The 131,658-nt window shown below is 38.3% G+C and overlaps 3 protein-coding genes across 6 annotated transcripts; 2 read left to right on the forward strand and 1 right to left on the reverse strand.

Annotated features, from left to right (window-relative positions):
- The first annotated feature begins 17,709 nt into the window (after window positions 1-17,709).
- On the forward strand, window positions 17,710-19,194 carry SMIM15 (small integral membrane protein 15). 3 transcript variants are annotated; one of them, XM_014260460.2, is made up of 3 exons: window positions 17,710-17,839; window positions 18,284-18,501; window positions 18,581-19,194. In XM_014260460.2, exon 3 carries the CDS (start codon window positions 18,594-18,596, stop codon window positions 18,816-18,818), a length of 225 nt encoding a protein of 74 aa, XP_014115935.1. In that variant the 5' UTR covers window positions 17,710-17,839; window positions 18,284-18,501; window positions 18,581-18,593; the 3' UTR covers window positions 18,819-19,194. The 3 variants fall into 3 exon arrangements, with proteins under 3 accessions (XP_014115935.1, XP_014115934.1, XP_087910639.1); XM_014260459.2 differs by having other exon boundaries at window positions 18,284-18,474; XM_088054513.1 differs by lacking the exon at window positions 17,710-17,839 and having other exon boundaries at window positions 17,919-18,474.
- A 700-nt stretch (window positions 19,195-19,894) lies between these two features.
- Window positions 19,895-78,217, reverse strand: NDUFAF2 (NADH:ubiquinone oxidoreductase complex assembly factor 2). Of its 2 annotated transcripts, XM_088054512.1 has the most exons (5): window positions 77,974-78,098; window positions 72,350-72,527; window positions 44,156-44,245; window positions 34,838-34,878; window positions 19,895-21,462 (listed from the first exon to the last, which is right to left on the reverse strand). In XM_088054512.1, the coding sequence occupies exons 2-5, from the start codon at window positions 72,396-72,398 to the stop codon at window positions 21,205-21,207; spliced, it is 438 nt and encodes a 145-aa protein (XP_087910638.1). In that variant the 5' UTR covers window positions 72,399-72,527; window positions 77,974-78,098; the 3' UTR covers window positions 19,895-21,204. The 2 variants fall into 2 exon arrangements, with proteins under 2 accessions (XP_087910638.1, XP_005531895.1); XM_005531838.3 differs by lacking the exon at window positions 72,350-72,527 and having other exon boundaries at window positions 77,974-78,217.
- An 83-nt stretch (window positions 78,218-78,300) lies between these two features.
- Window positions 78,301-110,685, forward strand: ERCC8 (ERCC excision repair 8, CSA ubiquitin ligase complex subunit). Its single transcript, XM_005531839.3, has 12 exons — window positions 78,301-78,422; window positions 80,383-80,478; window positions 80,644-80,745; window positions 88,839-88,962; window positions 90,600-90,681; window positions 91,332-91,400; window positions 94,071-94,137; window positions 95,400-95,503; window positions 96,533-96,657; window positions 98,912-99,109; window positions 108,209-108,295; window positions 109,984-110,685. The coding sequence occupies exons 1-12, from the start codon at window positions 78,346-78,348 to the stop codon at window positions 110,047-110,049; spliced, it is 1,197 nt and encodes a 398-aa protein (XP_005531896.1). The 5' UTR covers window positions 78,301-78,345; the 3' UTR covers window positions 110,050-110,685.
- The last annotated feature ends 20,973 nt before the right edge of the window (window positions 110,686-131,658 follow it).

The following is a 131,658-nucleotide window of genomic DNA, read 5'->3' on the forward strand; positions in this document are numbered from 1 at the left end:
TAGTAAGTTGTTTATGGATGATCTACTCATATGACATCCCTTTAGCACTACACAAACAAGAAGGTATTTCCAGAGTTACAGTTAATTATTTCCCATACTGAATGTTTTAGTTTAGTCAAATAAATTTCATCCTTAAACCATCATTTCTTTCTAGCAGCTGTAATGAGGAATTAGGGCTCAATTGTAGCAGGTAGTCCAGATGAATTCCTACACCAATACTTGTTAGAGACACAGCTGAATTAGAAGCACAGAATAAAAGTCCAGTGCATGAAGTAGGGGAAAAGTTGTCTGTGTGAATGGGATGTGACTCAGGAAGAGAATGGATGGGACAGCATGAGGGACAGAATCTGTCTGTCTCTGGAAGGCCTACTCTTTGCTGAAGGGATACAGAGCCAGCAGCTGGAGAGAGGAATCCATACAGACAAAAGCCAAAATACAAGTGACTCTTACTTCAGCCTATAATTCTGCACAGGAGTGTTGTGAACTCCCACTTCAGCAGCCTTCTCTGACCTCCTCAACATCATTGGCAGCATCACCCATTTGCTCAGACAAGATGAGAATGCAGGTGTAGATACTACAATGCCTAGCAGAGCAAATTCAAATGGGAGCCTCTAGAAGCTTTTCAGTCTGGGTCACACAAAACACTGGGCGACATTACAACCTGTTCTAAGGATAGGAAACCAATGAAGTCAGATTTTGCTGATGTGCCCTAAAGTCTAGAGATGTCTCATAGGCCACCATCTGAAAATCTTGCTTTACAGTAAAATTTCTCCTTATTATTCTTGCAGTTTAAGAGACTCATATCCTATCTCATCCCCTAAAGGACCTGGATACAGAGGACCTGATGTGCTTCTGTTGTATGACAGATTAATTCCATGACTAGGTTGCTAATAATGTCATTTGACACTACTGCCAAACAAATTTAACAGCCAGCTGCTGCCAACACCAGCAATTCTTCCCCCCCACACTTGCTCTCCATGCCTTGGCAAGTGGAAAAGCGTGTTGGCAAAGCCTCTCTGACTCAAAGAAAGAGAAGCAGTGGTTTATGCATGGGGAAATGCTAGCACATAGGTCCTGCCCCTCACTTGGCACAGCACTTGCCAACATAGCAGCAAAATGGGTTAGAAACCTAGCTTGTCATAAAAAATAAGTTTATTTGAACATTTGTCAGAGGACTGAAGAGCCATGGTGGTTTCAAATTTCTTAGCATCCAACACAAAACTGAGCTTTGCTTCCTTTAATTCACTTTGGAAGCAGATACTGTAAAGAGAAATTTACACAATATGAGTGTCTGCAAACAGATTAATTCTATAACGCTTATCCCACTTTATTTTATGCTAACAGTCACAAATAGATGACTTCCAAGTGTACAGATACTTTGTTGGTAAAAATCTGGTAGCAATCTGACCTAGGAAAAGATAGCTTTTAGCTTGCACCAAGGATTTTACAATAAAAATACTCTGACTCTCTGTTAGTAGTTATATGGCATCTTTCATACGAAGGAATACAAAGTGAATAAAACATAAAAAATAAAATTTCATGTGCTTCCTTAAAATTAATCTAAATAAAAACTGTCCCAAAATATACTCGTCTCAATTCCTGGTTTGGGCACAGTGTAACTGCCTTGAAATTATGTAATTGTTTGTTTCAGAAAAAGTTTCTGAAAAAAATGGAAATTCCAGATTCTGATTATGACTCTTAGGAAAGGCTGCAAGGTGTAAGAAATTAGATATTTCAATCAAGTCCATGAAGACTGTGTCTTCCACAGTCTCTGCACAGATCTTCAATGTTGGACCAAAGTACAGGGCAAACACTTGGCCCTTACCACTGCATCATGTGTTCTAGGAAGAAAAAATCTCAGTTAAATCATAGAAAAATCATGTTTTTTCCAGATGGGACCTTCATATTCTTACTCCTGTTTCATTTAGAATTCTCCTCTTTCAATATCTAAGCATTGAGAGCTGTATTTAATAAGCAGAAAACAATTATATATACATTATCTGTGAAGATGTGGTTCTATCAGTAAAATCTTCTGGCCTTCAGAATTTGAAATGTTAAGCAGTACTGAGAAAAATAAATATCCCTTATTTCCTTCTTTATATTTATGTTTATTCTTTATATTTCTTGTATGTTATCACTAGATATGTGTTAGATAGATGTGGCCCAAACCTGACACTTCCCAAACTACTTGGGAGTTCAGAAATAAAAGAGTATTCCTCAAGTGAGGCCCTAAGCTCTGGGATCTGATTCCTTTGGTCTATTAATCCCTGGATTTAGAAACATTCCAGGCATGCTACATAGTTCCTCTTGTCTTGACCATCAAAGAGGATAAGGCCTGAGAGATGGATGGGCTGGAAATGATGAAGAAAAACGTAAGTGGGGTTTTATAACACTGGTCCCCAGAGTGCCTTTGTTTTCTGTTTGTTGTATGTGGAAGAATAGGTAAATATTCTACAATATGTATCTATATCTATAAATACGTAAATAGTAACACCAAGAATGGGAGATTCTGATGAACTGAAGTCTGCACTGAAACTTTGAAAGCTTTCACCAGGCTAGATGCTGACAGATGCTTAAAACTGTGGGTCGCTGTAGGCCTTTTGCTTGGTCCACAATGAAGATAGTATGGAGAAACCACGCAGTATAAGTGAATCAAATAAACCAAATAAATGCACTTCCTAAATAATACACAAATATGCAAGATATAGGTAGAGGCGTGCTGCTGCTCTGGCTGGCTTCTGGCAGCTTCTCTAAACTATTGGCACTATAAGCACTAAACTGAGTAAATAAAAGGTGCACAAGGGATTTAGAGAGACACTGGTATATCCTTATACACTACAAGAAAATTGGTGCTGCAGAAATCAAATCAATAAATAAAAATTAATGTAGGCTGAAAACTAAACAGTCCACTATGTTGTCCTTTTTTTTTTTTAGTGAGAAAAAGTCACATGCAATGTTTGAGGGAATTGTGGTCAATCAGAATAACATTCTTAAGTATCACAAATCATAGCTGAGGAAGATTCAGACAATAATGCTGAAGTAATACTGAAGTGGTCTGGAAGCTGAAGTAGTCTGAACTGTATCTAGTTTCAGCAGCCTATGAGGTAATTTAGTGCATTGTGTTTATATTCTAAATGTTAACCAAACAAGAAATAGACAATTATATACAGTTCCCCCTCTAAACCAAAATCAAAACAGTAAAAGCCTTTAATACAAGTGCAGTAATACTAGCTACAAGGACAGGTTTGTATCCATATTTTGGCTCCTTTACATAATACAAACTAAATACCAGGACATTAAAGAAGATATAAAAGCAGACAGAACTAGGTCCTCTTAAATGAGCTTTGGTCTGAGAATTGTGCTTATAGAATTAAATTTCCTCCTATTTTACCACTTTCTGCATAGACATTAAATTAATTCCCTCTGGTGCTCACATAGGATAATTCTAAGTGCCTTTAAAATAGCAGTGGTAGATATTCCTATCAATTGTTCTTTTATATTGCATGACCATACAATACTTATCCCCAAACACAGTATGATAGAACACTACTCTGTTTATATACATGTTTAGATATATTTATGTGCATATTATATATTAACATATATGCATATAAATATATATTTGCATGGCTTATTACGGACAACAGTGCACTTCAGTTTTGAAAGTGTTATGCTACATCTTGGTATCTGAAGTTTTGGGATTAGGCAATTTAATACCCCATTAGGGTGTAAAAGTGAGAAATTAGAGAAGAGACATCTCTGAAAATAAGTTTGATATTTCCTACCTTGAACATTACTAGAATTAGTGCTTTAATAACACATTAGCACATACCACTCTATAGCATTCTCACTGTAGACTTCCCCAGCTAGAAAAGAAGTGGGGCTGTGGGAAAAATCCTAAGATGCAGTCAAAGAAAGTTTTGTATTGAACACCAATTATATGAGAACTATATTATATAAGAACTATATACTATATGAGAAGAACCAAGGTCAAAGTGCAACCTGCCTACAAGAAAATGTCTCAGAGATGGCGAATGAAGTGATGCACTCTGATGCAGAAGGTAAATGTGAAAAACCTCATGTGCTTTTCCATATTTACAGACCACAGTGCTGAATTTGCCAACTTTTCAAAAAATGAAAGGGCAGATAATAAAAAAATTAGTTTTAAGTGAAGACTAAACTCATACCATTTCATGAAATCATGATCTTTTTACATTTGCATTTACTATGTTGCATTCAATATCTCTTTTGTTTTCAATAGATTTTTTTTTCAATAGACTTTTGCACAGCCTATAGTTGATTGAAGTCACAGTCTTTTAAAAGTTGTTTCCAGTGAACATACTGGAATCAGGACTGAAGATTTCTGAAAAAAAATCAGAACTGATTGTGTGTGGCCTATCGGCACCTCTTATGAAGGATTGCTGATTTCTTTCCAAAAGGCCAATATCAAGTAAGGCCCCAAGTTCTGCCACATGGTAGCAAAGTGGTGGTATTTAACTTTTTTTAAAAGTTAAAATAATATAAAAATATATTATTAAATCTATATTATTTATGTAATATAAATATAAGTATTAACTATTAATTTAAATTATAAATTTATTTTACATAACTAATTTGAAATGTTAATTTAATTTTATATCACATTAATATAAATAATTAATTTTATAAGTATATAAAATCTATATTCTATTAAATAATATAAATGTAGATATATTTAACAGTTAAAATAATATTAAAAAATAACAATTTTTTCTACCTGTGATTTATGGGACTATTAATATAGGCATTTCCTATGAAGGAATCAACAAACTCACCATTGTGGCACCCCAATCCTCAGTTCCAAGATGTTTTATACTTCCCTGGCACCACCAGAATGTTAAAGAAAGAAAAATGATCTGAGAATATCTACTCACTGGTCAGCCACTGCCGGGGATCTTATCTGAATCCCTGATACAGGATATTGAGACACAACAATTTTGTACTTTTTGAGGAAAAGGCAGTGCAAGAAGATGCCCTTCTACATGTTTTACCAGTCTTGATTATGTGCATCTGTTTTAATTTATTGTCTCCCTGTGGCACAGGCATTTTTGTGAAGCACTTGCCCAATATGAAATTCAGCAATCATCTCTAAGCAATTCACACAGTCCTCTCCTCTGCCTTCAACTTCATTTTTCTGCAGGTTCACCAGTGGTGTGACATGAAGATGCAGCTTCTAAAAAAGCCCAACAATTCAACACCTGCCTCTCCAAACTGATGGAAACAATTAATTTTGATGAATAATGAAAGGCTTCAATGCACCTCAATGTCATTTTTGTGAGTTTGATTCTCATTCCAATAAAGTCAATAGAAAATTCAATACCAGCATGGGCAAGGCAGAATTGGACTAGGAGTTATGAATATCCTTCATCTGACCAAAGAGTCTGAGGGCTGATCTTTCCACTGCTTGGAGCAGTTTGTGGGAGCCAGAAGAATTCACATATCTTTCTGTTCTCTATTCCAAAACAGGGAGAGCAAAATTTCCTATAGAAATGTTTGAGCAATTGAATAAACACAACAAGCACAGAGAAATTAAACTTCAGGACTGGGTATAAATATACTTGATTGGTTCAAAATATTTCAAGAATCAAAACTAGGGGCCATGCCTTTCCCTACCCTGAAAAGGATTTTGAGTTATGTGATAAATACTTTTAAATCAGAGCAGGGAAAATATGCCTTCTGGTTTTTGGAATATTTCCTTGGTATTTTTGATGAAGTGAAAGCTCTCCTTGGAGAAAACACATTGCCTCCTATAATGCATGTCTGATGGCAGCAGGGAAGAAAAGGGTTCCCTTTCAGAAGAAAATTGGAGGAAAAAGCATAAAATTTAAGAACAGAAATTAAGCAAAACTTTGAATGCACAAATAGTCCTAGTCATGCAGGTGTTTCTTTGTTAATCACAGTTTACTGGCAGGAATCAGAATTAAAGGCATTGTGTCATATTAGGCTGAGGGAGTCCTGAAATGTGAGAGCAGGTAATTCAGTATCCACATGTCATTAAAGGTTGGGCTGAATCATAGTCTTCAAACACATTATGAAACACTTCCATACAAAAAGGATGTCATAGCACTTGGCTTTCTCCAGCAAACATTATAGAATGTGTACAATAACAGAACAAACAGCTTGGAGAGGTGTGACACAGAGCATGAACCTCATCATCCAAGCTAGATGAAAGATATCATTGTTGGGAAATAAAGTGAAACAGACTCACAAAAAAGTCCTGTCTCTTAATCTGGAGGATTATTACACAGTGTAGCGTACTATTGACTAAGACTGTTTCAAAAGCAGTAGTGATAAAATTATGGTTTCTAATTGGAAATAAAAATTACATATAGGAGACAAAAATTTTCTTTAGCTGCCACCACCAACAGGCATTGTTGCCGGTTTCAATTTAACAGAATATTCACTAAATATGTAATAGATGAAGTCCCCTGTGGCCACCCCGTCGAGATGCTGTTTGATTCCAGCTATGAGATTTCTTTGAACCAGCTTTTTGTAGAATCATTCTTTCCCCATAAAAGGGTCCTTTTGAGATATGTATACCTGTCCTATCCTTTAATAAATAAATGTTCACATATATTAGGCCACAAACAAGGCTCTTCACCAGATGTAGATAATAAATACTAAATATTTCAACCCATCCCAGACAAATTCTTTCATTAGAAGAAAATATAATCAAACCTCCTAGTTACCCTTAACTCTGCTGGCTATAAGCTCATCTGCCTTGCATGTTTTACCACCTTTCCGTAATTCTTACCTTCTGCTATAGAATAAGAATTAATGCTTAGTTTTCTCGTTCTTGATATATATTATTTCTGAAGCAGTGAGTTTAGTTTCCTCTCTATATGGGTTTTTTTTTCTTTAGATTGCATCATCTAATTTTTGATTTTGGGCCATCTAGTAAAACTTCTTTAAAAATTTCTAAAATCATCCATACTTTCTCTGTTCCTTTTAATAATTTATTTATCTTTTAATTAGTTACAATATTTTTTAATGAAGGAAGAAGATATGAAACACAATTTAAGAAAGATACATATTACCCAACACATTTTTTTTTAACAAAAGAAATTCTGTAAGCAAAATAAATGGAATAAAAATAGGGGCTCACTGCAGGTAAAGAAATGGTAGGTGGCAACATTTACTAATGAAAAATAAAGTTAAAATTTCCCTAGTTGAATGGATTAACCTTGAAAAGCTGGGTTTTAAAATTTTCTTTATTAATAAGTCTGGAATAAAAAAGTAAAGTCTTTTGACAAAACTGGGTATCTGGAGTGTTGTGCTCAGTTCTACATTCTCTTGTTCAAGTGAGACAGGAGATCAAAGCAAGGCCAGAGAATGTATACAAAGATAATTCAGGGATTGGACTATTTATCATGTGAAGCAAGGATGCATGATCCAGCACAGATCAGCCTGGAGAGGAGAATGCTCAGAGAGATATTACCAGCCTGTACAGATACCTGACCAGGGAGGAACAGAAGGGGGGCAGAGAAGATGCAGCCAGACTCTTCCTACTGGTGCCCAAAGGAAGAACCAGTAGCAATGAACATGAATCAGGACATTCCTTTCCTAATGTAAGAAAACACTTTCTTACTGCGAGGGCAGCTGACCACTGGAACAGATTACCCAGGGAGGTTGTGGAGTATCTACCCCTGAAGATGCTCAAAACTCTGCTAGATATGGTCTTGAACATCTTGCTTCAGATGACTCTAGCTCAAGTTGGACTAGATGATCTTGAGATCACTTACAATCTCAACCATTCTGTGATTCTGTGAACCTAGAGGATGATGTTGGCATAAAAACCAACCAACCAACCAACCAACCAACCAACCAACCAACCAATCAATCAACCAACCAACCAACCAACCAACTAAACAAACAAACAAACAAACAAACAAACAGACAAACAACCAATCAACCAACCAACCAACCAACCAAACAAACAAACAAACAAACTAACCAACCAATCAACCAACCAAACAAACAACCAATCAATCAACCAACCAACCAACCAACCAACCAATCAACCAACCAACCAACCAACCAATCAACCCACCAACCAACCAACCAACCAACCAACCAGCCAACTAACCAACCAACCAATCAATCAACCAACCAACCAACCAACCAACCAATCAACCAACCAACCAACCAACCAAACAAACAAACAAACAAACAATCAACCAACCAACCAACCAACCAACCAACCAGCCTACCAACCAACCAATCAGCCTACCAACCAATCAACCAGCCAACCAACCAACCAACCAACCAGCCTACCAACCAACCAATCAGCCTACCAACCAACCAACTAACCTACTAACCAACCAACCAACTAACCAACCCTTATAAACTAGCCATAAACACAGATCAGAAATTTAAATGTTAAAAACCTTCAAAATAAAGAAATTCTGCAGTAACAGAATTTTCCTCCTAGTTTAGAGGTTGAATTTGATGTGTTATCAAAAGTATTAGAAGGCAGTTTCACACAATTGCTTGTAGTAAGACTAATCCACTCAGAAGATAGTTTCTAGTCTTAATTTTCAAAACTAGGACTTTTAGAGCATGAAGAATGTACAGATATTTCATTCATCCTCATCTAACTACAGTCAGTTTGCACTGTTTGCCTCCCCTAAAGGCCTACCAGCATTGGTGTATATGTAATTGTTCCCTCACCTAGCTCTGTTAAATTATACATTTAATCTTAAGAAGTCCCTAAACAGGTTATCTCAAGCAGGTTTCTAAACCAGGTAATTTCAATAGAACTGTCAGAGAGCAAATAAATCCATATGGGTGGTGGTCCCTCACATGAAAGCTTTGGTGAGTAATGCTGGGGACCAGCTTATTAACTTGTTTCAGCTATGGGTTCATTTTATCACGGCCAAAACTACAGGTATGGATCTTAATTTCTTTCTCTAGACATCAAAGGAGGGCAACTGAGATTAAATAGAGATGCAGTTGGAATACCAAGCTTTATTAGGACCCCAAGTGCATCTCTTCTCCAGGAACCGTGGTCTCACCTCAAAGAGTGTTCAAAGTTTTGCACACCTCAATATATGAAGAACATCAAACCACTAGAGTATGTCCAGAGGAGAGTGGCCATGATAGGGAAGGATCCTGAGGGTAAAACTTAGGAGCAGCAGCTAAGTTCACTTGGCTTCTTTGGCTTGGAGAAGATAAAGGTGAGGGGGGAAACTCCTGGCAGAACAACCTCCAGGAGAGCAGTGGAGGGGGTAGTCCTGATCTTCTCTCTGGTCCCAGTGATAGGACACAAGGAATTGGAACCAAGCTGCATTAAGGAAAAAATCAGATTGTACATTAGGAAATGGTTCTTCACTGAGAGGGTGGCCAGTCATTCGAACAGACTCCCCAGTGCAATGATCATGACAGAAAGCCTACCAGAGGTCATGGAGCACATGGAGGATGCTTTTAGTCATTATTAGATTTAGTTTTAAACAGTCCTGCAAGAAGCAGAGAGTTGGGCTTGATGATCCTGCAAGCTCCCTTCTAGCTGGAGATACTTGGTGTTTCTCTGATTCTATGATTTAGCTGCCTAAAGCTCAGGCTCATCACTGGCTTCATGCAGCTCTGTGACCTTGAGTCAAAATGTGCCTAGAAACAAAGGTGTGAGAAAAAGGTGGTGGGCTTCTGTCCACTTTTGCTGTAGAGCTGCTTCAAAGCTCAGGCTCATGCTCTCAGTCTCTGCTTGTGCTTGGTCTTCCACCTTCCAGCCCCTTGGCTCTGATCCTGGATACTGATCTGATCACTGGATATTCTGTCTTGATCTTGGACTGCCTCATCCCTATGGGCTTGCCTGGTGGTCTGGTCAGTGATCTGAGCCTTGATGCCATCACTAGACCTGCTCTGCTTTTCATGCTCAGGTACTACGGGACTGCACCCTTGCCAGTGTCCTGCTTGTCTTCAGCCCTGGCTTGTCTGCTCTCTAAGTGGCCTGCCCTGCTCAGTATGGCAGGGAACAGAATAAATCCTCATGCTAGTTCTGTGGGCAGAGCTCTTAAAAAGCATAAGAGAGGAACACCTCTACCTTTAAAAGCATACCTGAATTTCTGCTACCAAGAGAGTCAGATGAGCATTGGAATCTACTGCTCTTCTATGCCTTAGAATGGAGAAACAGTTGAGGGAAAAGCACTTGATTTTTTTGCAGCATGAAACATCCTGACAGCAACTTTCCACTCTCGGAGCTTTGTAAGCTACACTGTCAACCTGGTTCTAAACAAATCAGATGTATGCTACTGTATTTGGTGACAATCTAAGTTATACACATTTATTTGGTTGTTTTTTCCTAGTGATGTTATTCTAAAAGTATACTCCATATGTTTGGCACAGGCAAACCTAGGCAAGGACAGACAAGCTGACACCTACCCAAACTGATAAGTGCGTCATAAGCAATTCAATTTCAATAACATACATTTCAATTTCAATAACATCAATTTTCAATAACATACATTCAATAACCCCCATTGTTATGATGAAGGTGAATTTACATCTGTGAGATTTCTCAGCTGTGAAGGCTCTTTTAAGAACACTATTTCCTATAATCTGGAGAAGAGATGAGTACAAATTCCATAGTAGTGGAATTCCTTTTCTTTTCTGATTATCTTTTCAGCAGTAAAATTTAAACATGTGATCCTGAGGCTGAGGTACTTCAGACAACAAAATCAGCATCAAGGTAGCTGATGTTTAGATATTCTAACTGTGGTGAGGTTTCTTTATGTTTAATCGTTCTTCTTTGCTAAGAATGAGCTGAAAAGCTTCTAGCTTTAGGCGTTTAATTCTAGCATGAAAACTAAATAAAGGAACTTACTAGAATTTTCTTTTTGTTTTGCAAAGGACTTCTTTGCTAACAAGCAGAAGGCAAGAGGGATGTACACATAATGCTACAGATTGCTAAAGCATTCCATTTCATAGAGCTAAGAATTCATATAAGGTACAGACTCCCACTGAAACAGTTTCTTGCCATATAAGATAGAGCAGGAAGCAGCCAACAACACTGGCTGTCTTTCAGATCTCAGTGACTCATGCATATACTACTTTTCTAAATTAACTTAATTCTGGAATGGGCCCTCATTATCAATACTGAAGATTTATACAGTGTCTTTCAACAGCAGAGGGATCGCTATACTTTGTAAAAAATGTAAACTTTATAAGCATACATAAACATAAAAAGGTTCTGCCATGTTCATATGGAAAATGACAGATATAAAACACACAGGAAAAATGTACCATGATGTCTAGTTGCCCAAAAAGGAATAAGGAATTAGAATTAGGGTGCCTTGCTATTACAGCAGTCCTGATTCATTAAAGTATATCTTATTATGAGAGTCTCAAACTTCACTTCTACCCTGGATTACCTGGTGCCCTGAAAAAAAAGGAAGTCATGGGAGGTGATTATATCTGCCATGAGATGTACCCTGACGATGTAATGAACACTTCAGAGTACTGAAACAATAAACAGTACAATTATTATTGTTACTGAAGTATCAGGAACTCATTATTGCAAAATATGCGGATCATGATGATTCAACAAAAGAGGTTGCTGCAGACACTACCCTGGGACATTTTTACAGCTCCAGTTAGGGACAGTGTGACCTGCAGAAAGCAGCTGTAACACTCAATGAAACAATATGGTTACTTCTTACTGCTCTTGGAAAGAAACTATGAAAACAATAATTGTGCTCAGCTCTCCCATGATGAAATGCGGTGGTTGGATAGAAGTGTGGCTTCTTGTTCTCTAGTTCTCAGAACATATAAAGGACTTATGTACACTCTAGTTGTCTTACCTTAGAGCCTACGTCAGTCCAGTTCAAAAAGGATGTCATTTAAGACTTAAATGTCAATTACTCCTCTCAATTTTGTTTTGTCAGCTGAAGAAGCCACAAAAATTAACTCAGTTGTACACAGTTTTGCAATGTCTAGCTGCACATTACAGATACCAACATCTACAAACAGGAATAGGGTAAGAACATTAATAGAAGTTTTAGAAATGAAACCTGACTTCCTGAACTTGAAAAAGTTGTATTTAAAACCTTTACTTTCACATAGCTTTATAACAGACATAAATTGCTTGTTAAACTCAAGCTTCTACAAAATCAAGGAAAACCTGAATTGTAGAAGTTTAACTAATAGTCATGCTAACACTGTTTCTTTCATTCACAAACCTCAAAGTATTTTAAGAAAGTGAATTAATATTAGCACCTACTATACATGGAGTTGATTCACTGGAAGATATGCTGTTTGATTTGTATTCCCTGTACTTCAGTTTGGCATTTCACTGAGGTATTTAAAGCTCAGTCCTTAGGACCATCCACGGTCTGTGAGCATAAGCAGGCAACTTCAGAGTTTGATTTGCATTGTGGAGGGCCTGAATTACTGTTCAGAGGTACTAATCTTTTTCCATTGCTTTTCAACTTTTTTGAAATGTAGATGAGACTTCTGTGGGCATGCCTAAAATTTTCCAAACCAGCCCAAGCCTAATGTCACAGCTGGTATGTCTGATTCCTGTTTCTTACCTGACCTGCTACAATGAGCTCCCTCTGGAAAAAGGTCTGAGGATTTATAAGGCTTTATAGAGAATGATTTTTTTTTTTTCTCTCCTTCCCTTTAATATAATCCACAATTCTAGAAGTCAATTAATACCTGCATCGATCATGAACATAACAGAATGCAGTAATGATTCAGAAGATTAAAAGATCCCTACCATTTGAATAGATTCTTTTTCTATCTTGAATAATTCTTTTTCCTTTTTGAACTGCAGTAAGACCTATAATAGGAACAAATGAAGGCTAGAGTAAGGCATCATTCACTTTAGTTCTTCAGTTATAATATTCATTACAACAGTAGTAAATGCAATGCTATTACATAAATGAGTTCACCTAGAGCACAGAAGCATTTGATCATTCTTAATCAAATTTTAGACAAATGTACTTCTATGTTCTGGTTTTGTATCTTGTATAGAAAAGCATGCAGCATGTTAACCTTTGGGTCATGCACAGTCCAAACATGTCCTATCCTTAAATATACATAGGAGTAGAACAATTCATGAGGGTTGTTTGAAGTGAATTTAGTACAGCAGTATTAATCATGATTTTCACCACTTTCATCTGGAATACTCAGACCTAACTGTTGGGAATGATAGCCAAACTACAAATATTTAGGGTTGATTGTGCAATTTACAGAATAAAGACAGACTGAAAATCCACTTCAACATGAAACACCAACGTTCTTAAAGATTTGTAGAAAAAAATCCTTAATTCACAGTGCTGCAAAAGAGTTTTGTAGGCTTAAGTACAGTTATGAAAAACAGAATGTTTATTGGCTGGCACATGTTGTGAATGTATCATACATGGTCAAAAAACTGTCAATAAAGCTTTCACAGATAAGCTATTCAACAGGCTGGAGAAAAAAATTAAGTCTTTTTACTGTTCAACCACATCTTTAAAATGTCTAAAAAACCCTACCATTGTGCTATGGCACAAGAATTCTGTTGTAATAAATAATCCAGGACTCCATTTTCTTCATGAAGCCAAGTATTTATTTATTGTATAGTTCATATTTTATATTTTACAAGACTACCAGAAGGTACTGTGTCAGGTCTTATTGGTGGACAATACATTTACACTTAGTTCATTGGTAGGTTTAGTTGAGGTTTTAGGGCATGGGATGGACTCGATGATCTTGAAGGTCTCTTCCAACCTAGAGATTCTGTGATACATGGTATTTTGCATACCTATCAAACTTCTGTATTTTTAGTGAGTTTACATATTTTTTCTACTGATTCTCATTAGACAGATCTTGCTGTTTATGAAGGAGCTAGTTGTTTTTCACCCAAGAATAGTTTGTTGAGTTAACAAACCTCTCATACCAAGATTGCTTTTGCATGGGAACCTGTACTTACCTGCACTTCGAAACAATAGGCCAGCTATTAATTTAGCAGAGCAAGGCTTGATTTTATGAGGCCTTTCATAATTTCTCTACCTGTCTGCAGCAGAATTCTACATAGCTCTTCTAAAAACAGAGATATTCAGCAAGTGGACTACACCATGCCCAGGACATTAATAAGTATACCTACGGATTACTGGAGAATTCATCTTATATGTAGAAAAACCCCTAGTTTCACGGAACTAGTTTATCCTCAGACTGTACAAATGAGAGAAGGGTAGCTAGAGATTACACTGAGGGAACTACTTAGCAGCTTCCTTTTACAGAAAGATTCTGGACTACTGATATGTGTCAACACATCTGAGTGAAATGAATTCATTTACTCAGAGCTTGTCTTCACCACTCACAACCAAACACTTCACAGACCCTTCAGTCACTGCTGGTGTGAGAAAGGCTTTGCTGTCATGCAAGTAACTCTCCCTTTTTCCATGCCTGTATTGCATTCCCAGCATTGTATCCTATTTTATTATTTCTGGATTTTTGGAGTGCTGTTTCCGTTTCCCTGCCCACTCCCTCGTTGTGATCTTTGACCAGTGGATCCTTCCCTGACAGATACAAAATTAATGACTGCCTTAAAATACATACATACATGTATGTATAGGCACATACATGACTATAAATAACAGAACAGGTTCACTTAAAGGAATTCTAGATTAGATGTAAAAGAAAGAGCATATTTGCAAAGTAGCAATTCAGCGACAAAACGATGGCTTACATAAACACATGCTTAATGTGGTCTTTAAGTATTCCAATGGTGTACTAAGGGTTGTGAAGTTTTGTTGAAGTTGTAGTTAATTCTGAAATTTCTGTTCTCTCTTTGATTACCTAAACAATGGCTGATAAATTCAGAAAACCAAAACAAGTATCCTGATCAACCTTGTGGTTGAAATATTCTGAATTTGGTAAAGTGCAAGCCACAAATGAAGCCTCCCCATCTGGTAGTATTCTCATAACATCTTTTCATTCCTATTAAAGATGCAGTGCAGCTTTCAGTGGAGGTGGTAGTCTGGGCCTGTCTTCTCTACCTAGCCATGTGTTTTCACAGATCTTAAAAGGACCAAAATTTTTATGTACAAGGCTTCTAGAACTTTTCCAATATAATCAGTGAATAGCTTCACAAGCTGTTAGGGAGAGAAGGACAGCAGGAAAAGCAATTACGTAAGATCTGTTTTCGAGGAAAATCTAATTTAAAATCCCTGCCTTTTTTTTCTTCCCTACCACAATGAATCAGGTACTTTTCCACTTTAAAACAATAAGGCAGAGAAAACATTGAAAGATAGACAGATGAGACAATTTCTATTATGTGAAAGACTGGAACTGGAAATTAATTTTGCAGTGGTTATATTAAAAAGCTTGTATATAGCTGGTGACTAAGTCAGTGCTTATTTTGGAAGATGTATCTGTATCTGTCAGATGAATCTGACATTCAAGCATCAGAAACGTAACTGTGTCCCCTCTAGCTGAATATGCAATTTTACCAGAAATAGGATATACTTACGCAATAGCCCACCTACTTTTAACTTAGCTACACAGCCACCCAAAAATGTATTGTGATACCATTAGATACAACATCTCAGAAACAGTATCCAAGATCCAGTAAATTGATATTGTTATATTTTGACAAGATTTACAAACCATAGACCAGAAATGGACCCATAACTTCTCTGAGAGTTTTAATGCTCACATAAACAGCTGAGTAACAGGGGTACAGAGATAGCTCCCAAAGATTTTGGAGTTTCTGGGTGCCCTGGACTGGAAGCTAGCCAACATTATTCCAATTTACAAAAAGGGCATGAGAGAAGATCCAGGAAGACCTGTTGGTACAATCTTAGTACCTGGAAAAATTATGGAGAAGATCACACTGGCTGTTGAAAGGCGCTTGAAGCATAATGCAATCATCAGGTATAGTTAACAAAGTTTCACAAAAAGAAAGTCCTATTTGTCTGATTTGATATCCTTCTACAACAAGGTCACCTAGTTGCCTAGTGGGTGAAGGGAAGGATGTAGATGTAGTTTTCCTGGATTTAGGAAGGATTAAGGATTCTTAATGGATTAAGTTTGGATTAAAGCTTCTGATACTGCCCCTCACATCATCCTTCTGAACATGATGTCCAACAGTGGGTTCACGGTGTGCTGGGTGAAGACCTGGCTGAAGGGCAGAGCTCAGTGGGGTGCAGTGACTGGGGCTGCATCTGGCTGGTGACCAGCCACCAGCAGTGTTCCTCAGGGTGCAATTCTTAACAACATGGTGAAGATTTAGGTCAGCCCTGAAGTGGCCTGCCGGTTGTACCAGATACTACTTGTAGGGTCCCTCTCCTCTCCTCTCCTCTCCTCTCCTCTCCTCTCCTCTCCTCTCCTCTCCTCTCCTCTCCTCTCCTCTCCTCTCCTCTCCTCTCCTCTCCTCTCCTCTCCTCTCCTCTCCTCTCCTCTCCTCTCCTCTCCTCTCCTCGAGTCTCCTCGAGTCTCCTCGAGTCTCCTCGAGTCTCCTCGAGTCTCCTCGAGTCTCCTCTCCTCGAGTCTCCTCTCCTCGAGTCTCCTCGAGTCTCCTCTCCTCGAGTCTCCTCTCCTCTCCTCGAGTCTCCTCGAGTCTCCTCTCCTCTCCTCGAGTCTCCTCTCCTCTCCTCTCCTCGAGTCTCCTCTCCCCTCCTCTCCCCTCCCCTCCCCTCCCCTCCCCTCCCCAACAGTCAGGCTTTTAATAACAACACAAAAGTAAAGGATTTTTCCACATTGTAAAAAATTCATTCCACAGACTGAAACTAAAGCCATCTAGATTATTAGTCCGGTGTCCTGTCAATAATTCTTTAAGAAAATAGATTTTTATTTGCCTGTTTTCTGCCCTTGAAATAATATAACTATTAACACAGAAAAAAGATATATGAAAGCAGATTTCAGTGGTGGCATTTGCCGGTATAGTACAGAGAACTGATCCTGTTCAGGATTTGTTTTGAGGGATTGCAACATCCTCTCATGCATTAACCTAATATGCTAATCTACACTTTTCCTTGCCTTGGAAACATAACGAAGCTGTTATTCATATCTGTGTGCCTGTGCAAAGGGAGCAGGCTTGGTGCAACATACAAAGGCAAAACAGGATTTATTTTTTTTAAATTGATTTTTCAGTACGAGCATATTAAAGGCTCAGAATAAACGGAGGTCGGCTGAGTATTTTTGCTGAGGTCAGTCCAGTGGGGAGCAGTGCAATAGCCAGCGGTCATGTGGCCCCGAGAGAAGCCACGGGGCGCCCACCCGAGCGGGTCAGCAGTCCCAAAAGGACCAGGACAGACAGGTGGCATCTCGCCGAGGTCCTGGCAGGGTACCCGCGTTCTGCTCTCTCGCACCGAGCGGCGCCAGCACGGCCGAGCGCACGGAGACACCGCGGGGCTCCCGGCTCCGCTGCGAGCGGCATTCCCGCTTCCAGAGGCTATTCCACACCGTGAACTACCCATCCGGATACTTCGGAAACGCCTTCTTCCCGGCTTACAGCTTTTTTTATCAATGGGCTGGCAGCCCGGCTGGCGCCGGGCGGGGCGGGGGAAGGCAGCGCGGACGGGGCCGCTCCAGCCCCGCGGCGGGCGGCCTCTGCTGCCGCTGCCGCTGCCGCCCGGCCGGGCTGGGCGGGGCAGGAGCCTCCTTCCTGTTTCCGCCCGCAATCCCGGAGCCCTGCAGGGCCGCGGTACCGCGGGGCAGCGGCGGGCAGGCGGGGGGCGGCCCCGGGAGCGCGGCTCGGGCGGGGGGCGCCGGCGGCGGGGCCGCGTTCCGGTCCCCTCACGGCCCGTGTGTTCTCTCCGCGGGGAGCTCGGCTCGCCCTTCCGCCGCTCGGCAGGCCCGGAGGGTGCCCGGGCCGCAGGTGAGGCGGTGCCGGCCGCGGCGGGGGAGGGAGGGAGGCTCGGAGGGAGGCTCGGAGGGAGGCTGTCGAGCTGTTCGCCAGGGAGGCGCTGCGGTGGTTTTGGCTGCCCCGCTGCCGGCAGTACAGCACCCAAAACACTGCCGCGCCTCCCTGGTGAAACCTACACAGACAAACCAACCGGGCTGGCTTTCCTTCACTTCCAGAGAGCCACAATCCGCCTCTTTTTCCACTTAGCAGTATATTCTTGGTAGCATTTACAACTCTGTTGGATTAAATGCCTAATTATTCTATAAGCACTGAACTTTAATGTCGGATCAATGCTTTGTATTACACTTTCACTTACTATGCACTGCTTTTAACTTCTAGCAAAAATAGCCCTGCACTTTGATATTGAACAGCTATCAATAATGACAACTTGTATTCAAATGGCACTTGGTATCCTAGGGTTGGAAGGGACCGCTGGGGATCAGCCAGTCCAACCCCACTGCCAAGGCAGGATCGCCTAGAGCAGGTGACACAGGAACCTGTCGACGTGAGCTTTGCATATCTCCAGAGGGAAACTCCATGACCTCCCTGGGCAGCCTGTTCCAGTTCTCAGCCACCCTCAGTGTAAAGTTGTTCTTCCCTATGTGAAGGTGGAACTTCTTGTGTTTTGTTCTTGTGTATGTGTGCTTTCATTTTGCTGAGTACTCATTTTGCTGAGTACTGTTCTTTCAAATATTCCACAATATTTCTCAATAGGAAAACAGAAAAGATGTTCGATATTAAGGCTTGGGCCGAGTACATCGTGGAGTGGGCTGCCAAGGACCCCTACGGCTTTCTCACGACCGTGATCTTGGCTCTCACACCGCTGTTTGTAATTAGTGCGGCACTGTCATGGAAGCTTGCAAAAATGATCGAGGCCCGGGAACGAGAGCAAAAGAAGAAACAGAAACGCCAGGAGAACATTGCAAAAGCCAAACGAACAAAGAAGGATTAAACGGGCAAAATGGCCTTCCTTGTGCAAAGAATCCACTTTTAAAATGAAATACTTGTACATTTTGTGTTGTAACTGTCCTTTAATACTTGATCCTGTTACTTCTTGAAGTATGAAATTTAATACTTCCAGTGTATTTTTTTCCCTGCTGATTTGTGTTAAAATTTGCCCAAGTGACACTTGTTAGAGTAATTTAATTTACAACTTGTATTCTAGTGCAGGTTGCTTTTCTAAATTTGCATGTTAAATTAAAAAGTTAACCTCTTGGGTGGCTCTGAAGGTAGATTTTTTTTTTCTCTTAGCTGAGCTATGACTTAACAAGTGTCTTAAAATTGTCAAGTTTAGGGGAAAATGTGAATAATAAACTGGATTACACGAATGCAAGTTTTGGCATACCTTGAGCAGGGCTGTAGAGACAAGCTAGCTGTAGCATTTGATAGCAGACATGACTGATTTCCTTTAAGGTCACTGCATATGGCTGTGTGTGCCCACAGTGGCTGCTGCAGTGTCTTTGATGGTGGTGCTTGTCTGCACAAATAACCTACCTTAGCTTTTCCTGTTTCCTGAACTACAAGCCATCAACAGCCTTTAGTTCAAGTTCTAGGAAACTGATTGCTTGTTTGTATTAGCTTCTTATTAGCTTCACTTCTCATAAGGCACTCATGTTCTGTAAAATACAGTACTGTTGTTTGGTCTTCCCTAACAATCACCTGAATGCTCCACCTACAACTAATTTGTTTTTGCCTTCATGAACTCCTTATGTCTCAAAGAATAGCCATAAATGGGGTGAGACCAAAGACCCAGGTGGCCTAGTGTTCTGAGTCCCAGAGACCTATAGCAGATGGCTGTGCAAGGATGATGCACAAGCAGGTGACAATAGTTCTGCTTGCTAACCTTCTGGCTACCTTTGATCTAAGGCTTGAGTTTAGGTAGGACTTTTGTTCTCATGGCCCTTGAAACTCTGCTGCCTTACAGGTTGCAAGATGCTGACATAATAAAAAAAAAGTCAGGTTTGTGTTGTAAATACATCAAAATTATTTAACCTTATTTCCAATTAATCTCTTCTAAACAGAACTGAGTAATTTTTCAAATAATTTTTTAATAATAGTCTGTGTTGGCCTCTACATAGTCTAGTTCAAAAGAACTTGTAGCAGTCATTGAGATTTTACATTTCACATATTTCTAAACAGCAGCATAGAATTGTGCATTCTAGCAGCTACTCTTTGATCAGGTTTAAAAATAAAACCTTAAAATAATACCATTGTTCAACTGAAGAGACTTATAGAGCTGGCTGACACCAAGGGGGATCAGAACTGGGGAGTCTAACTGAAATTACTTTAAGTAAGTGTGAAGTTGATCCCCTTTCAATTTTGTTGGTGAAAGCAAGCATTATTAGAATATGACATTTGGGCATTTTATAAATATGTGAGATTAAGTCTCCATGTTTTGTATGGTGTTGTCAAATATGTCAAAAAATATGTTTGACCTTTGATACCCACATAGCTTGAAACACAGGGAAGAAAACGGATGAGGGATACGCTCCGTAAATAAATTTGATACTTTTTGAAAAAAAATTGTGTGGTCTCTATTTTTATTTGAAGTTCTCAAATGTCTCTAAGCAAATCATGTGCACATTTTATGTCTCTAAACTATAGCCAAAATTATCTAAACATGTAGGGAAGTCCACGGATATACCAGGAATAAAAACCAATTTATTTAGTTAAATATTCATGACAGTCCCTTGTCCCAGACCTAGTGCTATTTTCCAGCAGCTTTATCAAGTACTTCCAACTTCCATGATAGCAGTTATATGTAGCTTAACTTGATTTTACCCTATGAAAATTGCTGTCTGCAAATCAAACATTCAAATATGTTGACTGTTGTAAGTTACAAGAACGTCTCTACTATGAGTACAGTGTGTAATCAGTGTAGTGTCATAGTGATTCCTGTTAATGAAATCAACTTTTCCGTCTGCTTGCCAGCAGAAAGCACGCAGGCACTGCCAAGGGATTTATTCTGAAGAGAGATCTTGGCCAAGGTTTGGGAAAATGTAAGTGTACTGACTACAATTCTCACCTCAAAGACTAATTTAGTTTTAAAACTGTTCTTAAGGAAAAAAAACAATTTAGAATTTAAGAAAATTTAGACAGTCTTTTAACTATGAATTCAAGAGTAACTGATGAACAGTAACCATCATAACCAAACTTAGAAACACATCCTGTTTTTCACTAAACCAAATACTTTGTTGTGATTAAGCCTATTTGAATAGTTCTGCAAAAGTAACTGAAACTGCTTTATAATACTACTTTATTTTACTATTGTATATAACAACTGTGTATGTCGTCTGTTACCATATTTATCCATTAACAACATCTGTCCATTAAATTGCTTATTTATTTTGACTACTCCCACTGCCTGGTGGCATCCAGGCACCTGGCTGGAAGGTGTTTGCGGTGCTTGTGGGGTCTTGTGAGAGCTCCTTCTTTCCATAATAAGGGGCAGATGCATGGCCTTTAACCTGAGTATGACTTGGTTCAGCAACAAGTCCTTCCTCATACTCCTTGGCCTGAAGCAGCTTATCCTTTTCAGATACATCCTTGACTTTCTGCTTCATTTCTTCTCTGTAATTTTCATTCCTAAGAATCTCCTAAGAACACAGTAGAAAGATAACTAGATAAGTAAGAAGCAAATGCAATACACAGTGCTGTAATGAAACATTTTAAACAGTCATTTGTTTTCTTATTTTTATAATCCCCATTTTCAGGTATTAAAGTAAAATAAAATGTGGCAAAATTAGTTGGTTTTCTACAACTGCAAATTCAACTTTATTTTAGAAGGTTATGTGTGGATCATTTTGTTGAAGAAAAACTGCATTGTCACTACAATCTGCTTCACTATTCTATTGGAGCAAAAAGAAGAAATCAAGAAATTAAATACAGTTATCAACAAATGTGAAAGTACATTAAAAGTAAGGCTACTTTTTTCCTTGTTTCCTATGTAGGAGTTGATCCTTACAGATATTTATCATTTGCATCTCTTCCTGTAATTCACTATTCACTTCCTGTAATTTCACTAAAGTGGTGCTAGGTACCTGTGCCTCAGGGCAGTTTTGGGACAGAGTGCAACCTTTGGGGTCTCGTCTAGTGCAAGACTACAAAATAAATAACTAAAATCACAAAATCACAGACTGGTCAGGTTGGAAGATAGCACAGTGGGTCATTTGGTCCAACTTCATTCAACCTCCATGCTCCAGCAGGGTCATGCCAGAGCAGACAGCACAGGATTGTGTCCAGATGGTGCTCGATTATTTCCGGTGAGGGAGACTCCTCAGCCTCTCTGGTCAGTCTGTTACAGTGCTCAGTCAATCCCACAGTGAGGAAGTTCCTCCTCACATTTAGGTGGAACTCCCTGTGTATCAGTTGCTGCCCATTGCTTCTTGTCCTATTGCTTGGTACCACCAAGCAGAGCCTGGCTCCAGCCTCTTGACACTCTCCCATCAGATACTGATAGACATTGATCATGTCCCCATTCAGTTATCTCTCTTCAGCTTTTCCTTGTAGGAGGGATGCTCCAGTCCCCTAATCAAATTCACTGCCCTCTGCTAGATCTGCTCCAGGAGCTCCATGTCTCTTGTCCTGAGAAGCCCAAAACTGGACACATTCCATGTGAGGCATCACTAGGGATGAGTACAAGGGCAGGATCACCTCCCTCCACCTGCTGGCAAAGCTTTTCCTAATGCCCCCCAGGATCCCATTGGCCTTCCTGGCCACCAGGACACACTGCTGGCTCATGGACAGCTTGTTTTGCACCAGGACCCACAGAGCTGCTCCCCAGCAGGTCAGCTGTGCTGTGCTGGTGCCTGGGGTTGTTCCTCCCCAGGTGCAGGACCCTGCATTCACCCTTGTTGAATTATCAGATGATTCTTCTCTGCCCATCTCTCCATCCTGTTGAGGTCCTTCTGAAGGGCTGCACGGCACTCTGGGGTCTTGGCCATTCCTGCCAGCTCTGCATGCTCAGCAAACTTGCTGAGGAGGCAGCTGTCCCTTCACCCAGGTGACTGGTGAGTGACTTAAACAATACTGGGCCCAGTAGTGAACCCTGGGGAGCACCACCGGTGACAGGCCTCCAGCTAGACCTGTGCCAGTGATTACAGCCCTCTGGGTTCTGCTATTCAGCCAGTTCTCAATCCACCTCACTGTCCACTCCTCCAGCCCACACCTCTTCAGTTTTCTGACAAGGATGTTGTGAGCAACAGTGTCAAAAGCCTTGCTGAAGTCGAGGTTCTACTGCTCTCCCCTCCTCTGTCCAGGTAGTTCTGTCATCATCAAAGTCAATCAGGTTGGTCAAGCATGATTTATCTGCAGTGAATCCATGCGACTATTCCTGGTCACCTTCCAGTCATCCATGTGGATAGAGATGGCCTCCAGAATTAAGAAAAAGGCTGAATTATTTTATCCAGATTACAAGTATATGGGAGATTTAAGAACATATACCAGTACACTCCTCTGTGAGCAAGAGACTATGACAGGATTTTAGTAATTCAGGTGTTAAAATACATGTGATACTGACAAGTGTTGAAATATCAACTATGAACACCTAAGAATGATTTAAATGACAGTAATTAAAGTAAACCCTATCCTGGGAATTGACCATAGCTGGATGCCAGATGCCCACCAGAGCTTGTCACCAGAGCCCAGTGAGAAGAGGACAGAGGAGAGAAAATATAATGAAGTGTTCACAAGTTAAGGACTATGAGAGATCACACACCAAATACACAAGCAAAACAGACTCAATCCTATTGCAGGATGATGAGAAGTAAAACAAGATCTTAAAATCACCTTTCCCCTCCCAACACCCTTCCTTCCCAGCTCTGTCTCCTCCCCCTAGCAAGTGCAGAGTCAGGCAATGGGAGTTATGGTCAGTTCATCATACATTCCTGCTGTTGCTTAGGGAGAGGAGTCCTTCCCCTATACCATCACGGGATCCTGCCCATGGGAGACAGTTCTCCATGAACTTCTCCAATATGAATCCATCTCATATGCAACAGTCATCCCCAAACTGCTGCAATGCAGGTCCCTTCCATGCGGTGCAGTACTTTAGGCACAGCCTGCTCCAGTGTGGGTCCCCTACAGGTCCTGCCAGGACCCTGCTCCAGCACGGGCCTCCCATGGGTTCACAGCCCTCTCTCAGGCATCCACCTGCTGTGGCCTGGGTCTCCTCCAGGGGCTGCAGGTGGATCTCTGCATCCCCAGGGACCTCCAGGGTCCCTGCAGGGCCACAGCTGCCTCACCATGGTCTGCACCACGGGCTGCAGGGGAACCTCAGCTCTGGTGCCTGGGGCACCTCCTGCTCCCCCTTCTGCACTGCCCTGGGTGTCAGCCGGGCTGTTCCTCTCACATGCTGTCACCCTGCTCTTCTCTCAGCACAATTGCGACTCTGCAAAACTTTTTCAAGTCTCCTTAAATATGTCATCAGAGAGGCACTACCACCATTTCTGATGTGCCCAGCCTTGGCTAGAGGCATGTCCATCCTGGAACTGGCTGGGAATATCTCTGCCAGACATGGAGAAAATTTCTGGTAGGTTCTCATAGAAGCCACCCCTGGAGCTGTCCCACTACCAAAACCTGGCCATACAAACCCAGTACTCCTTATATTAGAGGTACCACAGAAGTACCCCTTTTCTTAGTTCTTAGTTGCCTCTGTACTTAAATTCAGAGATGCACAGAACAAAGGCAGAACCCTTTGCATACAAATAGAAATTGAATGGAAATACACAATATACAAATGACTTTGCAAACTGAAGAGGGGTGAAAATTCTCACATGCTCAAATAGAAATATTGCCAAGCATAACAAGACTAAATTTTCAGTAGTCTGTATTAGCAAAACTTCTCCGTGGCATCTCTCAATTCTATTCATTTACCACATGCCTATTTAAAACCACCACAACCTTATTGATTTCAAGGGGATTACTCCTATGCCAATTGTATTAAACTACTACTAAGGAACAAGTAAAGCAAACACCTTTGTGATAACTGTAGACTGAATCTTTTTCTCTGCTAAAACAACAGGAAGTGATATATTAAAATATAAACATAACCTACTTACTGAGAATAGCTATTATTAATTTAAAATCTCTTCGAGTGATTACTTCAACATAAAGTTATCTTAGTCAGGTAAGAGCAGCTGTAACTAAATGCCAAATGCTCCAAGTCCATTTTAAATGTTGATACATAATCTGTTCTCTTTCAGACTCAAATAAGGCTCTTTCAATCAGCTTTCTGTGGACAAAGTATAATTGTGATATAGTAAAATGAAAAAGTGGATCTTAAAAAAAGCCAAAACCACATGAGAAATTATTCTTATTAGCAAATGCAAAAAACCCACCCCAAACTGAAGTGACTTATTCAGAATTTTCTATACAATCTACCAGGACAAAAATTTTTCTACTACAAAATATACACATTGATTTTTGGCATTAAACTCATGCCGCTAACATGTACACTGAAATATGAATTGGATATACTGGGTCAATTGGCATGTTAGAAAAACTGGGTCAAATATATTCTCACTTTGAGACTCCACAGCTACCCAATCCTTTACTGTCTGGTTTGCTATAGAAAGTAACTCAGGGCTAAAAGCTAGTTTGTTTGTGAGTTTTTTCCTTTGTTTAAGTTACATTGTCAGATTCAGAACACTTATATTCTCTCCTCCTCCAAGATAAATCACAGTACTTTATAAAATGGCTATCTTTACTATAAACTACCCCCAATAAATTTTTTACTAAAATATAAGTACATGAACATGCAACGTGCTCTGACCATTAAGGGAAGTACAAAATCTTTCTATCCAACCCAGAGAACATATTCTCTTTCAGATAGCTGCAGCTTTTTAAGGATTAGCTTGTTCTTCCAACACTTTCTTTTTGTACAAATGAATTATATAAGCTCTTTGAACCAGCAATTCTCAGGAAGTACATGGCATCTAAAGAGTATCAAAAATGTCCTCCAAAATTTTTATCACAAGAAAACTCTAAGAACTGGGGCTATGCTGCAAAACCAAAAAACAAAAAATGCCTTAAGATATCCAGCCATATTTTAACGTAGTTGAAATCCGTACATGCAGATGTTCACTTTGAAATGCATCAGCTCCCAGCATATGGAATAGGATGATATGCCAAGAGCTAGGTTCAACTACATGTTCTGCAGTTTATTTTTAGGTGGAAAGTTAAACAAGACATTTTGTCACTGCAGGTTGTCCAGCTTCGGTAATTATTTTAAGTTGTATGATGTTTTTAACACTTCTAATGTTTGGAGCTGCATGTCTTCCCTCCTTAGGAAGGCAGAGTTTAAAAAAGTGATGTGTAAGGTTTTCTTGAAGAACATTATTATTAAGGAAATACCAAAGTAGCCCTTTGTGGAGTTTGAGGCAGCTGTTTTTCATCCACAAAACTGCTGGCTTCTGCACAATCTGACATCTTAGTATTGGTAACAGCTGCATGATCAAAGAATGAAAGATGGCCTGCTTCTAGGAGCAACACAGCTCAAGACATGTTGCTGTCTTCCAAGGGTGTTTCTGCAAAAGCCATGGGGCTGTATTTCCGGCCACCAGCATGAAATTTTAACTTTTGCTGCAAACTATGTATTTTTCAAAGCTCTCGTGTAACTCCAGCAGCTGAGTTGTATCACAAAGTATCCTCTGTGGTGTGGAAACTGTATTCACCTCCATTCTACACCAAGAGAAAAATCCAGACAAAGGATTTTAGATGCCTACCTGACTGTACTGGAAGACCTGCTTTCTAGGGTCAATATTTGGAATGCAGTGTTCTTTTGCTCTTAAAGACTCTCCTATTGTCACTCCTTTCCCCTTCCTGAATAAACTAGTAGCCTTATAGAACAAATAAAATTAGTTCCTCTTGGAAGGAAGATGTCATGAATACAAAAGAGGGTTCTCTACACACAATCATTCCTCCAAGTAGAATCTGGCTCAGTAGTGACCAGTCTTGGCTGAACACTTCTTGCTATTCTTCTCCACACGCAAGCAGCACTACTGAAACCTTTCTATCCTGCAGCACCTGCTCAACCTCACATCCTGAGGAACCAGTCCTCCCCTCACTGTATCCCCCTCAGCCCTCAAGCCAGCCACAGCCATGCCAGCACCTGCCTCCCACAAAACATTTTCAACCTCCTGAGTGCAAAGTTGTGAACAGAGCATCACTGCATGTACATGCAGATACATAGTACAGTGGGTAAGGGGCAGGGCTTCAATGCTATTTTAACAGATAAGACACTAGACTTCACACTTTAATTACAAGGGGTTTATTTATTATTAATTTTGAGAAAAATGTCACATTTCTTTTCGGATTGCTTTGTATTTTGATTAAATTAGAAATAAATAGCTTCTTTATGTTGTATTAGAAACTATTTCAACTTCCCAAGTTATCGTAAATTGAAACACTCATGATTTCTCTTAATTTGAATCTTGTTAGCTAGTGACTGTTTGATGCCAGAACTGAGAAACAGCTATACAGATTAATTGTTTTTCAACTGTAGACAGTGCAATTCATAGAATACTTACATTTCATGTCTAGTTTGAATATTTTATGTTTAATCATGAATTAATTTGAACTTAGAACTCTGCCTGTTAAAAATTCATACCCGTAGGTTGACAAAAATTTTAAAAATAACAAACGGAATGAAAAAATTGTTTTCGCAGAGTATTAAAAATATTGATGTAAGACAATTTAACTTGTCAGAATTTTTCTTCATTATCAAATTAACTAAAACTCAGGTGAAATGCTAGAAGTTAAGCTGAATCACCATTTTTTATAACATCATCAAACAATTAAACTAAACTCCATTTTCCAGTTTGACAAGTTAAATAGGCAAGATGAAGTAATTGGCTATTACATCATATTTCAAGAGTAGGAGGCAGAGAGAGGACCTCATCTTTGGGAAGCACTGTATGTTCTGATCCAGGGCAGGTCTTGATAACTCAGCAACTGAACATGAGACCAGCAGTACCAGTTTGGGAATGAGAAATAATGTCATAAATGAAAAGCTGTCACTGCATGGCAAAAACAGAAGGGCAGTTTGAAATAGAAAGGCTTATCTGGATTAGCCAAAATAGTTATTTAAATCAAACATTGACTGCTAATTTTGCAAAGAACATAAACTTAATATACTTGGTCTGTCAACAAACAATGTTAATCAAATCAAGGTAAGATTTGCTTTATGCAGGTTCAGTTTTTTGATCTCTGATCAGTCACAATATTTAGTTTTACATGCAGTGCTAATAGCACATTTACTAGCAAGCTAAATCAGTTAAATATTAATCATAACTCACGGCAATTTTTGTTTAAATTAAATCTGTAGACAAGCAGTGCTTACTATTACTGAAGTACTACCGCGCTAGTTATGAACTACAGAACCTCTGGCATGAGCTGACATAGTTTCTAGGGCACCACAGTGCAACAGCACACATTTGTTTGGCAAGAAAAGGTAGCAAGTGGCCAAAGGAAGAGACACAGGACTGTAAAGCATATTACCAATACATGGAGACAGTAGAGGTTTGTGCCTGAATTATTTTAACAGTTCTGCAAAGATATTTGTCCAGAACTACACATAAATTCAAGATTACAGATGAAACTGTAGAAGCAACAAAAACCGCAAATTAGCCTGGCACCACTGCACTCTGCCCTGCATAAAGGGCAATGCATAGCACTGATCCCCACAGAGCAAACAAGGAACTGTAGCTGTGACTCAGTTGCAGTTTGGCCCTTGCTTCCCTTAATCTACATATGATGTAATCTGTACCAGCCCTTTTCCTGGTACACTTCACTTTGCCCTCCTCCCCCGCTCAGCTGTGCTGTCAGTGAATCAGGACACAGAGCCAGTGCTCCATTCACTCCTTCCCACATGGACAGGAGCAGAAGAGCAGCAGCAGCTCTTTCCTCTGCAGTCTTAGAATCTGCAGCATGGGCAATTTTGGAAGCAATGGGACAAACTAGTGCCCCAATATTCCTCTGTGGAGGTTGACAAGCAGTTATATGTCAAACTGGAAGAGAAAGGTAAAATGAACAACAGGAAAAATCTAAAAAATTATGGCTTCTGCAAATGCTTAATTTATTATTTCTTATTGACTTCTATGACTACTCCCTTCTATTTAAAGTCTTCATAGCTCAGTTCACTGCCCTTTTGCATGGAATAATAATGCTCTCTGGAATCACACATAATTTACTATGCAAAATGCTACTTAGTGCAACCTAAGTTATTAAATATGGCCCAAATCCTAGTTGTGGTTCTAGATAACAGTGGTGGAAAATATTTTGTTCTGAGAAATGTTTATCCCTGTGCTTTTAAAATATTGGACTGTCAATCATACTGTGCAGCTTTTGGTGGCTTCAGGAGTAAATTACTCATGTGCTAAGCCCTAGTCTCTATGTAAGAATGTCCAATCTCCATGTCAGTGTTCCCATTTTACAACTTCTCAGCTGAAGCTTCTGAAAGCAGACAGAGGCAAAACTATACCATGCAATCCCAACAGTCTCAAACAAAGCATTTTTCTAAACTGCATTCCATTCTCCTTAAGGGAATGTAAATTCTGTGTCAACTTACCTACATGAATGAACCTACTTTTGATCACACCATCTCTCAAATAAGTAATACTTATGATCAAACAAATGGGAAGAGTGTATATACATTGTGGGAACTAAACAGAATTTAATTTCAATGCAATTGTTCAGGGGATGAGAGAAAGAAACCTTATGCTTATTACAACTCACTGAACTATGTTTTTTCCTCACTTGACAAGGAGTTTGCCAAAACAGATAATTATGGATACCCTAGAAATAGTTTGAAAGAATAGAGGCATCATCACAGAGGGTTTTTTTAAGCTCTTTTTAGCTTCTTTCACCTTCTATCCAACTTACTCAGAACTCACTGAATTTTATAACTGTGTAACAAGTACATAGTGCAGGAGAAAGGCAGTCATTTAGTATATTTTTCAATTTCAAATTATTTTCAGGATCTTGATGCTAATTAAAGGAACATGCAATTCTACTTTACTTCCCATGAAATATTAATATAGCACACACATGCATACAGACCAACAGAAAGGTTTCAGTTCAAACTGAGACTTGTGGCTGTGCAACTCTGTGTTGTGCTCCAGAGGAAGCAGCATCTATTATCAATAGGGAAGCACTATCTAGTACAAAGATCTCTGTACACATAGATGTGTTACTATGGGTTCACATTTACCACTTTCAGGATACCACACTGGTGAGTTCAGAGATAAACCACATTTCTCTCCATACCAGTTTCTCTCAGTATTGCCATAATTGCAAGTTTCCTCATTAGTTTTCTGACACCCCAAGAAACTTTATTTCTATCTCCATTCTACAGACATGACCTTATACAAGGCCAGGTTTCTCAGATACCCTTGAGCCTCAGGACATAGTCATTAGTAGTCTGTAGCTACAAGATCTGTTATGGGAGAAAATAAGGGTTAGATTTCTAAATATATTTGGGTATCTTGTGTTATAGATGGCAGGATTCTTTAAAAGCCTCTACAAATCTGATGCCCTCTGAAATAAGAAAAAAAATCAAACAGAAGTTAGGCACAGAAAGGCCTGAAGAGAGGTTTCCTCCCTGCCTTCATAAGCATCTTTTCTTTCTTTTCCAAACAAGATGTGAAAAATCCAAAATACAAAGGTGCCATGTTTAAAGTCAGCAAAGAAATCTGTAGCCAGAAGGAAAACTGGGAGGTAGGAGCATATGCAAGACAACATATTTACATTTACCTCAGAAATTTTTGGATGAGCTATATAGAAAGTATACTACAGCTTAAAGAATGGAAGATAACAGCCTCTTAAAGAAACAACTTGCATGTATGGAACATGTTTTCTATAAAACAACTGCTGTATCTCAGGACAACTTTTGTTAATAAATTCTGACATCATTAAAGCTTAGCAGGTGAACTAATATGCATCTAAAGTGATAAATTACTAAATCTTCTTCCACAAAATAGCATTTGACTAAAATTATTTCAATATTAGTAGCCTTCAAAGTATTTTCATTAATTTAAAACTGTAATGTCCCTGGACAATGACATATTTCCTATCTGCCAAAACACTTGCTACATACATCTAGTTTCCGACATACATAATAAAGAAATTTATTAGTCAACTTAGTTATTAATCCCTAGTTAAACTGGTTAAAATTTAATTTAGAGATGCACAGGAATAAAGGTAATGATTTTCCTCAGCCAACCATATATAATCATTTCCAATATACATATAAAAGTACAGATGACGGGATGCTACAGTACTGCAAAAATATACATATTCAAGCTCAGATTCTCACTGTTATTAAGGAATATATGTACTGTACACATATTGTACACATGCTCAGACCTGGCAAAGGCGCGATCCAGAATTCTGTATCAAGACAGATTCCCTGATTACCATAGGAACAGAGTATGTTTAAGCAGAACATAAGAAACAAGGTCATCTGCAATAATTTGTCAAGATATCATCCTTAACATAACTGAGTTGAGACTTGGCATATTTCAAGCTGTAAAAAAATCAAAAGGCAACCAGTTATCCAGTATCCCAGAAAGTTATTTTACAGCCCAAGGCTTCTAGCATTAACATTCCTTATGTAACTGGCCAGGTTAGATATAACCAAGGTGATGAGCAGTATTCATGAGTTATGTCTAGCCAGACACAGAAGGACAAGTGGCTTCCTTCAAAAATGGTGGAAAAGGGATGGGTGCACAAAGAGGAAAGAAACCATTAGGGATGTGGTATATTTAACACTGCACAAATATTCTTCCATTACAAAAAAAAAAAAAAGGGGGAGAAACTGAAGAAAGAGAGAGGTAAAGTCACTTATTCTGAGCAAAGTGAAAGTTTTATAATGGAAACAAGCAAGCAAACAAACAAAAAAAAAATATTAGTTAAGTATTTGTAGAAGAAAGAATGGCCTGAATACAAAACATGATCCAGTCTCAAGAAAACAATCAACAGACTTAGTTTGATGTCATGATCCAACTACTCTACAACTGTCAGGGAGGAACAACTCACATTTGTCCTCACTTAAATGACTGACATGTCCTGATGATTATGAATGACATTTGATTAGCCTACAGTATTTACCAAATCATTGGTTCCCAACATGTGGTCAGCAGTGTGATCCATAAGATTGAACTGCTTTGTGAAGCTGTATCTCTGCAATATTTTAAATTAAAAATTAGTAATAGACCTCATCATGAAACCTGAGCAGCTGGGCAACCTCTACCATCAATAGCCAAGAGCTAATAAAAGATAAGATAGACAAATATTAAAAAACCCATATATAAGATTCGAAAGGGGGATGGTAGGCTAACCAAAGTGAAACAGAAATTGTAATAAAGTTTAACATATGTCATTTGATATTAGAAAGGATTAGGGTAGAAAAGAGAGGAAAAACCATCCAAAAAAGTATTGTTACAGATTGCAAAGATAGGAACATAGGCACAGCTCCAGAAACTTATGCTTTGGGAACTTAGGGTTGTTACAATAAGATGTTGACAGCAAAATGTCATTAAAGCAAAAATGAAAAATTTGTGGGCTTTACATTTATCTTCAGAAACAGTCTGATCTCATGACAAATACATGAAAGATGAAGATTTGTAATACAGGGTTTCAACATGGAATATGCCACAGACATTCCCTTGTTTCATAGCAGCCAAACAGCAGTTTACCATACCATCTTTACTGTCAAAAGGGGAACATAACATGGAATAGCAGCCAGTAAAGTTTATATAGCTAAAAACCAAAGCAAATCAGCCCTACAAACAGGGACCAAACAATATGCTATATGTATTTCAATACTATAATTATATTTATAATGATATTGTGATGGAAGGGTTTGTGCCAGTTTCAAATTAGGAGAAAAGAGGATCATATAGTGCCCCATATTAGTCTCTGTAATACAGAGAAAAAAATTAGGCTTTACTGTCACATTCTAAGAGTATAATGGCAGCACTCTTTCCAAAAATTAGCAAGAATTTTTAACATACATATATTTGAACTACTTTTTCTTACAAAAGAAAAAAACTATTTAGAGATTACTTGAGAAGGTAACAATTTTCAAATTCCTAGTTTATCATTTCTGCTCTGTGATACGGTCAATGCACAGCCCTGCAGGTAAAGTACCTAGCTGCTAAATTATTTCTCAGATCTATTACCTCATGAAACTAAAAATATAAGAAATCCTGTAACTCTAATGCACCATTAGTCACAGCAATCTTTCACTCTCCATAAACTGCTTTTTCTTGAAGGTAAAATATTTAGAACACTATTGTGCTACAGTTCTCTCACCTGTGGAGACTTCTTGCTCCCTAATTCAAAAATGAACCAGCATTTCTAGCACCAAAAGGAGTTTCACTGCACCAATTCCAGAGCCAAGGCTGCCTGCCTTGAAGCAGGTTTACCACAGAGCAACTACCACAGCAGCCTGGCTTACAGAAATCATAGAACAAAAGACACAACACCCCCCATCTTCAAGTATCACATTAAGTGGTAATTTCAACAATAAAAGTTGTTTGCAAGTTGTATAAGTGAGAAGCAATTATAATGAGGTCAGTTCAAACTTAGATGGAAAAACTGTTGTAGTATCAGTTCCATGGCTCTACATAAGTAACTAGACTGGGGAGAGAAGGGAAAAAATTTAAAAAATAGAAAAACAAACCCACATTTACTACTTCCCGGAATAGGTTTAAGAATAAATTTAACTTAAATAAATAATTTAACTTAATTTAATAATTAATAATTTATATATAAATATATATAATATATATTAATAATTTAATAATTTAACTTAAATAAATTTAAATTTAATAATAAGGAAATAAATAAAAATAATAGCATAATAATGAATATTATAATAAATAATAGTAAGTAAATATTAATAAGAAAATTTATTAATAATTAATAATAAAATAATAATAGATAAATACCATTAAATAAATTTCAATTTAAAGCTTAGATTTAACTTAAATTTAACTTAAACTTCTTTCATTTTGGGTGTATTATAGCCCTTACTGTTTCTATAGCCTCAGTGTGAAAGAGGGGCGGAGATAATTAGTTAAAAAATAATTAGTATATTGTGTAGGAGCTTGTTTCAATGAGCTACAGTTTGTCAGTATCAGGTGACAATCTTCCCCAGGTCATCTCAACACACAGACAGTCAGGACAACTTTTCACAGGCCAGGACGTTCCAGAAGATCTCAGTGACCCAAATGGCTGGAGATGCCAACGTATCTTCTTTCTCAACGTGTCACAGTTACTCCAGATGCAAGTCAAGTATCTGCCTCCATGGGTGCAACTTGGAATCTTCTGCAGTAAACAACGTCTCCCATTCCTTAGAAACTTGCAATAGAAATGCTGGACAAGTCATGTATGTGTGTGCATGCATCTGCATACACAGATCAGCAGTCAAAATTGCTCCTAAACTCTTTACAAATTCATCAGCATGAAAGACACTGTGGGACATCTCTCTGCTTTCTCTTATGGAAAAAGACACAGCTGCAACTCCCTGTAGGATTAGCACTGTAAAATGCTAGTGCAACTGGTTTTCCTGTTTTGATAAAACCACTGGCAGCTGGGTTTGAAACCCACATTTTAATATCAACTACCATGAAAAAAACCTTACATTAATTAAAAAAGCTGTAACAGTAATTTAAGAACTAGTTTAATTGAAGATACTCTTCAATGGTTATGATCATCTTAAAGAACCTGTGTATACCATCTTAAAAGAATTCACACAGAGAATGACTGAAGAATAACGGAGTTTATATTTCCATTTATTTTACATTTTTCTAAGTGTTCTATACCTAGTCAGTGCATGTTTTCACCGATTAGGCAAGGAATATACTAAATTCTCCCCCACAAGTGACAGACTACTGCACAGATGAGTCCACTATAAATTAACTATGGTAGTTTCATTACAACAATTGAAAATTTAAAGACATTTCATCTCACCTCAATGGTGGGTGGATCTTCTCTTTTTTTTCTTATCCATGCTGAAAAAAAAAATCAAATGGATTATTTAAAAGATCACAGTATTAAAACTCAAAATTATTATGAATTTGTAACAGAAAGTAAGTATTTATGAAAAAATTACAATAGAATTCACCACAACCTGGCAAACCTGTCATTTCCCAAACTGTAGGCACAAGATGTTATCTCCTGTTTCAATACTCAGTCTTCAGAGAAGGGAGGGGTGGGAGGATGGTGTCACCTCTGTGCAAACACCTTGGGCATGGTTTACATATTACTTTGGCTGTCAAAACAGAGCTTAAAGAGCAGGGCTTATGGCACAGGCTTATTGTTGAGCTTGAAAAACAGAGTAACAGAGTACACCCTAAGAAAATTACAAGCTGACTGATGGAAATTAAGAACAGCCTTAGACCACTCTGAAGAAAAAGGATTCCTGTACATGCTTCAGACATTCTTGAAGCTGAAAACTTTTTTTATGTTACTACCAGGTAGAATTCCTTTATGGGTATGAAAGGTACAGACCCAGACCTGACTGAGAGACTGCAGAGCCTGGACTGAAACATATTGTGTGGTTCTGTGGGATTACTCACTTCCAGGAGGGGCGGGTACCATGACTGGGGGAAGGATCCCTCCATCTCAGTTAAATCATGCTAGAAAAGTACAGCAGAGGAATAGAGGAATAAAAGCAGTGGCAGTGACAATTGTCCTATCGCAGTGACAATTGTCCTATAGCTCCTGTTTTCTGAACAAGATCCACAGACATTTGCCCACTCCCATCACTAACATCACTGTTAGCTGGGACTGTCAGGAGGCAACAATCCAGACACTCCATCACAGACACTGACAGGTCTCACTTTGTGTCAATGAATTAAGAGAGAAAGCTCCAACTATTACAGACATTATTTAGAGGAATGATCTGACACCACTTTTTAGAAATATCACTACTGTAACATTTTTTCACACCATTTTAATCCACACAATTGGTAGGTTCTCGGTTGGATACTTCAAAGACATTCATCTTTCCATATTTTTCAAATTAATTAGTAGCAGAATTCAAATAGCCAGTAATGAACAGAATGACAAACATAAGGAAAGCCACTTCCAAGGGCTGAGATGCAGCAAAATGTTATTTCATACGTTTGTTTTGATAATTAAGATTTTTGTTACTATGCTTGAAAATTAGAGCAAAAATAGCATTTTCCTATAACCCACTCAAATTCCTGGCCTTACCTGTTGTCATCTATAAAGTTTCAGAAATGCTTTAAGAAGTAACTATTCCATATTTTAATTTTCTAATACCATCTGTGCTGTATTTTGACGGGAACCAGGGAATGATGTTTTAGGCAAGCCTAAGACTAAAACCTAAACGGAGTCATAACATCATCTCGCTCCTGAAAATGCAATTACATAGAAGATGAAACACTAACACCATGGCTTCAGCAGCAGTATGCAACTGGTTTTAGGGAGACTAGCTTCCAATTAACATATGAACAAAGGGAAATGGTACAATGCTACATGAAATGGTAGAACAGATTGGAATTTAGCCAGGATGTCAAGGCCAACAGCCTTGGTTAATGGTAAAGTTTAATGGTAAAATACCTGTAAAGATATGAAGAAAGGTAACCCTTTTGGTTCTTGTCTATCAGATGCCACTTCCTGAAGATACGTACTTTTAAACGTCTTTCTCAAACTACTTTTCTTAAAAGCATTCCCTGTCATCTCTACTCAGCGCTCCTAACAAAAAGTAGATCCAAATCTGTCATTGTGGAGAAGTGACAGAGCTATGAATAGTCAACATCACCCTTTCTCCAAGTTTTATGTCAGTGGAAAGAAAAACAGCCCAGTAAGGTAATTCAAAAATACAACTAACTGACTTTTTTATTAAATCTGTAGAACTATAGAACTTTTTGCATGTAGCTGTAGCACTTACAAACACTTAAATTTTACAAGGATTTCAAACTGCAAATTCTGGGAAGATGAGAGACTAAACAGAGATTGACACTTCTCAGCTGGCAGCCTTGCATACACTATGCAAAAAACCAACCATGCCATTGAAGAAAATCTTAACAAAGCCCTTCCTCCTGACAGGAGTTACCTTTGTCCCTACTTTGCAACAGTTTCAGAATACTGAAATACTTAGCAACATCATCAAGAAAAGCAAATGTAGTAGAGATTTCAGATATAGCAAAGCACCTATACTAGACACTGATCAATAAAGGATACAGCTGGAGAAACAGAAGAAAGGAAAGATACTTGTTCAAAATGTCTCATAAAAAGTAAATCTTTAAACCATCAAAATTTAACAGATTACTTTCAACAAAATATAAACGTCTACCTTACCATAACTTGCTTCTGACCTATAGAAGGATAGTACCACTGTTTTCAATCCCACAACTCAGCATGTAAAATTTGACTTACTTTTTTTCAAATTGCAGTATTTTCTTAAAATGCCAGCTGCATTTTTATTTCAGATTATAATAACTGATCCCTAAAGAAAAACATTTAAATACTCCAAAAATTAAGTTGCAGTTAGAAAGTACTGCTCACATATAAACATTACAATAGATTTTCTTTCAAGATCACCTATGACTTTTAACAGTTATTTGACTGCTAGACAAGTCATGTATGTGTGTGCATGCATCTGCATACACAGATCAGCAGTCAAACTTGCTTCTAAACACTTTACAAACTCATCAGCATGAAAGACACTGTGGAATATCTCTCTGCTTTCTCTTATGGAAAAAGACACAGCTGCAACTCCCTGTAGGATTAGCACTGTAAAATGCTAGTGCAACTGGTTTTCCTGTTTTGATGAAACAAATGATTTTCAGATGAATGGAATACTCCTAGTAAATGATTTGATCATTTAAGTACGTACCTCATTTAAAAAGCTGCAAACAAGACAGTGAAGGGTAACACAATCACATATGTGCTCTGAACAGAGGCTGTGAAGTAAGAACCACTACACAATACATTTTCATTCATTAACTGAATTCACTATCAAAACTCAAAAGCAAAGAAACAAACCTTAGTTAGGAAGATTTTTCATATCAAACATTCCATAATAGAACTCTATCTATTTAAATACATAAATAATGCACACAGCTCTAACACTGTGCTCTTTTTTTCCAGTTATAACAACACTTGAAAGATGGTTTCATTGGAGCTATTAACCTATCTTTTTTCTAATAAATGTCAGGAGTACAAATATTTTTCAGCTTAACGCTACATAAAACTTGTTGGCACAAATATTGATATTATTTTCTGAACTACTGCAAGTAATTTAATTGTAATATCTCTCATGAACTGCATAAAAAAGTCATTATTTAATGGAAGATGTCTTCATTGCCATGTAGCTGAGGGAGCAATATAGTATGAAAATTTACTAATTTTTTTTTATATCCATAAGATGAAGTTAGTTAGATTTAACATTATCATATTCCTTCATGCAAATCCACTTCTCAAATATTCTTCATAAAGCTCAAGATGCAATACAATTTTAAAAGCAAAGAAAACATCATCTGATTTCAATATATTTTAGCACACTGCAGTTTAGCATCTAATAATTTTATCAGTCTTTGAAAAGAAATACATTTACTAATAATTCATCTGACCACTCATTAATCTTTGGGGATAAGAATGGGAGGACACTAATATATGTAATTCTCACCAGTTTTTATGTAGTTTTCTTTGAAACAGAAAGATTTTTAAAAGCCTTTCAAGTCTTTGATTTTTAAGTTATCAATAAAATTTTGAGCACCCAACACACAATTAAAAAAATCACCAACACCTCATAACTCAGGTGTAGGAGAAATTAATGGTAGGGAAAAGGGAGAATGAAGGTGTACAAAAATATAACCATTTTCCTACTGAGTCAGCACTAGGTTTAACAAAATTCAAGTAAATAATATGTTGAAGTTTATATATTTCGCATTCTCTTTGGAAAACATATCTGTGTAGGCAGTTGAGTAAAGAAAAAGCTCTTGCACCTTTCTTTAGGATCTGCATTATACCTTTGGTGAATGCACTTTAAAATTACTGAACAGCTTTATACCATACTCAAATATTTGTTGATGGAAACAATGTAGGTAGGTGCTTTATTACATTTTATTTGAACAACATATGCACACATGCATATAGGTAATTAAAAGTTGACTGTTATAGCTGGGAAATGTTTTTTACATGACATTCCCATTTCCCAGGCTAACAAAACAAAATGTCCTCACCATTGCCAGCCAAGATGTTTTAAACCTGGCAGAGAAGGTAACATGTATGTACTGAGTGTAACCAAAACATCTTCCCTGCACCCAAAGGCTTTGGCAAAATGAATCATTGCCTCCATTTAAAACTGCTGCTTCTAATTTTGTCTGGATGCACTCATTTTAATTCCACCTTTGTCTAAAAGGAATCTTGCATTCCTTTTAGCTGGACATTTCCTACCTTGGGACATTCACATTCTTTCATCAGCACTCATTTGTATCCTTATTAGTACGCATGAAATTTTCATTGAATTTTAAGACTCCTACTGGTAGATAACATTCTGCAATGACCATAAAAGTAAGCATACAAATTATGACTCTCATGAATCACTAAATGTTACCAAGAATAAGAGAGATTAGGTGTAGATGACAAACAAAATGCTGCATGAAGCATGCCATCTCTGTGCTATGTAAAATTACAGCTCTCCCCTCATGAGCACTATTGACACATCTTGAGGAGGTAAATTACCCATTCCTCAATGGGTGAACATTCAGAACTAAAACAAAGAAACATTATCTGTTGTGTGCATCCATATTTCCTGAGGAAAAATAGGTACTCACACTTTGAAGTAAAATACAACAGACTTCACCTAAACAAAACCAGGCAATATTTATTTTATACATATGGATTGCATTCTAAATTTAAAACTATAGTACCGGAGGAAATACAGTTATTGATTTTTAAAATTAAAATTAATTGAATTTTATGTGTACAAAGAGCCAACAGTAAGGATAACACAAGGAATTCTGTTTTAGTTTTACAAAAGCCTTAATGGACATTTCAGAACTTTTCATAAAATTCACAGGTCTGAGAATGTAGATAATTCAATCCTGCAGAGCACTTAAAACTAACATGTTTAGGCTAAAATTTCCCCTTAAGTCCTTCAGGAGTAAACCCTTGGCCTTGTATTCAAGTAAGCTCCCAGGACCCAGTACACCACCTTCTCCAGAGTCAAAGAAACAGCTTACACAGACTGAGCCTGTGATCTGGGTGACACTTTATAGCTTTCTACCTGGCCTCCTTTACCTTTATTATGTTTAAAACTTGATAAACAAAGGACCAGAATCAGTTCCTTAGGTTACCAGCTGTACCAGACAGTTGAATGTCTTAGGTACAGAATGAGATTTAACTCTGCCCCCTTCCAATTTCTCTACAACCTCTTCTCACTCCTTACCCTATCCTTTGTCCCTGGTTTTGTGAAAGTTCTCTGCAGACAAGTGATGCCTGTGTTTCCAGGAATGGAACTTTTATTAATTTTGGTCACAAGAGGTTTCTTTTTCTGGTCCTACAGTTGCAGGGTAACAAAGAAAGGGAAATGATGCTGGGATGACTGCTTTTAAATGAGGTGGAAATTAAGAACTGTCCACAAGTAAAAAAACCTGAGTCCTGGCAGAACAGACAGCTGGTAAAAAGCAGCTCTCTATAGGTCCCAAGAAAAGGAGGAGATAAGGCAACAAACTCTTCAGCACAGTCCTAAAAGTGAAAAGCCTGAAAGGGAGAGAAAGGAGAGCCAGCCAAAACTTAAGCAGAGGCCATGGAAGTCAAAGGAACATACACAGGATTTGGAGAGGAGCCCCTGGAGATGTGTGTGCCCAGCAGAGTCCAAAAGCAAAGAGAAAACAAAGTAAGAAATATGAAGTAAGATTCTAACCTTATATTAATCTTTTACTGTTCAGGGGAAATGGCAAGTATTTTAGAACTCCTTCAAAAAAAAGGAGTCTTGAGCAAAGTCTAAAGTTATTTGCTGGAATGATCAGCATCCATTATAGCACAAATCATAATGCAAACACCCACAGAAAGAATGTACTGGGAAATTCTCAGGCATCTGGACAGAAGACACACAGTGAAAGTTCAGCACAGGTCCTGTGGGCCTAGGAAACTTCTATACCAGTCTTAAAGAGGAAAAAACTGGGACAGAAATGGAATGGACATTTTAGCAAAGAGTGTCTAAAAATCTTGAATTAAACTGTTCTTACTCAGATAACTTGTTTCTATAGTAGTATTTGAACTATCCACTTTCTATTCCTTTACATTTTTAACTAATACAGATTTTTTTGTTTTTACAGAAGGCAAAATAGAAGTAGTGATGAATTGAAATTCAGAGCATCCTACATCCCTCACACCCCACAATATGTAGCAAAGACATAATAGTTCTTTGAACAGCTTCTATACCCATAGCAGAAGTACTAGTTTTGGCTTTTTAAAATTCTACATCCACAAAACAAAAAAGTACAGGTTAGCCTTTTTACCAGAATTCCCATCTTTATCTCTCAGAAGCATACACTACACACCCATTCTGCTTAACAAATGCACCAGGGAAAAAAGCATGCACATATCTCTTCTTTCTAGAGAAATTCAGTACTGTTGTGGTTGAGGAACAGCAGTCCCCAATTTAGTTCTCCCACAAAAGCTCCCCAAACCAAGCTGCTGCCTGCTTGTTCCCTCTGCCCTCCTCTTCCACCCTTCCCCACTGAGGGTGGCCAGGGAGGAGGATGGGAGGCACAAAAAGGAAAGATCATAGGGTGAGATAACAATTTACTGGAAACAGCAATGAGATAAGAAAACATATATTAATATTAGTAATAAAAATAAAAGCATACAAAAGAGAGGGCAATTTACATGCAAAATGCTCACCAAGGATGATTTTAAATGATCACAGCCATGTTTTTTCCCAACCAGAGGACACACCCTGTTTCTCTGAAGCCAGCATCCCCTTCCCCTACTCCCAGCAATAACTTGAGGTGGTATTGTGTAACACCTGGATTTTGGCCACACCCCATCAGCCACACCCCCTCCTGGCAATTGCAAAAAATTAACTGTCCTTGGCCAAAATCAGGACAAGTACTTAAGAGGAAATTTGCAGAATTTGCAAACTGCAAATTTTCCTTTAATCTGTGAATTCTTTGCATTTGCTGACAGTATCACAAACACAAAACTTCACAGTTACGAAGATGATGAAGTTAAACAATAAACCTATAAACATAGCTCATAAAACCAGGACTGGCCAGTTAATTGTTTCTTCTCTAAAACAAACCTGAACAGGATGCCCTGACTTGAACAGTGTGTTTCAGGTGTGGCAGCTGCAGCTCTGTAGGCAAGTCCATATGCCCATGAAAGTATGTGATACTTGACTTCAAAGTCTTGTCACACACAACCTCCTAAAAAGCTGCAACCTTCCAGGCAACACACTGTCAGATCACATGGATTTGTGCTAAATTTCTGAAGAGAGATATAGCAGTGGCTTTTTAGTGCTTCACAGGTCCCAATACCATGAAGCAATGTGTTTGTACTGCAATTTGGTTGAACACTACAGTCTAAAGACCATTTGTGAAAGGATGATTAGCCTACACCCATCTGAGACAGTCTGACTGTATGCGTTGTGCTCCTGTTAATTCCAGCCAAGTGCAGACAGAGACTAGTGAATTGTCCTGGATGAGAATTCATTCACAGGAGAGCAGTTGCCTGAAGCTTCATATATGCTTCTCGGTGTCTGTGGTGCAGTGCTTGCATGACAGTCACAGAGAACTAAGATAAGCACTGATGACTTGAGCACTTTTGGATGAGGAAAAAGACCTTCAGAAAGCTGGATAAACAGCATTCATCCATTCAAGCACTGGAAGATTTAGTTAAGACAAGCCTATCAAGTTGCTGCTCTCCTTCAGAAGATGGCTATCTCGGACTGAAAAAGAACGAGAAACAATAGGGCAAGACTTGCCAACCCACTGTAGGTACTGCAGCAGTAGAAGACAGACACTGTTGATACTGTGGTTTCACTAGTTGGCAAACACTGTCAAACTAGATGCCTTCAGCTCTTAATACTAGCCTCAGATGATTGTAGCAAAAATCCTAGGAATTAGTGTAATGACAATGATAAAATATAAGATAATGTTTTCTACATTCCTATTGATTCCATGAAGGGATGTAATGGGCCTGAAGTTTTCTCTTTGCTCAGCATCATCTCCCTCAGAGAAGAGCATCAAGCATAAAGGAAAGAGAATAAGGTAAAGCAAGTATAAAGCAAGTATACTAAGACATTTCCTCAAAACATGTTGTAGACTCAATTCATTTGCAGCGCACTGACAAATTAAACCACGGTAGTATCTGTGTGCAAGAACAATTTTTCTTCCACCAATACTTTTAATCTCTTACTGAACTCATGCAAACTTCCAGCAAGCAGAATACTCAATGATGAGGAATTGCAGAGCTTAAATACATACTGCTTAAAATCTGCTGGCTTTGAACCTACCAGTTTCTGGGAGATGCCTAGGTATTTTTCCTCTCCAAAAAGCATATTGAGTGCTGGGTAGCCTCCTTGTTAGTACATATTATAAAACAATAGTTTTCAGGGATTCCTTGCTTATGCTGCAGAGTTCTGGATTTTAAGTCACATTTAATCCCACACTTGGCTCAAGCACCTACCAACCTCAAAGACAAACATATAGTCCTTCTCTTATTTCTCTCTTTCTCCAGGAGCTGATCAGCTAATCCTAAGGAAATGAGTTAACTTCCCTGAAATTTTTATTATATCCCAGATTTTCAATCAAGAATTTAATAACTAGTAGCAGTTGGACAAAATGGTTAATTAACAGATTCTCCAACTCTCTACTAGATTGCACAAGGGAGAGAATAGGAAACTGAATACACCATGAAAAAAGCAGCCCTATCACTGTACCACCAATATGTAGGTCAACCTATATATTAACTCTGCACTAAAGGAATAATAAGGAAGTTTTGTGTTATTTAATGCATTTCATGCTGGTCATTCAGTCAGATTCTCCACAGGCACAAATATTCTCATATGTAATAGGAATACGACATTTCCACACAGGCTTTTATTAAGTATTGACTTCTCAAACAAAATTTATCCCATTCTTAAAGAAGTTACTTTAAGAATTCATAATTGTTATCCAGTTAAATAAAAGTCTGCCTTATCCAAAAGGAAAGTTAACAAATTACTTGTTTACATATCCAGGCTTTCCATTAAAAATACAGTCTACATTCAATGGCAAAATTATCCTGAAATAAAACCAAAATATTTACCTTCCCATTCTGCTGGAAAGTCACCAATTTGATAATGATATGCTTCACGATTTACTGTTTCTACAAATCTTCTTTCTGGTATAGTCTGCCCTATAGCAGAAAAAAAAAAAGAAAGAAAACCACATATATTTATATTATATATTTTATATATAATTTTTATTTAACTATATATATAAACATATATCAAATATTTAATTGTACTTACATGTACATATAATATGTGTATATATTATGTATTTCCATATAAATTTATAATTGCTGATCACCCTATCAGTTTGAAAGAACTGTACTTATTCATGTGAGTGCAATGACATACAGGATAAAAATTAGATTAAAATACTGAGAAAATGATTACCATCTAGAAGTTAATTTGAAACTTTATATTTCAATAGCTTCAATGAAAGTTTACGTGTTCTATTTCCAAGTTGACTTGTATTATAGATGAAAAACAGCACTCAAAGCTCACTGGTTAAATAGTTAGGCCACATCACCTCCAATCACTGGCAACTGCCTTGTGCCTGTGAGATTTTTCACAACTGTCTATAAATGAAATATTTTCTTTGTTAAAAAACAAAAATCATTAGGTAGGAATCTAATATGGAACATTCAGTATACTGAAGGGAGAGACAGTATGGGGAACCTGAATCTACATCTCACATTCTGCTTCTATTACTGCCGAAGAAGAATTAAACAGTTGGAACAGTAAGGTGGTACACAGCAGATTGACTGTCAGATATTATGCTACTGTATGGAGAAAGAGTATTTTAATTTGCTTTTTAAAATAGCAGGTGCTAGAAATATATGCAAGGTTCCCATCCCTCATAGGGAAAAACCTAACAATATTTCCTAAGCTTTTTCTACCAGATTTTTCTCTTCCTGGGGTGCTGATATGGAGAAACTTGACATTTTGAGGAAACATGAAGTATATCTGCATAAAACATTTTATTTCATAGTGAAGCAATTGGTGCTTCATTCATTCATTCAGTATGCTTTCAACAAGTATTTCAACCAAAGTTGTTTCAAAACTGATACCAGTTGAGACTTGGAACCATTAGCAGCTAAACTCCACAGTATTGTTCATTACTAAGTATTTAATACAGTAAAATAAGAACGTGCATATAATCTGAAAATCCTTTTTTAAGATTCTTCTTGAGCTTTAAATTTTATTTTTAAGCAATGCAACATTTTTATTCTTTCAAGATATTCCATCAGGAAAAGAATACTGTGTAGAATGACTTCATCTTCAACATTAAATATTTTAATCAGTGTTGGAAGTTATACAATTGATGCTTATTTGTTTTATAAGTATACAATTCCTATATGCTGATGAAATTATAGTCTGTGCCTCGCTGTAATATAACTTTTTTCAACAATACCACTGATGATTTAATTTCTTATGCTGTTCATCTATAAAGCAAAACAAAACTACAGAATTACTTTCTTCCCATACAGAAGACTTCCAAAAAAGCTGAAGAGGTATCTAATCAGGGCTGATCCTATACCAGTCACAGAAAAAAACACTCCTCCAATTTTGTAAAGCTACTAGACTTTACAGTTAGAATAACACCTTTCAAAAAACTGTCCATAATCTAAGTATTATGCCATCTGAATAAATCGCCATTAGAAAGGGTAGTGAAGAACTGTTTTTTTCTCACTGCCGCCACAATTTGTGACTGGTATTATTTAACAAAATATATCACTTCTTATTCTGCAAGCTTTCATAAAACTCACTTAAAAATTAATCTTCCAGATCCCACAGTCAAATCACACTGTAGAGCCAAACTCAGAAATTATTTCCCGATTGTGTTATTTGGGAGTACTGACGGTGGCTTTTAAGCCTTTCTGCATTTGTGATGCACACATGACACTAATTAACTTCAGCTGTCTGATTTGCCTTGTCCCCTAAGTGTTTTTTGGCCGACCACCACTGACAAATAGTTTACATGGGTTTTGTAGGGCAGATCGCACTGAGGCCTCTTTAGGTGTAATTAAAACATATTTTAGTTTAGGGAAGTGTTTTTTCATACTAAAGATTGACTTTATTGACTGTTTTGCTTCCTATTAGTTCATTCCCATATTTTTAAAGAAATACTTAGGTCTTTGCTACAGCAATGCAAGAGACTTGTAAAAGCATACATATGAAACAATTAAAAATAGCACCATAAGAACAGTTTTAACTTTAAACTTAACCTCATTTTCATGCGACCATTGGGTGTTGGAAACACGGAAGAACCATTAATACTTCAAGTTGGGATTACATACATAACACAATATATCAAATTTTGTCTTAAAAAGCAGGCCACCTTATAAATGAACAGAATTCACCATATATACGCAGAGAATATCAGATACAACATCATTTACACTAAATAACAAAGTAGCCAAGATTTGCAGTTTTGCAGTTTTCCAGACAGCAAAAGGGTCAAGAAGCCTAAGTAATTGAAATATCTTTCAGCAAATGATACAGTATTTCCACATGTTACATTTATATACTTTCTTACCTACTTTCTCTAAACCTTTCCATTCCAGTCTTCCTGAAAACTAGTGCATCATACATGAATTGAATTTGTATAAAAGTCCCAAAAGAGAAGTGTTTACCACAAGTTTTGTGGCCTGCTGGCATAAGAAGGGGATAGTCAAAGGCAGCAAAGGAAATACTCTGTGAAACATAAAGGGGTAGCCAATGGCATAATGAATCAGTTTCTAACTTTCTACAGCCTTATCTATAGACTAGGGAGCCTAGAAACCAGGTTGTTTCTTCACAACAAAACCCATGGTTAACAATAGATATGCACAGATGTTATAAAATTAATATTTTAATTTTTCAGTAACTTCTAGGGAAGTCTTTCAATGGGCAAAATATCCTAGTTAATCCACTGGAGTCACTAAATATTACATATATATATACGTATTTATATTTAGAAAAAACTATAGAAGAACCTTCCAGATAAAAATAATAATTAATTCAAAAGTTGTGGTGTTCTATAACCAAATTATTACTATTCTGATACCAATTTCTAAAAAACAATAAGTATACAGAACCATTCTAAAGATCTTCAGCAACCCTAGATTGATTTTCACTGTTTACAGAACTATTATTAAGAAATAATCTCCTGTTAACCCTCAAACAAGTCTGGACAATGTGTATGTACAGCTAAACAAACTATGGCACACATAATCAGTAAGAGCAGAAATCAGACCAGCAATAGGAAGCTGAATGTTTCTGATACCTGAACTGAGCCACCTGAACATGAACTCCTGACAGGTATAAAACATCAGCATGTTTTGCAGTCAGCAGATGGAAATGGGATCTCCCTCTCACATGCTCACATTCAAACTGAATGAATATCAGATGTTCATGAGAATTCAGAACCAGGGCTCTTCTGGCTTGCTGACTGGCAACATCTGCATGCTAAACGTCCATGGAAGAAACACACCGCTAAGATTTTATTTTTTTTTTTAATGCACAGTCTGAACATGTAGCCTTTGTGAATTTAAGGCAAATGGCCTACATTTCAGTTTGCACAGCAGCACTCTAAATTCATGATGAAAGAAGCATTTTTAAAGCATACATTTTTACCGAAGTACTATGTACTTTGAAGAGATTAAATTGTACTTCATTCACTAACAGCCTATCATTTCCTTTTCAGTAACCCAAAATAAACTCAAAACAAAGGTTTCTAAAATTTTTTTTCAGCAGTATCTTACAACACTCAAAGAACAGGCCACCCATTTCTTTCCTGTTTGGAAACCACCAAATAAACTGTAGTTTTTGCTAAATGTAAAGCAGTACTTAAATTACTAAAGCAACTCAACTGAGCAGTTCTTCATACAAAGCAGGGGAAAAGCTACTTCTCTAGAAGTAACAAACATAGCTTTACATATCTATAGGCTGCAGGAGCAGTCCATCACTGTCAGAACAAGATTAAGAGTTTTCACCTCCACTGAAGAAGGGGAAAAAAGTTTTTTGTAAAAGACAACCCTTTTAAAGGTATTAATTTGTGAAAGCCACTATTCTTTTGCATAGATTTTTAGCTGAGGGAGTCTGTTCAGTGATGACTGTATTCATGTTATCTCATGGTCATAACTCCAGTGTTTCTGCAATAATTACTTTCACCTTAGGAAAGACGTAAATATTCTAAAATAACATATTTTACCCAAATAATTATGGGTTTTTTTCCAAATTTAGATTTCTAGGAGGTTAATTAACTTTTGCTTAGTGACAAATTAATAACTTCCAACAGTTCATTATATTCAGTCACAAAATAAATACAGTGTTCTGAAATACCAATTAAAATTGAAATTAATATAAAATACCAAAGAAGTATTTGTACCTAACATCTATCACTCACAGATGTGGCTATATTTTCTCCAATAATTAACACACTTGAAATAATCTAAAATGCTTTATGCTTTATAAAATCATAACAGAAACACATTTCAGTTTTTAAGAGCAGCAAGGCCACAGATGGTTCTGATTTCCATTAACCTGAAATGAACCAGATCAGTGATTTCCAGTTTTACAGCAATGCAAGATCAAACAATATTACACTTATTAAGTGCTGACTCAACAAGTCAAAAAAAGATAAAAGAACAAGGCATTCATGGTCAAAAATTGTGTTTCAATTTTGCAATTCATATTTACATTTTAACAGCAATAATCTGGCTTTCCAGAGTTGTCTGCAAGTACTAATTTCTTCCTAAAGGAAGACATGTTTCTTCATTTTTACTGAAAGTTTGAAGCCAGAGAAATTGTTTCCATTTCTGGGAATATGTACTGCCAAAGAAAAAGACTCATATACCCTACAAGCATCACAGTCCCTTTTCACTTCCCAAAACAATTACCAGTTGACAGTCAGTAACTTCTTCCTCTGGGATCAGTGCCCATGGAGTTTATGTATGTTCACACAAATCTTATGTTTTGAAAACCTGCTGTGTCTTGGGCTGTGGCAGTTAAATTAAGCAACATTTGTTGGAGAAACAATTTCCTTCAAGGGACAGACAAATCCCTCTGCTAAATATCCACGGCCATTGTAGCCCCTGAGCTCTCTTAATCTGGCAGCAGGATGCAGCACCACCAGTTCCCACTCCCTGCTCACTGTAAAGCCTTACATCTTCCTCCTCATCTGTGAAGCCAAATACATACCATGTCTTTAAAAAGAAACACTGTTTTGTAAATGAGTCTACAATAAGCCTTCTAGAATTATGCAACATTACACTCTTTTGTGAACACAAGTGCAAATGATACCAGTACAAATGACAGTTCCTTGGAGAGTTGATGGAAGCTCAGTGGTCTGTCACAGAAAAGCTTTCTCCCAACTGTTCTTTTGGTTTCTTTTGGTCTATCATATTCAAGAAAGGCTTTTCTACCAATTACTGTCAAAATGTGAATAAATCCAAGAATGAGATGCTGAATTTATTCCGTAAATGTATGGAAAATGGCTTAAAATGGGAGCTTAGCATTTACAAAGGGAATTTAGCAAGCAGACAGAAAGTGCACAATAACTTGTACTCTTATAAATAAAAACATATTGCAGGGAGATAAACAAAAAGGCAGTGAAAAAAAAAAAAGTGGGAATAGAAACAGGTAAATTAAACCAAGGGTATGAATTGTAAATAAAATTAAAAGAAAGACACAGCTCTGAAGAACATCCATTCTGCAATGTGACCCAACACAGCAGTGTTACAGATTGGTTTGGGTGATTCATTACTTTTCAATTAGAAATCTTCTGCAAAAATTCATTTACCACCTCCACTTTTTCCACAATAAATAGAATTATTACAAATAGCTGCACATACATTCTCAGGGTACTAATGCTACTTTTGGGGGTTAGAATGTTGTCTTGGTTCTAGAAGACAGGTGTCTGCTAGGGAGAGCAGGAGCCTCCCTTGGAATGAAAGAATGTAGACCCCCTCCCGCCGAATTATTATAATTCTGAAATCAAGGGGCTTTCAGGCAAAGATCTGGGGATAGGAACAACAGTTCTTTACTAGTATAACCAGGCAAACAAACAACAATAACTACAGCATTAACAACAAAACAGAACCAGGGACCCTGTGACAGCCTTCTCGGCCGAGATGGGAAGGGGTGGAGGAGAGGCTTTGCTTCACAAACCCCTCGGGCAGTCAGTCCCGGTGCTCCTGCAGGGCTCCGAGGAACAATCGGCTGGAACAGCAGGGACGAGCTGAGATCCTGGGCCGGTGCCTGAGGTGGATCAGCAGCTCCGCGGCGGTGTCTGGCACTGCCACACGTCCCGGCAGGACAGGGGCTGTGAGGCCACCAACAAAGAGGGAAGAAGAAGAAGCAGCAGCAGCCCCGTCTGGGTGATGGCGAAATTCCCTTCTCCCCACCGCAACAGCTCTGCACCGAACTTGTCCTTCTCCGAAGCTGAACAAAGCCCGCCAAACTGTCCCCACCTTCCTTTTTTCCTGCCCCACTTCCCCCTCCGCTGGGCCCGGCCAAACTCTTTGTCTTTTGTCGAGCACCCATCAAGTACCCACAGTTAGGTTGTCCCCGCAACTAATGGGTAAAAATTCCATGGGAAAGCCAGAACTAAAAAAAAAGGACACCTAACCCCCAACATTACCCACCCCGAATTTTTTCCCATACCAAAATGTTACATCAAATATTAAACCTTTAAATTATACACAAACACACACTACTTTAACTGTATACATATGTACATGCAGATACAGATACAGATACAAGCACAGTGTCATGGGTAGTTCACCCTAAAACCAGGTCCCCTTGGGGTATGCACCGGGTCTCTCCATCTTTTTGCATCACCCACCAAGTGCAACCCGGTCCCTGAGCAAAGACAACCCCACGGATTAGACTGTCTTTGCTGGAGGCAGAATTAACCCAAACAGTTTTTCCCAGCATACCTCTCATATGTACCACTGGAACCTTATCTCCATCTGTCGTTCTAAAGGGCTCAGATTGGGCAGGGCCTGCTCGGTTAGTGGAACCTCGGGTGTTCACCAACCATGTGGCTTTTGCTAAATTAATCTCCCAGTTCTTGAAAGTTCCCCCACCCAGTGCCTTCAAGCTGGTTTTAAGCAGGCCATTGCACCGTTCAACTTTTCCCGCAGCGGGTGCATGGTAGGGGATATGGTACACCCACTCAATGCCATGTTCCCTAGCCCAGCTGTTTATAAGGCTGTTCTTGAAATGAGTCCCATTGTCTGACTCAATCCTCTCAGGGGTGCCATGCCTCCAAAGGACCTGCTTTTCAAGTCCCAGGATGGTGTTCCGGGCAGTGGCATGAGGCACAGGGTAAGTTTCCAATCATCCTGTGGTGGCTTCTACGACTGTGAGCACATAGCGCTTGCCTTGGCGGGTTTGGGGCAGTGTGATGTAGTCAATCTGCCAGGCTTCTCTATACCTATATTTGGACCAATGCCCACCGTACCATAGCGGCTTCAACCTCTTGGCCTGCTTGATCGTGGCACACGTCTCACAGTCATGGATAACCTGGGAAATACTGTCCATGGTTAGATCCACCCCTCGGTCTCGTGCCCACTTATAGGTGGCATCTCTACCCTGATGACCTGAGGTGTCATGGGTCCATTGAGCTAGGAACAACTCTCCCTTGTGTTGCCAATCTAAGTCTGTCTTTGACACCTCTATCTTTGCAGCCCAATCCACCTGCTCATTGTTTCGGTGCTCTTCATTAGCCCTACTCTTGGGGACGTGGGCATCTACATGACGGACCTTCACAGACAGTTTCTCTACCGTGGTGGCGATGTCTTTCCACTCATCAGCAGCCCAGATTGGCTTTCTTCTGCGTTGCCAGTTGGCCCTTTTCCACCTCTCCAGCCATCCCCACAGAGCATTGGCTACCATCCATGAATCAGTGTAGAGGTAGAGCTTTGGCCACTTGTCTCTTTCAGCAATGTCCAGGGCCAGTTGAACAGCTTTGAGTTCAGCAAGTTGGCTTGATCCACCTTCTCCTTCAGTGGCCTCTGCGACCTGTCGTGTGGGGCTCCATACGGCTGCTTTCCACTTCCGGTTCATCCCTACGATGCGACAGGAACCATCAGTGAACAGATGTTTCTTCTGCTTAGCGTGTTTCTTCTGCTGGCAGTTGGTTGTACGGTAGAGCTTCTTCAGCCTGTGTCACTGTTCCTGCTCCTCTTCATCAGTGAGACTAAAGGTTTCACTTTCCGGCCAGTTTGTAATTATTTCCAAAATCCCAGGGCGATTTGGGTTTCCTATACGGGCGCGCTGTGTGATGAGGGCGATCCACTTGCTCCATGTAGCGTCGGTGGCGTGGTGGGTAGAGGGAACCTTTGCTTTGAACATCCACCCCAGCACTGGCAGTCGGGGTGCCAGGAGGAGTTGTGCTTCTGTGCCAATCACTTCTGAGGCGGCTTGAACTCCTTCATAGGCAGCTAAGATTTCCTTCTCTGTGGGAGTGTAATTGGCTTCGGACCCTCTGTAGCTTCGGCTCCAGAATCCCAGTGGTCGGTCTGGAGTCTCCCCAGGCACTTTCTGCCAAAGGCTCCAGGACAAGCCATTGTTCCCAGCTGCAGAGTAGAGCACGTTCTTCACATCTGGTCCTGTTCTGACTGGGCCAAGGGCTACTGCATGAGCAATCTCCTGTTTGATCTGAACAAAGGCTTGCTGCTGTTCAGGGCCCCAGTGGAAATCATTCTTTTTTCAGGTAACTAGGGAGAGAGGGCTCACGATCTGGCTGTACTCAGGAATGTGCATCCTCCAAAAACCTATGGCACCTAGGAAAGCTTGTGTTTCCTTCTTGCTGGTGGGTGGAGACATTGCAGTGATCTTATTGACGACCTCAGTGGGAATCTGGCGCTGTCTGTCTTGCCACTTTACCCCCAGGAACTGGATCTCTCGAGCAGGTCCTTTGACTTTGTTCTTCTTGATGGCAAAGCCGGCTTCTAGCAGAATCTGGATGATCTTTTCTCCTTTCTCAAATACTTCCACTGCCGTGTTCCCCCACACAATGATGTCATCAATGTACTGTAGATGTTCTGGAGCCTCACCCTTTTCCAGGGCAGCCTGGATCAGTCCATGGCAGATGGTGGGGCTGTGCTTCCACCCCTGGGGCAGTCGGTTCCAGGTGTACTGCACTCCCCTCCATGTGAAGGCAAACTGAGGCCTGCATTCTGCTGCCAGGGGAATGGAGAAAAATGCATTGGCAATGTCAGTAGTGGTGTACCACTTCGCTGCCTTGGACTCCAGCTCGTACTGGAGCTCCAGCATGTCCGGCACATATATTTTAATGAATTTTAAAAAAGGATTGCAGGTGTAAGATTTGCAAAGAAAATCCAGTTTTATACAATTATATACAATTTATATACAATTGAACACAATTATGGCTAATACTGTACTGCACTTGAAGGATTAAAGAACACTGGTACTATTATTTAACTGTGTTTGCTTTTCATTGTGGAGGTTCGGGAAGAACACTCATCTGTTTCAGCCACAGCCAACCCAATAGAGCAACTTCTGAATAAAAGTTACCTAAAGTCCTTGAGAAGTATTATCCACTTTGTGTATATGCATATCCTACAAACATTTAAAGAGCCTTAAACGTTATTCTTCTTTTCTACAAAATGCCATCTTTCATTTATACAGAAATAAAGAATGTTTATAGTTTATTTTGTTAGAGTTCTAAGATAAACAAGTATTTCAAAGGTAATTTCTGAAACAATGTTAACACATACTGGTAAGCAATAATTTAGTTGATTAATAGCAATGTAAAATCATTTACCACTCAACAGATTTTTGGAGTTTTTTTTGTGATTACTTTCTACATTTACATTGCTAAGTTAAAAAGCTCTCTTTAAAAGTTTGCCTGTGTGCACACACCCATTAGTTAAGGTACTTCACAGTAACACTGGTCTGGAGGAAAAAAACAACTCATAGTTTAGCTGATTTTGGTATGCTCAGACTGGTGTAGATGGTGAAGAAATAAAAAAAAGCCTTCACATACCCAAGGGAATTGCAGCAACACCTGATCTGCTTTCAAAGCTAATTTGAGCAAAAAAAGCTTAAAGTGCAACAGCTGAGAACAAGGATTTAATAACCGTTAAGTCAAAGCTTTTTATATCTGAGTCAACCCATTATTTTATTTTATTTTTCTACTCAATTCTCAGACTTCCTGTAGTCTCTTTTCAAGTTAGAAAGAGCATATGCATACACAAAAAGCAACACAGAGTCCACACTTGACAGTTTTCCCTGTTCTAGTTCCACAGTCCTGGCTTAACTAAATTGTAGACTAAACAAAAAAAAAATTGAGGTCTATGTGCTTTCACAGTAAATAAGATCCTAATCATTAAGTACTTAAATCCCTATTTGACCTCATTGATTTAAGAGTATTGCACCAGGTGCAACTATTGCAATAGTTGTCAATAAGTTTACACAAAAATTTCTATGTGAAAGCATTTACCCTGATGCCAGAGAAAGAAAAGAAGACTGCTTTTGGATGGCGACCTTTAAAACTGTATAGCCTGTAATAACTGTAACACGTGTGTTTGATACAGAGTTTACAGCCACCAAAAACACAAGCTGTGATACTTACAAACTCTATAACCAAACAATTTCATTTCTTTGTACATCAAAGACTAGTAGGTTCCTAAACCTACCAGTAGTAAAATTAAAACCAGTTACTCTATTATGCTTTATCAATTTAATCTCTAGAATGCAAACTCTCAGAAATAAAGACACTCATAGAGATTTTCATTATTGCAAAGTTGCTCAATTAACTGAATTAGCATTCTAACTCATTCTTCTTTGGTGTGAACAGCTATGACATGTGATACCCATGTCCCCATGTGTGACATATAAAGATGTCACACAAGCACTTTAATTCTTAAATATCAAGACCACATGACTTGTGTCTCACCATACTAAACCACAACTCTGCACTGTCCAGCTGTGGAGAACTCCCTTTTTAGTTTATGCAATTCTTGAGCGCTTACTGACCCTAAAACTCATATTTGTTGACCTTCCTTAAATGCAGCAAAACATGGCACCAATGCAGACTACAAACTATGAGGTAAAGCCTCCTGGACACATCTTGGTGTGTGTAGCTGTCTTGAGAGTTGCAGGCAGAAATCTCCAACACCAAGAACTTCTCCACAGTCTTAAGATGCACAGATATTCTGAAATAAAGTTGTCAGTAGATTTACAATGACGCTGCTTTACTGCTTCTATCAAAAAAGAAGATACTTCAGAAATATTTGACCTTTTCCTTCTCCTGCCCTCTTTCTTCCATAAAAAAACAGAAAGAGACAGAATTATACAGAATATTGTAACCAAAAAAGATGTGTTACATTCTATTACAGCATTTGTCTCAATGGCATTTAATAATTGTTTTGATAACAAATTTGTTTTATGTCAGTGCATTTGGTTTTTTTAATGACCAATATAATGAGACTTGCTACCCAGAGAAATCAATTAAAATCTTACACATTCTTTCCTATCTTTGTATGTGCATGAATGAGAGGGAGCATGCCACAGTTGAGATGAGATTTTCACCCCTAATAAAAATAACCTATTTTAGTATATTTAAATACCTAAATACATTTTCTATCCTGGGAATTTATTATACAATCTAATTACATGTAAGATAAACCTTCTGTAATTATCAGTAAGAGTCTTATTTTTCAGTTTAAGGACACTTCTGAGTTACAGATGCATTCAGACATTTTTAGTTCAAATCACTTAAACTGAAAAATCTTTCCTTTATGGCTGCCTATATTTCTCTTTAATCATGGTCAGTATAGGACCATATTACAAGTAATTTGTTACAATAGAGCTGAGGGAAAAATGCTAGCCTCACAAGTTTTGTCATTTTTCCCCCCACTTCCCCTGCAGGCTGCTATTGTTGATGGTCTTTATGGAAATATAAATTCAATCATGAGCTGCAAATTTCATGAGATGTCCATCTTCATGCTGAATTTCTAACTGTCAAAACAATCTGTGGATTTCTCCCTGATGAAACACACTTTGAATTGTAAATTTCTGCAATTTCCTCATGTTAGAGTTTGAGCCTCACTAAAATAGAGCCAGCCCAGATATAGTGCCTGCCAGATTGAGATAAGTAATTTTCCCCCTCATTATCTCAACTGTGACATTGAAAGGGTTAAAAATAACCACAAAAACCATTTCTTTTATATCTTACATTAAAAAATTTAATCCCATTTGTTCTTTTTAGAACAAAGATAGGCCTTCAAAACACTCCAAATACTCTCAAATCAGTTACTTGAACCTGCTATTATTTTACAGTATTTTGCAGTGATAAACCCCCAGGCAGTAGTTGCACTGGAACTTAAATATTTAATTTCCTACAGTGCCAAAATAGTTAAAAGAGATAGTTCGTTTCTTCTAAGTCCCAACTTACGTTAAATGTTGATGGAAAACAGAAAATAGATGCATAAATTACAAAAATCAAAACTTTAGTAGAGTTTTTAGCTGTTTACTGTTTTCTGAATACAATAAAACCAAGTTTTTCATTCAATTACTATTTCTTGTAGTAGCTTAGGAGGCACACATTGCTTACCAAGTTTATTATAGCAGTTCAAATATTTTGCTTTAGAGAAACATTTGTTTCTCTCTTCTGTACGCACTGACATGAAATATATAAAACAATACCACTTTACCAATTTACAAGCAAACTAATTAGTCTGTTTATTATATAGAAATCAAGCAAGAAAAATTTACATTGAGAAATTCACTATTAATGATGATTTATCTATTCTTGTAGTTGAGAACTAACTGAATTTCTGTTTGTTTTCTCCTCACTGGGGATAAATATTGTGGTGGGATGAGCAAAGGGTTTACTGAACTGCATTTCACCATCACTAAAAGAATGACTCTGTATTGCATGTTTCAGTTCAAATACCAGATTCTAAAACACAAGACTGTCTTTCAGTTTAGAGAAAATTCAAATGGGCATATTTTTTTTGTATACACCAAACTTTCAGTTCATTATCAGAAAGAGGAAAGAAACCTAAAGGTGAGCTACAGAGTAATTCTGTTGCAAAAGACTTTCAATGTACTAAGGTTTTCCCTTTATCATTTCTATTTCTTTTATCACTACATCATTTCTTCAGCTGAGTTATTCCCCATTCCTTCCCCCTTCTTCAGTGACCTGCCCTGCATTCTGGTTTATGTGAACTGGAATCACCTGAGAGTTGTTCACAATTCCAAACCCTCAAAACTGATCTATACACTTTTCCTGACTGGTTTCTTAAACTTAAGTATAATTCACTGATTTGAAAACCAAAAAATGTGCAAGAGGACTAGTCTATGTCAAAAATACAGTTAGTCTCCAAAACACCCAAGGAAAGAATGCTGGTATGCAGCTGGAGAAGGACTTGCACTAGTTAGGTGAAATCTTATGCTCTGGCAAACAGGCAGGTCAGAGAGGCATGTCATTCAGAGGAAAATTACTGGGCTTCCTACACTTATTAGACTGGCCCTTATAAACTTGCTATTCTTAGACTGTTCCCTGCTCAGCATGACAAAAACACCCCTCAACTTTGCTGAAAATGTTATTTCAACAGAACTCTGATTTAGTTTCATTGAGTTACAATATCCAGATCTAGTAGTCTTGGTAGTTTCACTTTTACACTGCCATATACTTATTAGCTTTAACAGCAAAACAAAGACACCCACCAATCTTTCCTCTAATACAAGTAATTTTATATAGTGAAGCAGATGTTCCGTCACACATTGTTTCCAGTCACAAGTTTTAGCTATAAATTCAGCTTGGGTAGGTAGTAAGAATGGTATTTACTAAATGTATTATAATAGTTTTCATGAGAACAGATTCTTGAGTATTATTTGGTTATTTTTATCTGTGGAGCCTACCAGAAAGGAAGGTAGGCATAACAAGACAATCTAGCTCTATTTCTCAAAATATTGAGAGTACTATTGATAAGAGTTAGTAATAATTGCAAAGCACAGGAACAAAGAATGCTTCTTAATTGTATTAAACATTGTAAAATAACTGGCCTCTTTACGATTTAACTTTATTTTGCATTATTTCAAAACCTCACCATTTCCCAAAAACAATTACTTCTATTTTATCTGTATCTTCCAAGTTCTAGGCCATGACACTTTATTAAACTGCAGGGTGTTGAAATACTTCCAACAGAAGCTGATCAAACTTTCATCAAGTACATTAAATTTCAGAATTTTCCAATTTATATGTGGAGTCCAGCTTGCTAACCTCTAGGCACCCTACCAAAACTGAAAACACCAAAATAATTCAAATCTTTGTTTGAATTATTGATTCATTTGATTTAATACTGAATACTTGATTCAAATCTTTAAAAACTGTGTTAATAAACCACACGAAGCTGCATAAAAGAAAACCCGTAGTAGTACAAACCCAACTGTGATCCTTTAAAACCTAGTATGATGTATTTCCCCAATGCCATCTTCTGCACTGTAAGCCACTGAAGAAGCATGATTCCTTTTTTCTTTCCAATATAACCTAGGATGACACTAAACTTACATTTTGGCAAGGTATCAGAAGTACCACAAATTAACAAAATTTGTAACTTTTATGGCATTATGGTACATCATCTACAGATTGCATTACTTTCCTCCCATATTAAAAGCTTTGCTCTTAATTTAATAACACCTCCTACACATACCTGCACAGAAGTTCATGAAGACTTCCTTTTTCTCACCTCCTTCCTAAGACAACTAGAAAAGTTTGTAAATGACAGGACTACTTAAAAAGGTTGGGAGCACTACTACCTTATGAAGCTTTTTGTATTTTAAAATACAGCATAGTCATTACTAATACTGGAAGCAGGCAAAAATGAAGTAAATAATAATGAAAAAACAAAATATCCACAACTTTCTCATTCAAAGTATTCTGTTTCAAGGCAGTCCCTATGTAATCTAATCATTCCATTCAAAAAACTTGAAAAACAACTTGTCAAAAATTGATATGAAGTTTAACCAAGTCTTATAAAACGAACAATAAAATAGTTTCCAAAGCAGACACATACAGTTTTTTAACTGTCTTTTTTGGAGGACAGACAGTTGATTTATCATTGGCATGAAATACACACCCTCTCTGAGAACATGAACTCTCATATGCTCCATGTGGCCTTCCCAGTTTATGGCACTTTGACAAGGAAGCGGGGATATGATACACAAAGAATACTGCAACAGTGGCCAGTTGCCCAGTGCCATAACCTTGTACCTAAATTCTCTCAGGAAAAGCCTGTGGAAAAGCATTTGGATGCCAGCAAGAAGAGAAAAAAGAAACATTACAGTTGTTATCATTGAGGGAGAAGGAAACAGAATAACAGTACTTCCATCAGCTGATGGATCCCTAGAGAAAAATTGTCATATTAACCTAGTAAAGTCCCAGGGAAATTAAAAAGTGAATGGAAATGTCAGTTTATTCCTCAGGCAAGACCTGATTGATTTCTAGAATTCTATAAGCATTGCTTAGATAATGGCATCTATAATAACACTTCAACACCCCTAATATACATAAGGTTCATCTTTTAAAAGGAAACATGGTTAATAGCCAGCCTCCCAAAAAATAATTCTCAGTGTAACAGAAATCTGTGTGCAGGTTTCCAGAAATACTTGTGTTCCAGACCTTTGGACCATTAGCAAAACTGTAAGAATAATCATGTTACTCAGTAATCTCCAGTATTCCTATTTATGATAGCTTCAAAAGCCTCATCTGGAGTGATGCCATGCTAATTAATGCATAATAAAGCAAACATTATCCTTTTTCTGATATTCTACACATTAAGTGTAATTTCCAAATATGTTCCATCAATGAGATGATCAACGAAAAGAATTTAGAATCATGAAAAGATCATAAAAAGGCTGTGTGCACAATATAAAAGTTCTCTAAAGCTTGATGTTAAAGAAAAAAGATATTAACTAAACAATTTCTAGGTATTTGCCATCAAATCCTAGGCTTCCATGTTCACTAATATTTACAATAGTATCCCCACTAAAACTAACACAAGTTTCAATGTCTTTCTTTCACTTATTCAAAGATTAGCTCAAACTGCTTTGTTATTTGCCTATTTTCTCTTGACAAAGGGCAAATAAATCCAACTAACCATGTACCATCAAAAAACTGTTTCACGGTTGTTTCCTATGACATTGCATCTCCTCTACATAAACTTCCCTCCCTGAAGGGCATGAGTCTTACAGAATTTAGTAGTCAGCTATGCAGACAGAGATGTTAAAGACTCTCTAAGTTAAATTTCTCTAGTAGTCTGCATCACAAATAGCAGGTTCAGAGTACTGCCCTACAAAGTATCAAAAGGAGAGCACCAAAAGTGAGAACAGGGTTGTGGACTTCCTTGTATGGATTCTCCCATCCAAGGCTTTCTACACCTTTGGATTAAAAAAGAGGCAAGCATAGGAGATCCGCCTTTTTTCTGAAGGCAAACAGTGGAAGGCTTTTCTATGATATAGGGTAGTCTGGTAGTAGCTATCAGACTAAGCCAACATCATATCCTATACCTGTCTCCCAGCAAGCAAGTTGTCTTCTAAAAATTTTTTTCACCATTTTATTTTCTTTAGCTCCTATGAAATGTCTCTTAGGTATACTATCTGCACAATTCTTAATACTATACTGAAGAAACTACCAATCACTTTCCTTTTAATCCACTACTCTGTCATTTTTCAGATGCAGATACACTATTTGTTAGGTCTTTGTCATACTTCAAAAATCAATTCTAATGAGTAATAATTCTACTGTCCACATTAAATATATTTAGCATTGTCTTTCATTTTACAACAAATTGCAGGTTCTTTTTTCTCTGCAGAGAATTAAAGACTGTATTTCAATCCTCGTTCATCTTCAGCCATTTTTTACTCATCACATTTACACAAATCTTCAAATGCATCCAATTGTATCTTTTCTTTTGAGTCAACTATAAATCCCTTTTTATACTTTCGGCCAACTTCTTTATCCTGTGTCTTTTCCTAATTAACAATGTCACAATTTTTTTTAGTCAGCTCAATCTTCCTCTTAGTCCCTTCTTTTCTCTGCAGTTTAGCTGATCTAATTGAATTAACGTCATTTAGTCCAAGTATATTAAACAGGTAGACATATATACCTACAGATTCAAATCCAGAGCCAATGCATTCTTGAACCTCATTGCATAGAAATGGCTCAGCATTTTACAGAAACACCTCAGAGTCTCTACATCTGCACTTGTTCACTTACAAAACACATCAGAACCCCATTATGCCAATGTCAGTCCAAGAGTTTGCCATCTTATTCATGCAACTACCCACTCCTGCCTAGAAATTACCTCCTTTAAACTGTTTCAATTTCACTAGCAGTTATGAGGTCTTCTATTTATATGATTTCATGATAACATCATTATTTTAAAATACTAACACTTTAAAGGATTAAATAGCCATGATTTAACCAACTGTGTAAAATTTACTGTAACAAAAAAGTTGCAGTCTGCCAATAACTCTTCCAAAATAAATCTGAATGCCTTTTGAAGAGACTCAAAGCAATGAGTAAATGACAAACTGCCATCTAAGAACACAAAATTTTCTAAATTCACAGAAATATTGCCTTCATTGCCCACAAGCTCTTTCAGCATGACAGAAGGCTAGCTACAGAACATGCCTTGCGAAGCAACCCTGAGAAAAGAGGTGTGTGCAGCTATTCAGAGATATGCTGGCTACAGACAAGCTGGGTAGTCAAAAGGGGTAAAATGGTATTGCTACATGTGAACTGTAAGTAAAATTACACACAGTGGTTGCTATTCTTTTCACAGCTTGAGAGTATGAGGAGGAGGTAGGTAAAAAGTCTAGTGAACACTGCATACATATCATAATTTGTGTGGCCTGCAGGGAAACAGAAGTGACAGAAAAAAAACCTTGTAATTTGAGATTGGTCAGTTTTAAATATAAAAGCACTTCTTTTTGAATCAGAACTATACCAAGAGTCACCTTAAATAAAACTTAATATAACTCAACCCAAAAACCAACAGATTATGCTGTCAGTTTTAGAAATTATAACGTGCTTCAGAGATTAAATGTTCTTCTACACAATTGAACAGATGAAATTTCTTATTGTTTGTTAACTGAACCAATACTTAAAATATAGTTCAAATTAAACTGAAAGATACTGCCCTCTAAGATGTGCACCATCCCAAAAATAATGAGTCTTGCAGAGATTGGGCTAACATCATTATGCCACATTATACATTTATGCAATACTTGAACTAAATGTTAAAGATTAATACACAGTGGTTTAATTTGGGGGGAAGCACCCGTATTTCATATTGGTGGTTGTCACAGGTACATGGTCTTTTGTGTTTCTAATTAAGAGGAGTCTGTCAGATTTAGCAATTTTGTATCTGGTGGTTATCTGCTGTTATTTCTTGCTGCTGCTCTGCTTGTTAGTAAACTGTTACTGTTTTCATTTGTATCTACTCATAGTCATTCCTTATTAGCGCAATTCCTTGAACTTAAAAAGGGAGGAACAGGTTGAACCTGTAAGGGTAGGCATCTCATTCTCAAGTGCTCACCTTTAGGGTCAAATCAAGACAGCAGAGGTGAAAAAAAAAAAAAAAAAAGGAAAACAATGCAGCATGAGACTCCTCTAAATCTCAAAAGCCCATACATTTCTGCTCACTTTCCCTCTGTGAACTGTTTTACTGGTTCCAAAACCAGTTATAAATAGACTGAATCACAAATACCGATCACCATCCAACATTAAAACTTCCACCTAAGAGTGCTTTTTAAAACTTTTCAGTCCTTCTAATTTCATTTGTATTTAAACTATATTCTTGATGAGGAAAATTTCTGATTTGATCCAACCCTTTTCTCCCTCTCACCTTATTGCCAATGTTTACTTATTTGGCCTTTCATGATATTTCCTCTATGCAGTTTGTCAACAATACTGCTTTCAAAAAAAAACAAAACACCACCACACACTTTCTCACTATAGTTATATTTTCTCTCTGTGCTATTTTGTTGGTTTCCAGCTTTTTCTTCTGCATGAGCAAGATGAGCTACCAAAGCTCCAGTGCGCTGCTGCATTTACAGCAATTGTTCTAACAGCTACTCTCAGAAATATATAACTAATAATTATCTTTCAGTACTTACAAGGCAAGTGCCTCACGGCACTGTCTGTCCCTCACCCCTGCTTGTCTTCCCATGTTTCAACCTCTGAAGATACTGCAATCTTTGAAACACAAACACCCCTCAGACAAGTATCTGTAGTACAGATACCACAACATAAATCACTTTTACTGTTTCTTTCTGATTCAAATTACTGCTAAGCATGCTCCACAGTTCTGCTGAGTTTCCTATCAATGTTCACCCATCCTATACATAGAAACAAATTCTTCTCCATTAGAGTTTAGTCCTGCCTCCTTCTGTCTTATTATCTCTCTCTCTGGCTCCTCCAAATCCATGTATAATTTTCATATAAGAATTAGCATGTCTGAAGCATGTCTTATTATCAATCCTCCCTTTCCATATACTCATGATGATTGCCATCTCCTTTCCTTCTGGTATTCAGGATTTCTCTACAATGTGTAGGTTCTTTCTGCATAAGATATTTTCAGTAAGACCTTCCTGATTTTCTGCCTTGCTAAATCTTCCATTCAGGCATAACTACAATAACATAATTTTCCCTTGACATGGCATATGTATCACCCTACTCATGAATTTATAATACTGCTGCAAAGACAGGTTATCTAGTCAGGAACTGTGGGAACTCAATTGTATTCTTAGACCCTCTACAAGGTTTCTATTTTTCACTTGGACTACAGGGTACTTTGTCTTCAAACTCCTATGCAAGAAGGAGCCTCCTCTGTACCCTTCTCGTCTTTCTATAGCCTGAAACAGGTGGACTTCTATTTACTTATATATAATTTATTTTCTGTCTCCTTCTCCAAATGGAAGAACTCCATGAATATCCACAAAATAATTTCAGAATTTTCTTTCACCTTCTATTTGATGTGAAGCATAAAATTTCTACCATGAGTGGATTTTTTGCTAATGTGTTTTTGCTAATAAGGATGGCCATTACTATCCCTATTTATCTACAGTACATCTTCTTAGACATCAACTTTAAACACCTTGGATAAAGGCTATCCTTCCATCTCAATGACCAAGCAGATACTAGAGATGCAAGACAATGCTGTGGCTCATAGGCATAATAAAAACCTGAAAATAAATTTAAACACAGATGGGAAAAAATCATGTTGCAGTATCCAGGAAGAAAAAACAAAAGTAGATATGGCTCTTGTTTTTTCCTCAGCAGTACAGAAACTTTTGAAGTAGTTCTACAGCAGGTGTTTTCCTACTATAAGATCAGAAAATTTGAAATAACTGCATATAAAGAAATACATTTAATCAGCAGCAACCGAACATCACTATTCTTCCAACTTAATTATTTTCATTCTAGTTTCAGAAGAAGCTGCTTCTTTTCAAGGTATTTTTTTTCTTTTTTTTTTGTTTGGTAGAATATGGGAGACAGAAGACACACATCTACAGATAATGAATTTGCAGGAAGGAGGAAGTAAAATATTTTAGATTTCCTAACTTACTTTTTTGTTTGATGTTTTTAGCACCCAAAGGGAGAAAGCTATACTAAGGGAGGCAGACCGAAAAATGACAAGGAATCATCACTGTTATTGCAGTACATTGAGCAATGTCAGTGTGTGAGTCATGATGCCTATAATCTACTTAGAAGCCTTGTGCTGGTTTTGGCTGGAGTAGAGGTAATTTTCTTCACAGTGGCTGGTATGGGGCTGTGTTTTGGATTTATGCTGAACACAAGGTTGATAATACAGAGATGTTTTTGTTATTGCTGAGCAGAGCTCACACAGAGCCAAGGCCTTTTCTGCTTCTTGTACTGCCATGGTGCTGAGGGGGCTAGGGGTGCCTGGGAGGTTGGGAGCAGATACAACCAGAACAGGTGACCCCAACTGACCAGAGGGATATTTCAGACCATGTGACATCATACTCATTATACAAAGTGGGGGCAAAAAGGAGTGAGGAGGGGACATTTGGAGTGATGGCATTTATCATTAACCAGTCATATAACTCAGTAACCATTATGCTGCTATCCTGAGATAGCTGATTTTCCTCTATACATGGCTTTCACTTTTGCTATTGAACTATCTTTATCTCACCCCTCAAGTTTTCCATTTCAGTTCTTACCCTGATCCTGCCTGTGGGGCAGGAAGCAAGTGGCTGCATGGGACTTGGTGGCTGGCTGGAATTAAACCACAAGCCTCTATAATTTCACACTAGGTAACATGCAGAACACATGATCTGGCAGCAGTAATTGTATCATTAAGTAATGCCCAACTATTTTAGCTAATATATCTATTACACCTAAAGAGCCAAGAAGCTAGACACTAAAGTCAGACATGATCTCAGGACATGCTTGCCAACAGAAGAAAAAAAAAAACAAAACAAATTTTAGAGAACAGCAAGTAAAATTCATTTCCTTCACTCACCCATCTATAAAGAAGACCCACATTTACAATTCACACATTTGAACAGGACACAGCTGTTCTTTGGTTTCTACTGTGTTACTATCACAGATTATTAATTTCTTCTCTTCTAGCTCATGCAGTTTATTTTCACTTCATTGCCCATTTACATTTAGGTAGTTGTAGTCCTGCGTCATGTTATGAAATACCTTGCTGCTAGAGAAAGGTTTCCTTCATGTGCTCTACACCAGGATAATACAGCTACAGGGATTCAAGAACACATGAGAAGGAACACAATCACTTTCAGCTCAAAAGAGGACAGAGTCTATAAGTTGATGTATTTTAATCCCCAGTTCCTTTATCTTGATTAACAGAGGTAATGTAACTTTGTACTGTACAGCAAATATTACCACCTCTTTCTCATACAAGAGATCTGTTTTAATCTAAGACAAAACAAAAATCGGAATCTCATCAGTAGTCCTACAGAAACACTAAAGAGTGAGTTACATAAGGAAGCATGTATTCCCATGGTACTCTTCTAGGTTCCCCCACCCAGCGTCACCAGCCTCCCACCCCACTTTTAGATCAAAAGATTGCACCCACTTTCTTTGTCCCACCTTCTTAACTCATGGAACCACATGTTCAACTTTTTCAACTGAAATAAAATAGCTCAGCAACAGCTCTCATGAATGGTACTGTCAGCATGCAGAAGAGAAGGTAAAGGATGAATAAGATCTCTCCCTTTCATCAATGACAAACTCATGTTAATCAATAGAGTCAACCTCATTTTACTTTCAGGTTCACAATAGACTCTGGCTCCAATTTTTGGAATTTTTCCCATGCTATTACATATCTGGGTCAGACACACATCCAGAGCTGCCCATTTTCCAGCTCTGGCTCACAAATTGCTTACACAGCATGTCTTTTCAATTTGAGATGATGAGAATGTCACAAAACCATCTGATTTCATAAACTACCTGTAATCTCCCACTTAATTATTTCAATAACAACCTAGAAAGTTTTGGTACTTTACGCTGAACCAATGTCAATGCTTATGGATACTTATTCTTGGTTCTCAAATCAGGGATAGACTAAGCAAAATTTTTTTCCCTGAAATTAGAAAATATCCATATAGAAATATCAAGTGCATTTTAATAGCATGGAAAAATGTCTCCATTTTGATCTGAAGAAACTGTTACAGAGATATAAACTATTACACTATTGCAGTAGTAAAAAAATCAGCAGTTGATTGACAGTTTTTCCATCTGAAGCTTTAGTTGTTTCAATTTTGTGATGATGACACTAACCAGCACCGTAGCTAACACACAAGGGAAAGCCACCACTTCTAAAGTACAAGTAAATGAAGTCTGATAGCTAAATATTAACTCTAGCACTTTTCAGGCATATTTAAACACTCTGCTTTGCAGTCTCCAGATAATAACCAGCTCTGATGTTTCTCTCTTGCTCTGCCTGAAACTTTCACAACTCTCATACAGCAAAGAAGCTCTTTTTGCATAAAGTAGGCTTATCTGTTTTTTAGTTTCTTTCAACACAAAATGAAGGTTTGTTGATAGGAGAACAAGGAAGGCTGCTAGATACAAACAAAATAGGCTAACACTGAACTTGCTGTGCCTAGCTGGCCTTGTGCTAGCCTGAAAAAGTAGTAATACTCTTACTTGGAGTAAGAGTGCAGGACCATGAAGCAGACAACACCCATTATCCTTAATTGCAAGGTCTTTTAAAATTGCCTATGTTTTCGTGGGTTTTGCCCCCCTCCCCCTCCAATAACCACTACTGTTAGCAACCGTTTTTCTTTACAAATTAAATTGTTTGTGATGTCTGGTCAGGGGAACAAGTGTCTCTTGAGACCCTGTTACTGGATGCATCTGCTTCAGATAACTGCCAGCAGTTCTACTGGAAAACACAGATCTTGACGTTCTGAGTGCCTGGGAACTTCATTTCCCCCTTCCTCAATTTCTAATCAGTACAACTGCATTACAGAAGAAAGAGCAGAAGCAGCCAGCAGTCTCCTCTGAGTATCAGTTTATTGTACTGAAGATGCTGAATTCAAGACAAGACTTCTAATTCCTCTCTTATGCACTGTACATTCAGAGAAACAATATCAATATTCAGCTGACTTAAGTTTAACAATGGAGCAGTGGGTTTATTTATCAACCTCCATGACGAAGCTTTACCTGAATCAAACATGAATTATACTCCCATGAGTATAACATGGATATATAAACATGAATTCCTCCCCGATTCATGCAAAACCTTCACCTTGACTGCTATCAGCCTTTAGGCAGCACATTATAATACTGAGAACAAAACATGATATGAAAGAGCTCAATTTACTTATCTGAATTTTTTCATTACACTGTGTATCTTCCTGTTACAACTGTTAAATTGGGGTATTCTTGACCATAGTAATGGATCACTGCTATATCCATGCATTGGGCTTGTGCAGTCATGTTCTGTTAGTGGAGGGGACGGCTACAGGGACCTTCCATCCCCTGAGAAGCTGTGAGAAGCTCCCCCATGTCTGATAGAAGCAATGCACTCACAAATGGACAGCCACTGTTCACATTTGGGAACATCCCATTCCTCAAAATTCCCTTTTATGGTCCCAGATCTTCTGATGAATCTTCTTTCCTTGAGAGTATCTCAAATACGTGGTCAGGTTATGACGCACTTCTCTTATTATTCTTTACTCCAGCACTCTGTTATCAAAACTAAGGCATCAACTAGTACATATTAGTCACCAATATAAATTGACAATGAAGCATTAGATGTCACAAGATTTATTAGTCACAACAAAGAGTTAACACAAGGCCACACTAACCTCTAATATTTGTACTAAGCACTGTGTGGTACAAAATTAAGCACTAACCACGAATACAGGGATCATTCCAACATCTTCCCCCACTGCTGCATAGACATCTACTTGAAGAAACATCACTTCTTCATCTGTAGTGGATGTTATGTTCAGAGGACATCCTGCTGCATATTGCAATGTATCTTCCATTCCCTCTTCCTGTTTGTAGCTGTTTTTATCTCAACCTGGAATTTGATATCCCTCATACAGACACATAATATCAATCACTACATGTGCTTAATAATTCTAAAGCTAGTGACATTTTCAGTTCCTACAGCACTGAGCACTGCCTGCAGAAGTCAGACAGAATCGACCTTTGATCTCTTCTAAATTTCATTCTGATTACAATTCCTGCTGGTAGTGTCTCCAGATCTCTAGTTGAAAGAAGCTAGTCAAATCACTAATTCACTTCAAGAAGGATGAAACAACATATTGTTTTTCATACACACACCACAAACAAGGGACATTTAAAATTTAAGATCTCAGCTCCCTATTTCATCATTTCTACTCCCTCAACCTATCACATTAATTTCTCAATGTTCTTCCTTTCTGTGCAGTCCCTGTGCCCAGAGCTTGAGTGCATAACTAATTCTTCCCTCTTCTCAAAGCACAGCATTTGTATTGTATCTTGTCAGGCAAACCTGACCTTAAAACTATAAAGCCTCTGGTGACAGAAACTTTGTTATTTTAAAGAATTATAAATAACACAATAAATGTATTGCACAAAGCAGAAGCCAGACCTAATTCTTTACCACCTTCTCTATTCTTCAGGAGAACCTTAAAAGGTTACAGTGGCCCATAGGGCAGCATGCCAACATTACTCAGCTATTTTTAATCTCATGGTTTCTCAACTACACTCTTTTGTTAAGCTCTTTATAATTTTTTCTTCTTTTTTAAAAATTACACCACTGGTGGGCAGCCCCACCACTTTTATTTAAATGTTTAATTTTATATGCAGTCTTATTTTACAGTAGCAAACAATTCCTAAAAAAAGATACTCCAAATTAGATACCGGCAAAAATGGACACTGCAAGTTTTCACATCAGAATCACAACAAAGCATGTATACAGTATTTATAATCTTGTTTACTCAAATTCATATATATAATGCACTGAAATTGCTTACATACTGGAAAAAAAGTTCCCTGTACCTGATACTGGCATATTTGCACACTCTTCTGTAAAATCTGTTATTTCGTAACATGATTTCAAACCCTAAAACTTTACACATAGAAGGTGATTTGTTCTTTTTATGCATATTAATGATGGATTTTTTTTCCCCTTTAGAACCAGAAAAGTAAGTCGAATTCTCTATTATTTCAGAATAACGAAACTAAAAGGCATGGAATTTAGTCACAAAGCAGGCATGATGATATGTCAGCAATCCTGATTGATATAATGATCATGTTTGTAACACACTCAGTCCTACAGGTGTCAGCTGTTCAAATCATTATGACTAAAACACTGCTAAGATTTTTCCACCTATTAAAAAGAGATTTCTAGCACTACACCACCTTTTTCCCCTCTATACACTGCAGACAAGAGTTACTAACACAAAGAAATATTTTATTTTTTCCCTATCTGTTTTTTTCGCAATTGAAGAAACCTAAAAAAAGATATCCACTCAAACCACTGCCTCTTCACACACCTCTACTGAAAGAATCAAAACAGTTTTTCAAGCCAAATGTACAGTAACTTATGAATGTATAGCATATGAATGTTAATAGTAGCAGGCAGAATTCAACGAGATCAGCATCTCAGTTTAATACCAGTGCACACACTGAAGATCAAACCTGGCTGTAGCAACAGCCAAATAATACGCAAGTTACTACCTGTCTGCATGACTACTTATTGCTATTCCTGGTTTTTCAAGTCAGAGAGATTAACATACCATGCCTCTTGCCAGTTTGCTTCTGGCAGCTAAAAGAAAAACATATGGAACACATTATCATGAGTGCTCTCATGCAGCACATCCCCGAGAACAAGGGGATCAGATGCAGCTATAATGAGTTTAGGAAAGACAGGTCCTGCCTGACCAACCCAATCTCCTTTTATGACCAGGTGAGCCGCTTAGTAGATGAGAGAAAGGCTGTGGATGTTATCCTACTCTGACTTCAGTAAAGCCTTCAACACTGCATCCCATGGCAATCTCCCAGAAATGCTGGCACTGTCGCTTGGACAGATCCACTTATCTCGCTAAAAACTGTCTGGATAGCTAAGCCCAGGGAGTGGTGGTGAATTGAGTTACATGCAGCTGGTAGCTGATCACAAGTGGAGTTCCCCAGGGCTCAGTACTGGGGCCAGCCCTGCTCAATTTCCTTACTGATTATTTCAATGAGGGGATTGAATACACTGATGACACCAAGATGACCTCAAGTTGGGTGGGAGCATTATTTCTTGGAGGGATCTGGGCAGGCTGGATCATGGGCAAAGGCCAATGGTGTGAGGTTCAACAAGGCTCATGCCCTTGGGTCACAATAACCCCACTCTGCTCCATGGGCTGGAGCCCAGAGGAAAAAGATCTGGGGGTGCTGGTGACAGCAGCTGAACATGAGCCAGGCTGTGCCCAGGTGGCCAAGAAGGCCAATGGCATCCTGGCCTGGCTCAGCAATAGTGTGGCCAGCAGGAGCAGGGCAGGGATTGTCCCCCTGTCCTGGGCACTGGTGAGGCCACACCTGGAGTGCTGTGTCCAGTTCTGGGCCCTGACTGCAGGAAAGACACTGAGGGGCTGGAGTGAGTCCAGAGAAGGGCAGGGGAGCTGGGGCAGGGTCTGGAGCACAAGTGCTGTGAGGAGTAGCTGAGAGAGTTGGGAGTGTTTAGCCTGTAGAAAAGGAGGCTCAGGGGTGACCTTATCACTCTCCACCACTGCCTGACAGAAGGGTGTAGCCAGGGGTCGCCCTCCTGTCTCAGGCAACCAGTGATACAGCTGGAGGAAATGGCATAAAGTTGCTCCAGGGGAGGTTCAGGTAGGACATCAGGAAGAATTCTTCACAGAAAGGGCTTAAACATTGGAACAGACTGCCCAGGGAGATGGCGGTGTCACCATCTCTGGAACTGTTCACCAAAGATTTGGATGTGCCACTTAGTGCCGTGGTTTAGTTGACATGGTGGTGTTTGGTCAAAGGTTTTACTGAATGAACTCAGAAATCCTTTTCATACCTTTATGATACTATATCTCTGCAAAAACACACAGGTTTTTCAAATATTAACGCTTTTATAATCTGCAATGAGCTCTTCAAAGTGTAATTGCTTTGCTACATAAAGTATCACCCAGACTGAAAAGTTATTTTGTCATTCCAGAATTACTGTCCTAGAATCTAGCAGTCTGCAGTGAAAGTTTTATTTCTGTAAAAACATACATACACACGATTATTTTAGAACTATGTTTCTGTATTCTATAACCTCTCCGTAGAGGAATACTCAGCTGTCAGTACTTGCTGCTCCTGTTTTTGAAACAACGTTGCCACCACCTGGACAAACCTCTAACTGCCAGGTATTGCTGTGGTGTGAGAGTCCGTATCCGGGAAAAAAACCTCACACTTTCTCCACAGAATTATTTCCATAATCAAGATAATGAAATCTAAAATTTAGTTTTCCATTCATGGATCAATATTAAAATTCTGTGTCTCATTAATATCTTAACATTAGACATGTAAAACTAAAATTTATTAGCTTTCCACCAACATTTCAAAAACTAACTTGAGAAACTACCTTTTATGTTCAGATATGATGCACAGTTATCTGCAATTCTCAATAGTCAGCTTACAAATGCTTCATACCATCAAAACCAGTTTCTGTCTCTTCCTCAGACTTCATTCCTGCTGGCGAGGAAGCTAACATTCAGACTCAGAAGAAAATCATAGCTTTTACCTCTGAAGATATGCTTTGGAGATTTGTTGCTTCTTCCACCCTCTGCCATTTATCATAAAGCATTACAGGAATGTTTCAGTTCAGTTTCAATAAAAAGCTGTGTTTTATAAAAGATTTTGAAGAAAAGTAGAAATTCTACTCTAAACTTCTGATGCACAGGAAGGTGACAGGCCAGTACCTAAAATAGAAAACAAGGAGCAACTAAAATTATCATGGAGAATTCCTTTAGTCTCAACAGAACCTCAAATCTTTCTAAAAAACTTTCATTAAAAAGCGTACATACTTCTACTGAAGACTGGATTCAATCACATATAGGACAATTCATACGTCCTATATTTATATGTATAATGCAACTGAACGCTGAGTACTTTTCCTTATACAGATTCTTCTTTATTTATGCATTTCCGGTTTGTTGAGAATTTAGTGCATGAGATACAGGCTTATGCAAATGTGAGTGGGAATTTCAGGTGAAGAAAATATTTCCCACAGAAGTCAGTGCTTGCATTCAATTATTAGCAACAAAATTTACCACCGAAACTTGGTAATGCCACATGTATTTCTCAATGGTATTTGACAAGAGTACTGAGAAATTTTAGCTTATCACTTTCCCTTTTAAAGCTCATAGCATCAGAAGCGTAGGCCACATATGGCCCCTAATGCAGAGCTTGTACAACATACAAAAACCTATGGAATACAGAATGCTTCATGATTTTTCCAGAAATTCCTGGTAACTGCTGAAGGTCCAGATCAAATAAAATCTGAGCTTGCTGCTCCCATAAAGAGAACTTTAAAACTCAAGCCATGCTTTTAACACTCCTACATAATGTTTGAAATAAACTGACCTCTTGATGATGACCTACTGTTCTTATAAAAATTTGCATATGGTGCTACTTTGCAGTGCTCATTTTAACTCTTAATCATTACAATACATAGGACTGCAAATGAAGATATTGAAAAAGTTTAAATATAACCTCCTCATTAATCAGCCTTTTGATGAAAAAATTATATATCAGATCTTAAGTATATTTTTGCATTTTTAAACTAAAATAGTTATTAAGAGCCTGTATAAATTATTTTCAATGGAAAATGGGATCAGCTATTTCCAGCAAGATATATTTGTTAGTTATAAATGCATAAACTGTATGAAGAATTTTTTAAATTAAAAATATATGAATACTCTAAGTTTCACTCCATGTTCTACTGCAGGAACAATTAATCATGCACCAAAGCTATGGCAATGCCCTTGACAGCATGGTATATAATAAGAAAAATAAATTACTTACATTGATAAATCTAGTCTGTTCAGTGAAATACTTGTCCAAGATACTGAAATGAGTCATCAATCACTACTACTCAGTCATCTATTCTCACTTGCTATCACAACCAACTGAAGAGTCAGAGATAATCTCAGAGATAATGATTTATGCTGGATGTTCCTCTAATGACAAGCTTGGTGTAGTTGTATTTTATCACTGCCATCACTTCAGGGCAATCTTGTAAAAACCCACCACTTAGAGATTGTCATTAAATACAGAATCATTTTTACAATCAAATAAGCCCATCAAACTATGTTGTTGAAGGTGTGACCTGACTTTCAGGATGATAGTTTTTTCCCCACTTGAAAATAAAACTTATTTTTTGATAAAGAACTGATGAAGTTCTTTTTTGATAACTTTTTTTGATAAAAAAGTATTTTTTTGATAAAAATTAAACAGTGTACCTTGTCTCAAGTTCCATGCTTTCAGGAAATTAACTACTTTAATTTTGAATTCTCCCATATTCCTGTTGACAGTGCAGTTACTTTTATAGGGTCTTTTCCCTCTGTATTGGCACTCAGATTTTTCTTAGCTCTTTTTCTATTTCTAGCCATTGCTTTCTTTACTGAATCTAATGGCTTCTCATTCTTACAATCTTTTAACATTCTCTCTTTCAAGAGAAATAAGACAACCAGGCTGAAACAGCATTATTTTACATCTGTCTTCCCCTGCACTTTAAAAGGCCAATCCTTTATATATTCACCCCACAGAGTTACAGTACTCTTGCAAACTTGTATCTTTTTGCTATTACTCATTAGAACATTTTGAATGAAGGCTACACACATGTTAAAATCATCACTGACACTTCTTTAATGTCCACAATTATTCCCTTCATCCCAACAAAACCTCTTCAAGTTGCTGGCTCTTCTCCTAAGAACCTAATTACTCAGAGACAGGCAAAATCAGAAACACAAGGTAACTTTCCTATGATGACAGAGGTAAAGGTGGTCTCAGGGTAAAGTTGCTACACCTTGAGTTAGACCTGGACATCCAAGACCTTAGGATGTTAGTGAGACTACACCTGATGTAGTGACTTAAATCAAAACAAGTGTGGTTTTGTAGTTAATCATGTGTTGCCTTTATTTAGCACATGCTCATTTGGATCTCAAAGTAGTTTTTGAGTGCACAACTTGCTTTTTTAAAGAAGAAATCCTCATTTATAAAACATTTCAAAAAATAACAGCATGTGAATGTGAAATGTGAAAGCTATACCTGCAGCATATACCTAAACATTTTGTACCCCTTTGAGATCTTCAAAGTCTATATTGCAGATACTCAGTCCTGGAAAACAGACTTAATTTAAGAAGCAGACTCTCTGAATCACAGATGATGGAGGTATAAGGAAACTTAGCATTAACCATTTAGGAAACTCAGCATCAACCACTTGTATACATCGACCTGCTCCTACTACTCCCTACAACAGACAAGGCCTCAGGCTCCAAAAGTGTTTTGGACCCTGAACTCAGTGTAGAAGAATAAAATTCACCTGACAGAAAGAAAATATTAATTATTTGCACCACACACTCCACTGTTTCTGTTCCAAACCCCTGCCAAAGACCAGTGCAGGCCAAAAGAAAGGCTTCAGACAGCTTTTGATCAAAGCAGAAGGTGGTATAGACACTTCCTACACTATTTACTCTCACCTCCAGCTCAAGGTGGGATGTTGGCCTGAAACAAAGCTCAGCCTTTCCTGATATACATACCCTAAGTGGAGAGAGAAAGCAACATCTGTGTGTTTTGCACTCTTCTGCAATATTTAATCCATTACAGTACAGAGACTAAGCACATCAGGCCTGGCACTGTGGTAGAGCTACTCAGTGCTCCCTAAACCCATAGGGCTGACAACAAAGCATAGTGCAGACACACTGCAGTAACCTTGCAGTGAAAACTGCACACAACATTTCACTGGTTTTCTCTACAACTCTTTTTCTTTCTAGTGTTGTTTCAATCCTGCACTGGTCTCTATATACCTAACCTAACATTAAGTTAGGACACTGGGTGGTTTACGAATTATATATGCAGCAGATCTTCCTAATGTAACAAATAATGGTCTCCAACGCTTGAAAAGAGAGCATTGCTTTCCCAGCACTTTTAAATTCCTAGTTTCTTTTAAAAACTAACTGTAAGAAATTTTCTGTGTACATTTTAACTTCTATAGACCTTCCTCAATTTCTATTACCTTCACCATCCATATCCTTAAACTTCTTCATAAAGTTATTAAAGCCCACAAATGCCAAGTGTGACCAGTTTGTACAGCACAGGATGTTGTCCAAAAATGTTGAGAGCAACAGCAGCGGCTGTTGGTAACAGTAGTTACCACCGTCCACAACAGTGGGTGCAACCACCTGTAATCACTAGGGTCAGAATGATTTTTCCTCTCAGCCATAAAGCTGAGGGAGAAGTGGCATAATTTCCTGCTCTGGAATAGATGAAACCTCGTATCTTTTCTATACTGACACCGCAAGGATGGCCATTCACAGAAGTAAAGGCATGAGTTACAGTGGAAATGAGTCACCAGTGAGTGGGGAAATAGAATCTCCTACGTCCAAGTAACCCAGGAACCCAGAACCTACTGAAAATTTGTCAGCTGTGTAGATCCATGTACTCAGAACCCTTTAACCAGTAAATTGTATGTTTTCTTTATAAACAGTTATGTCTTGATCTCAACCTAGCTGAATTGTATGACACTTTGACAGTGAGTAGCCCTGAGATGCTCACAGCTACTTCCCATTTTGTCCTGCACAGTTTCACCTCAAAATGTAATAAAAATACTTTATTGTTCTTCATTCAAATGCGTCATAACGAAACTTTTGACAGGCAGCTGGTAGATTCCCTGCATCTGACAGGGTAGCATTTCAGACTATTCCAAGAACAGCTGCTAGCCTGCTATGCACCTGCATAGCAAATTCATAACCCATATTCTTAAATTCAGCACACATAAAGGTCTAAAAAACACTGACATATTGTGTAAGCAGAAAAAAAAAAAATTGATACAAACCTATCTTTTCAAACTAACAATCTCACATCAGTCTTCACTCATTACCTTGTGAATATACTTAGGAGGTATTACTTGTTCCTCTATTTTTCCAGCACTCATACCAGTTAACATGACTCATGGAGGGTCTGTTTTTCCTTTTATTGTCACTAAAAACTTAATATTTAGCCCAGTTAGTTTATTGCTATACTTCCTGGTCTTCATCCACACAATTTGTACTTCTTCTTTTAAACACTGGAAGAGGTACAGCTATGATGTGTCCTATGTGAGTTTTCACTGATTCTTCATAAGACATTCACAGGGTATTTCCTATCTATCTTCAGAGTTTTTGAAGCCTGATGCTGCTTTCATTCTACTTATTTCCCTCTCCCTAAAGACTAATGTTAACGCCCACACCTCATGGTCAAGTATGTTTAACGGTGAGTACCATCAACTACTGCAACATAGGATAAATCAAAAGAATAAAAAACACTTCCATGACAAAAGCACTTGATACACGTTCATAAAAACACTTCCATAAAAAAAAATCACATCAATTTCTTCTTTGTTAGAATTACTTTCACAGAATAACCAGTTAGGTTGGAGAAAACCTCTGAGATCATCAAGAGCAACCAACCTGTGCCCAAATACCACCAGGTCAACTAAACCATGGCACTGACATGTCCAATTGTTTTGTGAAGAATTTTAGATATGGTGATACCACCACCTCCCTGGGCAGTCTGTTCCAATATTTAACAACCAGGAAAAAATTATTCCTGATGTCCAACCTGAACCTCCCCTGGAGCAGCTTGAGGCCATTTCCTCCAGCTGTATCACTGGTTGCCTGAGACAGGAGGGCGACCCCTGGCTACACCCTTCTGTCAGGCAGTGGTGGAGAGTGATAAAGTGATCCCTGAGCCTCCTTTTCTCCAGGATACACATTCTCAGCTGCTCCTCACAGGACTTGTGCTCCAGACCCTTCCCAGCTCCACTGCCCTTCTCTGGACTCTACCTTTTAAAAGCTTATGCAGAAGACATCCGAATCACCAAGAAGACTAAATAATTGCTGCCTACCTACATAGTAAATGCTGCACTCTGAAACCCTCCAGTGAGCGGCTTTACGGTTTTCCTGGCATTAGGGCACCAGAAAGGCGCATGTTTCCCGATGCGCGGCACTTTCCTTCCCGTTACTGTTCAGACACTATTTTTTTAATCAGCCGCCGTCCAGCCGCCCCGCTGGCTGCGGACAGCGGCGGGTGGGTGACGGGCCACGCAGGGCCGCAAGGCACGGCTCCCCCCGCGCCCGCAGCCGCCGGCAGGGCCCCGGTGCGTACCTGCGCGGCTCTCGTGCTTGGGCACCCGGTAGTACTTGTTGCCAAACTGGTCGGTGCCCACCAGCTCCTTGGCAGGCCCCACGAGCCGCAGCCGCAGAGCGCGGAGAGCCTGCCAGGCGCGGCTCATGCCGGGATCCCGATGGCAAGGCCGCGGCACCTCCGCCGCTGGGCACCGGGACACAGACACGGCGACACGGTCCTCGCGCCTGCCGGTGCGCAGCGCCGCGCTGCCCGGCCCCGTCCCGCCTATGGGCGCCGGGCGCGCCAGCAACGCCGCTGGCCATTGGCGCGGGCCGGCCCGCCCCGAGCCAATCCCGGCCGCGGCCGCCACAAGATGGCGGCGCGGAGCAGAGCGGGCCGGGCTCTCCCGCCATGTTGGGGCTCATGGCTGCTCGCCAGGCCGGGCTGGACGACCCCGCGCGGCTGCGCCGGGCTGAGCGCACCCGGAGGTACCGGTGCCGGGGCGGGTGTCCCTGCGCGGGGAGGCCCCGGAGCGGCAGCCCCTGGCTCCGCCCGGCCCGCACTGGGGCGGCCGGGGGTAGGGTGAGGGGCTACACAGCCTCAGGCCCTCTGTGCGCGGGGCCGGGCCGGGCCGGGGGAGCTGCTCGCCCACCCGCCTCGTCTTGGAGTGCCCCGCGGGGCTGGGGTGGCGTGGGTGGGTCAGCAGCCCTGTACTGGCTGGAGTGTGCACAGCGCAAGAATCTGCCTCACTCCCTGCGCCTCGGAGTTACTGCCCTTGCTGTCGGCGCGGTTCCTCCAGGGGGTTCAGTCTGCGTGCGGCTGCGCTCCGCTTGTGAGGAAACAGGTGTTTGCAATGCTCGTGTGCCCGCAGCTGCTCGTCCTTTTTCCCAAACCCGGCCTTTTGGCAGTTTGAAAAAGAGTCAGATGCAGGGGTTTCTTAGCAGTTTTTGTGGGAAGTGCTGGCAGTATAGAGGGATTTGTTAGTATTCCTGCTAAAGGTTATATAATGTGGTATTTGTTCAGTATCAGAGAGTCTACTTTGCAGATGTAGGTCTTCAAGATAAGTCAAATAAAGCCTACCTTAGCTCAGTTACTCACACAGCTTCTGGATCTGTGTTGGTGACTTATGGCTTTATGACTCTGTACCATTCTAAAACAAATATTTAAGATTGAAATTAATTTTAGTAGTTCAGGAAGGTTCTTTCTGGGTGCATCTAGACAACACAGTTTTGTCCCTCTGTGCCCTCAGCACTCATGTAGCATTCACTGTTAAGAACGGTAATATACTGGGTGGACTTAACCTTACTTGGACAATTGTCTGCTTAGTATTTCCCTTCCACAACTTTTCACTTTTGACTGAAAAAACCCGCAAATCTGAAGTCTTAAGTATATTTTATTTATAGCTGCATTTTGAAGTCACGTGTTTTAATACATTTCCACAGGGAGATTTCTTGCTTCCTAAAATTCCATCTGGAGCTCAAATGTTTTAAATTTGGTATCTTGTGTATGTCAGAATTCTTACTCTAGGTGAATTCTTGCATAATTATATTTCACATTGTTTAAGAGAGCTTAAATTATTTGCTACTTTTATAGCATGTCTATGAGACATAATGTTGGGGACCTGCCTGTAGAAGCCTAAGGTTGTCACATCAGGATTTTTAGCCACTTGAGCTGAAGCTGAGTAGGGGCAATCTGCATCACAGCTTTTCAGTTACCTACTTAGTTACAATTTTGTTGTGGTAGTGTCGTGGTTTGTACAAAATGGTGCCATAGGAAGCTCTGATTATATTGCAAGGCTAAATTTTATATCGGGTAGTGTGATTTAATGAAGCAGAGTATCTCTTTTTGGTCTATGCAATGGTAACATATTTTAAAATACAAGCTAAGAATTGCAGGTCAGGAAAAGTTGTCTCGGGAGCTTCATTATTTCGGGTAGCCTAGTTTTTATTTAGTATTGCAGAAAATGTAGCATAGGTACTTCGTTTCATTAAAGGAAATACTGTAAACTTGATAAACTAAATTACTTTGTCCACTAGGTGTCCGTAGTTCCAAGCAGGATGAAGCCTGAAAGGCTACTACATGGTGAAGCTTCAAAGTAGTCAATATTTGTAGCAATTACAAGCTTCTTAATGTTTCTTTTCCTTAATGTTTTCAAGTTACATTCCAGGTTTTGTTTAATGCTTACCCCAAATGAGGTTTTGCTTTTTCTTTGATCCCATTTTACATATGTATTTCTCTCTTACCTTCCAAACAACAAAGTATTTTTTTCTGCCGACTTCACAAGACTTATTTCTATCTCTGTATTTTGTAGTTTTGCAAAAAAATCACAAAGATGGCTTAAATGCATTGAAGAAGCATGAAGCTAGGTTTCAGGTCTTCAGAGCTACATAGTAACGTATAATTCTGTTCTTGTTGTTCCTCTCTCTTTCTTCCTTTTTTTGCGAGTAGGGTTCTAAGTTTGGAGTTAAATAAAGATAGAGATGTGGAAAGAGTACATGGAAGTGGTATCAACACCCTTGATATTGAGCCTGTTGAGGGAAGATAGTAAGTATATACTTTGGTTGCTAAAAGCGTACATAACGAATTCTTAAAATACGTAAAAACATAAGTTTTGGTACTATGGATTTTCTGTCTTGTTGAACTCTCTATTATATTGAGCATATTGAGATTATGAGTGTTTTAACTTCTGTGCTTTATTGACACTTTCAGCATGTTATCTGGTGGATCGGATGGTGTTATTGTACTTTATGACCTTGAAAACTTGAGCAGGAAACCAAGTTACACATGTAAAGCACTTTTTTCTGTTGGAAGGTAAGTACTGCAAAAGTCTTTTAAAAGTACATGGTATAGCTCTTGTGTGGGTAGAATGAAAAGGATAAAAAGACTGTAGAAAATACTGCCAGAGATCTTTGAAGGCTAGTGGCAGAAACTGTTTCTTCCTAATTTGTCTGCTCAGACATATACATATATATACAGAGTATATGTACAATGACTCTGGTATCGTTTGAGTAAATCTATAGCAGTTTCAAAAGTTAAAATGAAGGCTATCAGTTGTACTCATATGCAAACTAAAATTAGACAGTCTTATGTTGCTGTAGATACCACAAAAAGATGTCAGACCTAGTACTCTAACCTCATATTTTAACACTAGAAAAAGAAGACAGGGTTAAAAAAACTCCAAACCTTCCTCTAACTCATGATTTCTCACTTGTGAGTTTTCTTATTGTTTCATGTTGCAATTTGGTGCCTCTGTGCCAGTAACTAAAAAAGAAATTTTGGTACTGATGTGGAAATATTCCCTGTATTCACCAAATATATCTAATACATGTATTTGAATAAATATATTTTTAAGAAGGATTATATGCAGTTATTTGCATAATCCTTTTCATCTGTTTGAAAAAAAATCTTATACCTATTGTTTTATTTCCCCTCTCTCTCTTTCCAGATTTATTAGTAGCTCTTTTTAGTTCACCAGGTGTTCAGCAGATATAGAAGTGATTTATACAAAACTTCTTAAGAACATGTTCGAAGACAGATGTGTTACTGAAAAAATGGAATGTATTTTTCTAAAGAACAGGGTACTACTGTGCTGTGTGTAATCTTTAAAAAGAGTCAAAGCTGTTATTGATTTGTCAGGTTGTCCCTGCAGGCAATATAAATTTTTCCATTATAGACATTAAGTCTTCTAGCAAAAGCTGTTTTTTCTTTTATTTGGATAATAGGCTTATCTAATAGGTTAGAACTTCTCCTAAGACTCACAGTAAGAGATATTTTACTTCATAAAAGATTTTTAGCTGCATTTTCCCCTTATTTTTTCCCAGTCTACAAATTATTTGAGGTCTAATGGTCAGAGTCTTCATGAGACAGGTATACAAGAACAGAACAGTAAATAAATGGCCTTAACAATATCTTGGATCATAAGAAAGAAAAAGGCAAATAGGACATAGCTAATATGAGAAGTGTTGGTGGCTGGGCTTCTTGAACAAAATTATTTTAAATTGTAGTTAAGAGCATACAATGGCTATACATCCCCAAATCTCAAAACTGAAATGAATTCTGAAACAGATGCAGCAAATAGAAGAAATTCATGCTAGGAAGACACAATGTAAAAGCTGTCAACTCTGTGCTAAAATCAGTCCATCATTAACTTCAGTTAGGTCAGTAGAAATATTCCATCCTCAAAGATTCTATTTAGGAGGATGGTTAGTTGGTTGTCTGTTTCTTGAGTTGCTGTTAATTTGCATAGATGCATCTTTTATTTCTTACCACTCAAGGCATAAATTTTGTTAGTAGAATTGGATTTTGTGTGGCGCTGTTCTAAATGACAGGCTTATGATAGTTATTGCTTAAATAAACTTCGTAGGTTTCTTGCATCAATTATTTATTTGTAGTATTCATGAAGTTTCCTAGTATGCTTTAAATACTTACAGTAACTAATTAGCTACAGTTTATATACGTCTTCAGATATTTGGAATCCTATTCAGAGTTCCTGACTTAATACATGAATTTATACTTCAGAAACACTTTCCCTCTGAGTGTCTGTGTCCTATCTTTGAAGGATATAGTGCTGACATGTTTTGAAGTTTGCCTGTCTTCCAGGTTTGCAGGGCAGAGCACAGGTCTGGTCTCAAAGTTGCTTAAAGAATAAGGTCCGGCTAGAGGCCCTTTGAAGCTGTTTCTGAATAGACCCTGAACTGGGCTTGCTGATGATCCAGTAGTATAGAACAACAAAAGAGAGAATTCCTGGTGGTAGGCTGTGATTTACCCCGTGTTTCTCATCTAGAATCTAGGGCCACTATTGCAAATACAAAAATAAAACTTTCCCTGTTTTTCTGGGAGTCAGCACAGAGAGCTTTACCTGGTTCCATGCTGTTCTTTGGCAAAAACTGGCATTTGAGAGTAACCAAACAGTACCAGTTTCTAGATAATATGCAGATAATGCTTATCTTTAAGGTAGTCTCGACTACTCAAAACACGTCTAGGAAGAATGAATGACAGTGACCTATTATCCATAGAATTAATTCTGTATTTGTGTTTGGTAGAAAAGACTGGGATATTTTGAGTAATGGATGAAAATACTTCATATGGAATGAACAGGGAATAATGTACATCCTGAGATGTGAAACTAGGCTGAAAGGCATATAGTCACTACTAAGCCAGATCAAAGGTGATTCCTGCAGAGCTGCTCAGGAGTTTGTTAGTTCATTCCTCAGCCCTGTGGATTATAGGAGAATTGATTGTTCATTCCTCAGCCCTGGGGATTATGGGAGAATTGATTGTTCTTGTGCAGAGTTGATTACAGTCCAGTCAGTGTTGTGCACTTACAGTTACTGTACCTGTATAATAAGTTCCCTGGGTTTAGATTTTTCTGCAGTGCATAGAAACGCCTTTCCAGGAGTGAGATCACTCTGAGTCAAGCTTGATCCTGACTCGGCAGGTACTAAAGATTTTTAGCTTATCATGGTTTAACTCTAGCTAGCAACCAGGTTCCACACAGGTGCTTGTCCACTTCCTTACCAGTGGGATCAGGGAGAGAATTGGAAAGGTAAAAGCTTGAGGTAGTTTAATAAGGAAAGCAAAAGCTGCAAACGCAAGCAGACAAGGCATTAATTCACTGCTTCAGCCATCTCCAGGAAAGCAGGGCCTCATCACGCATAATGGTTACTTGGGAAGACAACTGCCATCATTCCAAACATGTCTCTTTCTTTTTTCTTCTTGCCCCAGCTCTATATACTCCGCTTGATGTTATATGGTATGGAATTTGGTCAGCTGGGGTCACTTGTCCTGGCTGTGTCTCCTCCCAACCTCCCAGGCACTCCCAGTCCCCTCACCAGCATGTCAGTATGAAAAGCAGAAAAGGCCTTGTCTCTGTGTAAGCCTTGCTCAGCAATAACAAAAGCATGTCTGTTACCAGCTCTGTTCAGCACAAATCTGAAACTAGTAACCCACGTAGGCACTGTGAAGAAAATTGATTCTACTCTGGCCAAAACCAGCACACCTCCCTGAAGAATATATGCATGAAGTTTGTAGACTTTCAGCACTGTGCCAGAGGAACAGGCCATTCTAGGATATGCCTCAGAGGTGGAGGAGCAGTGCAGAAGTCATTAAAAAACTAAGCTCAAAAGTTACTCAATATCTCTTAGTATTGTCAGTGCTGGCTTCAGGCTAACTCTTCTTAAAGATAACTTTTTTGCTTTTTAGCAACCCAAGTGAGCAGAAAGGTTTATAAGCTCAGATAAAATCAGATCTGCATGTGAAAAGGGATATTTCATCACTCAGCCCCTAGTGTTAGATTAGTCTGTCAACGCCCAGGGAAAGCTGAGACCTTTTTATCCAACCAGCCCCTCAGCACTCTGTTACAGGGACCCTTAATTGAATAGTCCTGGTGGATCAGAGGGTGGTTCAACTGACTAGTTCAGGGACACACACCAACAGCATAAGGGAGACACCCTCAGTGGGGTTTCCCACTTTATTCAATTATATTACCCACTGCCAGTGCGCGCCAGTGTCCATGAAGGACTCTTAACCATGGAATAGCATTCTTTACTATTAATAAGAGAAAATTGTGACACGTTAAGGTTCAAGGCCTGCCAGTGATTGTTTCTGACTGGAAAAACATGTTCAGACCAATACACAGACAAGATTTAATCCCTAATAGTAAAGTGCACATAGAGTAAGGTTCTTGCTAACATGCATTCCTCCGGGGAAGAAGACAGATCACCTTGTTGGCTGATCCCAGGAGTTACAGTGGAACTTGACTGACTTTTATACTATTCCATTATGTTTAGTTGGAGTTTTAGGTACTATACCTTTGTTACTAAATGGTGCAAAATTCTCTCCCTTTCCTCTTAAAGATACAGTCAATAAAATGGAGAGCCCATGCTCAGTGAGGAGCAATCTTAACCTTAAGGTTAGCTCAGTTGGTTAGAGCACGGTGCTAATAATGCCAGGGTTGTGGGTTTGATTCCCATATGGGCCATTCACTTAAGAGTTGGACTTGATTATCCTTGTGTCTGCCTTCCCACTGAGAATTTTCTGTGACTTGAAACTTTGGGATGGAGGTCTGTGTTGGTATTACAAATAGATGCTAATGCCAGGAAGAGCAATTTCACCACAGTTTCTGGTTCAACAGAAAGACATCTTCTATCTCCTTTGGTGGACAGGTTCTATGTCGTTTATCAGATAGAAAGTACCCCTCCCTGTGTGGATTTCAACAGTGCCTGGCCATGGTGTCTTGGCTGCACCCCTCATTTCATCCCCCTTAGCAGGTGCTTGAGGTTGCAGGCTGTTTGTATGGGGAGTCATTGTGGAATAGCTTTCAGTCATGCTCACCACATTCCATCCAGAAGAGACAACTGCACTTCACCCTATAATTCCCATGTCATTATATATTTCTGTTCGGATGTGAATATAACTTCTCCATTTCCTCTAATTTTACCCTTAGCCATCTTTCCACATAATCCACCCGTTACTAGTCACTCATGCTTCACAATATGCAAACAAAATTTGAGAATGTTTCACGCTTTCATAGTGTGGATCATCTAATTTATTTCTAGTGTGTGGTTATCTGGTATTAGTGAGGGTAGCCAATAGGCTAATTGTTTCATAATTATCCAAACCTGAACAAACAATATAATTATTAGAACAAAAAGCAAGAGAGTTACCATCAACAAAATGACAACAGGGTGGAGCACTCTATTGAGAATTGTGATAACTTCTAGTGACCATTCAAAAAAGGGTGTCCCACCACTTTCTTCACCTATTCCATCATATGATTTATTTCTTCTGCATCATGATGGACAATAAAGAAAGTCTATTTTCCATTTTTGGGGGGATTATTTTGAACAAGCAGCTCAGGTCTTTGTGCTGTAACCATTTGTTTACCAGCATGAGGTTCATACCAATGGGAGTAGGGTGCAGTCTTGAATCGGAGTATAATTAGGTTCTAATATTTTAATAGGATACAATAGGAGCTGAATAACTAAAATTACATTCCATAATGTTGGCCAAGTATTAGCATAAATATGAGATTGATTACTTGTTTCTACAGTAATGTTATCCACAAATATAAAATCACAAGAGGGTCTCATAAGAGCACATCCTTTACCAATATGCACAGTTTCCAAGTTTTCCTTAGAATGAATCTCAAAATGAGAAATATTTTGCTCAGTGTCATGACAAATGCCTTGGGTTTTGATGGTGTTATGTTCACAAATGCATCCTTGTTGCTCTTATGCAATGCACATGTTGGCATCAGTAGTCTCCCATTTATTTCCATCTTTTCAGGTCAATCCTCTAAGCTCTGGAGGATGCGTATAGTTCCGTTGTGGTTTAATCCTAATGCAATGACTGGGTATATATCGTGTAGTGAAGCATATGATACTTATGTGTATTGTTAACACAAAAGCTGTGGCTGTGCTGCTGATGGGATCATAGGTAAAATTTACTAAGTAGCAGCAGAACTGGAATTTCTTTGAAATTCAATTTTATTATCCCAAATTACCTTTTGAATTTCAATGAGTAATGGTTTATTTGCCTTCTCTTGTGATTGTAGCTGTCATCAGTGCATCCATAGTTGAGCTTGGATAGAAGTAAGAGCTAAAGAAACATTCGTTTGGACTATTCTAAGTGCATCTGTGATCAATTGTTGGTCTTTTTTCATTAATTCCCTCCCACTGAGGTAATATATCTATTTGAAACCATTGATTAGTTCCCAATGCCAAAAGGGAAGATCATAAAGGGTGTTTCAGTTTATTTAAGTTACTATTTATTGTGACTAGTTTTGTTCCTTAATAAGTCAGAATCTATGTCATTTAGAACTCCCCATTCTGTTCCCAGGATGCCAGTCACATCCTTCTTGGTTTGCCTGGAGGGTTTGTTTATGCAGCCATGCTGTTCATCCTGCGTAAGAGGTTTTCAGGAGCAGTGAGCGAGCTGATTGGATAGTGGAAACATCATTCTGCATCAACAGTTCAACTTACTTGAGAAACTATGTTACATTAAAAAACATTTACTGTTGACCTGTATTCTTGACTAAGGAGGAACCAGTGTTATAGGTGTGAGGAGACAGTTCAATAGAAGGCTGAGTTCTTGAAAATGGCACTTCAGCAATTTTGAGTTGAAAGCCCTCATTCGATAGAGAATTTGGGTCTGTTCAAAGACAAATCTCAAGTGTTGGATTGGATATGTTAAAGGTATGCCAACACTTATGTTTAGAAGAACAAGTATATATGTTTTTTTCCCTTCAGCGTAATTCACTGCACTCTGATGGAGCTTACAAAAGCGTGTAGGTCTGCTGTCAGGCATTTAGTTACTTTGAATTCAGCATCCTATTGAGATGATGTCTCCTTTAATTCCCTTCAGAGGTGAAAGGTGTTGATTTTCATTCTCCTTTGTGATGATCCACTCTTGCCTTTAAAAGGTAGTGTTATGCAGTGCTGCTGTAGACAAATTTAGGCCAGTCATAGGTACACCCAGAAGTACAATACTCTTCTATTGATGGCAGTACTGAAAATCTACATCTCTGCATAATGATACCCCTGCAATACTTAGTGGTTGTGGAGGCCAGGACATGTGATAGAACAATGCAAAGATAAGAGCTGAAGCAAAAAAAAAATCTCGTGAGCCCTTTTCTAGCTGAAGTTGTAGCCAATTGAACAGTTTTGTCATAAGTACTGCGTTTAGCTGGGATAGAGTTAATTTTCTTCATGGTAGTTTGTATAGCCATATGTTTTGGACTTGTAACCAGTCTTGATAATACACTGATGTTTTAGTGAGTGCTGAACAGTGCTTGGTAGAGTCAAGGCATTCACCATGCCTCACTGCCCCTTCAGGGGGTGGACAGTAGGTTGTGAGGAAATACCTGGAACACCTGATCCACACTGATCAGAGACATACTGATATTCCATACTGTAAAATGTCATGTGCAGCAGTCTAAGCCTATGGTGAGGGGTTACATTTGCATCAGTTCACTGGTTGGGGGTTTGTTTGGTTTGTTTGTTTTTTCCCTGGAGGTGTAGGGTTTGTTTTGATTGGTTCCCTTTCACTTACTAAAATGTGTTTATCTCAATCCACAACTTTTCACACCTTCACCATTTGAATGCTATCCCTCATCCCCTTGCAGAGGGTAGAGAGAGCAAACAGCTGGTTTTGGGCCCCTGAGACTGGATCCATGTGAATCCAACTCAGATATGAGTCGTCTACCAGGTATTTGAATGACATATATTATTCAGAACCTGGGTGGTACAGTTGTGGGTTCAGTTCCAGCTGTATCCTGAAGCTGTCAAGATTGGCTCTGCTGTCTGTTCTTTCTGCCACAGTTAATTATTAATTATATTGCAGTTTCTAAATATTCACAGTTCAGTTGAAAGTTTCCTATTGTTCTTCCTCTTTCATTTCTGAATGCAAGTATAAGTGACTCTCAGTAACTTAGCCTACTGCTCTCTGGTGACTATGTCAGACAGGGATTGCCAATAACTATGTAGCTGTAATCACTAACACTAATGAACTTTTGAACTGTATGTGTGATGGTATTTTTTAGTGGATCCATTTCTAAGACGCGTAAATGGTTTGTAGTGTTAGGCCATCACATTTAACATCAAGATCTGTAAATGTTGCAACTTAAACATTTCAAAATACATTTTTTATGATTTATGAGTGTCTTGAGATACGCTACAGTTACCATATATTGAAAAGGTAATGACCCGGAGTTTCTTGAAATTAAGACTCTTCAAAATAATGAGTATTAGTTGAATGAAAATCAAGCCAACAAAAATATATTTCTTCTTGAAAAGGTCAGGACAAATTAAGAAAAATGGTTATGTTTTCAACCTGTCATGAATACCAAGACAACTACAAGATGATTATCTAACTCTAACCAGTTGGAATATTTTCCTTGATTTTAGGAGTCATCCTGATGTACATAAATTCAGTGTGGAGACAGTCCAGTGGTATCCTCATGACACTGGCATGTTTACGTCGAGCTCATTTGACAAAACCTTGAAAATATGGGATACAAATACTTTACAAGTAAGAGAGTTTCTACAGATTGCAACTTTCTATGTGTACATGTTATTTATTGCATATCTGAAGTTCTTGCAGAGGAGAGCAGGACTACGCATCCTGAAGACAAAAACCAGCCACCTGTTAGAACTGTGGGTAGCAGCAGGACGATGTGGTCCTGACATTCCTGTCCACCTTGGTGTGTATCTTCCCATTTCTGAAGACTTGAATGTCTAAACTGTAGGAGAACATGGAACCCTTGGGACAGTTCTTTTCTGATTTTGCTGTGACCAGGAATACAGCTACTTGAATTTTTTCTTGGTGAACTTGTCCAGCAAGGTCTAGTCTGCAGTTCATTCTTGGGGATTGTTGAATCAAATGGGAGTATGGCAGGGTGACCTATTTTTAGTAACCAGAGTCTAATAATAAGCACTGTTGAAGGACTGGTGGTCTTGGCATGCATGATGCGGGTCCAGAATTCTGCTATTTTAAACACTACAGACACCATTTTTAAAAATCAGTAGAGAATGAGAGAAACCATTAAAAATATGCTAACCAGTGTAACTGACATTAAAAAAGTAAGCAGTTTATTTAGGAATTTATATTGCTTTGACTCACATCTTGTGTTGAACTGTAAATTCATGAGGGTTTGTCCTGCTCCCTATGAACATTTACATTGATTCATAGCATCATTCATATGTAAATGTTCATAGAGAAAAGGAATTTACATTGATACTATTTGACTGCTGCTTCACACATAGCAAAAGAATTTTTTTCCAAAGAATTCTGTCATCTTAGGGATATAATCGGGAGCAGATTTTGTTGTTTTTTGGGGTTTTTTTTGGGGGGGGGGGGGGGTTGGTTTGTTGGTTTTTTTGGGCTTTTTTTTTTTTTTTTAAGATACACGACTATGGTTGCAGTTGCTAAATCTTCTCATAAGCAATTAAGTTTCCAGATAGTTAGGTAGTTCTGTGAGCATCTCTTGAAAGACACAGTATACATGTAAAGGTTATTGAGTGGCCTGCTCTGCCACTAAATGGTGTTTTTGAAAGAACAGACAACTCAATTTTAAGAGATTTTTTTTTTATAGATATTTTTATATGTATTTTAGAATGAGACAAAAGTAGTTTACCTGGAATAAATTATACTTATTAAATTAAATATTAAAGTTCATTAAAGTAAATATGTTCCATTAGTTTTAAACACTCATGAGCCAGGTAATAGTTTTATATGGAAGTGGTTTATTTTTTTAGGAATTTAGGAAAATAGTATGTGGTATTCATGAACGAAAAGGGGCTTTAAACTTAGCCTTAAATGCCTTCTTCCTGTTGACTCTATTTCCATTCTATAACCCTTTTGTTTACTTACTAGCTTTAATAATTTTTGATAACTGTAATCATTTCCATTCATGCTTCTCATTTGTCAGTTTTTCTTGGTCTTTCTTTTGGGTCGTCTTTGAGCTCTGGTGTTGTCCTGCTGTTGGAGGCAGGCTTACTATCTGATGTTTGTGTAATCTGGCTTCTAACCAGGGGAGTTATCATTACTGTGTAAATAGTAATATTTGAATTAGTCTTACCTGTAGCTGTTATTTGAAAAATAATGGTAAGCATTTACATTCTGCTAATATACTTGCATTTAAATTAATTTAATGTTTTTATTATCAGCCTGCAGATATATTTCACTTTGAGGAAACAGTCTATAGTCATCATATGTCTCCAGTTGCTACAAAGCATTGTTTAATAGCAGGTGTGTATCAGTTTTTAAAAAACAGACATATGTCGATATAGATAGATAAGGTTTATAATAATAAACAAGTGATATTTCAGTTGGGCTTTTTCCCCCTACTCCTTCTTTTACATAAATCAAGTCTTCATAAGATCTAAGTTTACTCTACAATAAAATCCTATCCATTACCAACCAGTACTACCTAATACTCTCCATTAGTTGGATGATGTCAATAAGACTATCATATTTGTTCTTCTGAAATAATGCATCGGTCAGTTCTCCTTACTGATAAAATTCTTAGCTATAATTAGGTTCTTTCATTATGTGAGTTACCATTTAAAAATTATTAGATCCAAATATAGTAAATTTTGTAAATAGATCTGTGTATTACTTATATGTACACAATTTAACTATGTTTAGCAAAAAAATATTTGAGGAGGTATTTTTAAGTTTCCCAATTACAGTCCTATTTTCCTCCAGTTTCTAAATTTTGTTATGTGATTTTGTTTGAACTAAAAATGTAAAGCTATAAATAGAAGCATTGCTCTGACTGAATGAGCAGTTTTGCAGCTATCATTTTTCTTCTATTTTCTTGTCATTGCTAAGAGTTTGTTGTTGTTGTTCTCTCAAATACTGGTGTTTTTTAGCTGTCTTTGTTTCTCTTGTTGCAGTTGGTACCAAAAGCCCCAAAGTACAGCTCTGTGACTTGAAGTCTGGATCCAGTTCTCACATTCTGCAGGGTACTTTTTAGTCTGAAACATAAATGTTAAACAATAACTACTTTGAGTAAAAACAAGTCCTGTAAAGAAACACTGTATACAATGTATTCTTTGTCAGTAACATGACTAATTTATTTGTAGCCAGTAGTGAAAGTTACACAGTGGCAAAAGGTTCTTCTGGGTATTTTTCTAGAGCTAATGAATTGTAGAATACAAACACTAATTAATGAGCCGTTACTACAGATGTTTGGGCATTTTTATGGTCTAATCAATACTGATTACTGTTTATTACGTGGTTAAATGTAGTCAATGGTTTGGAGGGTTATGGAGTGTTCAACAAGTGGTGTTTTACTTGGTCTTAAAAAAAAAAAAACAAGTAAAACAACAGAAACTCCTCACCATCCCCCCAGAAAGGAAACCCCTACCAAAACAAAAATTTCACTGTTTTTAACAAAATACCCCATGGAGGTGTTTGAGTGGATTTGTTTAGAAATTTCTGACTTCTGTAGTGTTGCACTATATTAGGAATGGCGAAGCAGTACAACATCGCTCTCTTAGCTGCATTGTTCAAGAAAGTCATGTCGTACTGCTTCACCATTCCTAATATAGTGTGACACTGTAGAACAAGTTTTCTATAAAAGGATGTTATCAAATCCTTTGTATTTTCCTAATTCAGCTAAATGTAAGGTTTTATTGTTCCATAATCCATTACTTTTGGCTTTCACTGAGAATTTGCCTTTGGTGGCCCTTTTCTAATGTGTACTTTTTGGAGTGTCAATATATATACACATGCTCAAGGGAAGGCAATGATGAGGCAAATCTTCATGCTTCAAACTGTAGAGAAACACTAAGACAGAGTAATGTGCAAATGCAGCTTTATTTCATTACTGGCCAGCTAAGTCTAAAAGGAGCCCAGGTTATTTTTCGTAATACAGAGCTTAAACCATTAAACTTCTATGAACTGAATTGGCTGCAACAGGCATCTCATGTTCTTGGTTGTTCTTGGTTCTCTTGGTTTCTAGAACCAAAAGATCCAGAGACGGCAGTGACGAAAACAGTTCTCTAAATATCCTGCTTGGTTTCTTCAGCACTTATTAACTTTGACAGAAGAGTTAATGCTTTCCAGGCACAAGCTCTGTTGTGTCTTTGTACACAGCCCTGTTACCTGATGTGCAGTATTGGAGGAATAAGTGGGAGGAGAATATGTTAATGATTTAGCATATGCTAGCAATTCTTTGCAGAACTGAAGCAATCAGTAGTGTCTTGATCATATGTATGAATATTTTCACATAGGCTAACTCTAGCATATGAAGTGGAATTACATGCATGGCTGTAATTTTATTAATGGATCCAAATAAATCTGTCTGCTCTGAGCCTTCTAAGTGCATCCGGTAGTACCTGTATCTTGCAGTTTTTTCCCATTATCCTGGTCATTACAGTGCTTTGATTAATTCAGGTAATGGGAAAGCACCTACTGGAAGATGCAGTAGGAACAAAGTGGTTCACACCACCTCTAAACTGTGTTAGCAAAAGTGTATTGTATGATTTAGTTTATTTTTCAACAACATGTTTCTGTTATGACATTTCCATTTAGGACATCTTATCCTTCCTATTATCTGTATTTATTTAACATAACTTTCCAAGTTTTAAAGTGTGTGTGTATAGAAAAACCCAACAACAGACAAACAAAAATCCCCCCATACATGTATATACATTTTTATATGGGTGTGTTATATGTGTATATATATATGTATGTACTGTATCTGTATACACACACACATATATATATAAAAATAAATAAGAGGACCTTTCAGATCATTGAGTCCAGCTGTTAACCACACACTGCCAAATCCACCACTGATTTATGTCTCTAAGTGCCACATCTATACATCTTTCGCATCTATATCCCCACGGGTGTATGACTCAACCACTACCCTGGGCAGCCTGTTCCTGTGAGAATTTTATTTGGAAAGTATGGGAATTATGCCTAATAGCCAATCAAAACCTCCATTGGTGCAACTTGAGGCCACTTCCTCTCCTATTGTATGTTACTTGGGAGACTGACCCCCACCTGGCTTCAGCTTTTTTCAGGTGGTTTTAGAGAGCAGCGACGTCCCCTCAAATTTCCTTTTCTCCAGACTAAGCAGCTCCCCAGCTCCCTCAGTTGCTCCTCACAGTGCTTGTGCTCAACACCCTTTACTAGCTTCACTGATACCTTAATAGTTAAAGGAAAAAATACTGCATATTCAAGGCAAAATTCTTAGTGGATAAAATGAGTAAAATTTTAGTTGTAAGTATGTAAGGTAGATATAGTTTGTATTGAATATTATTAAAGAATTTGAAGAAAAATAAATGGAAAGTTCCTTCTGTATGAGAATACCAGTGCTGCACAAAAAGCTGTGACTGAGCTGTAATGTGTTTTGCATAGGTAAAGCCATCTTTATTATCAAAAATTATACACTGGTAATGCTGTGTGTATTATTTTCTGCTCACTGCAATCCCACTGAAGGAAGAAGAAGAAAGAGAAAAAACTTCTGTCTCAAAATAATATAGTTTCACAAAATTTAAATTTACGTTACAATTCAATTATTAGTCTGGCTTGGTGAATCCTATACAACTGAATAGTTGTTTTTACTTTCAGGTACTTACATAAAATGGTGTGTATAATAAGCTTTTTCATTTAATTCTTAGGTCACAGGCAAGAAGTATTGGCAGTGTCTTGGTCCCCACGTCATGAATATATTTTGGCAACAGGAAGGTAGGGGATGTTACTGAACTGTTAAATGCACTGGAATATTGGTCAGTAAAAATTTTATATATTCTTTATGCAGACTTATTTCAATTCAAATGCACTTCTGGAGTTAATTTTCTTTGTTTACCTGTTCACAGTTTTAAAGCTTTGTCCTAAAAAAATGAAACCTAAAGAGCTGTACAAATCATGCTTGTTTTATAGCAACTTTGTACAGTTTTGAAACTCTAGTTGTAACTACTGATATAGGAAAATGGTAGAATATTAAGTTTATTACCTCTTATTGTTTATTAGTGTGTGCATTGCTAATCTGTGTTGTAAAAAAGTAAAAAATGTCTAGCGCAAATTACCATTCTGGTAATCACATTTACTTATGTCAAAGAGAATAACTTGAGTTGCTTAGCTGATGTAACTTTCCAAGCTACAGTAATTCAGTATGAATTCAATATGGATTGTATGTTGATTTTCCTGGGCCTTTTTTGTTTTCTGTATGGACGTTTTTAATGTAAAAAAATCCTCTTGGCTTTTCTATAACTTCTCTTTATGTTAGCTTTTGATTATATTGGCATTCCTCTTCTCGCTTATTAGATGCCATGGTTTTTTAGTTTTGCATAGAAGAATAGCTATTTCACAAGTTTAGTGGAATGGCTGTTTTATAAGTTTAGTGAAGTTACCAGATTTGAAAACCTTTAGTTTTTGAAGTCAGGCTTCTGAAAGGCTCATCAAAGTTGGAAAATGTTTTAACAGTGTGTTGTTTAGGGGTTTTATTTGTTTGTGGGTTTTATTTGTTACAGCAGATGACAATGTTGTGTTTGTCTTGTTGCAGAAGATGAAAAATTATGTGCTTGTAGACAACTTTTGTAGCAGTCATACAATAGATCTGTGATAACAAAAGCCCAAATTCTCAGACCACCATTACAGTCAATACTGGCGTCTGTCAACAGAAGAATCAGCAAGTTTATTCCCAGGCTCTGTATGTGTACAAGGGTGTTATGTTGTAATCAAAGAGACAAGTGTATTGTGTTACAGATGAAGATTCACTCTTAGGTTCTGATAGTGTACCAGCTAAAGTTATTAATGCATGTAAATGGAAGTTTGAAGTTTGTCTTAAAATATTTTTAATGGAATTCTGTTGACTTGAGTGTGCCCACATGATGAGTGGTTCAGAATAGCTGCTGGATCAAGGGAAGTGCCAGATGGGTTGACCAAAGACAGTTCCTGAACTGTGGTGCAATCAATTTCCCTAATTTATGCAAATCTATTTTTCTTAGTGCTGATGGTAGAGTGAAATTATGGGATGTGAGGAGAGCTTCTGGATGTCTGAGTACACTTGATCAGCACAATGGGGAAAAGTCCAAAGCATCTTCTGAGGCAGGTAGTACAAAGTATAACTGGTGGTAATTCATATGTAACTAGAATAATTCTTCTATTTCATTAATGATTTGAATACTAAGAGTAGCAAGGGCAATAGTGATGATGCAGTTGTTACTTAGTACATAAAAGAGGCCATTCAGCTTTGTTCAGTTACTTTTGTTATAGAGTTAGGTTTTGTTGTTTGGGACTTTTTTTAGAGGGATTGCCTTGACAACAGTAGTGTATTTGTTCTTAATGGCTTTCCTCTAAAAAGGAAAATTCTGTTACCTTTTTTGTGAGTGGAATAATTAATTTATGCTGTGAATTAGCCTTTTTATAAATATATTTATTGAAATTTGATAAATTATTGAGAAGAAAATGTTCTAAAAAAAGCTTGTATTTGGTCAAAAAAGGAGAAATATTGTTTAATGAAAAACAAAATTTGATGTAACTCCAAAGATAACTAGTTCCATTTTATACATTCCTTTGAATACCATATTGACTTGTTCAATCACAACATCTGTCTTTTTGACTTTATTTTTGTCTGAAAGATTCAAGATTATTTTTTTATTATCTAATATCAATCATATATGCTAGGATATTTAATTTATTGAAATGTATGTGAACTAAACAAATAGCAGGTAAAAATTGTTTTCTAATAAATCCTAAAAAAAGCAGTTCACACTTCTACATAAAAGGTATGTCTAAATTAGGTATTGCGGTATAATACAGAGAGACCTTATCCTGATGGATTTAGAGCTGACCAAAAGCTACAGTATGTTGTTAAGTGCATTTTCCAAATGACCACTTATAGGCTGCAGACATCAACAACTGGGTGATAGATTGAACAGAACTGGCCCTTGAACTGCACCCTGAGGAGCACTGCTGGTGGCTGTCAGCTGGCCAGATGTTTTTATAAACAAAAAACTAAATTATTTTTAACTGAATGTTACCATTTAAATAGCACTTGCAGTGCTCCACATGGAAGTAAAAATGTATATAAAGTAGTAATTTTTCTCTAGAAACCTGAGACAGCTCTTTTTCTTGGCAGCAAACACTGCTCACAATGGGAGAGTTAATGGTTTATGCTATACAAATGATGGACTTCACTTGCTAACCCTTGGTACAGATGATCGGATGCGTCTCTGGAACAGCTCCACTGGAGAAAATACCTTAGTAAGTTTTCAAGGAACTTCAGTAGCATTTCTACTTTCACTTAATTTTAAGAGATTTATAATTTCTGCAGTTGTCCGTAGAACTTGAAATTCATTTTTATAAAGGATATAGCTGTTCAATTTCATCACTAGAAGATTTGGTGAAAATTTTTTTCTTCCATATTTCTTTTCTTCTACTTTTTACCAAAAAAAAAGAATATGAAGAAGTCTGGATTTACTTAAAGATTGGCTATGGCAACTCTTAAGTTCATGAATTTGAGAGTGTACCTATAAACATTTCTTATAGTAATAAAAACTTTAATAAGTGTTGACTGTTGGTAGAAAGTTTTGGGGTGTTTAAACTATTAGTTGCCAAGGTACTATGAGCACTTGGCCATATCTGAGAGTTTCATTGGCTGCCTGGCTTTCTTGCATCTCTCTGTTTCTGTGGAATATCTCATGTGGAATTGCATGGCAGTGTTAAAAATATCTATTCATCCATCCTTCCAAATTTGTGTAGTAATACAGCAGCAGGATTGAGGGGTGGGAACTGTGTTAAACTTCTACTGCAATTCCAGTCCTTTCAGTGGCTTGTGGATTTTTTTTTTGATTTGTGCCAAAGCTTCTTATTTGCATTTTCTGTTCAGTAAAGAAAATTGTTTTCTTAGTTTATTTTGAAAGAACATACTAGTTAAGTCAGTGTCTGTGGAATTTTAGTCAGCTGTAATTATGGTCTGTCATTGCTATCAGGAAAGAAATTTTGCTATATGTTAGAAATCTTTTAATTCTGCTGCTTAGTTTCAGAACAGAGCAAAATTAATTCCTTACAGATACTTAAATAAAGACTACTCTCCATGCTAGCCATATTTGCCAGCTTGTTCTCAGCACCTCATACACAAACTTTCTGTCTTCAAATCACCACCACTGAAGTAGATAATACAGTTTGTTCCGTATTATTGTACTCTCCTATTACCAGCTAGATCGCTGTTTTGTTTCTTGTTTCTGTGCCTGTTAGTTCATTGACTTGTTTCATAGGCTGTTTTACAGTTTTCCAGTCTAGTATGGAATAGCTTGACTTTGTTTTGCTTTTTCAAGTCCAGAGTTATATTGTCCAAAGTAGTGTATTTTCACACACTGCCCAGAGGTGTTGCTTAAAATAATTTCAAGCTAAGAAAATTGTGAAATTTATCAGGTAAATATTTTAACACAACACATTTTCTTCATGAAAAAAATAGTCAAAATTTTAATGATTTGTTTTAGTTAAATTTGTTTAGAGGAAAACTATACTGTTTCCCTGAATATATTTCTCTGTCTCCTCATTAATACATTTTTGATGTTTGATAGGACTTTATTAGACTAATATAACTGACTAGAATATTTCCAAATTTAATGTGTAATGGAAATTTAATTTCCAAATATTTCCATTTAATGTTTGGAAACTTTACCTCTTTTGTGAGATTTTTATCTGTGCAAAAATTGTCAAGAACTTGAAACTCAATGAAACTGTAGCTTGAGACACCAGTTTAGGTGCTTTTAAACTATTTTAATTTGCAAGGCTTCCCTTACACCTCACCAGTAACGTCTTAGAAATTTTTCCTATCAAAGCTACCCTGGGAGAAAACAGTTCCGTATTATTTTGTTGAACTTGTAAATAATTTCCTTGTCTCATACCTTCTGTTATTAATATTAAATTAAAATTAATTTATAAAAATATTATAAAAATAAATTAATTTATTAAATTAAAATGAAAATTGTTATTAATATTAATATTGTTGCTGTTTGGTTTTTTATTGCTATTTCCAGTACTTAATTGTTCTTATCTCAACCTGTGATCTCTGCCTTTTGTGCTTTGAATCAGAGGCAGGGGAGCAAGTGGTTTTAGCTGGATTACTGAATTTGAAAATACCATTCCTAAACCACAACAGGTGGTAATTCCTGAACAATGTCTAATTTCAGTAAGGATTTACATGCTTGATGCAGATTTGGCATGCAACAGCCTGTGCAAAGCCTATTCTTAGTGTGGAATTGCTAATTTTTAGGGATTTCTTTCTTTCCTTTTCTTTAATATCTATAAAATCAATGTTAAGAATAGTAAATTTTATTGAGCATAAAAATAGTTCTCTTGATAGGCATCTGTAGTTTGAAATATTGAGATATATATTAACCCAAAATTAATTTTACTGAGTATTAAACATGAAGTAAAATTGACCTTTTCATATACTTTCCAGTGGCTTTAATAGCTGAGTATGTAATCCATGTGATCTTTCATTTTGCAGGTGAACTATGGGAAAGTCTGTAATGAAAGTAGGAAAGGACTCAAATTTGCCATCTCTTGTGGCTGTAATCCAGAGTTTGCCTTTGTTCCGCATGGAAGTACCATTGCTGTTTATACAGTTTTCACAGGAGAACTGATAACTGTGCTTAGAGGGCATTATAGTACTGTCAACTGCTGTGTATTTCAACCTCATTTTCAGGTAAGTAAAATACAAACAGTATTCCAGAGAAACAGGAATATTTGTGCAGATTGACATACTATTTGCACTATAAAAGCATTCACTTTTCAGGGGTATGCTTAATCAAAGGTAAGAGGGAGTACTGTGGTTTACATGACATCCAGGAAAGGTTAAGTCAAGTTTTTGGCATGACATTTTCTGGATTAAGTTCCTTCCACTGCATGTTTTGTCTCTCATGTGCAACTTCTCAATATACCTTTAGTAATTTGGCTTGTGTAGTGATTAGTAAAGCATATGTGTGAAGGCTTTTTTCTGTAAAACTGAAGAGGAGTTGTCTTTCTGAGAGATATCTGAGACTAATCACATTAAGAAAGAATGTAAAGTGTAGTAGTACTGCTGTGAGTACTGAGAAGGCTCTCAAGTACTTTGCTACGGTGATCTTGCTCAAATGCCTGTAGTTACACTTTGGATAAACTGTTGACAACATCACCAGATTCTTAAATTAATCAGAGAACATTTCAGCTGAGAAATACCATAGCATTACAGGGACTCATGGTACTGACAGATTTTTTTTCTTCTTCTCTTATTTCTTTTGCTATCTCCCTCTGGTATATTTTCCTCTTGTAATAAAAGACTTAAAGATAACAAAGGTTAATTTGTTGTGAGATAGTATAGAACACATTGTGCATATGGCATGTATTGTGCCAAAAGCAGAATGAATGATTATATGTGTTTTCAGACCATTATATAGTTGCCCTCATGTCTTAAGGATTGTACTTTATGTTCCAGTTCTCCTTCCTTGCCTGTTATTTCTGAGTGTCAGGTAGAAATATTTGAGGCAGAAGGGGCATGTAGATATCTTTTCATGACCTCTTGTACAATGCATCATAGAAGTGACTCTTATAGCTTCTGCTTTGAGTCCGGTAGCTTTGAGTGAATCACTGAGACAGGCTTCACTGAAAATTATGGACGCATTATGGACACACAGTAGACTCCAAGCTAATAAGCTTTGTGTGGTAGTTTGGCATTTAGGAAAAAAGTGGGAAATATCCATTGAAGTGACTCCCCTGAAAGAGGCTGCTGGGAGTTTCTTCTCTGCTTGAGATCAGGCCAATAGCTAGCCAGTTTTAAGAACTGACAGCATTTTGGACCACTGAAAAGTAAGATCACCTTTGTGAATACCAGCTTTTAAACCCAAACCCGGGAACTGCTGGTCTCTTCATTTCTGGCCTTGAAAGGTATTGGAGCTCTGGTGTGGTTGGGTCTATTGTTGTGGTTTTAAAGCAGTAACTAAAAAAATTACTTATTTCTTGCTGTGAGATGTGGATTAGAGCAAGAACAAAACAGGCTTAAAACTTAAAAAGGAATAAAGAAAGTTTATTAACAAACTACAAGAATAAGAACACCAGAATAAACCTCCAGAAAACCCTTTTTATCCCCTACTACCCACCATTCCCTTGTTCACATGACAACAGAGACAAAAACTTTGGAACTTTGGTGTTTAAAACAGTCCCAATTCTTGCTAGAGTCTTTTCATCAGTCTTTGTAGAGAAACAGAAGTCTCTTCCTGCTAATCTATGGAGTTTCTCACAAGAAAAACTATTTCTGTTATAGCTTTCTATTTTTGTGATGCTAGCTGCCTGGAAACTTTGTCATCAGAATTCACTCCTCCCATTTCACATCACTCTGAGGTGTGTATGGGCCATGAGTTTAGGGATGTCATTTTAAGGATGAGTTATTCAAAGGCAAAAGTCTTCTTCATCTGTCTTTGTGAGCTCCACTGGAAAATAGTTTTCTCATTGCCCCCCAAGGCTTCAAATCTTTGCTTCACTCTGTTCCAGCACTTCACTGTATCACAATTACTCTACTTTTTACTCAAAATCCACACTTTGAACACTCTCTTCCTCCCTATATACTCTGTCATGAATTAAAGGAGTTTTTTCAAGACCTTATTGTCCATCTCCATAGCTTTAACAGAAAAATATTTCAGCTTATAAACCATCTCCTTATTCTCTACCTTTTCTGAAGTTTAATTCTTTTCTTTACTGTCTCTGATAGTTTATAAAGTCTCTTTACATGTTGATTACTCTCTTTTTCTCTCTCTGGATAAAAGGATTAATCTGCAAGTCTCATCTGGGTAATGAAAGGGTTAAAATCTTGCCCAGGCTTTTGTAGATGGTTCTGTGATCTCTGCCGGAGCAGCAGCTGGAGTTGTCTGCAATGGAGGATTCTTCATGGCTGCTCTGGAGAGTGTGGTCGCTGTCTCAGCACGCCGCAGGTCAAGAGCTTTTTTTCCTTTCTTTACTTGGCAGTCTCTGGTGAATTCCGTCGAGCCAGGGACCGGTCTGGCCCGGCCAGAGCCCGGGGCAAGCCCCGCAGGCCCCATCTCCCGGCCGGGAGCCGCTGGGCCCAGCCCAGCCCCCGCCCGGCCGCATGGCCTGGGCAGGGAACGGGAGGCCAGCCGGAGCTCTGTGACCTTTCACAGCCAGGAAACAAAGAGAACAAGAGTGCTCTGACTTTACATCTTAAGGTGGTGTTCACAGGTTGACTTAACCTTTTCAATGGTCAAAACTGCTGTCAGTTCTTAGAAATGACTGATAATTGGTCAGGAGCAAAGACTCCCATCTACCAGCAGCTTCAACTTTCCTAAGCTCCCAAAGCTATCTTAAAGGTAAAGCCACCCCATGTCAGTCTATGCAGCCTGTGGGGGTGTGGGCCAGACTCCAGCAGCTCCCAGGTCAGGGATGGAGACAGAGGAACTTCCCCAGGCTGGGCTGGGCCACGGCTGCTGATACTTGCTAACACCCCCCTCCCATGGCCCACACAGATGGCTCCAGGCCAAAAAGCAGCAGAAAACCATCACTGCCTTCCAGTGGCTGCTGAGCTGAAATTCTGACACCATGACTACCTGCCACGCTTGGGCTGGATTTTAACCCTTTCACTACCCAGCTGAGACCTGCAGACTTAATCCCCTCTCCATAGAGAGGGAAGTGAGAGCGATCAACATGTAAAGAGACAACATAAAACGTCAAGATCAGTTGGAGAGTAGTTGAGCCTCAGATGGAAGTAGAATGAGCTTTTATAAGCTGAAATTTTCATTTAGTAGAGCCATGGAGATGAACAGTAATGTTCTGAAAAACTCATGAAAAATTAATGAAAGAGTACTGGGGGGAATGAACTGTAATCTGAGCAAAGGTATCCTTGATGAAGCTATGCAAATGGTGGAGTAGCTGTGATCCCATGAGATGCTTGAACAGAGAGAGAGAGAAGTAAAAGTTGATGAAAATCCTTTGCCCCAAGGGAGATAAGAAGAAAACCTCTGTTCCCAGAGATGATCACAGAAACAGATGAAGAGAACCTTTGCCTTTGAACAACTCATCCTTAAAATAATACCCCTTGAGTTCATGGACCATGAACACACCTCTGAGTGGTGTGAAAATGGGAGGGAAGCATGATGGCAGAGTTTTTTCTGGGTGGCTGCCAGGTATGGAGATGAAAAGCCACAAGAAAACTATTTTCTTGTGGAGAAGTCTCCATGGAGTGACAAGAAAAAATTCCTCTCCCGTAGAGACTGATGAAAAGACTGTTGTATAGCTGGTACTGCTTTAACATCCCAGATTTTGTCTCTATGTCGTCAGTTGGGAAAGGAAAAAGGGGGGGGGGGGGAGAGAAGAAAAGGGTTTTTTTTTAGGTTTTATTCTGGTTTCTTATTCTTGTAGTTCTGTTAATAAACTTCCTTTATTCCTTTTAAGTTTTAAGCCTGTTTTGCCCTTCTCCTAATCCTTATCTCACAACAAGAGATGAGTAAGTTCCTTGTGATTCTAGCTAGGGCTTAAACCACCACACCTTGCTGGACCTGGAAGGCAGTTCTGGGATGAGTAGTTAGTGAAATACATCAACTGCAATATTCGCATTGTGGCTAAAGCACATCTTTTCCAAAATGATCTTGAAAAGCTTTTTGTCTTTTCAAGGATAGTTTCCCAACAAAACTTCTTGTGTGTTTATATGAAGTTATCTTTGGTGTCCTTTTTGATAAACTGAAGAGGTGAGGCTAATTAGGTCTCTCTGTAAAACATGCTTTACTTGTTTTACATGGGGTGTCTCTACCTTGGTGTTTAAGATCCATGGTAAAGGATCACTTGTGTGTGCGTATTCACACAAGAACTACATCAGTCCCTGTATCCAAAAGTTTGTGATGTCAACAATTTCATATGCTTATCTGATGTGAATCCTGTTCCTTTTCAGAAGCACCCTTTTCCAGAGTTCAATTCTATACATGAGAAGTATGATAAACTTCTTTGTATTGATTTTCTGTTTTTGTAAAGGCTTTGCTTTCAGTTGTATTAAATAGTTTGAGAAATAGTATTGCTATATGTTATGCTTTGACGCTGGCCAAACACCAGGCACCCATGGAAGTAATTTGCTTACCCTCTCCTGCTACGGTTGGGCTCCTGCTACAGAGGAGAGGGAAAAAAAGAATTAATGAAAGGTTCCTGAGTTGAGATAAGGTTTGGAAGAAAAACATTCTAAGGGAAAAACAGGTTCAAATTTAAAGGTATAAAGCAAATCTATTATTAAAGTCAGAGGAGGATAATGGTAAGTAAAATAAGCCTTGAAAACATCTTTTTTCCTCACAGCCCCTCTCTCCTTCCCACTGACAGTGCAGGGAGACAGGGCATGGAGGTCTTGGTCAGTTCATCACCCAAGATCTTCTGTTCACTCAGGGAGAGGAGTCTTTCTTCTGCCATGCCATGGGGTCCCTTCCATGGGCAAACAGTCTTCCCAAAAACTGGTATGGTGCGGGTTACTCATCCACAGGGTGCAGTCCTCTAAGGACAGGCTGCTCTACTTTGGAAGCAAAGGCCCTCTCTCCAGAATTCACCCACTTCAGCATGGCTGCAAGCGGATCTCTGCATCCCCTATGGACTTGGTGCATTACAGGGGGACAGGCTGTTTCACCATGCTCCTCACCATGGCCTGCAGAGGAGTCTCAGACACTTGCAGCACCTTCTCCCTGTCTTTTTCCACTGACCTTGGTGCTGCCAGGTTGCTTTCCCTCACTTGTCCTCACTTCCTCCTCTTCTCTGATGAGAGGACTGTTGCTCATAGGTACCATTGCCAACAAGTTCCACTAATTCAAAGATTCCTGCAGGATGTTGCAGTGCCAGGAAGTTGATCTTGTCTGGGTTCCACACTGGGGAGTTGTTTGCCGTGTTTTCACTGCCGGCCATGTGGCCCCACCGCCATTGCACGGGCAGTGGTGGCTGCTGTGGTGCTGTTTAATGCCTCTCCTCATGCGGGATGCCAGGAAGGGGAAGCCACTACTGCCCCTGCCCTCTTTGCCCACAGCATCGCTGGCTAGGGGTGGCCAGGCAGGCAAGGATGAGCCGTAGGCCACGGCAAGATGGTGATGTCCATGGTACCTCACCACTCTGGGCAAAAACCTGTGTGTGTGGTGTTTTGATTTTTTCTTAAATGTGTCATCACAGATAGGTTACCAACCTTTCTAAATGGGCCAGCAGCATGTCCGTGTTCAGAGCCATCCGAGATTGGCTCTGTCGGGCATGGTCAAAGCTTCTAGCAGCTTCTCACAGAAGCTATCCCTGTGGCCCTCCCCGCTACTGAAAAGCCAGGCCTTGCCAAATCAACACACTTAAATCAGAATGTCAACACCAAAGGTAGTGGTACTGTTATTTTCACTGGGTTCATACATGTACTTCCAAGTATCTTATCCTATCTTGAGACCATTAAATGCATTCATCAGACTTCATGTAATTCTAATAGAAATTATGGTTTTGTCAGTAAAATTCCTCTCCTGAGAATGTAATGTTGTTTGTAAAATTTATAGTCACCTCTTCTGTTTTGCAAAGTTATTCACAGCTGTACATTTGTAATTTCATTGCTAGTTGTAAGTAAAATCAATTTTGCTTAACAAAACCTGCTCTATTACAAACTTTGTTGAGTGATATTTATATACCTATCTTTTAGCTCTACAGTAACTGAATCATTTAATAATCTTTTCCATTGCTATGTTTAGGATTAAAAAAATACTGTTCATACTTGTCTATATTATTCTTCTTTTTTTTTTTTCTTTCTGAATAGCATATTAGCTCACTTTCAGTTTTGGAATTTTTAAATATCAAATCATAATTAACTTAAGCAAGCCTGAAGCTTTTCTTGATGGTTCTTCTAAGGCTCTCTGATGTAAGCTATGTATACAGTGGTGAAATGTGTAGCAGATGGCTTTGTAACTTTTTTGGTACTTGTTAGCACATAACTGGGTTTTAGTACACTGTTCATGGGAAACAAGGTCTACATCTTTTCTGTAGTTTTGGCCATTTCTATCTAGTATTCTCTGTCACTGTTAAGAGTATACTTCATATTAACAGCCTTCTAAACTTTTTCTGCTGTCTTTAACCCTGGTTTGTGTCCCACCCATCCTCTAATTTGGTCCTTAGATTTTTCTCACTATTTTTTCAGAATTTCTTATTGATATTGATGTTCTCATGTTCTTTTTGTTCATTAACTGTATTTTAATTGCTATCTTTGTTTCACCTCGTAGCTAGAATAGGCTCTAAGAAGAATCTTAAACTTTGCACCAATTATGTATTTGAGGTGTCAAGTGTCTTCTGTTTGCTTGGAACCATATAATCAAAAGTGATCTCTGATAACCAAGCAGCTAGTTATTTGAAATTCAATTATGCTAGTCTCTATCTGTTCTTATCTAAATTAATTAGCATGTTTGTGTGGAATACCTTTTATGTTTGAGCTCTCTCCAGAGAATGGTGTGAGCTTTAGTTAATGTGTGTGTGTATGTATGCCTTTTCTGACCCTAGGAACACTGCCATAAAATCCACTATGTTGTTGTTCGACTACACTGTTCTTACGTAAATATCTCTGTAAAGTTAATAAGATGTTAGACTGCTTGAGTAATAAGAACTGCAGAATCTGGCCCTTTAATAAGCATTAATTTAATAGGTCAGTAATTTCAAGGGTGGTGTGGAAGAGAAAATCTTCATTGTGCAATATCTTAGATGATGTTTACAGCTGGATCTAACACACCAGTATGCCATGTTACCTGCTTAGAATGATTTAAGTAAACAAACAAGACCTACGTTTCCCTTTCAGAAAAAGAAATCGTGCAAATCATCATGCATGAATAACATGTCATAAAATAGGTAGGTAGTAGGTATGGAACAGGAAGCAATTTTGATTTAAATTATAGCTGCCGGTACTGTTCAAGAAATGCTAGTGATATCTGCAAAGGTATTTGGCAAATCTAGTAGCAGGCTGTTACATAAAGCTAACTGAAAGTTATATCAGGTTTTATTTGCAGTCTTTCCATATATTGTACTATAAATATGCATAGAGCATGTTTGTAGTGCAATATATGTGTCTGTCTTGTATTGTACCATAATTCTATGTAGAGGCCACTAACTCTTCTTTTGACTGACTTATGGTGTGAGTCACCAGTTTAGGTAGTAATAATTAATTGTAAGTATTGCTTAATGCAGTGGGTATTAACTGAAGATCTTGCTATACCAGGATCAGAAAGTGAGACAAGTGGTAAGAAGGATTAAATGGAAGTATGCTGATGTCACTGTGACATTTCTCATAATGCTGCAAGGAGATATTTTGGCATGGAAAGATCTTTTAAAGTTCTTAGTGATATTCTATATTCTATCAAAGACAGGAGGCCCAAGTAGAGTACTGCTGACAGAATAAAGTGGAATTTGACTTATACGCTGGTGTAATATATCTTTTAAGCAAGGTAGGATAGTTATCCCTCTTAAAATTGTAAACTCTAATCTTGAATGTTTTATACGCATGAACAACTTCATTTCCAGCGTTTGAAAAGTAGGACAGCTTGTTTGAATAAGATTACCCATATAAACGTTTATAGGAACTGAGCATTAGGTTTCTGCACCAAATGTCAACATAATTCTTGTGGTTTAAACTATATATAAATTATATAGGAAACTTCCTGCAAAGACAGACCTATGTTAATATATTGACCTTACATGGAATCAACATACTCATAGTGTGCACATATGCAGAGAGTTGCTAGTTAAAGTGTAAAAGCCAGCATACTGAAAGCAAGGCTTTCATAGTCAGCCTGAATACCTCAAAAAATAACTTTATATGTGTCAGTCAGGCAGCTTAAATATATGACAATACTCAAGTGTTGTCAGACATCACATATAATAGGCAGGAATGTAATTCAATATTGAAAATATATGAGAATATTTTCATACCTGTTCATTTAAATAGCACTTCAGAAAATACATGTGTTATAGGTACAAAATTTACTGCAAAGATGGTGTTAGTATTTCTCACCAGCAAAGTTTCCTCATCTTAAAGTGACAGAGAAGTCTGTATTTCCTGTAGTACAGAATTAAGAAAATTAAGATATATTTGACTTACAGCTATGTGGAGTAAAGACTGTTACCATGAGTTGTGGGGTTCCTTTTGCAATGGGATCTTAGTCCATAGTCATTATCATATTGAAGAGAGTTATTTATATTAAAAGTAATACATTGGTCTTTCTGCTCTATGCCTTCCCAACAGGATACAAGCCTCATACTGTACTCTATTTGTTAGTTTCCTTCCCTAGGCATACTGAAACTACATTTACTTAATAGTTCTTTGTTCCATACATACACTTGTTTCTGATATGTATTACTAGATTCTTGATTTTTCTGAGTTCATTCCTGGTTTTTAATTATAATAAAATACTTGCCTTTTTTTGCTTTGTGGGTTTTTTTGGTTTTTTTTATTTCTCCATAAACAATCTCTTAAGGTTCCTAACTGTTAAAATAGGTGTCTTTTCAGGGGACAAGAGAGAGGGAAGAAATAAAATGGATTTAAGCAATAAAGTTCATTTCAATGTGGGTTTTGCTATTTTGATGAGTCATCTGGGAAAAAATATTAAAACCTATTTTTTTTGTTTTGGCATATTATTTAAAATACAAATTATCCAGATTATATTATAAAATTAGAAAATTATTATTTGCCTTTATTTTTAAGTAATATTCTCTACCTCTTTTCCTGCCCAGTATGGTATCTATGTCACTATTCAGTAAATTTGTGTGAAAATAACTTTTGCTTGTTTTTTTACAGGAACTTTATAGTGGCAGCAAAGACTGCAATATCCTTGCATGGATACCTGCTCCACGAGAGCCAGTTCCTGATGATATTTCTGAAAAGGTAGTGAATTTTTGAGTTTGAGCTGTATTTTTTTTTATGTCTGTTACACTTGGGCGGGTTGTGTGGAAATTCAATATGAAATATGTGATTCACCATCAACTTTTTTAACAGTTCCTCATTAAAAGGAGAATCACCTATTATTTCTGTGCAATCTTTGGATTCTTGTAGGGTTTTGAGAAGACGTTTTCTCTTGTAGCCTAGTCAAACTGTTTGCAGGCCGCTAGCTTCCTACTTAGTTAAGAATAGTTCATGTCATTTGATAATGGGTCTTTCAAATCCTGCTTCTTTAATTTCTAAACTGCTTTCTTCAGTTTGTCCTGTTTTGGAATTGTAGAGGTGCTAGAATGTATTTTAAATTGTTTAGGAATATACTGTATATTAAGCAGTAAGATTAGGGACACCACCCTTCATACACAAATATTTTTTATGTGAAACTATATTAAAGGAGTTTCTAAATAAGTTTATCTTTGTGTCCAAGGCAAGACATTGCAGGGGAAATGCAGGGAAGATCACATGTAAGACTATTTTCCAGTAGAGTACTTTCTCTTGGGAAAGAAATATTTGAGTGAGCAGCCTGAGTGGGAAAAAGCCTATATTATAAGGAACTGAAACTGTTTACAGAATGAGAGGCTGGTGAGCTGTACTACTGTTGAAAAATGAGGGTGCATTAATGTTTTGGCCCATAGCATATGAAAATTCCACTTTCTAAAATTTTGGCATTGTTCCATTTTAGATGGGAAAATTGTAAGAAGCATAAAATTGTTGTAACATTTGCCTTTTTTAAGTTTTTATATTTCAAAACTATCCTACACTTAAGCAGAGAAGAAAAACATAGTTCCAAAGGTTTGATACCCTAAACCCAAAATGTGTTGACCTGAAATTAACATTTTTGCTGTGAAAATTTTGATGTGAATAAATTGAATTTTTATTAGTCAGAAAAACAAAAACAAACAGTAACAAGATTATTTACTTAGCTCTATTTAGGGCTGCTGCTTTAAATTTGACACAGTGGGAGTATGTAATATATACTATTGTTTTGAAAGCTGTTAAGCTACAGCTGCTGTTTGCAAATGCTGTAGATGAGCCTTGCTTCTGTAAGTTGTTCTGCTGTTCACAGGCCATTAATTCCTGCTCCCTCTCAAGTGTTAGAATAGGCATTTGAGTGCTTGTATGACTAGAATCTGAACCCAGAATAGACGTAAACAAGAAAAAAAAATTACCCTAAATCACTGTGATTCAGTGCATTGCATAGCTACACAAACCCTTTAGTTGGACCTTAGCGGGGCAGAGGTGAGAAATATTTTTTGGATGTGGATAGACTGCTTCCTGAAACTGTAGTGTTAAGTTATGATGGGCAGAGAGTATTATGACCTAAATCAAAATGGTGACATGCAGTAAACACAATTATAATATTAGTTACATTTTGTACCAAACATTTTATAATACTTCCAGTCAGTCCTTCAGATATTTTCTGCTGAAATTGTAATTACAATACAGTACTATTTATTTTCATATTTTTTCGTGTCTCTAATCAGCAAAATGTCTAAAAAAGTAATTAAAAATAATCCAGTAGTCATGAGAGATAGTTTGTCTACATGCAGTCATTTAAAAAGTGCATTTAGCTTTGCCCTTATTTGATTATAACATTTTTAATTAAGCAAAACACTGAGAGTTTTTATTTTCTCTAGTCTCTGCCTCAACAACATTTAAATCCAGCATATGAAGACGCATGGAGCAGCAGTGATGAAGGCTAAATTTAAATTATGAGCTGATATAAATTGACATTCAGGCACTGCATTCACAGACTTTATCTACAGAACTGGACTTCGTTGGATTTATCACAACAGAATTTTAGGTACAGCTCTGTTAGAGCAAGGTCTTTCAAAAATAAGTTTCCACTGTTCTCTGTGTTTCTTCGTCACTGTAAAGTTAAATCCAAAGGATTACTTTTTTCATACTTGCTGACTTTTGTACTTACACATTGGTATACTTCATTCATTCAGCTGATAAAGAAAAAATAAAAGCCCTTGGGACCAGTCAAAATGACATTGTTTCTGTTATCATTAGTACATGAGGAGATAACCCATTCATTTCCAAGACACATGATAAAGACAATTTTCCATGAAAGAGGGCTGGCTCAGAAATGCTTCTAGCTTACTTTTATCAATGTGTTGGTGAAGCAGATTGTATCCATTTTCAAGTGCTTATGTACTGTGGGAGTCAACAGATTTTTGTGCCTGTTCTTTTTGCATTTTCAGCTTTGCATGTTTTTCCACCAATGCAATATTCACTTCAGAAAAAGGTATATCTGGGATCCTCTGGGATCCAAGTATTTATATGGTGACCCTATCATCTAAAATCTGAATCTGCCCCAGAAAGCTACAAATAGAAACTACTTCAGAGTTTTTGTTGCTGCTGTTAGCAGGTTTTTAAGATCAATCTTCTATGTATGAATCACACATCCTTAGCAAACATGAAGGATTCCCGGACAGAAACAGGGCTGAGGTACAGTTACAAGGCAGAGAGTAGTTCACATTTCAAGTTAAAACTATTAATGTAATCCTTCTAAACTGTTTTTATCTAAAACATTTTATGGTCCTAATGCCTGCTCTGTTTTGAAAGGGGGAGGAGTTTTGTGGGGTTATTGTCTTATCTCAGTGACTAGTTTGTGCTTCAGACATTATGTAGTCTGTGTCACTAAAGAATATTTTCAGATTTCTTAAAGCATCACCAGCAAAGATATCGGTAAAAACAGGTCCAGCATAAAAATGACAGCGTGACAAGTTTCATTGTAAAGGTTCACTCTTAAGGGCACACTGAAGAAAAGCAAACAAAAATCCAGAGTCGATCACTCCAGTCCAAAATAAACCAAAAACTATGCCAAGTAACTTAAAACTGAAGTTAAATGATTTAGCAAAGAACTCATGTAGGATTTACTATACCTTAACAGTGTATTACTTACAGACCTAACTTACAAATCTAGAGTACTTAGAGTATCTAGGAGAGCAGCATTTCTTGTGCACTTGGTACAGAATATGCACACTTGGTGCTCAGACACAAAAAGCCTGTACAAGGTGAAAAATTCCCCTCAAAGGTAGTGAAATACCCACTTCAGATGCCTTTGTGAAGGGCGGAGCCTCAAGGAGTCGGGGGTATCACTGTTCCGGGATCCTCCAAGTACAGCAAACTTGTGAGTTCCCTGTCTCCGAGAGGCCCCACTCAGAGGGGCTTTTCAGGTCACAGCCACTGCTCCAGCAGCACTCCGAGGGTCTCACTTTGGATCGCTGTTTGTAGGGCTGCAAGAGAGGGGGCTTTGGTCACAACTTTGTTCCATCCTGGCCACACTTCGAGCTGGAAACTGTCTTCGAAAGTGTAAGGAGAAAACATAGTATCCCACTTGGGTTCTTATTCAGGAAACAAATGTCTCCAAGGCTGTTCATTAAAACACAGGAGCTCATTAGACATCACAGATTCCTGGGAGCAGATAGTTTTTTTACTGGTAAGTCAAGAGAGGCTCAGTCTGGGTGCTGTTCCTAAGGAGCATTTCTCAAATCGTATCAGGAGAGGGATTTGATGCACTATTGCTTAATAACCTTTTACACATCAGTTTTTGCCTAAATTGCACCATGAATGAATGCAATGTGGGATTCAGCTCAAGAAAAGTTAGGCTGTGAATTATTTGTCCAAGTATCTTCTTACCCAGTTGCCTTTGGGTCTGATGCCTCAAACAGTAGAAAATAGAAATTAGTTGCCTTGGGGGCTTCTTGCACTTTCTGGCAGCTAATATCTTCTTCATAGGAGCCTTTCCAAGTCCTCTTCTGATATCAGTTGTTGGTGGTATTATCCTCCCTCTTGACTGTTGTCCTCTGCTGGAAGGAGAGTTGTTTTTGATGAGGGAAATAAGAAACACCTGTCTCTCACGTAGGCAAGAATCCAGACAAGTTCTACAACCCAGCACCTGCAAGCCTTCCACATAATCGTAGTTACTGATGTGTGGTGTTTAGTTTGCAAGGTTTAAAAATCTCTTGGCCAGAGATACTAGCCAGCACTCAAACACCAATTTCTGTGAAAATTCTACTTTGAAGAATGGCATTTTTCACTATTATTTACTTCACTACTTCTTTTTGTAGTTGTGTTAAATTTTTTATTTAAGCTTTTTCTGGGGGAAAAAAAAATTATACCTTCCACGTTCTTATGGCAGCTGTACTTAATTACTAAGTGTTGTTGTCTTTAAAATGGAAAGTTTTAAAGAGCAGTGAAGGCATACTGTGTATTTCTCACTGCCAAGAACTAGGTACTAAGCCAGCACTCAGTTGCGACTGTAATCTCTTGTGTGTAAGTTAAATGTTATAATTAAATCTGAGTTTTTTCCTTTGTTTATGCCTTTCTGCTTATGTACTTACGGCATATATTTTTATGGTATCAAAACTCTTTCAGAACATGAAATGGAGCAAGTAGAGTGGTATAGCCTTAATCATGCTTCCCATCCTAACCCATCAGTCAGAAAAAAACCACATGTAAAAGTGCAGTCAGATGTCAAAATGGGTGCTCTGTTCATATCGAAATAAAATTATTTACTTGAGAGTCAACTAGCTCATTGCTGGATTCTTGCTGTTAAGAACAGTAAAAGTTAAGAGTTTAAGGAGAGAGCTTAGGCTGCAATGAACTGTATTTTTATCTCACTAGTGGTACTGGGATTTAGTAGTCCTACTGTATCAGAGAACAGAGAATCTAATCTTAGATTCTAGAGAATTTAATCTTTTCAGGATGTTCTGGGAATTGAATATTGCTTAGAAGACTTTCTTTGTCTGCCAAGGCAGAGATTTTTATTTGAGCTTGATACAGTAAGTATCAAAAGATGGAGAAGAATGTGTTTGTTCTTACAAGAGATCAAAGAGTTTTCTTTCCCTTCTAGCCTTAGGAAACAATGCAGGTGGAGTCAGACTGAGCTAGTCCAACTGAAGAAATACAAAAAGCTTAAGACAAGTTTCCTTCAGCTTAAGTGGAAGTTGAGTTCTGTGGAGGCAGTAGGATAGAACTGATTACTTATGCCTAGGTTATGATGCTCAGAAAGTATCTGATATTAATACAGCCAAGAAAAACTTTGTTCTTTTTTTCTTTCATAGATCTGGAAGAAAGCATTAGCACATGAGAATTTCTATATAGCTATCTCCCAGGCAGTGGGAATAACACTACCATATCCTTACCTCCCTTTACCCTTTTTTCTGTGCCTGGTGTACTAGCTCTTGCACAGAGACTCACAAATCTTAAAACTCAAGGATTTGTTTGCCAACTTTTTTTGCATTGTTTGGGTTTGTAGTCAGGATAGACTTCTCACAAGACATCTTGAGTTTTTTTTAATCAAGAATGATTTCCTCAGTCAACTTAGGACCCAAAATTTAAGAACCTTCTGGTGGGTTTTAGCACTGGCTAAAATCACCAAGGCACTTACTTGTTTCTCACTGTGAGATATGGATGAGGAAAAGGGCAAAATGGGCTTAAAACTTAAAAGGAATAAAGAAAGTTTATTAACAGGACTACAAGATTAAGAAACATCAGAATAAAACCTTCAGAAACCTTTCCTCCCCCTGCCCAACTTTTTCCTTTCCCAACTGACCACATAAAGACAAAACCTGGGATGGTAAAGCAGAATCAACTATACAATATTCTTTCATCAATCCCTGTAGGGAGAGGAATTTTCTCTTGTCGTGCCATGGAGACTTCTCCACAAGAAACAGTTTTCTCACAGCTTTTAATTTCTATGAATAGCAGCCACCTGGGCAAAAGTTCTGCCATTGAGACATTTCTTCCCATTTTCATAGCCCTCCTAGAGGTGTGTCCATGGTCCATGAACTCAAGGGGTATTATTTTAAGGATGAGTTGTTCAAAGGCAGAGGTTCTCTTCATCTCTCTCTATGATCATCTCTGGGAACAGAGGTTTTCTTCTTCTCTTCCTGGGGGCAAAGGGTCTTCATCAACTCTTACTTCTCTCTCTCTCTGTTCAAGTATCTCCTGGGATCACAGCTACTCCAACAACTGCATGGCTTTATCAGTGGATGCCTCTGCTCAGATCTACAGCTTGAACACTTCATCCCCCCTTACTCTCTCATGAATTAAAGGAGATATTTCAGGATATTATTGTCCATCTCCATGGCCCTACCAAAATAATATTTCAGCCCCATTTGGCATCTCCTCATCCCTCTTCCATCTTCCTCTTCCATGAGGCTTGACTTTTTCTTTTACTGACCTTGGTGTTTTCATGTTGTCTTTCTTCATCGATCACTCTTTTCTCTCCCTGGAGGGAGGATCAAAGCATGCAGGTCTCATGTGTGTATTGAAAGGCTTAAATCTTGCCCAAGTCTGTGGATGGTTATGTGATCTCTGCCAGGGCAGCGGCCGGAGCTTTTTTTGCTGGATGATTTTTTCAGTGGCTGCACTGGGATCTCAGCAGCCAGGCCAGCACTCAGAGACAGCACACCACGAGCTGATGGCTTCCCCTCCCCACTGCCCAGCAATTTCTGGTAAAACTCAGCAGTGGCGGAAGTCCAGCCAAGCCAGGGGCTGGCCTGGCCCAGCAGTGCTGCTGGAAGGAGCTCAGCAGGATCCTTGGGAAGGGCTTGGTGGGCTCCCCTGGGAAGGGGCTTTGGCCACTCTGCCAGAACGGGACCCAGAGGGCATCCTGGGAGAAGCCAGCACTGCAGAAGAGCCCAGCTCAGCCTGAGGCCAGACCCCACAGTCTCCATCCCTGCCCCAGGAACTGCTGAGGTCTGGCCCAGCCCCCCCTGGAAGGCCGCACAGGCCACAGGGGAGCATGGCCAGCTTCACCTGAGTTCCATTCCCTTCTGAGGCCAGAAATAAAATAAGAAAATGTTCCCAAGTTTGTGGTTTTTAAAAGGTGATATTCACAGAAATGGACAGTCATTTCTCAGAACTGGCCAGCCATTGGCCTGTCTCAGACACAGAGGAAGTTCCCAGCAGCTTCTCCCAGACAAATCACTTCCACGAGTGTTTCTTACTTCTTTCCCCAAATATCAATCAATGTCAAACCACCAGAAACCCCATCATAGTAAACATGAAAAAAATCTCATATTTGCCAACATCAATAGGATTGGTTGTTATGTTTTTCTTCCCTTATTTTAAATTCTTGTATTACAGTTCTTATCCTACCTTGAATGTATACATGCACATATATCTACACACACAAGATATAAAAGTAATTGAAATACCAGTGCTTTGGCACCACTGGAGGATAGTTCTTCATTTTGTTCCTACCTCTTTTTTTACATGGAGGCAAGGGTCTGGTTCATGTAGTTGAGAATTGTAAGCTTGTTAGTGCACCTGGCCTAGCACCTGCCATAGTGAATGGGTAAGCTTACTGCTAGCTTAGTACACATAAAGTTTGCAATACCTAATTACATTATGGGCATATCAGTTAAACAACAACATCTGTGCAAATAGGTTTTTTTTCTTAGCATAGTTAAAGTAGTCTTTAAACAAAGAGCTTGAGTATTGGCTGCATACTTAGCCACCAAGATGTGCGCTGAGGTTTTGACACCTGAGAGATGTTCTTGAAAGCAGTATATTAGTTTCAGTGGTCAGCAGTTAGTGGTTATAATATCCAACTAAACAAAAACATAGAAATCATATCAATAAAGTCCTTTTGTGTGGTTAGGCTGAATTATGAAATAGACATGCCTTCTTCCATCCTCCTCCATTTTTGTTTTCTTTTAGTCTATTTTATAAAAATAATGGGAATGGAGGATAAAAAGGGATGACTGAGTGGCCAGGAATTCAGGCAGGTGCATAACTACTCCCCACATCTTCATCCCTTCTAATCATGTTTGTGTGTGTAGTCAGCCTTACCCACCAGCCCACAGGCTCTGCCCAGAAGACAACTAACCAATGTCATCCAACATGCTGGCAACTCTTAACCATGCCCAGTCCTGCCAAATTCCATTGAGCCCAAAAGACTGAAAAAAATATAAATATTTGGGGCTATTAAGGAAGCATTTTATTTACATATGAAAGAATAATTTAATTGTATAGGCATACAACATTGTTCCTAATTTTCATTTTACCACCATTGGCCTCCAAATTAAGTTAGAAAAAAACAATGTATTTTCAGTGACACATTTTAGCTTTGTGCTGAGGTGTCTTTCCAACAGTCACTGAGATCTGTACACTGGGAAGATTGCAAATCCACCCTTTTCCTACAGCTGTGAGGCAGAGATACATCTGCAGTCCTAAACAGATTTTGTAATAAATTTCCTCATGCCAAAATGGAGATTATAATCAGCAGTTTAAATCTGTCCAACCAGTTATTTTTACAGCCATATGTTTGTAATCTAAAGTAACATGTTTAAACAAGAACCAGGTAATGTGTTCAGCAACAAAAATGATACGTATATGCCTGTGTTTAATGCAGAAAGGATTAACGTGGGAGGCAGAGAAGAGGGGCATATTAGATTTTTTTGCTGTTGTCCTCACATTTGGAAAATACTGAGCATTGTCCCTTTCTTTTGTGTCTAATTGCAATGCATTTATTGAATAGACTACTTCTCATCAACTAAAGGTCTTAACTCCCAACAGAATTATTAAAACCTTCTAAGAAAATTTTGAATCATATTTTTAGAGAAGTTATCTCAAAATACATATTCATTATAAATGAATAATTTTATTATGATTTTGCTGGAGATCACTGTCAGGAATTAAATTTGGTAGCCAACCAGTTCTATTTGTATATAAAATTTAAAGCTGATTCTTAATCCACTCTGTTAGTACTGCAGGATGTCCTCTGCAAGAAGTATAGCTATTAATTCCTGCCTGCAGTATTTTCATTTCATCAACACAAATATATATTGATCTGTATGATGGATCTTTAACATGTCCTTGCCATTTAAAGAAAGGGGGGAGCCTGGGAAGAAAACAGAGAGACAAAAGAAAAAAAGATAATCCTTTTGTCGGACTTAGGGCACGTCTGTTCTGCAGGCAGCAGCATGACACAAAGCTGTTAAGTTCAGCGGATGTGAGCAGCCCACCACACACTGATCTGCCTTCCTGGGGGTGCTGCACTGGTTCACCTGGATGGATGGAGCTTTGTTGATATGTGTCTACCCTATTTTCTGTAGGTACACTGTGTCAAAGGACACAATGAACATAGCTGTTTGGGGAGCCCATGTTTGCTGTGATAAAAGATACATCAGAGAGTAGGTGTATGTTAAGAATATCAAGTTCTCATGTTTTGTGGCAGTTAGAAGGGAGTGTCTTGTGTTGCTCAACAGTTAATTACTGTTGCTATCACCTCCCACACTGTTCTGTAACACCACAGGAAATCAGCTGAGGATTATTCTCATGCTAGCAAAGGTGAAAAAAATGTTTTGGGACTTTATAAAATAATAGATTTTCCCCATCACTAGTTCTTCCAGGTGGAGTATATGGCCTAGAGAATATATTTTTGTACCTGAATTGTGCGTTGTGGCCTGAGAATTGAAGTTAAGCTAAGTATTTAAATAATCTGATGCTATTCAGTGGTTTTGAACTGTCACAACTGCCACAGGAGCCTTAGACTGAGCAGTTCTCCTATACTTCTGTGGGAAATGATCACATTTGGCATCTGCTTGGAATGTATTGCGTATTCTCAGGGTAGTGCACAAATTATTTCCCAAGAAAAAAGTAGTCTAGTCTAGAGTTGCATGGAACTCTGACATCTGAATACTATTCATCATTATTTATAAAGTAAGTTTCCAGAACACTTAATTGTGTTGTAGACAGCTAATATACCTGAAGGCCTAAATGAATGTTTGAAATAGCTGCTTCATCCTGTTCTGCCACTCTGGTTAACTATTGAAGTTTAGGTTGACTAATGAAGTGTATCAAAGTAATTTAAATAACACTTAACAATGAGCTGCTATATTAAATGTAGATACCTGTGATAATTGCTGAATCTTGTAGTGTAAGAATTATATTGCTGCTTAGCAGAATCCCTCTGTGTTTCTGTAGGTGGACTGTAGGTTTCACTACTTGAGGAGGCTTGCTTTGTGTGCACTAAACATGTAAAAAGTCTTACTGGTACCTCTCATACCAGTAAGAAGGTTGATTAGATATTCTAGTGGCCTTGAAAACTATGCCAGCAAAGTTTTTTCCGTGCCAGAAAGAGGAAAAATTATGCCAGTCAAAAAGTAGTAGTTCACAAGATTGCTCAAGCACTAAGTGTGACAGGCACAAGAAAAGTAAGAGTGTCATGGCTTAAACTCAGAGAGCAACTAAGCACCACACCACTGGTTGCTTACTCCCCCCCACCTCAGAAGGATGGAGGCAGGCAGATATAGGGAGGGTAAAAGTGAGAAAACTCATGGATTGAGATAAGAATAGTTTAATAATTGAAATAAAATATAATTACAATTATAAATTGTAAATAAAAGGAAAATTAAAGAAACAACACACACACACATACCAAAAAAACCCCACAACAACAAAAGAACAACCAAACAAAGAAAACACCAAAGAGATAGAAATAAAATTCAAAGAAAGATGATTGATGCAAATAAAAACAATTGCTCACCTCTGACTGATGTCCCTCCCCACTATTCACTTTCTCTCAGCTGTATGTGTTCAGCATGATGCCATATGAGATGGAATATCCCTTTGGTCAGTTTTGGGCAGCTGTTCTGGTTTGTGGGTGTCCCCCCAGCCTCCTTGCTGGTGCATTGGGGTGAGGAGCAGGAAAGGCCTTGACACTGTGTAAGTGCTGCTCAGCAACAGCTAAAACATCTCTGTACTATCAACACTGTTTCCAGTGCAAATCCAAAACATAGCTCTATGATAGATACTGTGGGGAAAATTAACTCTAGCCCAGGCAAAATGAGCACATAGAAGAAACAAATGAGCCATTCTGGTTTACAGATGAAAAGGCAGAGCCCTACTTTTGCCACAAGATACACAGGGTGTGCAAGTTCAACAATCCTCCATGCTACAGTGGTGCATATACCACAGCTAGTGCTCACTTCTGTTGCCCTGATCTTCCAAACCTGGAGGTGAAAGTTCTGCTCCATGTGGGCCCAGGTCATGGGAGCTGTGAAAGCAATGCTTTTCATACTGCTCCATCTATCTCTATTGCTTTATTGAGGGTAAATTAAATACAGGTCCTTCATGGTTCCCAGTTCCTTTCTCCTCTCTCCCCAGCAGGCTGTTCATAATTTTTTCTACTAATTTGCATCTCCTTTCTCTGCTGCACACAGCCATGCCTACACAGCTCTCCAAACCAGGACATAATCCTGGCCTGTCTGTACACCAAGCTCCTCAATCCTTTATATATTCAACGTAATTCATCAAGCTCGTCTTAAAATTCATAGTTCTGTTTGCTTCTGAAGTATCACCAAGCCTCCCTGGGCAGTCCTTAGGCGTGTCCTTCCCTTTCTTCTCAATTTCCGTTTGGTTACGTGCTTAAGTGCATACCGAGGTTTGCTAATTCAAATAGTGTTTTGAGCAGAAGAACATGAAAACTTTGATCTGAAAGACATTTGACTGTGTTAGAGCAGAAATGTACCACAGAGTAAGGAAAATGGGAGGGAGATTTAATTAGCTGTTTTATAACCCGGTATTAACATAAACATGCAGTTTCTGTAATCACACTGCCTGCTTGTTAACTTGCTCAGACCCAGTACAATATTTTTCTATGAACTGTCAGCAACTGGTTTTCACACTTGGAGCATTTATTCATTAAAGTCAGTCAAAAACGTTGTCTTGAACACTTGGCATTTAAATATTTTTTTTCATTTTATAATTGATCTGTATTCATTTTCCTCAGTCACCTGCAGCTTCTTAAAATCTTGCAGTCATGTCCTAAAGTGATTATATAAATTAAGGTCTGGTTTATCTGAGAGAGTTAAATAAAAGTATAGCTGAGGTATTACAGAAATCTGTAAATTATCATCACTACTACTAGTACTAATTGCTATATTAAAGTATTTCTCAGTTTTATAATAATTTTTGCAATGTAAACCAATGGTCAGCGCTGTTGTTTATGCTCATTTGTAGATGATCTTTCTTTACCCAAATTAATATTGCTGCCTTTCACATCAGGATTTGTTAAATGCAAATCCAATTTGTTAAATTCAAATCCAGTTTCACTAGTCCAAACTGAATTAATCTGTCTTAAAATGTTCTCATTGCCTTGTCTCTTGCCACTATGTCCAAGACAGAAGATTCCATGGTACCGACCTGCAAGCTTTGCTTCATGCAGAATTGAGAATTCTACTGCTTTCTAAGATGATTCTGCATTGAGCTTTCAGCAGCATCCCATGCCATCCCATTGTTGTGGGTGTCTCACGCTGGTGTTAACCCAGAAAACTGACCATAGCTGACAAACATTAGACCTTGATTCTTTTGCATGATCATATCATCCACTCCTCTTCCTTTCTGCTATCCAGAAAAGCTAAAGCTTTAACCCCTTCAGTTCTATGCCACTGAATTCTGTTAGCAGAGGTATATTAAAAATATGAACACTTTTATGAAGGGTGAAAGCCTTAATCTAACACTAACAGGAAAGCAAAAATGTATTTTATTGCATAAAAAGATTATAAATATTATAAATTGTATTATAAATTATTATAAATTTTTATGGGATAATTAGCCAAGAAATAAAGCGGCTAAGTAGCATTGCTTTACAGTGCCTTGACAGAGACATCTGGCTTTGTTAAAAGCTATTGTCAAAAATGTCTTGAGGAAAGTAAAAGTTCTCCCAAATCTTATAAAATCTGAGCTCATGCTACACAAAACAGAAATTTCCTTGATTAGACTCTGCAGACATTTGTCAGTAATTAGATGTTCTGTATTATTCCAAATCCACCAAAGGTTATTCCAGACAGAGCTGTCACCTATTCAAGAAGACAAAGGTATTACAAGAGATGACAAAATCAGGGACTCAGCCCTGTTTACCACTCTGCCACATCTGCCTGGCTGCAGTTTTTGAACCATAGTGTTGGTTTTGAACCTCTCATGGCTGTTAAAGACATTACAGTCAGGCACAGAGATGTCCTTGGCAACTGGGTGATAGAACTCTAAATTATTAAAATTTACTTTGTGTCACCTCTCCTCAAGTGGCAAGAAAGCAAGCTCTGGTGCAAAACTGGATTGCTTCTTTGCTCTCCATGAATGAAAATCCTCTTATGTCTTGGTAGATTCTTAAAAATAAAATGCAGGATAATGAGTTTGTAGGTAAAGTCTTCCACTACATCTGCTCTAGTTACTTCTTTCCTTTTTTTCTGCTTTATCTATTTCCCTTTCTGTATTACTTAGTCTGTTGTCCTCCCCACCTTTCTTTGTAGCCTGTTTGAAAAAATAAGGTGTTTTTCTATAAACTTCAGTCTAAAAATCTTTGAACTGTTAAAGATTAACCAGTAAAGCATCTGTGAAAAAGCACACACTTCCCTGACGTTTGACTCCGTCCTGCCACATTGAGAAACTCCACTATTGTAATGCTTCAATAGCTTGTTCACACTTACCAGATTGACACGAAGGCACAAAAGCAGGCTAACTTTGTGCCACATAATGTCAGGAGCCGCAAATGCCCCTAACCATGAACGGGTGTAAGACCTGTCTTTCAGTGGCACAATTTATTGGTGATTCTGATTGTAATGAAGTTTTCAAGAGTCTTCTGAGAGTGGCTTTTGCACTTTGAGAGTGGAACAGAGGAGGGTTGCATGCGTGACTGTGCACAGACGTAAAGGGATGAATACAGCAAATCAGGCCCAGGTAGGGGACATAAAAAGGGCTTTTTAGTAGTTGGTACTTGGTTAACCATGCTGGATGTCAGGTTCCCACCAAAGCTGCTCCATCACTACCCTCCATAACTGGACAGGGGAGGGAAAATGTAAGTCTCATTGGTTGAGATAAGGATGGGGAAGGGATCACTCATGGATCACAAAACAGACTGAACTTGGGGAAATTAATTGAATGTGTTACTAAAAACATCAGAGCTGCATAATGAGAAAATTAAAACCACCTTCCCCCACTTCTCCCTTCTTCCCAGCTCTGTCTCCTTCCCCATAATAGTGCAGGGAGACAGGGAATGGGGGTTATGGTCAGTTTATCACACATTGTTCCTTTCTTAGTGTTCATTGCTCAGGGAAAGAAGTTCTTCCCTTGCTCCACAATGGGGTGTCTGCCATGGGAGACAGTTCTCCATCACTAGTTCTTCCCACAGGCTACAATTCTTCACAATCTGCTCCAGTGTGGGTCCCTTTCCATAGGGAAAAGTCCCTATGGAAGTCAAGTCCTTCAAGGAGAGCCTGCTGCAGTGTGGGTCACAAGTCCTACCAGGAAACCTGCTCCAGCATGACTTCCTTTCTCCATGAGTGGACAGGTCCTTGCCACAGCCTGCTCCAGCACAGGCCTCCCACACGGTCACAGCCTCATCTCAGACATCCTCCTGCTCCGGTGTGGGTTTCCTTCATGGACTGCAGGTGGATCTCTGCATCTCCAGGGATCTCCAGGGGCTGCAGGTGGATCTCTGCATCCCCAGGGACCTCCAGGGGCTGCAGGGCCACAGCTGCCTCACCATGGTCTGCACCATGGGCTGCAGGGGAACCTCAGCTCTGGTCTCTCTGTAAAACAATAGTTGTCAGGAAGGGAAAAGATTAAAGAGAAAGCTTCAGAGTATTCTTTAGAAATACTTGAGAAGCCATGTCAGAATCAGAGAAATGATGAGTAGCATGAGTTATTAGTTTTCTGCCATCCAGTTTAAGAGAAATTTTTAACTTCGAGAATTACTGTTTTTTTTTTTCTATGCTCTGTCTAGAAATCATTGGTTTTGAATTTGTGGGTGTCACATGTACAGAAAACAATACCTCAGGTGCAGAACTGATCTGTGAATGTAAGACTTGCAAACTTCCCTGAAGATTTAGGCCCCAAAATGTCTCCGTATGAAAAAAATCAGACTATGCATTATTCCGTAACAGTCCACAGACTGATGCAAAGGTAACAATCAAGGACGTGCAGCTTTTTTTGGAAATGTTGGGATTTTAAAATAAGATTCAATTGCAAACAGTTGCATTAATCTCAGCAGATCTCTGTTTGAAGTGTTCTTTTAGCCCATTGCTTTGCATGTGGTTACTCTAGAGTGAGTGTAAAGGCGTGTCAGATTGGAGGGAGGAATGAAAATAAGCATCCTTAAAAGGACTTCTCCACAAGAAATTATTTGCTGTGAGGCTGCTGAGGCACTGGAACAGGTTGCCCAGAGAAGTTGTGAATGCCCCATCCCTGGTAGTGTCAAGGATATATTGGATGAAGGTCTGAGAAGCCTGGCCTAGTGGGAGGTCTTATACATGGCAGGGGGGTTGGAGCTAGATAACTTTTATGGTCTCTTCCAACCCAAAACACTCTACAATTATTTTTTTTTAGTTCCCATCTACACCTAAAAGTGAAATAATTCTCTGCCATTTTATATGAAGCCACATTCCCACTTTCACATTTTACTCTAGATCTATTTAACAATAGTAAAGAAGGAGAAGGAGGAGAAAAATAAATACAGCTCTACTATGAAGCACACTGTAAGACATAATGGTGCCTCATGCACGTGCTTAACGTGTATCCAGATGCAGCTGTGAAAAATGACAGAAGTCTGCCTGGGAAAAGGTTCTTAGCATCATTATAGGCCTGGGATATATCCTGTAACAAAAATATGCCCTGATGCATTTCAAGTCTCTTGCTGATAAGTCTGATTGCTCAGCTGGAATAGAGAGATAGTAGTTTTTTGGTTTTGTTTTGGTTTGTGTTTTTGTTTTGGTGTTTTTGGTTTTGGGGTGTTTTTTTGGAAGAAACCATTTGGTTTCTGAGACTGTTTCACTAGTTTGTTTGGTGGGTTTTCTTTCTTCAAACTGGATTTAGGCTCCAGATTCTCCAAGGCAGAATGCCTTTTTCTAGTCATGTAACTATTCATATATTTAAGCCTGGAGCCTCACTGTTTGGTAACACTGTTTCCCTCTTTTAAACAGAATAAGTAGCATCTTTATCTGTAAAATTCATTGTTCTGAAAGGTTCCAAGTGCCATTTATGGTGAGTGGAATGGAATAAAGGAATTTCAAGCACTTTGTAAAAGAAACAGACTACTTAGCCCATCTCTGCAAGCATGTCACATCTCTATTAGCAGTAGCGCTGCCTGCTAGTAGTGTCTGCTTAAAAGATATTCTTATGGCTGTGTGGAAGATCAAGGATAATAATGGCAATGCAAATGATTCTGTGTTGGACTGCTAAGGGGTATGCAGGGCTCTTTGCTTGAATTGATAATAAAGTCAGGCCAGTAAAATCTCCAAAGTAGATCGATGCACTTCAATGGATAACAACCCAGGCAACTGTTTGATAACTTCATGGGGTCAGCTACTCTCCTGTCACCTCTCCTCCTGGCATGGTGCTTATTAAGTACAGCTCAGCTTTGTCAGGCTAGGCAGACTGAAGAGAGTTTACTCAGTCCTTGAGAAAGGGGTTAGTTCCTTGCTCTGGGTTTATTGTTGCTGTGGTTACAGACACTTGAGCTGGGAAGAATAGGAGTTCAGGTATGTTTTTTGTGAACTCTTATGCCATGCTTATGTAAATACATATCCTTTAGAAGGAGAACTTTAATCATGACAGGCATGTGTTGTTTTGCTGGGTGCATTGTGGTGGACCAGTTGTTTTTTGTGAAAATGTCATATTTGATTGTAAAGGTTAAAGAAAAGAGGGATACAACAAGAAGTGCAGAAATAAAAGCTTCTGTAACGCTGTCTGTCTTTTACCCCATGGAGGAAAAGATAGCAAAGTGTATGCATGGCTGTGTTAGCTGGCCAGGAATGTGTAGACAGAATCAGATCAGAATCTTTTGTTTGGAGAAGGCTAGAGATAGTTTTATGTAAATGAATGCTGAGTACATTTTAGCTATTTGAGCATGTGGTTTTATTTTCCCTTTGTTTTGTTGAGGTCTTAAAACTCTCTGCTACCCTTTGGAGAATGTTCAAAAGGCACCAAAGAGAGAAAATGCTAGAAAGGACAATATTCTTGATGCCTATTTCCATGACATGAGTATGTTGCCAAAGAGGAAGGACAAGACCATGGGCAGAAGAGCAAATACATGAGTAGAGAATTTTGTTCTTGTTTGTTTGGGCATATTTTCTGTTTTGTTTTGGTTGGGACTTGTTTGTTGGTTTTATTTTGTTATTTATTCTTTCTGCTTAATTTCAAAAGCCTAATTTAAAATGCCTGATCTGTGGTAGTCTTACACATATGGGACACCACAGAAGTGTCATTAGCTATGAAATATAACAAAGATTTCTGTTTGATTGATTAGCAATTAGCTTATGCAATTTCATTTTCTGGGATTGTCTCACAGGCATATTGCCAATGAAGTTGCTCAGTTTCAATAGCAACCTGTTTGTATGAGGAACCCAGCTATGACAAGACAACAAAATCTATATGCCACACACTTAAAAAATTGTTGAAATTCCCAAGCCTATTTTTAGTATCTTCTTCAAAAATTAATCTAAATTATCAAATTCTTATACTTAATAAAATGGTCACTTCTAAATTTATTGGAACCATAATTTAGAAAGAGGCAACACTTATTTTTATCCATTTGAAATATATCTCGCCTATGGCTCCTTTTCTAAGTGTCTTAAACAGCATGTCAGTCTCACAACTATTTTCCAATCATCTACCTTTCCTTGAGCATTAGTAGCTATATCTTCAGTTTCAGACTAACTTCCTAATCTCTGGCCTGTTTACCAAGCACAGGTGACATAATTGTCATGGGAAGAATGGGAACAAATACAACTTTATTTGCCTAAAATCAGATGAAGACTCCAACCAGGCTTAACTGTAACATATTCCCAGAAATGTGTTGAATACCTTTTTCCCTTGATTATCCATTTCTTTACTTTTATCTTCCTGCTTTTCTTCCCAATCTCATCTGCAGAATGTTTTTATAAAAATAAATAAATAAATAAAATCCATTAAAGGATTAGGTTTCCACAATGTATTGTTAGATGCATGTAATATGATCAAGAATCAATTTTCAAAAGTAACTTCTTGGTATGATTTTACTGTAGTTTTGCATTCCTTGAGTAATGTCATATCTGTTAAGGCAGAACGGACTGTGGATTTGTTATAATTAATCATAAAGCTCCCTTCTCCAGTCTTGCATTTTTTCTTCACATCTTAGAGAATGGCAGAGAAAGGGAAGAGAAACTGCTTCACTGTTAGCAAGGTTATGGAATTTAGTGGCTTTTATGGGAGTCCTTGTGGACTGACTTAAGAAATACGAGAAGGGACAGGAGAAAAAAGTAGATAGGTGATTTTTGAATAGGTAGAGGTGAACTTTCAATGGCTTCCTCAGAAATTTTCTAGATTTCTTTCTCTCACTGTGACACTCAGTTGCCTTACTAGTTATCTCCTGAGCATTGTTGGTCTGAGCATGAAACAAACAAAATAACTCAAGGCCTTTGATTTGAAGGTCAGTTCTCATTCCTTCACTGAGGTGTACCATCTTTGTAATGCATTCTCATAACAAAATGTCTGCAATCTGGAAAAATTAGTTGAAGCTTTTGCATGGACACTGAACATGGCAGAGAGAGAACCCTTTGACAGCATCCCTGTCCCTCCAGTTCAAGCAACATGGCAGCCCATGAACTCCTAGAGAGTGCTGATTCACTAGTGAAGAAATAAGAAAATTATATGAGAGAGCTATTTACATATCTCTGTGTCACCACATGCTGCTTGGATAAATAATCTGTCTCTTTTATGTTCAAAGTGCAAACCAGAAGCTAGCTACTCAAACCTACACCAAAGATCTTATTTTTTCTTACCCTTGCAGATGTTGTGTAGCACATGGAATGTAGGAATGACACAGACATCTACATCTTCATTAGCACCAAAGAGTTTCCATAGGCTATATTGGTTTATCTTTCCTTGCCTCATTAACTCACTTGTTTCTAAAAGCCCCAAACAAACTTTTCATTAGGTAAAATCCTTGTTCATTATTCAGATTCAGCAATAGTGTAACATGTACTAGTAGCTTATTCTTATTGATCTTCCTACAGCTCCAAGCCCTTCTGGTGGATAGTACCACAGCCTGCACCTGTCAGCTTGGCCAACTATAGCCTAACCAGCACAGTGCAGGTGTTCTGCAAAGTTAGCATTCACTTCTTCGTTGACCTTTGGTTTTGGTGTTGATTTCTTTTTTTAATGATACATGTTAGAATCCTTTTGGAGTCACGGAGTTTGTACTCTCTAAAAGGAACTTATGTTTCCAGACATGTTTATGCACCCAGTTCGTGGATAAGGCTGTGATTATAGCATGTTTTTCTGGCCCAGAAACAACAAAGGGGTCCCAGAGCCCTCCAGCATCCTAAAAAAATTACTACTTCCTTTAGCTTTGTCTACATGAGTTCCTACAGGATAAAACTTTTGCTCCCATCACTGTCAGTAACACATACAGGTAAAATTTGACTTATGAAAGATTTAAAACAGTTGGTAGATACCATGTGAATTAGAATTCTCAGCTGTGAGAAGCTCTAAGACATAGTCTCCAGAACAGCCACTGTCTGGCTCTTTTTTCCATATACAGTTTTCAGACATGGAGTAGACTAAAATGAAAAATCTGCTTATACAAAGTTATGATTTTTGGGAAAAGGCTGGCCAGGTGTGCTTTTGGTTTTCTCATTATGTTCAGTCAGCCTTTCTTGGGTGACTGCAATGCACTTTTTGTGGGTGATTTAATTTTCCATCCTGGTAGAGATTGAGTTGCAATCAGCCTCCATTCAAGCAATACAGTCTGAGGAGGTGAGTCACTACCAGTTTACATTTGAGAAGCCCAGTGTGTATATAATAAAGTGCATTTTATAATATGTGTGTGTGCATTCTAAGTTTATTTGTATATACAGTGTATTCCACATGTGTTATACTATATACATTATGCAGAAAGTTTAAAATATATACATACATAGTAGAATATATATATCACATACGTAGATTATATATGTGTGACACAGCTTCACATCCCTTTCAATAAGATTTTTCATAGACTTAAGATTATTTCTTATACTTTTGCAATAGTCATTTTTCACCCTACTTTTGCGGCACCTTCTTCCTTTACTCCTGCCTAGCATCAATCTCAGATGCAAAACAATTTTCTATGGACCTAATGGTTTTAATGCTGTTACTTGAGATAGGTGGGTTTACATGAAAAGTTCTCTATCTGAATAGCTTTGTCATATTTGTAAGAGTTGATCAAATCCACTATTGTTCAAATGTCAAAACCCAACATGTAGGTCAACATGTTCCAACTATTGGAGCAGGCTCACTTGACAATAGTAGATTACCCTGTGGTGTATTTGTGGTGCCAAGAAGCCATGCAAACCCAGCAGTGACTAGTCACTTCTGTACAGTCATCTGCAGTGGATGTCCCCAGACAGAGGGGGAAACTTCCCTGCAAAACTCAGCTCATCCAGAGAGATATGAGCAGGACTGAGTCATCTTCTCACCTTGTCCCACAGCGCAACTGATGATACATGTCTGAGGAAGAATTCCTTTGTGGTGTGGAAACTGCTCCTGGAAAGTCACTGCCAGCATTACACAAGGGGCCATCCATGGTGTTCTGGAAGAGACCTAGGCAGAAAAATTATCAGAAAACCTCAGCTAAATGAAAGGCACTGTTCTGGCTCAGAGGATTAGGAGAAGCAGCAGTATTTTCTGCAAAAAGCAGTAAAAAAAGTCTGAAAGTAATTCCAGCTGGAAAATCAGAAGGGGCACAGAGGGCCCTTTTTTTGCCAATCCAGCTGCCCAACACAGTGCTGTGACAGCTGTGGGAGACTGGCTACCTTCAGCAGAACCTGCCTCAGGCAGGTTTGGCAGTTGTGACTCAGAACAGCAGTACAAGTGCACAGGCAAACCAAGTGTTCTCCAGAAAAGCAAAGCTTGCAAACAAAATTTGGGTTACTCTTGCATCTCTTCAAGATTGCTGTGCAGATATCTGTTGGTGTTGTTGGGATAACTACCTTGTAGTGTGTCAGCAAAAGCACCTAACACTGTTGCTAGACTGGGGAGTGGTTCCTGTTGTCCTCTGGCTGATTAGCTATAAAAGGCTTCAAATACAGTCCTAGAGAGCACTTATCTCTAAAAGACTCTTGAAGCAGGTGAGCTACTTGGATTCTAGTAAGGTAAAATAAAAGGTAAAGCACTGGGTATCACTACTCATGGCAAGCACAGTTCTTCATTCATCATACACCAGTAGTCGTCTCTATCACCTTGTGAAGTCCATTGGGCTGTCTCCAGAGTCTATGTTTATCGCTTGTCCTGTTCTTGGATGGGGCATGTAGGGAACTTAAAAGATTACTTAAATTTACAATAAATATCATGTGCAGCTCTCACATGCTAAGAACTGAGAAAACCCGTCTGCTGCTAGCTCCCTCTTTTACAATGTAAATGTCTCTGACCTGCTGTGTGTCTTGGTTTTCATTGTGTGTGTAGGGCACAGCTGTCTCCTTTATGCTGCTGTTTTCCTGATGCAAGTTAATGATTTACCTGCCCTGAACGGGTCAACCATTATTTCTGTCCTCTCCCAACCCTCACAGGCTTGCTTGGTGGTTCAAATTACCTTTGCTCCTGAAGTGCATGGAAAGCAAGGACTCTTATTGTCTTTATGGGCTCCAAAGGAAGAAAAGCTGTTGAAGCTAACACTGTTGGCATCAAAAGTGTTAGAACTGTTAGTTTGCATCTGGTTATTGTTTTTTGGCTTGTTTTACTTTTTTGCATGAGTGACAACAGCTGTGTATTTTTGAAGCCTACAGGTAACCTACTTTTTATTGCTATGCACCCCAGTGTCATATTTCGTCTTAGCCAAGGCAGCCCTATCAGGCATGGCAAAACAGATTTTGCAACACGGGAAGAATATTGCTGGCTAAGCCACATCCCTCTGGACAAAGTCAAGACTTAATACTCTTGAGGCTCCCAAGGACTCTGTCTGAGCAGGGATGTGGGGGTTCCTAAGGTTTGTTTGTGGTTTTTCTTGCCCAATATTTTAGGCAAAAAAAAAGAAAAAGAAAAAGGTTTGAACCAATAAATAAAACAAAAGGTTCTAACTTCTGAATGCTGAAGGGAAAAGGGGATGATTTAATTTTGTTATGTGATTTTCCCCTCCTAGGTGAGACATACAGTATTTCTCAATGGTTTATCATATTTTGACATATCCCTTTTGGCCAAACCCCATGATCTTATTAAGACACTCTTTCAAAAGCCCAGGGATTTCATCATCTGTCATAATCCTAACAATTGCTATAGAAGCATGAAGTGAATCCTAAAGGACAAGATCCTTCTCCTAATCCCCACCCTAATCAATCACTCAGTGTTATGGAGCTTCTGCAGGACCTCTGTTACAAGCCATGTTTTCCACATCTCACCATCTATTTGTCAGCCTCTCATAATGTTTCTACACTTTTAACAAGCTTTCTATGTTTGTTCTGCCTCCTGTTATCACAAACTTCAGGTTTGACCTTTGAGCTTCTTGCTGTCCTTCAACGCAGAGATTCCTTATGCATCTCTGCATTGACATTGATCATGTATTAATTTTAGCATTAACTCACAGACCTTTCATCTTGTGCATTTCTGTACATCATCGCGTTTGCCTCTTTTCCCCAATTTGCCTTCGTATCCTCTCCCTATTCTTTGTTTTTGCAGTCTTTTGACTCAAACAATCATCTCCATGCTAACCATCTCAAAATCTCTAATTTCTAGCCTTTTGTGGACTAAAGTGATAGACTTTAAACTGAACTATGTTTAACTAAAATGGAGCACCTGTTTACACACTATAAATTCCCGGTTACCTTTATTTGTGCCCCATACTTCTCCAGATGGGAGTCTCTGGGGAACTGTCATCCTGAACATCCTCTAAGAGAGGAGTTCTGCGTTTTTTGGGGTGGGAGTGTTCCCTAAAGCAGTGAGCCAAAGCTGACCAGTTGTGTTTTGTTTTTAAAAAAAGGAATTTTTACATTTTCCTGGTGTTGCCTTGGGTGATATTTAGTTGCCACGGATCCCAAAGCAGCACCAAGAAGCCATGTTGCAGTTTTCCCTCCTCCATGCTGACAAAAAGTGCTAGTGAGATTGACATCTAGGGGCATCTGGAGAACCCCTCAACACCACAGCAGTGGGTATCATAACAGTCAGAAAACCAGTTGTCATAGTTGTCACAGGACCACCACATTTTAACTTGGAATGGATGAGCACCTATTTCCAACCACCTTGCCATGGGCAAATACACCTTTCACTAGACCAGGTTGTTCAGGAGCCCTCTCCAGTCTGGCCTTGAACACTGCCAGGGATGAGACATCCACAACTTCTCTGGG

This window comes from Pseudopodoces humilis, chromosome 4 (assembly GCF_049639895.1).
Source record: "Pseudopodoces humilis isolate 2021_Gansu_Grassland_sample_001 chromosome 4, ASM4963989v1, whole genome shotgun sequence".
NCBI lineage: Eukaryota > Metazoa > Chordata > Aves > Passeriformes > Paridae > Pseudopodoces > Pseudopodoces humilis.

Bases quoted from the DNA above. Each gene is read 5' to 3' on its own strand.
- SMIM15 (XM_014260460.2), top strand. From the start codon at position 18,594: ATGTTCGATATTAAGGCTTGGGCCGAGTACATCGTGGAGTGGGCTGCC.
- NDUFAF2 (XM_005531838.3), bottom strand. From the start codon at position 78,100: ATGAGCCGCGCCTGGCAGGCTCTCCGCGCTCTGCGGCTGCGGCTCGTG. The intron at 44,246-77,973 runs GTACGCACCGGG...TTTCTGCTATAG, and splicing joins CAAGCACGAGAGCCGCGCAG to GGCAGACTATACCAGAAAGA. The intron at 34,879-44,155 runs GTAAATATTTTG...TTTTTTTTTCAG, and splicing joins CTTTCCAGCAGAATGGGAAG to CATGGATAAGAAAAAAAAGA.
- ERCC8 (XM_005531839.3), top strand. From the start codon at position 78,346: ATGTTGGGGCTCATGGCTGCTCGCCAGGCCGGGCTGGACGACCCCGCG. The intron at 91,401-94,070 runs GTACTTTTTAGT...TTTAATTCTTAG, and splicing joins CAGTTCTCACATTCTGCAGG to GTCACAGGCAAGAAGTATTG. The intron at 96,658-98,911 runs GTAAGTTTTCAA...TTCATTTTGCAG, and splicing joins CCACTGGAGAAAATACCTTA to GTGAACTATGGGAAAGTCTG.